This window comes from Protopterus annectens, chromosome 1.part2 (assembly GCF_019279795.1).
Source record: "Protopterus annectens isolate FY-2018-M chromosome 1.part2, PAN1.0, whole genome shotgun sequence".
NCBI lineage: Eukaryota > Metazoa > Chordata > Ceratodontiformes > Protopteridae > Protopterus > Protopterus annectens.
The window spans coordinates 723674138-723818316 of record NC_056727.1 but is presented as its reverse complement, the minus strand read 5'-3'; positions in this window follow the sequence as shown (position 1 = coordinate 723818316).

Sequence of the window (144179 nt, the reverse complement as noted above, 5' to 3'; positions counted from 1 at the left end):
TGCATCGGACACGGATATCCTTCAGAAGGGACTCACGGAAACAGATAGCTGGTGCCAGAGCCATGGCTGAAGTTAAACGCCAAAAAATGTATAGTCATACCCTTCGGGAAAAACAAGGTAACCCCAAGCTACCATATAGGTGGCAATCCACTAAGCACAGAAGAGGTTATCAGGGACCTGGGGACCCAGGTTGACAGTGGCCTTTCTTTTGACACTCACATTGCTAAAGTGGTTAGAAAGACCTTCTACATTGCCCACCTGATCATGAAGGGATTCACATCCAGATCTAGTGAGGTCATTGTTCCCCTGTACTCTTCACTTATCAGACCAATGATCGAGTACAATGCCCCATTCGGGATGTATCTCACCAGACATCTGCAGCAATTGGAGAGACCCCAAAAGTTCCTCACCAAAAGGATAAAGGGACTCCAAAATCTGTCATATGCTGCCAGATTGAAGAAACTCCAGCTCTATTCAGTCGCATACCGTCTGCTCAGAGGTGACATGTGCCTGACATACAAGGCCATGTCCAACCCGGAATTAATGGACATGCTCCACCTCAAAAAATCCAAATCTACCAAAACCACTAGAACAAGCGACTTAAACCTTAGCACGGATATAAATAGGACGTGCTGGAGGGATAGATTTATCACTCAGAGACTCCCTATGCTGTGGAATAAAATCCCGGTCCATGTGAGGCAGAGCACCTCGCTGACTCTGTTCAAGAGAAATCTAGACCTGTGGATGGGAGATTGTAGGTTTACCCTGGGAATCATCTCTGTGTCACTGCTGGACCGAGGCACAACAAACTAATGGGCACAGTATTTTTTCATATAAGGGGTGGCGTAAGCCACAAAAATTTGGGCTAGGCTTATAAATGCCTTAGGGCAGATAGCCTAGTATAAACCTATGAACCTATTAGGTTTCTTAAATCAACTCATTTTTACTTTTGTTTGTTAGCCTAGTGATTAGATTTTCTAGTGCTCATTCAAAATTATTTTACAACTTTTCAGCTCTGTACACTTATCATTATCAGGCCGCGATGGTGCAGCGGTAGCATTGTCGCCTCATAGCAAGAGGTTCTCCCATTCGATTCTCAGCTGGAGCGCCTTCTGTGTGGAGTCTGCATGTCCTCTCCATGGTCAAGTGGCATTCGAAAGACATGCGTGAATGGGCGTGCCTTCATTGAAGGTTGGGCGTCGAGCTGGCACCTCGGCACCATAAAAATCGACTGCCAATCATTAGCTGACCGGAGTTCCACTGTGGCGACCCCTAACCCGGAAAAGCCAAAAGAAAAACAACAACACTTATCATTACCAGAAATTCAAATGTATGCATCTTACATTCATCACATTCCCCTATAAAAATTATAATATTTAGAGGAAAAATGTAATATTCCATCTCTGAATCCTTTTTTTTTTCACAGTATGATGCATGTGGCACAATGTTTCACTTCCTTTATGTAATATGCTTTTACTTTCTGAATTATCACCTTTTTATTAAACCATATATATAGCAGGTCTTCTGGTTTGAAGAATGGTTATGTGGTATCCTTATAATATGGTATTAGAAAATGAACCAGACTCAGAAATTGCTCTAGTTAGGTAAGCATCTAAAAAACAAAAAAGAACTTGTGATGTTCCTGTTTTCCACCATTTTACTCTCACCTTCTACTTACCTGACATGTAAATCCCATGTTGTGTACCAGTGGGAGTCTGTTTTTATTTAGGTTAAAATCAAGGAGTTTAAATTATTCTGTTACCTATAGTGGCAGCTGATGACTTCAAAGCAAATGAAGCAAATGAATGTATGGGGCTAATTGGAATGAGGTGGGGCTATATTATGGGACCTCAATTACTGTTAAATTGTGATTGAACAAAGTTATAGTCAGTCATTTTCATCCAAAAATTGCTTCAGTACCCACTTAGTATAGCCACTGTATAACTCCACTTGTGATCTAATAGCAATAACAATAATAATAATGGTAACAATAATGCATTTCAGCTTATTTTATGAAGCACACATAAGCCCTACCAAGCCTGATCAATTGCCATTTAACTATGATCAAAGCATAGCAGGGTTAGTCAGTTTCATCCATATACTGTTTCATGCTCACTAACTACAGACATTTTACTTACTATGTGCACTTCAGATGTCTGATTCAGATCAAACAAATAAATTAAAAAATAATCACCACAGTACGTATTACCACTTATTGCTATCTGATGCATACAATGCAACTCATTTCACCTGCTCAGAGCACACAGATGTGTCCACCAGTGAAAACCCACTTCAATGAATGTGTAGTCCTTAGATGTCTGATTGTGATCAAATGTATAAGTAGCCCCAGTAATATATATTGTTGTAAGACACATACGCTGCAACCATTTGCAGCTCTTGATACACACACACACACACACACACACACACACACACACACACACACACACACACACACACACACACACACACAAAATATTACAACCAATTATTTTTGACTGTGTACACCTCAGCTGTCTGACTGTGATCAAATTAATACATACAAAAATAACCAGAGTACAGACATATACAGTGAAACCAATTACAACTTCCTACATGCATATAGCAATTATTATAGCACACTTAAGAGCCATCAGCACTAATCGTTCTTCATGGAAATAGCTCCAGTACTTAGTAGTTATGATCACCCCTCCTGGCATGATTAAAGGGCAGTACCCTGTGCTTTCTCCTATTAACCTGGTGCACTTGGGCATTTTGAGGCAGTGTAGCAACTACCTCATGTACACAGACAACCCTCTCCTCTTACCTCCCAACACTCAGACTTGTGAGAGATGCACTTATATCACCAAATTGGAAGCTGTGCACTCTCCAGCCAAGACCGGACTAGCTGGTCAAGAGAAGGTCAACATCTGCACCACACCACATGGAACACATAGCCCTCCAGAACACCCACTATCATAGCTCTCACATAAAAACACAAACTACACACCCACCTTCATGGAGACACTCAATAGAAATTTACCCAAGCAGCAGAGACTTCCAAGACAGAAATGCACTCAACCACGACAACACAACACAAACCACAGGATACATAGCTCACCTCCACAGTGTGCCCCATCAACCTAAGCCCCTAAGGCTAAACACCTTGCCCAATACACTAATCATAGGTGACTCAATGCTGAGGCACACAGGCATACTAGGTTGAATAAGGAGAAGGTAACAGTCAGCTGTCTATCAGGTGCCAGAATCTGACACATAACATATGCACTCTGGTCACTCCACAACAAGTACAAGTATGACTCTGTCGTTCTCCATGTGGGTGTGAATAACCTGAGATGCACCTCCCTGGGCTATATGAAAAGAGACATGGTTGAGCTCTCGGATTATGTGGCCCAGGCAGGTATGACACTAGCCCTGAGCAGTATCCTACCATCACCCAGAATGATATCGCAGTACAAACAAAAATGATTGACTTCAACAATTGGCTAAGTTTCTGGTATCATTCTAAGGGGATCCATTATCTGTCTGCTTGGGATGACATGACTGACAGACCTTGATGCTTTGCCAGAGATGCCCTGCTTCTGTCACCCCTGGCTAAGGCTATTGCCACCCCTATAGTGCCTTTTTTAGGTGGAGTTCCAAAGACCAAAATACCACCATAACAACCATAAATAAATGCAATCTGAGGATCATGCTGCTCAACGCTAGAAGTCTAAATCTCAAGCTGCACTCGCTCGAAGCACTCCTCAAAATGGAGAACATCGACATTTGTGCTGTAAAGGAGACCTGGTTTAAAGTGGCAGAAAGCACCCCTGCACTACCAGGCTATAACTCATTCCATATCTTTTGGCCCTGAAACATGGACCAAAGCTCCAAAGGCGGTGGTGTCTCCATATTCATAAAGGATATGCACACCTCCAGACTAGTAGCCCAGCATAATGCATCTGAGATACTTCAGGTACAACTAACATTGAGTAAGACTGTGATCCAGGTCACAGCTTGCTATAGGTCCCCAACCATATTTCTTGACTCTCACTCCATGTTCCTAAGCACCCTGGAATCTATCAAGGTCCTACCCAACACTCAAACATAAGAACCCAAGTCAGTTCTAATAACAACAACAACAATAATAATAACAACTTTAATAAAAAGTGCATCCTATTCTGCTCATATCACTGAGAATTTATATTCAACTTCTTTCACTTTCATTCAAGTTACCTCAGACATCAGTCACATGAGGCAGCCAGAGCCTGTAGGAAATGTATCCTTGCCACTTCATCTACCAGCCCAGCCACCTTCCTCTGAAGCATCTTTTCTACTGGTCTCAAAATGGCAGGATGGCCTGCAATAAGGTACAATCACCTTATTCCCAAATGGGGTGTACTGCCTAGTGGTGCTAGCTCTTAGCTGTTTTTGAAAATAGCCCATACGAGTAAGTCAATTTCTTCTTTTTTTTTTTAAACAGAAATCAGAACTCCATAAATGTGCAGTGGCAAGTGGAGAGTTCTAAGCCTCTGACATGGGAAGGCTGACATTTTTTTTTAATAAAACAAATATATGCATGACTGTCTGACAGTTTCTTTCATATGTGGGAGAGGATACAGCCTGGCAACCAACACATCAAGCTGTCCCTGATTGCATATATTTGTGTTTTCTCTGACTGCCATGCTTCAGGTGATGCAAAGATTCAGTAATGCCACACCAATTTTTTTAGTCTTGTACATTTTATTTGTCATACTAAAAGTCTCTGGTCATGACAGTGATCCTTTATACAGTATGCTGATGATTCGACTCTTATCTGCTCCATCATTTTCCACTCTACAACGCGCACAAGAATCCTTCTGTTCTGTAGAAAGTTGGATTACTGATATCTAACTAATCCTAAACTCCAGTGAGACAAAATTGCTACTTTTTACCCCCAACAAATCTATACCTACTCCCCATCCTTTTCAATCTGTTCCAAAAATGGTACCATCATATCTCCCTCTGACCATACCAAACTCCTCGGTGTAGAAATTGACAATAAGCTACTCTTCAATGTCCATATCTCACAAACCACAAAAAATGGGAACCCTATATAGGCATAAACAATTCCTCTCAGAAGAGGCATGGATCACTCTAGCCCAAGCCCATCTACTCTCCACTCTAATGTATGCCGTGCCAATTCTTACCCAAGTCAGAAAACTTGATCTCACCAGACTTGAAACGTGTTACAATAAAATTGCCAAGTTTGCTAACAGCTCCACCTTCAGAACACATCACTGTCAATCTTCTAAGGGAACTGCGATGGTTAGAACTTCCTCAGCTACTCAGTTACCAACAGCTAGTCACTGCATTTAATATTGTTATACATCCTGAAAAAACCCAGCACTAAGCCAGTTACTCTCTCATACAGTACTAATCGTCCTCTCTGATCTACTGAGAAATCCTTCCTCTGCATCTCTAAAGCTATCAAAACACAGGGAAAGCTCTTTGTTCTCATGCCATAGCTAGATCCTGGAATAACCTCCCCCTTCTCTGACCTCTGCCCCCACTGACACACATTTCAAAAATGCTCTCAAATCACATCTTATGAATACATGGTTATATCCATGCATCACATGAATTTCACAATCTCAACACACTTTACACCTTCCTTCCTGCTATCTCTACTGTATAGATGCTACAGTTAGGTATTGTACTGTCAACTTGAAATTGCATAATATGTCATGTCTAATCATTTGATTTTTTATTCTTTTATCCTATCTCACTAATCAATGCTAAAGCTTTGATGTATGAGACTCTCTATCTTTGTAAAGTTATTCACTTACTGCTGATGTATTGTTTATTGTTTAGACTGGATTGTATTAGACTTTTTATGTCTGTACTTACCTCAATTTATCACTGTTATATTATTGTTTGTATTACCATGTTGATGTTAATCTAATTGTGGAGCTTTTCTCCCTGGGTCTCCGCTGTAAATGGACCTGTGTCCAGTCGGACTATCCCGGTAAACAAATGCAAAATAAATAAATAAATAAATGAGAATGTACTAGATTTGACTCTAACAACTGTCTCTGGAAATATTAAAGATGTTTGTGTTTTGGATGACACTGCTGGTGACTATCTTTACTTTTTTGCATTCTGGTGCAATAGCGATATCTATAAAATACACTATTCTGCTGTTCAGGAAACATGAAGACATTTAATTCTAAATATTTCAGTGACATTCTGCATTGTAAATTAGGCTAAATAATCTGGTGTTTGATAAGGCAGTACAATAGTTCAAGAATTTCCACAATAGTGTTCTTTTTTGGAAGTCAAGCTCTAGCATTTCCAATCTCCCAGTGATCACACCAAAAGTTAAACCAATGATGCCCCATACAGACTATGCATGCACCAGTCATTACAAGATGAAGTTACCTGCTAGCATCCACTGATTTTTATAGCTAGAAACAATGTTTTACTAGCAAAACAATCTATTTTCTGGATTACAGAAATAATTATAGAACCCCCCCAAAAAAAATGTTTCAGGAATACCACTGCCCAGCTGCTGAATCCCAGCCATAAACTCACCTCTTCTCTCCATGTCCTCGGCTTAGTCACGCTAGTGCTGTTGTTAATATCATTCTACAAATCAGACTAGCATTTTAAATGTGGTATTATTTTTTATGGAAAACATTGTCTCGATAAAATACTTTTCCCAGTTTTGCTCTTAGGATTATCTTGGAGTATTTTGCAGCATATTATTAGTTTTGCCTGTAGCACTGACTCACTGAGTTTGTTTAGTATAATTAGCCTAAAGCTTCTCTTTTCTTGTTTACTACATGGCCAAATGTTTCTATTAGTATACACAGTAAGGTTTGCTTACGGAAAAGCTGTCACCAGTAAAGAAAATTACAGTAAGTGTGAGCACAATGAAAACGTGTCAGTCAAGTCTTAAATTCCTCCTATCAATAGTAAAGCAGAGGCACCCTGAAAGTACAGTGCACGTAGGTATCAGTTAATAAAAAAATAAAAAAAAAAATACTGATTTCTGCTTTGTAAAGAGGGCTACCAGCCTTACTAAACTTACATCTCACTTCTCTGTATTAATAAAGTGATGTATAAGAGCATGAGAGAAGGGATTGCAACCCCTTGTATAAGCGATGCTAATAATTCAATTTCATTGTGCAGATTTGGCCTATTGATCCTTAGTAGTTGGGACACATTTTGTGCTCTTCACTTTTGTCCAGAATTTACACTGATCTGCACTAAACTATTGCCTGCTCTTGGCTGCTTCATATGTTTCATACATTTCTGCCAGTTATCATCATCCCCTTAGGTGCATAGCCCTCCACAAGTCATATCTTCCCTGCAGTGCAGGTGCAAAGATAATGAAAACATTGCCAAGTATTTGTGCATTATCTAGCAGGCCTTTCCTACTCCCTACACAGTAATGAATATTGTTTACTACCACTATATTCTAATATTATACAGCTTATTTTATACATTTTTGTCTAAGATGATGTTGAAGGATGTTCTTGTAACAAGCTCTGCTGTGTTTCCTAAGCTGGACAGTTTAAAACATGTTGCTTTCATTTGGTATAATATCCTTTAAATGGGAAACCACCCAGTTGGCCAAGAACTGGAATAATGAAAATTAAATTCCAGTGGAAGAATTGGACTCTATTAGCTGCTAATTCTTCTGTAGCAAGCATGTGGATTAGCCTTGACTGTCGTCTATGCTCTATTCTGATTCACGTTGCAAAATAAAAGCAATGGTAAATTGATAAATTAATCTAATGTGACCATAACATATAAATATTTATCAGAAATCCATGTACATAGATGAAAAGGTTGGAGAAAATTTCTAAAATGCACCACAGAGAATCTAGAATCCCATATTGGCCCCAGACCAAACTTAATTACTTATTTCCTCCAACAAAGTACACAGTTCTTCAGCAAAATCATTTGTCTTCTCTAGCAGATCTTGCCTAGTCTGCTTGGAGGATATGCTACTGCAATGGAGTTTTGACCAAACTCACTGTGGTGTTATATGTTTGGTCACACGTTCACACCTTCTTTATGCCACATTGGACACCTGAAAAGGTGGCAACCTTGCTTGGTAGTTTGAAGATGCCATTATTGCTGTTCATAAGCTTAGCATTTATCATGATTACTGTGTAGCAAAGCAGTCATCCTATTTAGAATGATGGCTTCAACATTTCCTTAATGTGATTGTTCCCTTTGTTAAGCAAAAATAAAAAAAAAAAGAAATGTGGCAGAGTTTGATTTAAAAATATAACAGTAAGAAACTGCAGGGTTATAAGCTCTTGTTGTCTCAGTGTACATTTGTGGCTTATGCCCTGCCTCCCTCTGGCCACGTGTTTAGAATGCAGCAACCTAACCTGCCTGTCTGATACTCTGTAGACCCCTAAGCCTACAGTTTGCAACCAGCCAGGGGGTAGTCTAGCACAGACATTTAACATAAATGATAGTAGCACAATCTCTGGATACAGGTGGGCTTCAGGTACTATGGGGTATAGAAATAATGTGATTTGCTATTGAATTTCTCCTGAAAAAGACAAAAGACAATCAAGCCCTTTTTTTTGCTCAGGTCATGGTCAAAAAGGGTCTTCAGATCAACCTACCTACTCAGTTAACACTTAGAAAGGAAGAAAGTAAGTACATAAATAAAGTAATCTATGTAACCATATGCTGTCTGATTGATACTATGTCTCCCAAGGCATATATGTTTCAGTCAAGTTTAATAGATACTTACAGTATCCCTAGAAATGTGCTGCCCTTAGAGCTAATATAAGCAATGATTTCCTTTGCATTTTTCCTACTAAAACGTAAACTGCATTTTAACCTAATCATAATTAACTTTATGTTGCTTCCCCAGTACTTCAGAATTGCTAACAGAGTTTAAATAATAGAACTTGCAAAAGAGAGCACATATATGTTCATATTAATCTAAACTATTTTACAATATTTCTGACCAATTTATTTTTCATATTGATTGCACAGAACAGTGGGTGATTCTGCAGATTCTGAACATCTGTCAATTTCTGTTTCGCAATTAAATGCATTTTCAGGATCGGCAATGGAAGGCATATTGCAATCATATGGGCCACATTCTGTGCTAAGGACTTGTGATGTTTTAATTTTCTTGACTGCACATATTTATTGCTGTAATGGAATTTTATTTTTACTGAAAGTGCATTTTTATTATACGCAAAACACACCGGAAATTTTCTGACTGAGCTTTAACAAGGCAAATGTAAATTATAGGTCATATATTGCCTCTGGTTAATTAAGCTAATTGTCATTCTATGACAGAACTGTCAGTTTCATTTAGCCAAGAATTAAAAAGTAAGCAAATGCCAGTGGCTGTACAGTCATCCTTTCTAACTAGAAAGCATTTTCCTAAATACACATATTGCTTAAATTGTTATTCCTTCTTACACACATCACTACTGTAGCTGGGCTCTGCAGGCATATTGAGCATTTTTTGCTGGTTCATTAGATCAAATGTAGAAAAAACATTGCCATTTCTCAATCATTTCATTGGCATGTATGGCGCAGTCTCACTAACTTGTTCCTCCTATGATAGAGTTTATTCCTGTTTCTGTATACACACATTTTAGAAAGCACACAGATTTCTTCTCAATCGGTAGTCTGGATTGTTTTTTTTTTTTTTTTTAAACCTGGAACTCGCACACATTTGTTGTTTGAGTTACTTTAACACAAAGTCAGTCAGACTCGCAGCTATGCAGCCAGTATACAATAGTATACTAATTATTTTATTTATTTTTTTTAATTCTTTTTCTTTCTTTTTACAGTTGGGGGGGGGGGCTGCAGTCCAACAGCACGTGCCGCCCCTGGTAGTTATCCTACTATGCTACTAAGTTATAACAAGATATAATAAGAACAAGAAGGATAGATCTAACCACCCCTATATACCTGTTATATCATCTTCCTTGATCATATGAAAATGCTAATGCATTATTTTACTAAAACGACATATAGCATCTTTACTTAGATAAAATGGGCAGCTGTTGCCACAAAGATAGTTAAAGAGAGTGAAGAACATTTAATATATTACTGTGAACCCAAACACTTTCACAAAGGCAGGAAATGTCATTGCTTTCCAGTGTTAAGGTCACTTGAAGTCACTTGTAGGGTCTTAGTGGGTAAATGTAATTAGGACATGTTTCTTTCTCAAAATATTTTGAGTGTTAATCAAAAATAAGTAAATTAATGGGGTTGTTCATGAATCTGTAGTAAGATGGCAGTGGTGTGTTCGAGCAGTGCAAATATGTGCCATCTTAATAGATCGGTATTTCTTTTGGAAAGAGAGGATCATCTAGAAAAAGAACTAGATCATAGAGCATACGTATACTAGATATGTCAGAGAGATTGTTGTGGGTATAAACTTAATTGTGGCATTAAAAAAGCATCTGGTAAAAATCTACGAGTATCAGGATAATCTGAAGGCATATAGGAATTTGGGATAGAGAATATAGGGTGTGGATAAAAAAAAACAGCAGCTGCCAGGCAACAATGTACTAAAAACTAAATAACAAAAAAACACCGAAGCAGCACCAGGAGAACAACAGAAATGTTTTTAGCGTAGTTAGACTTTAATATTTGCTATTCATCAGACAGACTTCCTCAGAAACAAACTTCTCAGTAACAATTACACATTATTAAATACAATCAATATGAACAAACCACTCATCACTTTGTATCAATTAAAACAGCTTAAATGAACAAGTTAAGCTCTAAAAATACTGTCAACTTCCTAAAAATTTCTTACAGGAAATTAAAAATAAACTTTAAAAATTACCAATAGTAACTTTATTGCTCTTTAAAAAATACTTAATGTTAACAGTGTCATTCAAACCAGGTGAAATGTAAGAAGCAAGTTTAATTTGCCATCCAGCTTCTCTCCTATATATAAAGTTGTTTTAATTCTTTTAGAATTGTATTCATGGTCTGATGAAGCCACAGTATGTGGTGAAAGCGCTTATCAGTCAATAAAAGTTGTTTATAATATAATATATGCTGCTTGGAGCCGTACTTCGTGGTATTGTTGCATTTTCTTTCATTTTTGTTGTTACTTGCTTGCTGCAACGGTGCACGTTCACCATCTGGTTGTTCCTGAACATTTCGAATGCTATAACAAAGCTGCTAAATTTGCAGGACATACCCCTTTCAGAACCCACCACTGTATAGCACTGAAAAGCCTAAATTGGTTAGAACTGCCACATCAACTAACATATACACAACTTCTTACCACATATAAATTATCCAGCATCCCTCTGCCTGTCCAGCACTAAAAACATTCTACACATGTTCCTCTATGTTCCCAGTTGGTCTTTGCTATACCAGTGACCAAAAACTCCTGTTTACAAGCCTAGCAAATCTGCAGATCTTGTAAAAGAGGTGAAGAAGAGAGTGCAGGCAGGGTGGAATGGGTGGAGAAGAGAGTCAGGAGTGATTTGTGACAGATGGGTACTAGTAAGAGTGAAAGGAAAGGTCTACAAGATGGTAGTGAGACCAGCTGTGTATATTGGGAGAGGTGCTGGGTATATATTGGGAGAAGGATGTTAAGGATTGAGCTACCAGGTATGAGTAAAAGAGGAAGGCCTAAGATAAGGTTTATGGATGTTGTGAGAGAGGACATGCAGGTGGTTGGTGTGACAGAGCAAGATGCAGAGGACAGGAAGAAATGGAAACAGATGATCTGCTGTAGTGACCCCTAATGGGAGCAGTGGAAAGAAAAAGAAGAAAATGTTTTGTAATAATTTGGAGCTTTTCAGTGGCTTCTACACTGTCGAACTTTTCCGGTAATCAAATCTCAATCAATAAATAAACAAACAGATAAATAATACAGTAGCATAGGTAGACAACTGAGGTCATTTTATTCCTTGTGTTAAGGATATGACTAGAGAAGGTAAATGATGGGTCAAAACCAGACCCCAATATGTTTTATAAAATCTGCTATTTCCAGAGGGCCATCATTTGGGCCTGTAAGTTTTCAGGTGTTGTGGTGAGAGCTGAGTCATTTATGGGTACCAAAGACCATGGCATTAGTTTTGTTGAGAATGACTTTGAGCCCCTTAGTTTTGCAGGCTTGATATAACGTAGGATAGTGTTGAGAAATGTATGGATGGTCTGAAGTGAGTTGTCAGATTTCAAGACAACACTGTCACCTACAAAGAACAGAATTTTTCATATCTTTAGTGAAAACTTTGTGGTTTTTATTTATATTAATGACCCAAAGGACTAAGGTTGTAATTCTGGGAAACACCAAATGGGACTGGGAGTAAGGAAGATTTCACACACATACACACACACACACACGCACACACCCACACACACCCACACACACACACACACACACCCACACACACACACACACACACACACACACACACACACACACACACACATATATACATAGACATACAGATATTTATTATTTACCTATGGATACCTGTGTTTGCAGGTTAGAGGGGCTCACTATCCATGAATGACTGATGAACTCATCAATCTGACACAGTCTTAGAGTATAGCCACTACTCCTTTAGGCTAAGGGCAGTCAGCTGAGGTGATTTGGTACCTTGCGAGGATGCCCCCTTGTCATGGGAGATGTACCTGGAGCAGCCCTGAAATGGAGAGAGAGAGATTATATCTTTCAGTGTGCCTGGGAACAGTTAGAAATTCCACAGAATGGGATGGAGATTGACAGTCACTAGGGACAGAGATGTCTGGTGTAATACGAATATCTTGGCAACACCGTAACCCTCACCAGGACAAAAGATTTAGAAAGTGGGTGACTGATTATATATAATGTAATTTCAACAGCATTACCATGGTGGGACTATCTTAAAGCACAAATGCAATAGTTTTAATTAAATCTTATCTCAGATATTAAAATGATGTAGAAAACATAATTTGAATGTTCCATTTATTATCTGAATAACCGGTATAATTAATAAATCCAATAAGCTAAAATGTATACAGAAAGTAGCAAAACCATCAACATAAATTTAATACTTCATTGAGCAAAATTTATGTGCAGTTTAAGAAGTTATGATTATATTCAAAACGTTGGCCAAAATTTGATTCATAACTAGAAAATGCAAAAGAGATTAAAAAAATGTCTGTTTTATTCTCCTAGCTTGACTACACTGCTCATGAAACCATTAAAAGAAACAAAGATCTTCACCTTGTAAAAAAAAAATGTTGACAATACAAAACAACCATATTTGACAATCACATCTATTTTCAAATTAAAAATAACTGATGTCAGTTTAAAGAATCAAATATCTTAAAAGCATTAGTAGTTAAAATGGCAAAGCCATTTAATGCATGGTTTAGATTCTTGATTATCCATTGAGATAAAACTTATAAAAAGTGTTCCCTGAGCGATCTGTTTTTATATTCACACCATAAGATAAAAATGAAATGGCAATGTTAATGCATGTTTTTGCTCTATATAAGTTCATAGGTTATTATTAGGCTAATGACCACTATGGACCTTAGAAGCCTATCCATGCACTCCTAACCATTTGTGTCCCAAGTATCATGGACATCTATATGAGGGGGGTGTTAGGTAGGTAGGTAACTATAGATTTTTGCCACTTAGGTTAATACTTTTTCTTATTCATGGCCTTCACCGATAAGGGACATGGGGGCCAGACTGTGGAGGATTAACCATTCCCTGTCCAATTGTCAAGGTTTTGTTTGAATAGGTCAGGGATGAACTCTGAAACAGGCTCTCCATCCATGGAAGGCATACTGTGGGAATCCTTTGCGACATATATCTGTCTCTCCAGCATGTTCTGTCTATGTCACAAGTGATGTTAAGATCCCTGGCTCTAGTGTTTCTGGCACTGTTTCTTTTGCACATGTGCATGAGATCCAACAGGGTTGGGTCTGAGGAAGCCATGTAAGCTAGGCAAAGATCCCTTTGAGACAGAGCTTTTAGGCAGTCGGTGTAGGACAAAGTATTCATGCCCTGAATTCTCCAAGGGTGAAACCTCTGTGGATGTTCCAACTGTTGCAAGTGCCTTGTTAAATACATAAAAAGGGGGCATTGTATTCAATGATAGGTCTGAATTAGGGCCAAACAGTGTGGTGATATAACTTCCTTACACCTGGATTCCATAGCCTTGCCTATAAGTTGGGTGATAAAGAATGATATTCTTACTATCTTATCTATATTTTGGTCAGAGTCCAGATTACTGTTACTGTTACATAAATTCCCAGATCTATTACTAGTGGGTCAGCTCTTGCGTGTGTTTTATCAATGGAGTAATTAACTTGGGTTGACAGTTTCACAAAGGGCATCAAAGTGTATTTTTTGGCATTGAGTTTTAGGCCATAGCTTTGACACCAGTCATTCATCTGTGTTAAATCCTCTTGAAAGATGTTGGTGTCTTAAGGGGAATCTATAATAGCTCTCAATTTTCAGTCATCTGTGAACTTGGTGAACCAGAGGCCTTGAAAATTACTCTGACTTCCGAGAGGCAGATACCAAACAGGAGTTGGTGACTGGTCTTTTGGCAAAGATGGTTTCACTGATTCTGACATTTTAGGTCCTGTATGTGAGCAAGCTGGCAATTCAGTGTCTCATGTAGGTTTTTATGCCTAGCTTGTCAACAATGCCCGAGTGGGGTATTGTATCAAATGCCTTGGCTAGGTCAGGATATACAGTATACCCTCATCCATTGCCTTGGTGACCCTCTCAAAGAAGCCTACCATGTTAAGTAGGCATGACCTTCCCTAAACAAAGCCATATTGGGAAGGGACCAGTGTATCTAGGTTGCTGATATCCTTGATTGTCATTTCCATGATAATTTGTTCCATGGCTTTGCATATTAGGTTAGCTAGACTGATGAGTCTGTAGTTTCCTGGGGCAGTTGATGGCCCTCCTTTGTGGAGGGGAATGACTGTTGCCAGACTCCATTCATTTGTCACACAGCCTGTTTTAAGGCTGTAGATGTAGTATCCTCAACTTATTCTGACTGGTCATGTTTTAGACTTTTCAGAAGGTGACCAGGGATGTTGTCATGACCCAGGGAGGTGGTGTTCTTGGCTTTAGTGAGTGCTGCCAGCTAATGCTTGATAATAGCTGAGGGTAGTTTGTTGGAGGGGATTTTACCTGGTGGAGCTGTTGTGGAGTGGGGGTAAAGTCTGAGCTGAATGTATCAGCTAGCAGATGTGCTGTGTCACCCTAATTGGTAGTACCATTTGACACCGATTCAGCAGACTGCTATATGTTACCTTTAATTTTTTATTTATTTTACATTTGTTGACCGGGCTAGTCTAGCTGGATATATTTCCATTTTCAGTAGAGGCCCGGGGAGAAAAGCTCCACAAAAAATACAAAAACAATAACATCTTAGTAAAAACATATTAGTGAAAAATAACTAAAATAGAAAATGACCAAAAAGGACAGGCTAGACAGAAACTACAGTTGGCAAAGAAAAATACATAGTCAGTTACAGAGCATTCAAATTATAAGCTAAAGGCTAATGATACAAGTTATCAGAAAGAAAGCACAGGTAAAGTTAAGGGAGTTATGGAGAAATCTAGGAAAAAAGAAAAAAAAAAAAGAAGAGAAGAAGCAGTAAAGAGAGAAGAAAGTTAGGAGAAAAAGAAGTGGCAAGGGGAAGAGAGGGAAAAGCTAAGAGAAGGGGTAGAGCATAGAAGCCATGCATGGGCAAAAGATAGCCTAGGAGGAAGCTTAAAAGGCAAGCCAAAAGTAGGTGGAGTGGAAAAAGAAGAGGTGAACTAATAATGGGTGGAGGAGAATGTCAGTCTGGAGTACTACAGGAACAGAGCCAGTGATTTTGGAAGTAAAGCTTGAGTCTTTGTTTGAAGAGAGGAAATGATGTAATCAGTGTTATATCACTAGGAAGCAGATTCCATCTTCTACCAACAGTATTAGCGAATAAAGAATCGCTGGCATAGTTGTTAGACTTTATTGATCTAGTCAGGAGTCTACCAGAGGAGCGGAGGGAGTTAAGATTGTTGTAAGGGATTAAAAGTTGAGAGAGTATAGGGGTGTTGTCAGGTTGGTACAGTATTTTGTAAGCAATGGTAAGTTGTGAGATTACAAGATAGTTTTGAAGTTCTAGCCAGCCTAGAAGTTTCAAATTTAGACAATGATGGGTTCTGTAGGGGTTACCAGTGGCAAAGCGGGCAATGTTATAACAAGCAGCTAGTTTGTTTAGGTTAGCTTTCTTGAGGTTGGTGAAAATCGGAGAGGCGTAAAAGAGAGTTGATATAAGATGGGAGAGGGCAATTTTAGCTCTAGTAGATGGGGTTAAAAATAGTTTAATACGATATAAGGATCCTATTTTTCTGTTAACTGATTTGATGGTGCTGTTGATGTGTTGATCAAAAGTGAGGTTATTATCAATGATTACTCCTAACAGTTTAGTAGTTGTGTCAGGAGAGATGACAGTGGGGTTGTTTGAGGAGATAGTGAAGTTAAAAGGGGGGGTCCGAGAGGTGGGGGTGAAGAGAAGAAGTTTAGTTTTTTTGGCATTAAGAAGGAGGTACCGTCTAGTAAACCATGTTTCTACAGTGTTGAATATATTTTGAGTTAGAGAGATTAGATCTACAGGAGAAGATGCTGAGCAAATAATGGTTGAGTCGTCTGCGTATTGAATGCAAGTTGCTTGAGGGATTACTGAGTGCAGATCATTTATGAAGAGGGAGAAGAGTAGTGGACCAAGAATAGAGCCCTGAGGGACTCCAATGGAAATTGGCAATAATGATGAGATGTGGTTATACCATAGAACAGCTTGTTGTCTGTTGCTCAGATACGAACTGAACCATTTAATAGCTAAGTTATCAAATGAGAGGGATTTAAGGATATTAATTAGAGAAGAATGGTTGACCATGTCGAAAGCTTTAGAGAGATCAATAAATAGAGCTGAAGAGAGAAGGTTATTGTTGCGATTCCTGTTGATAGTATCCACAAAGGAGAGGAGGGCAGTGGTGGTGCTATGATGAGGTCTAAAGCCATGCTGGCAATTTGTTATTATGTTATGTAAAGAGAGATATTGTACAAGTTGCTGGTGAATACATTTCAACATAATTTTTGCTAGGGGGGAGAGGAGAGCAATAGGTCTAAAGTTAGAGAAGTCAAGAGAGTTACCACCTTTGTGTAGTGGGATAATATGAGAGACTTTCCAGATATCAGGGATGATTCCCTCTTGGATTGTCCTGTTTATTAGTATGGATATAGGGTAAGCAATTACTTTAGCCTCCTTTTGGAGACAAAGAGAAGGGAGTTTGTCAGCAGAGGGGGTACATGGTTTTAGTTTGTGAATAAGTCTGTAGATAAAAGAGGTGGAGATAGGTTGTAGAGAGAAGTTATAAGTAGAGTCTACTAAGTTACTAGGAGGATAGAAGTTGTTGGTGTTCAGCTGTCTAGCAAGAGATAGAATAGTTTTGGAAAAGAAAGAGTTAAAAGCATTAGCAGTTAGGTAAGGGGTGTCTGGGTCAGTATTAAGTGGGGAAGGAGTTTTGGTTGTTCATGGGGAAAAGAGTCTATTTACAGATGACCAGAATTGTTTTGAATTATTAAAATGAGTATCTTGAAGTTCACAGTAGAATTTTCTTTTGTCTGTGATTATTGCTTTTTTGGTCAGATTTCTGAGCTGGCAGAAGTGAAGAAAATCAGGGTTGTTTCTATAGCATCTCCATTTGGCCCAAATTTTATTTCTAGAGAGGATTAGTTTTTTAGTTTTGCTAGAGAGCCATGGGGCTGTCTTAGATTTCATTCTGATGGTATGCTCTGGAGCATGTTTGTCAAGAATGGATAGGAAGGTAGAATTAAAGAATAATACTGCATCTTCAAGAGGAAGTGATTTCAAGGGGTTCCAGTTACATGCGCTCAGTTCGGCTTGAAATAAGTCTATTTTAAAGTGTTTGGTAGAGCATATTTTTCTTATATTAGGGAGGTTTAAACAATCAGTCTTTTCTCTTGTAATATAAGTTAAACAATGGTCACTGATGTCATCTGGCATAGTTCCTACGTTGTATGTAATGCTGAGTTTGTTTATGAGTATCCAGACTAAGATACTCTCTTTCTTGCTGGACTAATTAAATCTTGTAGTAGAGGTAATGGATTGGGTAAAACCATTGAGGTTAATATGAGAGGAGGGATTATCAGCATTAATAGAATTCCAGTCTATGTTAAAGTCACCTAAAATTATAGTTTCTTGGGGGTAAGTGGTAGAAACCCAACTGAGAAAGTCTTCTACGAGAGGTATATTGTTACCTGGAGGCATGTATACGCAGATGATATAAAGGGATTTTTTGGCATTTAATTGGAATTTAGTAATAATGGCTTCTACTTTGCTATCCTGGGTAGGACAGGCTGGGAGGGTAGGGATATTGAGTTGATTGTTAAACAGAATTGCTACTCCACCACCTTTCCGTTTAGAACGGTCAAGTCTTACTATGTTATAGCCTTGGGGTATGATCTCGGTATCTTTTGTGACTGGTTTTAGCCAGGTTTCTGAGAGGCAGAGAATGTCAAAAGAGTGTGTGTCAAGGAGGGCATGAAGGTAAGAAACTTTGTTGTTTATACTACGAATGTTAAGATGCCCAGTGAGGAAGGTATTATTAGGGTTTGATCCAGATACTTGAGGGGAAGGGTATACTGGGCCAGGGTTGGGGTGGATGTCACCATCTTGTAAGGTAGGATTATCTGGTTTGGTTAAGTAGTTGCTCTTAGCAAGGGTTAGAAGTTTCATTTTTCTATCTAGGGGTGAAGCGTAGTTGAGATGAGAGAGTCTATGGAACTTAGGTAGAAGGTAGCTAGGGGTGGAATTAACATTTAAGAAAGAGGTGAGAGAAGTGTAGACAGTAGAAGTGTGTTTCTGTTTATAGTTAGTCTGGGTATAAAGTGGGTTTTCGAAGAAGGTGAGCAGAGAATAGGAAGAAGGGGACTAAGACTAAGAGTACTAGCAGGGTAGGTAGGTAGGGAGGCATTTTTTAAAAGAGAGTGAGAGTAGAAGTGGATTGAAGAGGAAAGGTACAATATATAGGTAGGAACTAGTAAGAGTGGAACAAAGGATATTAAAGTGCTTAAAGAGGGTAAGGGACAGGTAAAATAAGTAGAGGGATAGAAGAAGAGTAATACCAGAAGAGGTGGAGAGATGCCTGTAAAAGGATGGGAGTGAAAGTAGACTAGGAGGAGAAGAGAAGGAGAGGGGTGAGTGGAGAGGAGGATTCACAGTTGAGCGGGAAAGAGAAAGATTGGATGGTAGAGATAAGGGGAGTGTCAAGAGATCTACAAGGTTAGGACCCCTGGAGGTGGGTGAGAATTGGGGGTAGGGAGGGGAGCGGAGTGAGCCCGCAGGGCGAACGGAGCGGGTCGAAACCACTAAAGGAAGATAAGAAAGGAGACAATCAGAAAATACAGGTAAGTGAGGTGAGATAGGTATGTAACTAAATAGAAGGGGTAAGATAGAAACCAGAGTACACCAGTGAGAGGAAAAGTGAAGGTAAGATTAAGTCAGTGTAAAAGCATACAGTAGGAACAGAGAAAAAAAGGGTATAGTGTAGAAGAAAAAGGTAGGTTACAGATGAAAAATAGTAAAGTTATAAGGGAGATGGATGGACAATAAGGTAGAGTAGAAGTTACAGGAGAAATGAAAAGACCAAATAACAGCAAGTAGCCAGACAAGGGCAGGTTAAAGCCAGAAAAAGTAGGACAGAAAAAGCTAAAGGGGGGGGGGGCAGCTACCATGTAGTGTAAGTAAGCAGGAGGGAGAGGGGGTACAACCGCAATAAGACAGTAGAGAGGTAGAGGGAATGAAGTTGCAATAAATGGCTGGGAGAGAACTGTTTACACAGTGGGGGGGGGGGCTAAGAGAGGGTGGTACTGGCTGCTGGAGACTAATGCACAGGCAAGCTAGAACTCTATAGGAAGACCTGGTAAGAGCCCAATTATAACAACATTACAGAGCTCAAACCTACTTTCTGTTCCTAGAGCAGAGTGATGCTTTATGAGGTTTGAGGCAACCCAAGTTACAGTCACTGTAGGAAGACCGGGTTCAATTGTCACCAGTTGGGAGGAAGTTAGGACAGGAGTCTGTGGTGCTAGTATCTTTTGGGGAGAAGGTAAGCAACAGGAGAAAAAGAAATAAGAGCAAAGTTAGCACATATATTCAAATTAGAGGTTAAAAAAAAATCAGCATTAACCAACAGTAGAATAATAACAGTGGAATCTACCAAGCTAGCACATAGATGTACACATTGTAAATCTGGGTCACATATTAGTCCTCTTGCAAGATAAAATATAGCAATAAAGGGAATCAACAGTGTACTAAAAGTATAACCAAGAGACAGTACAAAAGAAAAACTAGACTATTAACTGTGACATGTACAAAAATACACTAGTTTGGCATCCTAGATGTTACTAGGGATTGGCAGAAAAGTACAAATATTCCAGTAATAACTAGAGAGCTTAATACATTAAAATCCCTCAATACCCCAGCAATAAATCAATTGCAACTAGGGGAGGGAGAGAGAGAAGCAAACGCCAAGTAACTATTGTAGCGCTAAAAGCGCATGTAGAGTAGCAGGCGTTTAGAGTGCAGTTTGGGTTATGAACTGCTTTCCGATAAAAAAGGGCAGCGACAATAGTAAAAAAATAGTAAAAAAGGTCTGGACATAGCTTAAGAAGGCCTTGTGATTGTTCTTGGCCTGAGAGGGTATCCTGACCTCATAGTTGGCTTTGTTAGACTTAATTAGAACTCTTAGTTTTGTGATTAGTTGTATAAGAGTACTTGTCTTTCAGGGAGTTGCTCTTCCTGATTTTGGTCATGAGTTTTCCTCTTTTATTATATACCCCGTTCATGTGAGGATTCCACTAGTAGGGTTTCATTATACGCTATTACCTTTCTTGCCTTCGCCTTGTGGCTGCAGTTTTACCTGAAATATTTCTGTTGTATTGATGTATTCTTCTGATTTATGAAATTCATATTTTGCATTCATGCAATAGAGCTTATCTCAACAGGCTTCTACAGAAAATTATGTTGTCCACTGCGGATAAAAATCTCCTTAAACCCTTAACTGGACTGTTTTTTTCCTGAGGAAGGAGGACTTTATTATTTTTATTTTTGCTAAGTTAGCTGCAGTCAGTATCCAACACTCTGAACAGTTGTTCTTATTCCTAATCTTTTACTTTTTTAGGAATTATTAAAATGCTTTAGAAAATGGGATACCATGTACATCATTACTCTATAAGGAGACAAATGTTTGCCAACAAGGTACAAAGTCTGGCTTTACTGACTAACTGCAATTTGCTGTGATTTACCAGAAAATAAAAACTGTGAGCAAAATATGATTTAAAATCAAGGACGTTCTGCAAAATCAGGGAGAGTTGAAAGGGATGGGTGGAGGGAAGTTGCAATCCCCTGCACATGAATTCTTTTTCACTCATTTTATAAAAATGAGACATGTCAGGAGCATTCAGTGAAGAAAGAGGCTGTAATTTCTTGACACATTTGTATATATATATGTGTGTGTGTGTGTGTGTGTGTGTGTGTGTGTGTGTACTTTCATAACTTATATTTCTGATGTAAAATACTTCCTTGAAAAATAATTAGATATGCTACAGCAACTTTGAAACATTAAGCAAACTATTTTACATAAAAATATATAAAAACATGTACATAGTGTTAAAAACAGCTCATTATTTAAGTGTTATGGAGGAAATAATGGCCCTTCATAACACAGCTGAATGGTCTGTTATTTCCCCAAATAATGCCTACACTGTGAGGCATTATTGCTTATTTATGCATCCCAGGACATAACTCTGTATAATTAAACTTATCCACAATAATTATGCCAGATTAATAACACACCAAACACATTATCCAAAGATAAAAAAATGAAAAATTAAAAGTTGTACTGACAAACCAAGAACCAAACCAAACAAATGAAAAACTTGAGTGGAGATCCAGGTGCCCAAAAAAGACCAGTACCAACAGCTGAGAAATATCACCAAACAATTTATTAAAATCAACAAGCAGCAAAATTAGCAAGTGATAGCAGTTTAGCTCTTTTGTCAGTCTAGGTAAAGACTTCTTCAGATCTGCTACTACATCCACTATTTCACTTTAATACTCACAAAATCAACACGTGATCCAACCGACCAATGGAACACCAGTGTCGACTTTCAAAAAATTGTGTGAGAAATTCCTGAAATACAGAAACAAATGTATCCATTGGAGGTTGAAAATTGGATTTACAAAACCGAAAATCCATACTTATCCAACTTTTATCTTCTCCACCAAAAAATAGTTTTAAATTTATCAGATGGCAAAATGCCAATACATCATTGACTACAGTATCTTCATTCACAAAGAAACCAGGAACATAATGATAGTCCTTTATTCAGTAATTGTAATCCCACATTAGTCAGGTTAACAGAAGAAATATTGTGTACATTAAAAACTTCAGTTATTGAGGTATAAGGACCTGTAACAATGTTTCCACATTTTTCATTCTTTCTATGTTTTCTACCACCCCTGCGTTGTTTAGTCCTAAATGGTCATCCAAACCTCTAGATTTTTTATATACTGGGGACCCCTGAGTGAGTACTTGTTCAATTTCAGTAGCAGACGAATCCTCCCCTGACGTGCTACTATAATCTGTTTTAGATCTCTTTAAGATAGATCTAGGTCTCTTCTTCCTAAGCTTCCCTACATCAGGCTGCCCATCAAAAAATGTGACCATTTTTCTAGGTCCAAATGGTTTACCCTTATCAGAATCTGTCAAATCCCATTGAAATTTCTGTAGTTTTTTGTTTTTTAAAGTTTTTCCCAAGGATAACAAATCCTGGGAAAGTTTGGTCAAACATAGCTTGTACTGGGGTTGTCCATCAAAAGCTTTCACTTCCTCACAAATTTGTTAAATCTCATTAGTTGTGGTCACTATAACACGTTCATAGTAAGAAGACAAAACTTTAACAAAGGACATTGTAGATTGTTGCTGAACAGATGCCCATTCTTCCAACAATAAATCATCTGGAACACTAACAAAGGGTTGTGTTCGAACTCTTAATCCCCTCGGTGTAATATTTTTTGCTTGATATGCCCAAAATAATTTTAGATGTCAGATATTAGTCCTAAGTGAGGACATACTTTTGGTGAGCTTTCCAAACAAATCCCTGCAAATATTGTCCGGGTCCCTTATATTACTATCCATGCATTTGTTATGATCCATAAGTCCAAAAACATGCAAGTCATCTTTGTTGAATTGCAATCCCTGTAAAATAGAAACCAAATCCAAAATCTTATAGCTATAACACCTATTATTTGTGAACAATGGGCAAACAGTACTTAATACCCCCTTCCCACTTCAAGATGATATATATATAATAACAAAGTTATTAATAAAACATATTCACATCACAGTGTAAATGGATCCAATTTCAACTATGTACCCTACAACTTGAGATATAACCACAGACTGAATATTGTTAGCGGAACCTACTATATACATTATTTCACCGATTCAACAGGACGGGGTAATGACATTGTTTTTTCTCATTGATAACAAGAGTATTTGCCTTCTTAATGTTGAGATTTTTAGAGGGCGGAACATCATGAAATGAAGTACTGTTTTTTGGTTTCAAAAATATTGGATGTGCTTCCTTATAAAAACGGGAGTGACAGGGTGATTGAGTATAATACCGTTTTCACGGGCCTCTGTAATGTTGAAATCTTTGGAGGGTGAAACATCGTGAGAGTGAAGCATTGACTGGTTTCCTGACGTTATGAATATCGGATGTGCTTCTATTTCCATTTTTTGGAAACGAGACTGAGTACTGTTAATACAACTTAATGTACAAGATTGTTTAAACCTGTGTCTTGTTTTTTTGCATGGACTGGCAAAAGATATTGTTTTTTGTTAATGAAAGGACTATGTAATAACTTTCTCTTTGGGCCCTAGAAGTTTTTGAAATAGAAAATGTTATATTATCTTGGTGTATGATTTTACATCAGGATTTGTGTTGTAGGAACGAGGGCACCATTTTTTGTAGAGAAGAGTTCATTGGTAGAATCAAGGTACTGTTCATGGTATGGGGTTGAACAGTTTGGTTCTTGACCGTTCATGAATATGTGTATTGATTTCCAACAGTGAAGTGTATTTCAAACGGCTTTTTTGGGTCGATTGAAATTTTTTCTGTTCTTGATTTGAATAACTATATGAATGTTGTTTGTATTTGGGTTTATCCCTTGACATGTGATTTCAGTTTATTGAATTCATTTTGGGCAGGGAGTATATATTTGTATTAGATCAGTGCGGTTGCACGTTGAATATTTCAATTGCTTGTTTAAAACTATTTGTAGGTGCAGCTCTGACCTTTGAGCTGTTGTATTTAACCACATGAATATTCCCTTGCTCAAATTATTTGCAGCCTTCTTTTGAACTAATTGGGTAGGTCGATTAGTTTTTTTGGGCTGGTTGCTTTTGTATTTATGTTGAAGCCGATTCAAATGACCTATACGGTTTATATGGGAATGTTTACTATCTAGTTCCGGTGTTTGGGACTAGTATATTAGCATTATAGAATTTGGAAGTTTTTCTTCTGATTTTTGTTTTTTTGCCACAGTTATGGTTTTATATATATTTCATTATTGTGGTTAGAATCATTTTCTAAATTTTGCGTATGTATGGGTCGTTGATACAGATTATGCAACAATACCAAATGTTATTTAGGAATATGTTTAATATCAAAAAAAGGGGAGAATCTGAATATGATGTTTTGATTTGAATTGTGTTTTGGCACCTTCTAACTTTCAGACCAGATATAGTCTTGGATACATAAGTTGTATTATATTTAATAGTTCTGTATAATAATATTGGTACGATTTTAGTTATTGCAAATGTGATATATATTTGGAACAGATTTATTATAGAGCAACTGTCTGGTTATGTTGTCTGTGGTTATATCTCAAGTTGTAGGGTACATAGTTGAAATTGGATCCATTTACACTGTGATGTGAATATGTTTTATTAATAACTTTGTTAATGTATATATCATCTTGAAGTGGGAAGGGGGTATTAAGTAATGTTTGCTCATTGTTCACACATAATAGTTGTTATATCTATAAGATTATAGATTTGGTTTCTATTTTACAGGGATTGTCATCTGACAAGGATGACTTGCATGTTTTTGGACTTATGGATCATAACAAATGTATGGATAGTAATATAAGGGATCTGGACAATATTTGTAGGGATTTGTTTGGAAAGCTCACCAAAAGTATGTCCTCACTTAGGACTAATGTCTGGCACCTAAAATTATTTCGGACATATCAAGCAAAAAATATTATACCGAAGGGATTAAGAATTCGAACACAACCCTTTGTTAGTGTTCCAGATGATTTATTGTTGGAAGAATGGGCATCTGTTCAGCAACAATCTACGATGTCGTTTGTTAAGGTTTTGTCTTCTTACTATGAACGTGTTATAGTGACCACAACTAATGAGATTAAACAAATTTGTGAGGAAGTGAAAGCTTTTGATGGACAACTCCAGTACAAGCTATGTTTGACCAAACTTTCCCAGGATTTGTTATCCTTGGAAAAAACTTTAAAAACCAAAAAACTACAGAAATTTCAAAGGGATTTGACAGATTATGATAAGGGTAAACCATTTGGACCTAAAAAAATGGTCACATTTCTTTGATGGGTGGCCTGGTGTAGGGAAGCTTAGGATGAAGAGACCTAGGTCTATCTTAAAGAGATCTAAAACAGATTATAGTAGCATGTCAGGGGAGGATTCATCTGCTACTGAAATTGAACAAGTACTCAGTCAGGGGTCCCCAGTACATAAAAAATCTAGAGGTTTCAATGATCCTTTAGGACTAAACAACGCAGGGGTGGTAGAAAACATAGAAAGAGTGAAAAATGTGGAAACATTGTTACAGGTCCTTATACCTCAATAACTGAAGTTTTTAATGTACACAATACTTCTTCTGTTAACCTGACAAATGTGGAATTACAGTTACTGAATAAAGGACTATCATATGTTCCTCGTTTCTTTATGAATGAAGTTGCTGTAGTTAATGATGTATTGGCATTTTGCTGTCTACTAAATTTAAAACTATTTTTTGGTGGACAAGATAAAAGTCAGATAAGTATGGATTTTCGGTTTCGTAAATCCAATTTTCAACCTCCAATGGATACATTTATTTCTGTATTTCAGGAATCTTGTCTTAAAGATTTGCATATCAAACTAAGTGATTCTCGTATGTTAGGCCATGATTTATCTGAGCAGGAACAACAGGCATTAACACATTTGAAAAACAACTCTAATATTGTTATTACATCAGCTGACAAAGGAGGAGCGGTGGTGGTCATGGACATGCAGTATTATTTGAATGAGGCTTATAGACAGCTAAATGATTCCAGATACTATATGTCAATGCTATTTGATCCTACCATGCAGTTCAAAAGTGAAATAGATTCCTATTTAGAACTAGCTGTGGAGGAGGGCATTATTGATGAGGAAACGAAACAACAACTGGTGGTGGATGATCCTCAGAGTCAGATTTTGTATCTGCTACCTAAAATCCATAAAGGTTTGGAGAAACCACCAGGAAGACCTATAGTATCTGGCAGGGGTTCATTGACTGAACCCCTTTCAGTATTTCTTACACAGTATTTACAGCCTCTATTAAAGATGGTCCATGCCAGACTTAAAAACACCACCCAATTTCTCCAGATTTTGTCTGACTCACAGTTGGAGCTGGGTTGGATGATGTGCATGTTAGATGTTACCGCTCTTTATACAAATATCCCTCATTGGGTGGGACTGGAGGCCTTAAAATATTGGCTTGATAAGGCGGACATCTATCCACCCAGCTTCAACACTTTCTTAATTTGTATGGCTGAACATATACTAACTAAGAATGTGTTTTATTTTCAAGCAGACTGCTTTTGACAAACACAAGGAACTGCAATGGGGGCCTCTTTTGCCCCCATTTATGCAGACCTTTTTATGGGGTACCATCACATAATATCTATTTAGGGGAGATGGATATTTGGCGTAGGTACCTTGACGATTGTTGTTTGATTTGATGGGGTGATGTTATATATTTACTAGAGTTGGTCCAATATCTAAATGAGAACAAATGGGGGATGGAGTTCATACTTAATATGCATGATCAGGAGATCCATTTCTTGGATGTCCGAATAACACATAATTCTGATCATACCTTATCTACTCAAGTGTTCCGTAAATACCCCCAATATAATAGTTTATTGGAGGCTACTAGTTTACATCCCCATCATATCATCAGGAAATATACACAAATCCCAATTTTTGAGAGTGAGGAGGATTTGTTCAGATCAAGGTACCTACGAATACCATCAACAGGACCTCATAAAAAGGTTCCGCAATCATGGATATCAGTCAGGATATGTTAGGACAGCCAGTAATTGGGCTCAGGAACAAGACCAAGCAAAATTATTGGAATATCAGGTGAGATCAGGTACAGAACAGGAGGTGATTAGGTTTGTGACAACTTATGGAAGGAATATCAATGCCACTAGGAATGTTATTAAGAACAATTGAAACATTCTTTTGTCTAATCAAGGGTTAGCCAGGATACTACCTCCAGAGTGTTTATTCTCGTACTGTAGGGACCGGAATTTGGGCTCATACTTTAATCATTTTAAAACTGGACTTATGAAAATTGGTTTTGGTCAACAAACCACATTAACTGGGGGTAAATTGATGGGGTCTTTTCCCTGTGGGGCCTGCTCATTCTGTACAGATATGCTTAAAACTAAAGAATTTTCTAGTAGAAATATTAGCAGGGTATATCAGATAAACTGTTTTGGTAATTGTGGTATGGATTGGGTGGTCTATTCGGCCACATGTTCTTGTTCCATTTTTTATGTGGGACAGACGTCCAGGCCACTTAGGATTAGAATGTTGGAACATCTTGGTGACATGAGAAACCAGCATTTGACCAATGCCTTATACAAACATGCTTTAATCCACAAAACAGCCAAATTTCATTTCAATATTATTGATAAAATATGGGAGGACCGATCTAGAAAAATGGGATGGCACAGTATACTAAACAATAAGGAGAGGGCTTGGATTATTAAATTAGGGGGTTTATTTTCTCCTGGCCTGAATGACCATCTTTGAGTGGTGGTTTGTATATTGATTGAGCATGACTCTGGTTATTGTGCCTTTAAATGCTGATTGATCTGCTTAATTATTGTATTTAGAATACTATTTAAGTATTCTTTAAATGTTATTAGCGTATCAATGATGAAGGCCTTGGGGCTGAAACTGGTCTGATTTATGGTTTTTGCCTTATTGTTTTAATATAACATATTTATCTCATCCTATGGTGCTGGACTCTTTTTAAGTTTTGTATGTTTTTTTGGCCTTTGAACCTGCCTTATGTGAGAGTACATTGTGTGGTGACATATGTCCCCCTCATATGCAGGCTTGTGGAATGCATGGAATGCCAGTCCCTATGGACACCAAAGTATGTATGGCTTTGAGAATTCTGGCAACAGGGACCATTTAATGACCAACAGGGAAAATAGTATATTTTTTTCCTAGGCATCTATGTCAAGGATACTGTACCAGTTACTTGATGCCATGCTAAAGCATGTGAGGGAGCATATGTGGTTTCCATGTGCCATAGAGGAGTTAGGCAATACCAAGTGGGCATTTTATGGCATATCCCTACTCCCTGAGGTACTAGGAGCCACTGACTATACATACACTGCAATAAAAGTGCCACCTGGGTAGCAGGGACAACAGTATATCAACTGTAAAAGAAATTTCAGTCCGAGTGTCAGGTGATGTGTAATGGGGATGTGCAATGCATAAGGTGTAACATACACTGTGTCAGCAGGCAAATGAGGCAGTGGCTATGATTCCCATATCTGGCACATGTACAAGGTAGTTTGTGCGGGGTGAGTTTCCACATGAACATCTTATTAGGTATGCTGTATATGCCCTGGGAACATGGCTAAAGACAAAAACAAAAAAGCTCACACTCCAAGTCAGCTCTCCAATATAATCTTTATTTAACATCAAAACATATTATAAAACAAACCACCCGATGGTGAAAATAATAAATATAGCATACCAGTTTCGTCTGTAAGCCTTCATCAGTGCAGTAAACAATAACCGCCAAAATGACATTAAATACAGTTTCCTAAACCACTATTGGTAATAACAATTGATCATTAAGGCCTGGTGCAAATAAAGTACCTAATTTGATGATCCAAATTTGTTTTTTGCAAATTAACAATGCATGCCATCCCACCTTGTAATTAGTATTAAAACAGATTATGTCAATAATAATAAAAGTGATCTTGCAGAAGCATGCTTCAAAGTATGTTTGTATAAAGCATTTGTAGATTTGGTACATCTAATATCACTCAAATGTTCAGATATTCTTTAATTAAAAGAATGTGATGTTTGCCCCACACAGAAAGCTGAGCAAGTACACATTGCCAAATACACCACCCAATCAGTACTGCAATTTCCAAACACCAATATGTTGAAAACTGTAGAACTATTCTTAGAAGTAAAACATTTATCCTTCCTAACAAGCTTGCAGAACCTACAATGCCTGCATTGGTAACAGCCTATTAATTTCTTCCTCTCCAAACTATGCTGATATCTCTGCTTTTCAATATTACAAGTTTTTTTGTAATGATTAAACCAGCCTGCCATTGCTTTCCCTTTCCTGTAAGAAAAAAGGTATTTAGGAAGTATTAGTTCCTTTAACCTATCATCCATTCATAAAATATCCCAATATTTATGCACTAATCCCATAGTAAATGATGTATTATTACCAAAATTGGTAATACATCTAATAGGTTTCCTAACATCGTTATGTTTTGCTTGATATTTTAATAATGTTGATCTTGGAACTTGATTTACAGATGTAGGGGCCTTTTTAACAATGTGCAAAGGATAACCTCTGTTACAAAACCCATGAAAAAGATCTTGTTCATTCTGTTTTAAATCCTTAGTGGATGAACATATCCTTCTAAGCCTCAAAAATTGTGATTTAGGGATGTTATTAATGATGTGTTTGAGATAACAAATGGTGGGATGCAACAGTGTGTTAAATTGTGGGTATTTCCTAAACACAGAACTTTGCAAAGTGCCATCAACCAGTACCATAACTTGTACATCCAAAAAGGTAATAACCTTTGAATGATAATTTACACTAAAATGGATACCCCACTTGTTCTCATTTAGATATTCAATGAAGTCATATAAATAAACTAAATCTGACCACCATGCCAACCAGCAGTCATCAAAATATCTGCACCAGATATCCATAGAACCCAAAAATATATTATGAGAGTCATCATATATAAGCTGTTCCTCCACATAACCCATAAATAGATCAGCATACATTGCTGCAAATGAGGCCCCAATAGCAGTCCCTTTTAATTGTAAATAACACTGATTATCCAAATAGAATACATTTTTAGTAAGAACATGCTCAGTTAGACAAAGTAAAAATGTATTAATACCTGGGCTATATAAAGAAGCCCGTTTTAAGCAAAACTCCAGCGCCAAAAGACCCGCCCAATGAGGAATATTGGTATATAGGGCAGATACATCTAGGGTACATATTAACCAACCATTCTCAAATTTGCATATCATTCACTATATTAAGAAATTCAGTTGTATCTTGTATATGAGAATGCACATACTTCAGTATAGTGGTTTAAGATATCTTGTCAGGTAAACAGAAAGAGGCTCTGTTAATGATCCCTTCCCTGAAACAATCGGTCTGCCAGGGGGCCTTTCAAGATTCTTATGGATTTTAGGCAATGTATAGAATATTTGTCTAGCTGGATCAGGCACTGTAAGATGGTATACTATTTCCTTAGAAATGATACCTTCCTGAAATGCTAAATGTAAAAACTTGTCTATATCCTTCTTAAATATTGTTGTAGGGTCCAAGTGCGTCTGCTGAGAAAATCGATGGTCAGAAAGTTGGCTTACAGCGTCATTATTATACATGTCCCAATTACTCATGACCACTGCTCCTCCTTTGTCTGCCTTATTAATTACTATTTCCTTATTCTAGCTTAATTTATATAAAGCCTGCCACTGTAACCCTGACAAACTGTCCTTATGAAAACTCTTATTAGAACTATACAAAAATTCAAATATTTCAAAACCACATTTTGAAAAATTGCAACATTTTTATTAACAGGTGGCACAAAGGAGGATGGTCTAAATCTAAATTCATGAGAATGCAAGTCTGCAGAAAGTTGTTGATCAAAATAAAATCTTTTAAGTTTAAAGTTTTGCAAAAAGAAACGACATCTTGTGCAAAAGTGTATTCAGACACCAAATAGTTGGGAAAAAACATTTCTTTATTTAATAATCCACTTAACGCTTGTGATATTTGTACAGAAGAAATATTGTGTACATTTTGATTAACATTTATCTATGTACCATCATCTTCAATATTGTTTCTAAACTTGTTACTCCCACATTTATGTTTTTGTCTGCCCCTTCTAGTTTTCCTAAAGGGACATCCATATTCACCTTCTTTGTTAAGGGGGACTGTGAGGGTGTATATATTTCTGTATCTGTGGCAGAAGATAACTCATCTGCAAAAGTATCTTAAATGTAAGATAAAGAGATCTATTCTGAAGAAATCTAATGTCTTTTCAAAGTCCCTGAAAAAGGAACCTTATTCTCAACAAACTGCACTGATTTCTTATATTCATATAGTTTACCCAGTGAGTAGTCTTTTAAATCTTGCTGGAATTTTCTAATCATCCTAGACTTCATATCCTTTTCCACCATTATTAAGTTCTTAGATAACAATGAAATCTGTTCAGAATATACAACCTTTTGTTTGTATGCTTTAGCCATATCACATAACTCAACAATGGTATTAGTTAAACTTGAAATTTTTTGTTCATAAAAGGAGATTGAAATCTTAACAAATGACACTGAGGCCAACTGCTAGGCCTCCTACCATATGTGGAGCAAGAAATCATCCATCCTCTTAACATATGGTTGAATTCTGACACGCATACCTCTAGAAGTAATATTTTTGATAAAATAGACTTTAAAAAGCCTTAAATGCCACATATGCTTTCTCAATTTTTTCATAACTACAGATAAACGCTTGAAAATATCTGTGCATGAGGCCAAACTCACCCCATCTTTAGACTGATTACCCCCCGCATCATTAGATAAATCAGAAACATTTAAATCATCATTATCAGCTGATAGGCCTTCCAAAAGATTAATTAAATCCATGGCAAAATATATATATATCCCTCAGTCAAATCCTCCAACAATCTGAATCAAACTCACAGTGAAAATGCAATGTTACAAAACATATTCAAGGGAGTAAACATATAAACCACTTTAAAAATCTGTAAACAAAAGCAAAATTAACAGATGACACTAAAACACACACAATATTCATAGTAAAAACTGTCCACTAATAATCAGTTTTGCTTGATGAGATACCCACACTGTTCATATGGCAGAAGACTGCTGAAATATCAGTTTCAAACAATTTTCCAAAACCGTTTGTTTCAATATATGAATAAACAGCTAACACACAATCTTTAATTCAAGCGAAGAATCTTATTATTATAATGGTTATACAATCGGTGTAAATCAATGCAAAAGTGACTATATAAATAACGAGCAAACATCTGATAAACTACCAGACCCAATTATTTCCCCCAGGAGGTCTCACAAATTCACAATTTCTCCAACAAAGGCAATATAATTGTCTCTGCCCCAAAAACAAGGAGCACAACATTACCAGATGAATTGCTGATAATTCCAATCTACAAATGAATAGACTATCAGCTGAAGTTGAATAGGCGGTTAGTCTATGCCCAAGCATACAACCTCGTTCGTAGCTGTAAACACCAAAAGGGCGACAAGGCTGTTCTTAAAAAAAAAACAAAAAATGAAGGCAGCCACCTGATTAACCATCTGACCCAATTATTTTACCCAATTGTGAAATAAAGGTCAACCAACCAAGCAATTTGGCCAAATGTTTTATTCGCAACCGGTTTAATCTCTCAGCCCCAAAACAAAACAAAACTAACCAAAGTTACCCATTAACTGCTGATAATTTCAGTCCTCAGTTCAGTCAACTCTCAGCTCATAACCAAGGTGTCTTCCAAATTCTTCAATAAAAAAATGCCTATAACATGACATGAACTCACTGATGATCTTCCTATAACATATAGACTCCGCACATCTAGTTAATTCTCTGACCCAATTATTTCACCTCTTAGTGAAATAAATGTCAAACTGACTCAACAGTTAACTAAATGTTTTCACAAAGGTCAGCTTGTTGTCTGAGCCCCAAACAAAAAGCTGAAAATAAAAAGTTACCAGATAAGTTGTTAATGATCCAAATTCTCAGTCGAATCCGCTGATGATCTGAGGCCAAAATATCCTATAGCCAAATCCTCTTCGTTAAGAAAACACCCCCCAAAAAATCCTTCGCTATATCACCCTCAGTGTCTTCCACCACATCGCACAATCAGTTGTGTAACTAAACTTTGTGAGCTTTTCAACATGGCTAAAGACACCAATTAGAAACCTGCAGACTATGGTAAAGAATGTGTACACTACCGCCCTGTCACAGACCTGAGATATTGTTAAGCCTGTGCTTGGACTGCTAAACATCCACTTACATTGTCCAGATCATGCTTTTGATACACTGCAGTATGACTCTGGAACATACACTAAAATCTTTGTGTATTATCATGGTCTGTGATATTGTACACACTGTAAACAGCTACAACAGGGCAGAGGAATCTAGTAGGAGAAATTCCTAGTGTTAGTAGCAGAAAAAGTGCCATAACTATAGGCCAAAATGGGCACTGTACAGAACAGTACAAATGACACATGCTATACTTTACCCAAGCTGTGCTATTCAAATCACAGAATGGCCACACTGTGCATCAGACACAGGCTACCAAGGTAATGGAGTACTGAAGGCATGGCAAAGTTGCCATCATATGCAAAGGTGGGAGACCCATCATGACAAGTATCTACTGTGTTCAATATGGATATTGTGGTGAGGATTAAGAGTGTGTATGTATGTGTGTGTGTGTGTGTGTGTACGTGCTTGTATGTGAGACAGTAATGGGTAGGTGATAGTGAGGAACCAGGAAGACTGGCCAGGGTGGAGATGGTGTCTCTACTGTATTTGAGTGTGCAATGGTGGATGGTATATGTCTGTGTGTTGTGTGTGCTTGGGTGTGCATGTACACCACTCTGGTGGGTGACATAGCACTGTTCTGGGGTCTCATAGACAGGTCTAGGGAACCTACAGGAGATATCAGAGTTAATCATGCAAGTCTGAGTTCACTGAGGCACCCTCTCCTAGGAAGGTCACAAGCATGATCCACAGCATACACAGAGGACAGAGTGTTCCATGAGTATGAATGGTAAACATGCTACAGATACTCTCAAAGTATCATCAACAACCCCCCCTTTTCCCATTTTCTACATGGCATCAGGGAGATGGGTCAGTTGTCACCATTTCTCTTGATCATTTCCACTTTGAGAACTTCAACAGTTATGCCTGACTGTCACAGAGCTTCTGTCACACAATCTGTCCACCTCTTTGCTGGATGTCCTTGTTTCCTCTTGCCTTATTCCTGTTTTTCACAAATCTTCTTGATTGTCAATTTCTACTTTTCTGAATGAGGTGAGTCTGTTCTCTTTGACTTCTTCTGCAATTGGATCCACTTTGGCGTCTTCTCAAATGTCATTAAACACCCCAGCCACAATGCCCCATAGTGCCCTCAACACTGGATAGTGGTGTGGAGGTGGTGACACTATGGCTCTGTGCTCACGCCCTCCCCCTCCTCCAGTTGGCTTCCATGGAGGCAGAGGTGGACTAGCCACAAGAAAAGCAGTGGGCATGATGGGTGGCTGGAAAGGGACACTAGCTGCATGCAGATTTCCTTATGCTGCTTTTTTATAAGGGTGCACTCCCACAGGACTTCATGCAGACTATTTGCTGACACCACAGGCTCTGCTAATATTATACTGGTCTCTGCCTCCCTCTGTATTATGGCATTGCTCAAATCAGACTTGCATGATCAACATGTGCATCTCCTGTTGGTTCTCTATACCTTTATACGAGACCCCATCACAATTCTGCATCATCTGTTGGAGTGGTGTACATGCACACACAACACACCACACACATATCCTCCATCCACCATTGCTCACTCACAAGACAGTTGAAAAACCAACTCCACCCTAGCCAGTTTCCTTGGCTCCCCACCATCACCTGCCTGTTACTGTCTCATTCGTGTGGGCATGCACACACAGACACAGACACAGACACAGACACAGACACACACAGACACACACACACACACACACACACACACACACACACACACACACACACACACACACACACACACACACACACACACACACACACACACACACACACACACACACACACACACTACTGTCCTTGGGTGGCATTCAGCTCAAGATGGGGATGGCCACTGGTATACTGACCTTTGAGGCCCTGATCTTACTTAATGAAGTTGGCAGTGACCAAGTGGACCTGCATATGAGGCCACTTCCTGGGCCGGTGTATCAGCCTCTTCCTGTCCTTAGGTGGCATTCTGTGTCCATGTGACTGGTTGCACATTCATAGGAACTGTGTCAGTGGAAGGGTGGGGATGTGGCCATTCTATTCCATGAGTCTACTATTCACAGTATGACCCTGGACTGTGCTCGACTTACACTGTGGCCCTGGACTGTGCCAGGATTTGGCTGAAATGATTTTCATGGACAGACAAGTTTCCCAACATCAGGTAGGCCTATACCACAGCACCTATGAAAACACTAAAACATTACCCAGTCTAAGAATGAATCCTTCAACACCAGCAGCCCAGTAAATCTCCTATGTAACAGAGTACTATGAAATATTTCTGTTGAACATACCTTGGGTAGATGGACTTTGTAGTCCTCATGTTCCTGTAAATATAAAGGAGTCATTCTTGTAAGCTCCATGGCCCTGAATTGGACAAGAACTTGTACCACATGCTCAGACATATCCACATGGGACGTCATCCTTTCATGGTTGTGATGCTATGTGCAATTCAGCACCGATGTTCAGCACTCCATTATGGATTCCTGAACTGTCTGTACCTCTAGAAATAGATGTCAGAAACTCCTCTGTGTCTGTCACTGGTGACTGTGTTGGTAGTCCCCAGCCAGTGGCCCTCCTTTGCCTGGCTGGCTGCCTTGCTGCATGCTTGTGAGCTCATGTTGGCTACCTTTGTTTGGACCTAGTGATAGCTCAGGTAGGGCAGTATCAAAAGCAGGTTACTCACCCTTTCCCTTATCCCTGTATTCCCTTTCCTTGTCTGTCATCACCCTTTCCTATGTGTTATCCAGACCTCCCCATCATTTGTCTTCCCTCTATTCATATGTCAGTATTATCATTGTCAGCACCCCCCCCCCCCATCGGTCTCTGTCTGTTCTGTGCATGCTTGCCCCTATTTCCATATCTTTATCCTCTTTTCATCCCCTGACTTCCCCTTACATCCTTCTCCATCTACCCTTCATAAAAAAATGGTTTCCTATCCCACAAATAAGTATACCCCTTTCCAACTCCCCACATCCACTTTTAACTTCCCTGTGTCCTTGTGGATGTTCCTCTATTTACTGTTTCCCTATACTAGCTACTCTATACTCCCAATTTCCACCTCATTTCAGTCAATAAAATTGTATACAGATGTTTCTGGGAGCCTCTTACTGGGGCTTCCAGATGTTGTGGTAGCATCTCAAAGTGCATATGTGCATGCACATAGTTGTATACATGCTACATGCTTGCTATTGGTGGTCACAAAATTCATAGCTGTAATTATGAAAAACACTGGTCCTCCTGGCACTATCATTTTTGTGATCAAGTTTCTTAGTTATTGCTTAACCTGCTAGACTCCTGCTTATTAATTCACAATTACCTTTCAGCTTCATTGTACCTGTCTGCATCTTCACAGTAGCCTTTGTCTGGTTGGAGAAGGTATGAATTGCCGGGGATATCATTTGAAAAAACTTGCAAAATTCTGATGTTGCCATTACCTGCTTCATTTTAGAAGAGAAAGATTTCTGTCTCAATTAGTTTGCTAAATGTGTAATTATTTGTCCAGAATCAGGAAGCTTGAAGTCAGCTTTATAACAGATGAACTTCACTATGTCTAATTATTAAGAAGACTCTACATTACTATTCTGAATTTTCTTATGTGATTACTAAAGGCTTGGAACCAGGTATCCCCATACAACTGGTTAAAGTCACAGGCCTCTGAAATGTCAAGAAATCTAAGATATGGTTCTGGTAAATGATTCAAAAAGCTTTTCATTCAGGATTGCAAAATCTTTAGAAATGTATTATTTTTATACTATTTTTTTTCAAACTACACAGAAGTAATATGCGCATACATTTCCTCTACTAGCAGTCAAAACATATTGGCTGCAATTGTAATGTTCTCTGAAATTATTTGTGTGTGATGAAGCTAACATATTGTTTTTCTAGTATGACACCCCGACCCCATGTGTAAAAGTGGGGAAAAGGGGTTTGGCTGTGGATGATGCACATACATAGCCTTTGAATATCTGATTTTGTTATTCCAGCTTTCAAGGAGCACATTTCATTTACTGGATCACTATACCTGTTTTGCTGCTACGCTTGCATGTTTTATAAGACATCAATTGTTATTGTAAATTACAGGCAGTATAAGTTTCAGTTGAAAATTGTAAGTTTTTGTACTTTCTTGCTAACTCTAAACAATTAGATTCATAGCAGTAGGCTTATTATGTGTCCAAATGTTGCATGACTTGAAAACTTTGAGAAAAATAGGTGGTCTGCTGATCTTCTGTCTCTAGCCATAAAGTATTTCAAGTCTTATGTGAAAGGTATATTTTGCATATAGCCATAAGGTCACATAAGATGGAATCAGCTCAATTGCACTTTACCCCGCTACACCACCACTGTGTGACAACTTTGCACCTTACCTTAGAAAAAAACTTCGTGTAACACTACCACTGTACAAGACACAGAAAATGCACCAAGAAACATACACAGTACTAAAGCTATCCCTTACCTATTCCACCAAGGCTCACAGAAACATATTTACAGCCTTAATTCCATAACAACCACAAACACATACAAACACAATATATATATCAAATATCAGGAATATAAATGATTCTATTTGTATTATAAAATACTGAAATTAGTGTTAAACATTGAAATGCAATATATGTGTGTGTACTCCATTATATTGAACAGAGTACAACATAGACAGCTCATTAGTCGACACCATTTGGTTGACCAGAGAAGATGGTCGGCATCTGCGGTTGATTGACAGTCACTGAGTAGGAGAATATTCCCTTTCCCTGGGGATTGTGAAATCTTGGAATTAGTATATGCAGTTATCAGGGAGTGTGGGAAGAGGGGGCAGGGGATGCTTGCCCCTTGCCAAAACACTTCATATTGGTTTAGCCTCCAACAGGTAGTCCTTGCCGCAAACACAGTTTGTGACAATGTTTCCACGTTTTGACGTCAACCAACCGGCATTGCACTCCTTTCAGTAAAATGGAGTACACTTACACACACATCTCTCTCTCTCTCTCTCTCTCTCTCTATATATATATATATATATGTGTGTGTGTGTGTATATATATATATATATATATATATATATATATATATATTTATATATACACATATATGAATGTATTAAAAATTCATGTATTTACCCCGTATATTATTTTATGGGTTATGGTATGGATCATTTTTCCTTTGCAAAAGTGGTGTAATTGCTAATTTCTACAATTTAGTCTCACACTGTCAGAAGGAATAAGAAATTAGATATGAATTAATTTGACCATCATCCCTAGAAATGATACGACACACTACTGAAGTCATAAAAAACTGCTAGTCATAAAACATATAACAAACCTCAACTTTTTTAGTTGCTGAACTAAGATACTTTGTAGATATGTATAGCCCATTCAGATTGTACTTTATCCAGATTAATAGCTGCAATTTGAGTAGGTGTATTTATACTGATTGCAGGCTGAATTAACACCACTGACTCAGCTGAAAAATAAAAAGGCCAGCTTTTGCAGCAACAGCTTGTGAAGTGGCGCTTAAATCTGTCAAAGTTATTGAGCAGGAAGTGACATCTTTATTACCTGCATCTATGATTCTGTTTCAGTTATTAAGCCAGCAATAATGCCTTATGGACTGGGTGTTATGGGGAAATAATGGACCACCCAGAATTGTTGTGAGGCTCAGCACTGCAGAAAAGTGGTCTACCATCCTGGAAGGTGCATTATTCCGCTGTACTACCCTCCATGAAAGTAATTATTTAGACATGAATTTATGTATCTGTTAAGTTGTTTCATATTTGTTTTATTATTATTATTGTGTGTGTGTGTCTATATCTATCTATCTATCTATATATATATATATATATATATATATATATATATATATATATATATATATATATATACAGGAGTATATTTAAAAAACATTGAATGACCTGAATGTTGACTTTCACAACACAGATGTCAACACACTGCACACTAACCTTGGCATATGCAAAATAAAGTTGTGTAAGTACTTAATAATGTATAACACACACACACACATGCAAAGACACAAACCTTTGATAACCACATAGTCACAACAGTCAGGAAATCCTTCTATGTGGCACACCTCATCACTAAGGGCTTTTCATCCAGAATAAAGGAGGTCATTGTCCCACTGTACTCATCCCTCATTAGACCCATTATAGAATACAATGCCCCATTTGGTATGTACCTCTCAAGACATCTGCAGCAACTGGAAAGGCCACAGAAATACCTCACTAAAAGAATCACAGGCCTAAAGCAGATGCCCTACGCTGACCGCCTAAAAAAACTCCAGCTATACTCTGTCACATTTCGTCTACTTAGAGGCAATCTCTGCTTAACATACAAGGCCATGTCAAACCCTGAGGTATTGGACATGCTACACTTAAAGAAATCCTAATCTCTCAGAGCCACACGCTCCAGGGATCTAAACCTTATCATCACAATAAACAAAACATGCTGGGGGGATAGGTTCCTGACCCAGAGACTCCCCAGACTCTAGAACAGATTGCCCATACATGTCAAGCAGAGTGCCTCTTTGGCCCTCTTCAATAGGAACCTTGACAATTGGATGGGAGAAAGGAAATTCACCCCGGGGATCACGTCAGGGGTCCAGGGAAGTAAATAGTGTGGGAAGAAATAGCCAGGGAATTGTTATGGCTAGGCTTGTATAGGCCCTAGGGCTGATAGCCTAGTACCAACCTATGAACCTATGAACAAACTCACACATGTATATACAGAAACACACGTCCACACATGCAGAGGTACAGACACACAGTGCCACTTAATTTACTGTGTACACCTCAGATGTCTAATTGCAGTCAAGTGAATAAATAAATAATAGCCATGGTAATATATGCTTAGGGTATTGCTGTAGGCACTAACAGTGCATATCATTTCAAATGCTCCCTGCAGACTGTGAGAACAAATGAATAAATTAGTACATAAATAATAGCCTTATAATATATTTCAGCTCATTGCTGTTAGATATATATTTAAACATTTCTAACAGTACATATATACTTTTGTTTATTAGAATATATATATAGTACAATATAATAGTGCATGTACACTTCTGTTTCCTAGAATATATGTAGGAAAAAATAGTCAGTTAAATGCATGTACATTTTTGTTTGCTAGCATACATACATTGAAGGGTTAAACTGCTCTTAGCTGAAGGCATCCAACTGTATGTAATACAAAACATTTTTGTACCTGGTACAACTTCAAATAAATGCTGATAAGGATAACTCCTTAATTCCTGAGAACCAGGTACAAGAAATGAACAACTCTGTACCGAGTCAATAACAAGGATGATTCCCTAGATTGTCACATAATTCACCTCGAAACAGAACACAAAGTAGTTTAACAACAGACTGCATGATGACAGAAGGATTCCAGAGGTATTAACAAACAACAAACTGTTTCATGGACAAGATCCAGATGGTACAGTAGAATATATATAAAGGACATTGAAAGTGTATGATGTTAGATTTGATTTTTGTTAGATCTAGTGATGTACTGGAGGGTTGTTAATCTGTACTGGTCATAAAAAAACAAACCTGAAACAGTAAAGCTGTAAACTGTACAGTATTGGACATGTTGTCTGTTATGCAGACAAGTTATTTTTATCATTACTGCGTATAATATAGTGCTGAAAATGTTATAGTCTGCAAAGTTCAGTGCATTAATCAGACTTTGGTTTCAGCAAGGCACCAGAAAGCATACCGCAGAATCTGCACATCTGCATTTAATTTTTCTGTGGCGAGCCTTGCCTGTATTCAAACACAAGGGGATTGGTGCCTTGTATAAGATCACTTCAGTAAAAGTGCAGTAACTAACATTTATGTATGTGATTGAGTTCTGACTAGGAGCACTTCAGTTTCCCAGTTTGCAGCAGTACAGTTTCCCAGATGTCTGGATCCAGAGTGAGACTGCCATGCAGGAAGGAAGCAGTGCCATAAATTCTCGAGGTCAGTGAATCTTCAGTTTTCACATTCAAGTAACTACAGAAGTCTTTTAACCATCTACAGTAAGCAGCATAGCCAACTGTGTCTCTGTGGACCTGGTAAGAAAATATTTTGTGCTGCGTGACAGTATGGATGCCAGACATGGTAGTAAACACAGTTTTACTCAATGTGTCAATTTTGGAGAGACTACAGGTTTTGTATAAACAGCCTATTAGCAAATGTAAAACCTTATTAGGGCAAGTTGATAGTCAGCATTAAAATGTGAGGTATTACAGTAAATGTTTATTGTGTAAGTCATATGAAACTGATTTCTGTGTGCAATGTCATAAAAGTACAGTTCAGACCATTGTTAATGGTAAACAACCAAATAAGGGTCATGCACTTGCATTATTTCCAAATGTTAAACAGCTATGTCCTGTCATCACATGTGAAATGTTAATTTCAGAGTTACAACAGCAGTCAAATCAGTTATTTACAAAATCTCCTGTACATCTTGTTACACCCATCAGACAAACGTGGCATAAAGCCACTGCACATTACATAACAGATAAGGACAGGAACGAGGTACATCGTACACTGACAGAAAAATTTAATAAACTTCTAAAAGACAGACAAAATGAATTCAGAAAGTTTAGACAACATACACAAACATTTTTTCAGATGTGCATAAGAGCTTTAGAGTCAGCAGAACAGTATACTGAGAAATATTAAACAGCCTGTGCAAAATTACAAGACAAGAAGAATCTGGTTAGTAAAGAGTTAAAACAGCAGTAGTTAGCTACACTGACAAAAAGTAATTTACAACACTCTACTCTACATTTAGAAAAAGGTTAGCATACACAGCAGAATCTAATATATGGACAAATGCTTTATTTAAATGCTTTAAAATTTTTATTTCCAAATGTTTTAAAACTTTCTTCCAGTTAAATCATAAATTAGATAGTAATGTAAGGCATATGACTGCTGTATGCATAGGGACAGCCTCTCATAGCTAAGCTGCTAGAAATTGCCATTTCAAATAACAGAACAGTTATAAGCATAAAAATCAAATGAGGGTAGTTAAAATCAGTAAAGACATGAAGTCACAAGAGTGACATGCATGTATTTTCTTTTCACCTAAAGTGCATCTGTTTAAAATGCACAAGAGCAAAAGTCAGACAACAGCAAATGTAAATATGTAAATATATCTGTTTTAAGCATGTGTTAGTTAAGCCAATATCTCTTTTGTTTTTGACAATTTTTGTAATTGTATAATAGCACCAGAAATAGCAAAAAATCCAGCAAAACAAATATACAAAAGTAATTTTACTAATATAAAGTTGTACTGAGTACATAATACTACAAATAAAACTCAAGGTAACTATTCTTATCTTGAAGGACAAAAATGTCACATTTAAAACCTTTCCTTAGACCAGACTGTCACGGTCTGAAAAACAGCCAGAAGTCAAGCATATGTTCAGCTCTAACAGCATAAAGCAAATATATCTTTACAAAACAATACTGCAATAAAATGTTGCATACTACATGGGAAAGGGCACTCTTTCAGTTTTACACTGACTGTGTAAACAGCACCGCAGAAGGGACTAAAATAAAGGTACAAGTGAAAAACATATCAAAACCTTTAATAATAATCCCACAGCCAAGTTTAATCAAGTAATCAGGGTGCCATCAACATGTATGGTAGTGGGACACAATTATCAAAAAACAGTAATGCATTTTAATATCTCATTCCCTCCTGACATTACTGGTTGTTGGAGATGGGGAGCTTGGTACAACATGTTGTTAAGGGGAACAGGAACAGGCCTAGGTACATTAAATTCAGTTGATATAGAAATACTGGCAAACAGATTAAAACTGACAGGCCAGGATATTTCACAAATAGTGCATTTACAAGCATAATGGTTACCTACTATATGGACATCAAAAAAGAGACATATGAATTTTCAAAATGAGTTTTTACAACATTTTAATGATTCCTTAATTAGCAGATTAGGATATGATGTTAATGTTATTAAATGTGTAGATTGGACTAAATGTACTTTACAGTCTTTGTATGTACAAATGCAAAAAAAAATTCAGGGCAGAGTAAAATAATGTCTAGTAATGAATATGTGTGGAGAGCCGTGTTTGGAAAATGGATTCCCAAGTACTAACTAGATTGAAATGCATGGGCAACAAACAGTCTGCATAGATACATACTGTACAGGAAAACATTCACATTATAATGTAACAAGTTCAAAAGTAATAGGTTCATAGGTGTGTACTAGGAAAATGGCCCTGGAGCCTTTACAAGCCTAGCCCATAGAATTATCCTGGCATCGTGCCACCCAACTTTAGTTCCCAGTGCCTCTGTTGAGTAGAGCCAGTGGAGTGACCCCCAGGGTGAATTTTCCATTTCCCATCCACTCATCAATATTTCTCTTGAAGAGGGACAGTGAGCTGCTCTGTTTGACATGTACGGGAAGTCTATTCCATAGTATGGGCAGTCTCTGGGTTATGGACCTGTCCCTCCAGCATGTTCTGTTGATTGGGGTAATGAGATTGAGGTCTCTGGAGCATGTGGTGCTGAGGGATTTGGATTTCTTTAGATGTAGGATTTCTAACAGAGGTTGGTCAGACATGGCTTTGTAAGTCAAGCAGAGATCGCCTTTAAGTAGGTGATATGAGACAGAGAATAGTTGGAGTTTTTTTTTTTTTTTAGTCTGTCCATACAGGAAAAGTGTTTAAGGCCTAGGATCCTCTTTGTGAGGTACTTCTGTGGCCTCTCCAGTTGTTGCAGGTGTATAGTGAGGTACATGCCAAACAGTGGCATTGTATTTGATGATTGCCCTAATGAGGGAAGAGTAGAGGGAGACAATGATCTCTTTCTTCCTAGATGCAAAACCCTTAGTAATGAGATGTGCCACACAGAAGGACTTTCTGACCACAGTGGCAATGTGGTGGTCAAAAGAGAGGTTGCTGTCAACCTGTGTTCCTAGATCTCTTATAAGGCCTTCTGTGTTTAGTGGACTACCATCAATGTGGTAATAAATGGGAACTGGGTTTTTCCCAAAGAGGATGATGACACATTTTGTGGCATTGAGCTTAAGGCCATGGTTCTGACACTAGTCGTTGGTCTCAGTGAGGCCTATCTGTAGGATGTCAACATCACGTGGGGAGTTAATAATAGCTCCCAACTTGCAATCATCTGCAAACTATGTTAGCCAGAGTCCCTTTGTGTTGTCCTGGACTTTAGAGAAGTAGATACCAAACAGGAGAGGACCCAGGCTGAACCCTGTGGGACTCCACTTGTGATTGGTTGGCAGTCTGACTTGGAGTCAGCTACTTTCACACTGTGGGTTCTATCTGTGAGCCAGTTTGCAACCCACCTAGTGATAAAGGGGTTGATGCCTAGCTTAGTGAGTTTTTCTATTACTCCTGAGTGGAGAATGGTATCAAAGGCCTTGGCCACATCAAGGTAGGCTGTATGAACCACCTTGCCTTCATCCACAGCTCTGGTCACTGACCCAAAGAAGTTGACCAAGTTGAGCAGACATGATCTACCCTTCAGAAAACCAAACTGTGTGGGATCCAGAGTTTGGAGTTTCCCTATATCCTTGTTTATTAGGTCCATGATGATGCGTTCCATAGCTTTGCATATCAGATTCATCAGGGTAATGGGGCAGTAGTTCCCAGGGTCTGTAGTTGCTTCTCCTTTGTACAGAGGGATGACTGTAGCAGTGCGCCTTTCAGTAGGGACAAAGCCTAAGGTGAGGCTATGATTGAACAGGGCACACAGGTGAGGTACCAGTTCACTCTGTAGTTCATGTAGAACACAGCCAGGGATATTGTCAGGTCCCATAGAAGCTGTATTCTTGGCCTTAGACAGTGTTGTTTTAACCTGTGCAGCAGTAATGCTGGGTGCCTGGCAATCTACTGGTATTGTGATTGGTCCTCTGGGGGGGAGGGGTAAAGTTGGCACTGAATCTGTCGGCCAGTATATTGGTAATATCTGTTGACTCGGTATAGGAGGTACCATTGTGCAGTAGCTCAGAGCATATCTGGGTATTGCCATGGAGATTCTTTACATAACTATGGAAGGCCTTGTGGTTGTCTTTACTATCTGCTGCAATTCTGTTTTCATAGCTAGCTTTATAGGATTTGATGAAGGATCTCAACTTTTTGTTGAGGCTGATAAGGGAGTTTTTCCAGTCTTGGGACTTTACCTTATTCTGCATCAGTTTCCTCTTTTTGTTGTAAAGTTTGTTTATGGCAGGGGACCACCAAATTGGCTTCCATTTTTTTGAGGAGAGCATCTTGGTTCTATTGGGTATCGAGAGATCCATGTATTTGTGTATGTGTTCGTACAGTGCATTGGTGTATGATTCTGCAGTCACGCAACAACTCTCCATTTGCATGGGTGCCATAAAGTTAGCCACGTCTGTTTTTAGGAACCCAAAGTTAGCTTTGGAGAAGTTTTTCATGGTGGTTACCTTTGCCCGATGGGACAGATGTGGATTTCCAAGATGATTTGTTTGTGTTCGGATCTAACCAGGGAGGAGTTGACTACTGGTATAGAGCAATGGTCGCCCATGTTAGTAATGACCAGGTCAAGGATGTTACTACCTCTAGTGGGGGTAAGAACGAGCTGGTCGAGGGCATTGGAATTAATGAATTTCAGGAAATGTTGGGCAAGTGTATAGGTACATGAGTAGATTTCCCAGTTTATTGAGGGGTAGTTGAAGTCACCCAGTATGAGAGTGTTAGGTTGGACCCTAATATTCTCCAGGGTGCTTAGGAATGTGGAGTGTGAGTCTTGGGACATGGTTGGGGACCTATAGTAGGCTATGACCTAAATAACTGTTTTACCCAATGTTAGCTGCACCTGAAGTATCTCTAATGCATTATGTTGGGCTACCAGTCTGGAGGTGTGTGCTTACTTTATGAATATGGAAACACCACCGCCTTTGGAGCTTCAGTCCAAGTTCTGGGTCTGAAAGGTGTGGAATGAGTTATAGCATGGAAGTGCAGGGGTGCTTTTTGCTGGCTTGAAACAGGTCTCTGTTATAGCACAAATGTTGATGTTCTCCATTTTAAGGAGTACTTCGAGCGAGTGCATTTTGAGATTTAGACTTCTAGCAATGAGCAGCATGAGCCTCAGATTGCATTTGTTTGTAGCTGTTATGGTGGTAATTTGGTCTTTGGAACACCGCCTAAAAAAGGCAATAAAGGGGTAGCAAGAGCCTTGGCCAGTATCCAGAAGCCCATGGGTAACAAATGCAGGCCATCTCTGGCAAAGCATCAAGGTCTGTCAATCATGTCATCCCAGGCAGATAGATACTGGATCTCCTTAGAATGACACCAGAAACTTAGCCAATTGTTGAAATCAATCATTTTCTGCTTGTACTGTGGTATCATTCTGGGTGATGGTAGGATGCTGCTCAGGTTTAGGGCCATACTCACCTGGGCTACATAATCCGAGAGCTCCTCCATGTCTCTTTTCATGTAGTCCAGGGAGGTATGTCTCAGGTTATTCACACCCATATGTACAATGACAGAGTCATATTTGTTCATGTTGTTGAGGGACCTAAGTGCATGCATTATGTGGTGGATCCTGGCACCTGACAGGCAGCTGACTGTTACTTTCTCCTTATTCAACCTAGTGAGTGGGACATCAGTGTGCCTCACTATTGAGTCACCTATGACTAGTATGTTGGGCATGCTGTTTTGCCTTAGGGGCTTTGGTTGAGTGGCAGACTGTTTAGAAGAGTTATGCGTCTCATGATTAGTGTTGTGTTGTAGTGGTTGAGTGCATTTCTGCCTTGGAGGTCTCTGCTGTGTGGGTAGATTTTTATTGAGAGCCTCCGCAAAGGTGAGTATGTGGTTTGTGTTTTATGTGAAGGCAGTGCTGGTGTGTATTCTGTAGGGCTATGTGCTCCATGTGGTGTGGTGCAAGTGTTGACCTCCTCTTGACCAACTATTTTGGTCTTGGCTGGAGAGTGTATGGCTTCCAATTTGGATATATAAGTGCATCTCTCACAAGTCTGAGTGTTGGGAGGTAAGGAAAGAGGGTTGTCTGTGTACATGAGGCAGTTGCCACATTGCCTCAGGATGCCCAAGTTCACCAGATTAATAGGAGAAAGCACAGGGAACTGACCTTTAGACATGCCTGGAGGGGTGAACATTAATAATAAGTACTGGAACTGTTTCCTTGTAGAACGTTTAATGCTGGTAGCACTTTTGTGTGCTACAATAATTGCTACAAGAAGTCTGGTAAAGTACTAGACTAATAAGCTAGTAAATGTGCAGGAGAGGAGAGAACTAGCAGATCTAAGGGAAAAATTGAAGAGCAGACTTTGGCACTGCTCAGAACCTTACAAACAGTCCTGGATATAATAATCTGTAACTGGACTAGACTAGTTACAGGAAAGGAGGGAAAAGCGTGAACACGGGCTTTTAAACCAGAAAGTTGAAAGAGATGGAAAAACTGCCTAAACGATCAATAAACTACAATTTCTGGGCCAGAAACCACTCCTCTTGTGGTGGGTAGGCAGCTAGAAGGCTTACCTCCAACACAGAAAGGCTTGGGGGACTCAAAAGCTTACAAACAGTCATGGATACAGCAAATCTGTATCTGGACTAGACTAGCTACAGGAAAGGCTGGAAACTAACACAAATGCAAGATTTTAAACCAGAAAATTGAAAGATATGGAAAAGCTGCCCAAATGGCCAATAAACTACATTTTTTGGGCCAGAAACCACTCTTGTGGTAGATAGGCTACCTAGTGCTTACCACTCCCACTGATAAGCTTGAAGGCTTCCCTCCAACACAGAAAGGCTTGGGGGGCTCAGAAGCTTGCAAACAGTCCCGGATACTGCAAATCTGTATCTGGACTAGACTAGTTACAGGAAAGGCAGGAAACAAGCTTAGACTATTATTTTACAGAAAAGCAGCTAAAACAGCTCTAAAAATAATTCAAGTGCAGTGCAAGCTAGCACACTTGTGTGTAGCAATATTAAATCAAATACAGTTTAAATAAATGCAATTTATTCAAATGGAATTCTGAACTGAATTCAATTATTGTTTTATTCAACTCTGAACAGTTAACAATTTTCAAAAAGATACACTTATCAGCTGAGAAGCACACTCAGTCAGAACACAAGGAGATTCTAGCAAAGTATTTTTTTTTTTTTTTTTTTTTAGTAAAGTGGAAAGGGAGAAAGGAGAAACAGAAGATAATTCAAGGTTAAGGACCTAAGTGGGTTGGCTTTCTCAAATGTATCAAGCCATAGTTTTACCACTACTTTTTGGACCACCATTCTATCCGTATCAGTACTGGTTGCCCCAGCTAGAGGGAAATTATATGGATTTACAAAAGAGAACTCACAAAATTGAACATTGCACTAATACTGCTAATGGACTGGTGTGTGGTCAGAACTCACCAGTATATAAACCATGTTTTTTACAACATTCTGTAAATCTATGTAAATGGACAATTTTACCTTCTAGTTTTGAAATGTTCACAGATACAGGCCCACAGTTTTTAGGTAGTGTAACAGATCAAATTTTACCATTTACTAAACAACATCCCTTTGTAGGTTGTCTTAACAATATTATACATATAACCTGGCATAATGACACATATATGTTTATTCCAGAAAGCAAGGCTGCAATGCCTCTATGATGGAACCCACATACATTTTCAATGATTAATGTATTTTTTTATTAGAATCATTACATAAAGTTATAAGTGAAAGCAAACAGTTAATTCAACAATTGCAAAAGGTTAATAGAACAATCTTAAGTCATGAATTAAATTCTGTAATTGTAAAAAGTAAGCTAATCAAGCTCACAGAAATAAAAAACAAAAAACTGAAGCCGATACAGCTCATAACTGGTAGGACATTTTCAAAGGATTATCTTCAAAAGGAAAAACATTGTTAAACTGGATAATTCATCCAGTTCTAGTAGTAATAGTTGTTATTATTGTGTTAACCATTTGGAACTGTGTTTTGACTTGCTGTATCAAAAGAAAACTAAAGATTTTGTTTCCTAATGTGTTTTCAATAGATCATGATACAAAATTATGATCTCACCAAAAGATATATATCAATGTAAACTGTTTTGTGTGTTTTAAAACAAAAGGGAAGAACTGTTAGATATATATTTAGACATTTATAACAGTGCATATATACTTTTGTTTATTAGAATATATATGTAGTACAATATAACCGTACATGTACACTTCTGTTTGTTTGTTAGATGCATGTGCACTTCTGTTTGCTAGAATATATATAGGAAAAAAAATAGTCAGTTAAATGCATGTACATTTTTGTTTGCTAGTATATATACATTGAAGGGTTAAACTGCTCTTAGATGAAGGCATCCAACTGTATGTAATACAAAACATTTTTGTGTCTGTTACAACTTCAAGAAAATGCTGATAAGGATAACTTCTTAATTCCTGAGATCCAGGTGCAAGAAGTGAACAACTCCATACTGGGTCAGAAACAAGGATGACTCCCTAGATTGTCTCATAATTCACCTTGAAACAGAACATAAAGTAGTTTAACAACAGACTGCATTACATCAGAAGAATTCCAAAGGTATTAACAAACAACAGACTGTTTCATGGACAAGATCCAGATGGTACAGAAGAGTGTATATAAAATACATTGAAAGTGTATGATGTTAGATCTAGTGATGTACTGGAGGGTTGTTAATCTGTACTGGTCATGAAAAATCAAACCTGAAACAATAAAGCTGTAAACTGTACAGTATTGTACGTGTCGTCTGTTACATAGACACATTATTTTATTAGTGCTGCATATAATATAGTGTTGAAAATGTTATAGTCTGCAACGTTCAGTGCATTAATCAGATTTTGATTTCAGCAAGGCACCAGCAAGCAGACAGCAGCTTTAGCACAGACTTCTGCATTTAATTTTTCAATTGCTATCACACAGATCGTTGTAACTGCTGTTTCTGCAGTTACTTCCACTAGTGCTCTTTCTTTTTCTTCCCACCTTACTAAGCATCACTGTTTAAGGGCCAAAGTTAGTGGGAAGAAAGGAAGTAGTGTCTGCAGTAAGAGATCTAATTCACAGCACATATATATTTTTGTCATGAATAGATGTACTTGTTTTTAGCATGCTGTCCCAGTCCATTAATTCCTTTGAAATGTCAAGTATCCACTGTTGTTCACTGATTCTCTGGGCCCATTGTCTAAGTTTAAGAAAACATTCTTTAATTATATTCTTGAGCCAAGGTAGTTTCTTGTGATGACTGCTAAGCTTAACATGGACAACATCAATCAAATGTTATAGTGTCCCCATAAGAAATACAAATAAAAAAAACATATTTCCATATTTTTTAGGCTTCTTGAGATTGAAATCTCCCTCTGCACTATCATGCTACAATATTATATGGCTTTTTGCATGGTGTAGTAATTCAAGCTTGGCATAATATACTTGTCAGTTGTCACTGCAATCCCAAAGGTACTCAATTATCTGTTTTTATTTTTTTGTATATGTTCTTTTCTTCTACAGCTGCATTGTTGAAAAAGGCACTTCAGTTCAATATCTGCTCAGGAGAAAAATAGGTCACTATATATAACAAGATGAGATTTCATACCAACAAAAGAAAGAGTTAAATATCTCAAGGCAGATGCTCACAGGACATGACATATCTAAAACAATGGTGACAAGACAATGGCAAGGAGTGTCAACCCTTCATTAACATGTGTGACGCATGAAGCTTCTTCTAGGCTACTAGAATTATCTATGGTTAAAGATCTCACAGTCTTGTTTCACTTTTAATTGCAAGTTGACATGACTATCCTAAGAGCAATGCAGCAATAAAAGCCACCTGGAAGAAATACTTTTAGACCCTCCTAAACTGTGAGTCTTCTGGGAGAGGTGTGCTAGTTCTTCCAACACCCTATAATACAGTCTCCTACTGATTTTCCAGTCATTGAATAAATAAGATGTGCTATCAAGTAATCTACAAATGACAAAGCTGCAGGACCAAATGCTTTACCTTCTGTGGTGGAGATGAGGAATTAAAATTCTATCAACTCATTCTCCAGGTCTGGATCAGACAGGGAATTCCAGAAACTGTGAAGCTAGGCAACATTGCTTCCATCTTAAAGAAGGGAGGCAAGTTAGTGAATGGGGAATTGTGCTTCCTTACTCTCTCTGCTACATGTAAACTATCTCCTTGAGTCTTCTAAAAGGTTTTCTCCTGGTCACCAAAACACTCAATCCCTGTGTGGATTTAAACCATTCCTAAGGATAACAGATATGACTTTCATTAGAGGCAATACAATTGCCAGGAACACCATCAGGATCACCCCATGCTTTGAACTGACTTGACACAAGTTTTTGATTCCATCAGCCATGAAGTCTTGAGGAAAGTACTGGTAAAATGTTGGCTTCTGTGTTAAACTGATAATTGATCAGGGGCCCAATTATTTTGTTTTGTCACTCTTCTTGGTCTACGAAAAGTTTGGTAGTAAACCATTTCATGAAATTTAAGCAAATTCCAATCTCTCAGTAGGCAAGTAAGTATAAAAACTATTGCAACATTTTGTCTAATTCAGGCAACAGATGTCTCACATGGAGCTGTCATAGATATATATTTTTATTTTTTTGTTTTACTTCTAATCTTTTTGTTGACCCAGCTTTGCTGTCATTCAGCCCCATCTGCCTTGAATTGTGAGTGGTTTGATAAGGAACACTTACAAAAACAATACAAATAAAACTAAAGACATGCCCTCGGGGTTGCCAATAAGACTCTCAGTATACTCCAGTCTAGCCAGTCTCATCTTCTTCATTTTCAAAATTAGCCTGTTTTCTCATGGTTTGAATGCTTTGTAGTCTGGATGATCCTCTTATGTCAGCCTCTGTTTTCACTAACTGGATAAATGAGAACTTTTTGCACAGCTCAAAGTCACTTACAGTGTCACTCACTTGCCTAGACCAGAATGGGGCCAATCACAGACATAATTCTGAAATCAAATCTAAACTATTTTCTCATGTGTTTTGTCTTTATACCTGTCATTGTCAAAGCAATATATCTTTTTAGCATTATTCCCTTTCTTATGACAATATTTAGTCATCTCAGTTTGGGAGTCATAATTTCTTCTCCAGTATAAGAAGCAGATGGTGTAGCCTACCCAAAGTACAGTCTTTCTTAACACTGTGACCATATGTAGTACCTGGTTCATTCATACATATTTGCATCCTCTTTATCTGCCCATCGCCTGTCAGCCATCACTCCTGTGTGATTAGTCAGCCATTTTTCCTCAGTAGGGCTAGAATTGATCATGGATGTCATAATTCTTGCAGCTGTTTTTTTTTTTTTTTAATCCTAAGTGCCTGCTGTGGTCTAGTATCTGGGCCTACTGTGCCCCCCCCCCCCCTGCACATTGAGTATGCTTTGATGGGGTCAATTATGAAAACTCATTCAGAGCAAATGTTGGCTGTAAAGAAATACTGTTCATTTAAAGAAGAAATACATAGAGCCAAATTCCAAAAGAGTTGTTCTTAGTGCAAGTCTGCCCTGATTCTGAAAGACTTGCTCACAGTATAAATGACTTACTTTGGGTATAAGGCCCCTCTATAAACAGGCTTATCAGATTCCAAAACACCTGCTCTTAGTCTGATGTCACTGTAAGTGGTCACTTAACACCCTGAGGAAATCCTTTGGAATCAGGCTGCATAGTATACAAAATCTTATGTTTCGAGTAGATAAAGTAACACTGCTTAATCACTTATGGAAATAAATGCTTGGTGAAAAGAAAAGTAAGTGATATGTTATACTGTAATGTCATATCAATGGAAACTGAACAAGAGATTCAAGGTGGTTAAGTGTGCAGTACATATCATAACAGTAATTCCGAGGAGGAGACCATCTTACGAGACACAAGTGGTAATGTTATCAATGCACTTAAAGCTGTTTCTGTGACCTATATTACCTCTTATAATTGAAATGATCCACAACATGCAAGTATGGATGTTTTTTATAGCAGAGAGAATATGAACATGTGCTCTCAAGTCTAAACTGTCCACTGTCCATTGTTTGAGTGGACAGTTCAGACTGTAAAAATAAGTCATAAAGAAATGTCAGAACAGTAACACTGACTGTCACATACACTAGCCTTGAGGGAGTGTAGAAAAAGTGCCTTGCACAGCGTGCAGCTCTCATCTGCTCAGCTGCTGAAGGGTTGCAGAAAAAAGAACAGAGTGATTTCTTCTAAATTCCTAATACACCGTAAAGTCATAAGTACAATATAAGTGATACAGGGACTAAATGGAAACCAATCCAGGTGGCAGTTTTACTGAGATAATGGAGCAAGATGCATATTTTTAAAGAGGGTGAAAGCATGAGTACACAAGTATGTTCCAAATAAAAGAAGCCATAAAAGTGATTATTAAGAAGTCAGAGCAACTGAGATCTTTTGTTTGTAATGAGGATGGGAAACCACAGACTTTCTCAAAGTTAATAAGTACCAAGGAGAATGTAGTGAGTATAAGTATGATATTTGATAATCCTCCGGCAAAGAGATATCCTAGAAGGTATCTAGAGAGGCATCTCAGGAAGAAGCAGATAAATGAGAGCTTCCTGACAGATTTCTAAAGAGGATACTCCTATATTGTAGGTTTTTGGAAAAGACAACGTGATGCTAGATAGCTGCAAGGACTGAAAACTACTGAGACTGTTTTTTGATGAAATTCTGCTAAATGTTGCAGTAATACATTATTTCACCTTTGGAAATGAAACATTATAATAAAGACAAGGCAATGGATATTGAAACACATTTGATCCTCTATTTAAGGAGTGAGAGTATGTCTGCATTCTTGGCTTTAAGAAGAATATGCTCAAGCTGGGTGTGTTACTCTGTGAAGGGATGTATTTTGTCTCTCCTATTTGTGATTTTCTCGAACAAGAGGTAAGTACCCAACAGTATCCAGTTTGGGTATGAGAGGGTTCCATCTTTTCTGTTTACAAATGATTATGTCTGAGTCTCAAGCACCTGTGATCTCCAACATATGCTAGAGTGATTCAATGATTCTCTGCTGAGGATAGTAGCTGTGATGAAAAGCAGCACCTCCATATAAGACGTCATATTTCTCTCATAGAAAAGAATGGCTTGCTCTCTGCAGTTGGGGGTAATTAACTGAGGTGGAATTTGATAAACTTAGGTATCAGCTCTGACCTCTAGGGTGTGTCTGCATGAAGCCTGCATATTATCTGCGTTTGTGTGAGTTTTCCCTGGATAGTCTGATTTCTTGACAGACTGTTGATTAGCTACACCAAATTGTTTATATAATGTTATGGACATACCCTCACCCATGTGGCCCACATGAGACAGGCAGACAAACAGATAATGTTGCTTGCTTTAGCAAAAGTAGTACTCCTATATTGATACCAGTATCTGTTCCTTTAGGACCATCTAATCACTAAGTCCACTTAGTGTCCAGTTGGGACCTCTGACATGCATGAGTTAAAGTACACTGAGTCTAACTCATACTTTTTTTTTCTTTACAGCAACTCTCAAGATTGGCAAGATTAGTTTCTTCAGTTCAAGTTTCATAATTTGCAAAACTGCGTATGGGCCAAGAAGCTATTCAGAATGCAGAATCTGCCTTACATACCTCTCAACTGTACAGATTTTCGCAGAACGTCCAGATTTTTGCCTCATATTTTTGGTGTGTTTCTCTTAAAATCTGTACTTTTCTGGCAAATAGCTGAGGACTGAAGTTATTAAATAATGACAAACATTTGAGTTTAAGACTCCACATTCTTCAAAAAATTCATGCTAATGCAAAACCTATCAACTTTCTAAGTTTGTAAGAGCAATATTTAAAATCTGTCCCCCACCATTTTAGGCTTTGTTCAGAATTTTTGCTCTAAGAAGTTGAGAGATATTCTGGGCTAAGTAAGTACACCATCAATCCCATCAATTCATCTACCATACTTTTAAAATTTGTCAGTGAAACAGCCTGTTATTTATATATATATATATATATATATATATATATATATATACACACACACACACACACACACACACACACACACACACACACACACACACACACACACAAACACAACATATATATATATATATATATATATAGAGAGAGAGAGAGAGAGAGAGGCAATTTATGTGTAGGCACACACTACAGACTGATACATATCTTGATCTTAAAACAGACCCACAATTAATGATTTCAAATGTGTAATTTCCTCCCCTGGAGTTGCATTTGGGTTCTAACAACTTAATGATGAAGAATTCCATTTTTTTATGGATGTTAAGCACCCAAAAAACCAAACATCCCTCTTATATGCCTATGACTAATAGAAAAGAGTCCAGCTCTCTGAAGTCTTGAATCATAAGAAAGCTGTTTAATAGCTGCAATTCTTTTTGAGTGTTTACACTGTATACTTTCCATTATGAGAAAATCTCATTTATTGTAAACACAAAACAGTAAGCTGCACTCTCTCCGAGGCCTTATGTATGTCAAAAATCGCCTATTCAAAAATGCAGGCTCTTGTGGCAAAAAGTTTTTAAGAATTATTCCAATCACTTTCATTGCCTTAGTTTTAGTTATTGATCTGTGAGTTCTAAATTCCAATGTATTACCCACAGCAGTTCTCATATCCTCATAATTATTCTGGATGTTAAGATCCATAACTCTTGAACAAGATATACCTTGTAATATAGGCTTACAAAACATAAATTACAATATGTATTCTTATTTATATTCAACCCATCATCCCAGGTAATTTTTTTGTCTAAATATTCATTACATTTGTATATATTGGCCTCACACTTCACAAATGCCCTGATATATCACTGGCATATTTAGTCATCCAAGAGGAATCCATTGATGAAAAGTAAGAAAAAACATATTAAATAGTACTGGGCCAGGCAACTAGACAATGACAACCCCAACACCAACATCCATAGCTAAATTGACAAGATTATAAAAGTGCATCATGTTAGTAAAGATGAATCTAGGTTTTACAAAACCATGTTTAGAAAAAAGGACCAAAAGTATTATTTTCCAAGATTATTCCAAAAGGGCATTTTTCAAAGCATTTCCCAATAAGTGATGCTAGAATAATTAGCCTGTGGTTACTGATCTTATGTATAGGCACAATATTAGCCAACTTCTCTCTCTGTTAAGTACTGTGGTTAGTTTGGTAGTCTTATATTTGCTCACTGACAGCCAAAAGCAAGCTGGCATGTTATCTAGGCCAGGTCTGGAATTAACCTTCATTTTTGCTAAAAAGATGAGTACCTGTTTCCTTGATATTACTGGGCAAGTAATAGCTCCTATAATAACTAATATGTTCTGGTGAAATTGCTTTATTTGTTTACTATTGTCACAAAATGTTAATTAAATAAGTTAGCTAACAAAATACTGAGGTGTAAAATTCTAGACGTTTAAACAATGGGCCCAGAAAACCAACAGATCCCTTATGCATGTTAACATATTTAAATAAAAACTGCTGTCCTTTGACCCAGTCAGATTATGTTTGTACATTTTTCGGCTTTGTGTGGCATCAACACTTCTAGGACACATACCCATAATACAGTTCTGTGTATTTGTGCATTGCACCCTTTCTTTCCACATCCAAGACTGTATTTGACATTTTTTCATTCCTTTTGTAAATGTCGGAACATACCTTTTTAAATCTAATTGTAGGAGGATGTTATGGTACATTAGTATAACTGTAAGTTTAGTATAATTGATAGTTTGGTTTTATTTAATGAAACAATGACTCTCTCTTATGAGATTAACTGTGTGCTACATTATATTACAACATGTTCTAGTAAATAATCAGAAGTGAGCAATTTTTCCATCATTTTTACAGCAGCTTGCAGTGTAATCTCAGATACAAAAATAAAGTCCACCATTTTGAATATGTGTCTGCCACAACCATGATCACACTGTTCCTAAGTGGACCTGCAGAGTCATTATACATTGTTTTCTAGCATCCTCCTGGAAATTCATGTGGATTTACCCATTTCTCTTCCATTTGACATGGAATACGTTCATTTTCAAATGGAAACAATGTCCTTAGCCACTAAAACATTTATGCCAGGTTCTGCATTTTTATAATGTCATGATGATCAGCACATGCTTCTTCTAGTCTTGCCTTTCTTATTTTCTAGTAATCCAATGAATAATGAGGTTGGCTCCCCACAGGGCAGAACCTTTCTTCACTGATAGCTGAAATCTGCTCTTGTGATACACGTTTAAGCTTTTTTTCCTCTCTATGAGGCCTTCATCCTGCTGACTAAAAGTATTATTAATAGTCATTCAGTACTGAATAGTTTCACTTCCTTGTACTCACACCCCTCATACTCTTTCATGTTCTGTATATTTAGAAATGCATATATGAAGCTGTGAAAAGGAAATTGCAGAAAGAAAGTACATTTTATTTAGGTCTTAAAGGAGTAATAGAAATCCATTATATGGGGTAGTACACTGACTCTTACATTTCTCACTCTGATCCTAATTTTTACAGGTATACCTTGTAGCTTTCTGGCTTTCTAACACTCCGGCATAGATTCCTGTTGAAAGTTTTACTTACTTGTCTGACATTTGAACAAGTAACCCTTGTAAAAATCCTCAAAACTGTATACTGTTGGTCTGTCTTTCCTGCTAAACATAAGTAAAATTAAAGTGCTGAGTGCATATTTTAGGCCCTTACATTCAACTTACCTCTGGTGTGGTGTCTTGAGTCAATCAAGGTATTCCTCTAACCACTCCTACTGCCTTCTTTCCCCCCTCTTTTCTCATACAGGTTAAACTGCTACAACATAGTACAGGCATCAGTTTCAAACCTAGGTGATTAGGATTTCCCTCTCTCTACCCCCCTTGGCTGATCTGGTGTGACTCAGTATAAGTTTGTCATTGTATAGAGTTTTTTACTGTTATTTGTGTGTAACTGAATTACCTGATGCTCCCACCGAAAGCTTTGAAAATTATACTCTAAACTCATAACCTACAGCTAGCAAATACCCTGCAAGAGTATACAACACAGTCTAAAATGTAGTGTATAACTTAGCGTAAAATATAGTTTAAAATACAGTTTAAAAACACAGCCATTAAGTTAACACTAAATACATACCATACAAATTGAGTTGACACTAAATACATACCATACAAAATACAGTTTAAAAACACAGCCATTAAGTTAACACTAAATATATACCATACAAAATACAGTTTAAAAACACAGCCATTAAGTTAACATTAAATACATACCATACAAAATACAGTTTAAAAACACAGCCATTAAGTTAACACTAAATACATACCATACAAATTGAGTTAACACTGAATACATACCATACAAAATGCAGTTTAAAAACACAGCCATTAAGTTAACACTAAATACATACCATACAAAATACAGTTTAAAAACACAGCCATTAAGTTAACACTAAATACATACCATACAAAATACAGTTTAAAAACGCAGCCATTAAGTTAACACTAAATACATACCATACAAAATGCAGTTTAAAAACACAGCCATTAAGTTAAAACTAAATACATACCATACGGCTCTAGGAAGCCTAAGAAAACACTTGCAGTCACTGTTGGCCCCGCACCACTCGGGCTAGCTCCACACTTCTCCCTGCTCCCAATTCTCACCCGCCCCCTGTTCCACTAAATTTATAGTTACTCAACCACACCCCATGTTATAACATCCTATCAGCTTTCACCTAACATACTCTCTCCATCCTGTTATAACATCTTATCAGCTTTCACCTAACATACTTTCTCCACCCATTCTATTACCTCTAAATTTACCATCAGATCTTCTGCTCTTGTGCCATAAAACAACAGATCCTAACTACTATACTCCTCCTCTCATAATGCTATACTCCTCTTTACTACCCATTCTGCTGGCCACTTATTTACTCACCTTGTATGAAAACCAGTTTCTCATTGGTTATCAGTACCCAAAAGGCCATACTATCACCCCAGCTGTAAAGCATCCCACCTTCAGCCATGCTAATAATAATGGATCCAACTCAATGTCTTCTTCACTCTTTCAGCATACCAACCCCTGGCACATTATCCCTAGATCTAGACAGTACTATAAATGTATAAGCAAACTCCTGAAGCTTATCACTAAGCACAGACCTAGCCTAATACTCAGTGGTGATATTCATCCCAACCCTGGCCCACCCACTTCTGATATATACACCCCCTCTACTTGTAATCTAAGCTATACAACTATAATCAATAGACCAACTAACGCTCTCCTGGCCTGTCATCTCAATATTAGAAGCATTAATAACAAGGTACATGAACTACATGCACTCCTGGCTGTCCAATCCCCTCAATTCTTTGTCTACCTGAAACCTGGTTAAAACCTAACACTACCAGCAAAGAAGTGTTACCACCTGGGTATAACATACACAGGCTGGATCATGTTTCCAGGAGGGGGGGTAGCTATACTCTAGAAATCTGATTTGAATCTGACCATAGATGTTACTCAACCATCTCAGATTAATAACTCTGAAATTCTTGCCACTAGATTGCAGCTTAACAAAAGTAAATGCATCAACATCATTTGCATGTATATTCAACCAGGTAACAATATAGCCACACTTGAAGATACCCTACACTGGCTATCATGTCTTTACCCCCAAGAAACCCTACTACTTGGAGATTTTAACATAGACTGGACACCTGTTCCTCAGAATCTCCATCTACCCATATTAAACCTGCATGCATTTACACAAATCATAACCAGCCCTGCCAGGCTAGGTTAACCCAACCAAAAAGAAAGCATACTCAATTGGGTACTTGCAAATAGTAACCCCAAACTGTACACCACTGGTACCCTCCCCAATAACCTAAGTGACCACCTTCTTACTTATATAGTTAAGCAAAAAGCCATTAATCCCCAACAGCCCTTCCTCAGAAAAGTCAGAAACAAAAAAAGACTATGACCCTGCCAAATTCCAACAGGAACTTAACTCCTGTAACTGGTCTATTCTAAAACACCTCCCCTTAAAGGAGACAGTTGCATATTTTGACAACAAATTTCTTGAAATCCTTCATTTGCATGCACCTGCCCATTCAAAGAGAATAAAAGCAAAAAGTGCACCGTGGCTTTCTAAAGAGTCTAGACTAAAAAATTACCAGTAGAAACAAAGTTTGGGCTCTATGGCGCTCTACTAAAGACCCCAAGATCATGTTAAATGCAGGCAAGCTAGGAATTAAACTAAAAAATCCATTTTACAAGACAAAAAACAATACTATTATAATTTACAAACAGCAAACCAGAACAATCCTCAGAAGTTTTGGGCAGGCCTGAATAATCTATTTCATCCTGGAAAAACTTCTACCCCTATCCCTGCTGCTGTCAATGATAAACCCCCCAAAGGATGTTTCAGATAGTTTTAACCATTTCTTTACTGAGAGAATTCAAGCCCTAGCTAGCCAATTACCTCCTAGCTCCCCTGGCCCTGATAGTACCATCCCTATGAACCTACTCTCGTTCAGCTTTCCAACCAGTGTTGTCCATATCACTTATCCATTCCAAAACCCACTACACTCTCCACTGATCAACTCCCCACCGAGTACCTTCAAAAATCAGCTGATGCTATTGCCTACCCAGTATCAATACTAATTAATCCTACTATAGCAGAGGCTAAAATTCCCACCATTTGGAAAACATCCTCAGTAATCCTACTACATAAAGGAGGCTCCTCCACTGAATTCTCCAATTACAGACCAATAGCTATACTTTCTCCACTTGCAAAGGTTATGGAAAAATGTATTCATAGACAACTCATGCACCACATAATCCAGAATCACCTCATGGCACATACCCAACACGGTTTCCATTCACACCACAGCACTACTTCAGCCCTACCAGCTTTTACCAATACCATAAACAATAATAGTAACAATAATCGCATATCCTCAGCCCTCTTCTTGGATCTTTCCAAGGCATTTGACATAGTTGACCACCAACTTATGATTCAAACCCTGCAAATTTTCTGTCTAGATTCTAAAGCCCTTCAATGGTTTAAAACTTACCTCAATGGGAGACAGCAGGCTGTTCATTGGCAAAACAAGCTCTCTAACCTACTACCTAACACCCTTGGAGTACCACAAGGCTCCATACTAGGCCCCCTACTGTTTTTCATCTTTATTAACAACTTGTATACTGTCATTCCAAATGTCAGCTGTATCCAATATGCTGACGATGCTACCCTAATTTACTCAGCTACATCTCCTACAGATTTATGGTCTGCTACCCAGTCCACCATTAATACTATAGAAAACTGTCTCTCTGAACGTCGATTGATACTAAATCCCCAAAAAACTAAAATGCTTTTATTCTCACCAACACAAAGGTCTGCTGCTTTTACCTTTACCATAAATGCAAATGATGGCACAATAATCCCCCCTACCCCTCTACAAAACTATTAGGTTTCATTATTGATAATAACCTAAAATTCAACCTACATGTAAAACAATCGATCAAAACCATCAATAAAAAAACTAGGGTCACTTTACAGAATAAAAGCCTTCCTCACTCCTCCAGCCAAAATTGCCATAGCTTGCTCTCACCTACTTTCAACACTTCTATATGCATCCCCCATACTCTCTAATCTAAACAAGACTGTACTTAATAAACTCTCAACCTGTTATAATCACATTGCCAGGTTTGCCACTGGCCTGCCTTTTAGCTCACACCACTGCATCAGTCTTAACCAGCTTGGGTGGCTTGAACTACCAAGTCTAATCCAATATAACCTACTGATTATGGCTAATAAAATCCTTTATAATCTGGATAATACTCCAGCACTTAAAAATCTTATCATGCCCTATAATAATCCACAACTGCTTCGATCCACAAACAGACTACTAATTCAGACAATCAAAATTAACAATGCAGCGGTGATTCCCTCTTTGCAAACTCTGCAGGCAAAGCCTGGAACTCACTTCCAGCTGATATTACTTTGCTCTCCTCCCTAGGCCAATTTAAAACTAGACTCAACAAAATCTGGCACTAAACTGGCTTTGCCTCTGCAACAAGCCTGGCTAACTCTCATCAAGAATGTGAAAAATCTATTAATCAGATAACTGTTGAATTTACCCCTGACTGTCACCAGGGAGTAATTCTAACCTGTTGAACTTGTCTATTCGTGTTTGCTTATGTATTCTTTGTCTATACCATATTTGTAATATGTTTTCATTGTTTTTATTGTATCTGCTTACCTTGGAGCTTTTCTCCCCAGGTCTCTGCTGAAGATGGACATGAATCCAGTCGGACTATCCTGGTCAACAAATGTAAAATAAATAAAATAAAAATAAATATTTTCTGCCTTTTTTGAAAGTTTATTACTTCCTGCTTTTACTGCTATCTAGAAGGGTTCTGTATGTGCATCTTACTATTGTGCGTGTCCAAAGATAAAATCAGTATTGTTGTTTTTTTCATACATGCAGTCACATACTGACACTGTCTTTGACAAGCTAAGACTATCTCAAGACACACACACACACACACACACACACACACACACACACACACACACACACACACACACACACACACACACACACTTGTCTCTCACACTAGCATCTTTAGGATGTTGGTAGAAACTGCAGCACTTGGCTAAAACTAAAGAGGAAAGGAGGACATGCAGACTTCACACTGAAGCAACTACAGTTAAGAACTCAAAGAATCAAGCTCTGTAAAATGAGTTCTGAGGAAGACCAGTATTATTTGGTTGAAAGCGCTAAACTGCTATTGGCGTTTTGCTAGTTTTCGTGTGCTATGACAGTTTAGAGTGTCATTTTTATTTTTTGTCGTTGTTGTACGTTCTGGCGTTATGTGGATTAAATTTGAGTGACTAAAAGACTTTTTCGTGGTGTCTACCTGATTTGAGTCGCTTATTGGTGGTACCGGAGTTCTTTGAGTGGTTTGTACTACTTTTTTTGGCTTCAGAAAGCTCTGTAAAATGGTAATACTACTTACTGCATCACTGTCCCAATTATCAGTTAATTTCACACACCTTCTGCCAAGGCCACCAAAATAACCACTTATTGTGTACGATGCTGATGTCTGACTGTGATGGAAAGTGAAAATTATTGCTAACATGTTTCTGCAACACTTCATCACACATGCAAGCATAAGCCATAGCTATGATCATATTACACAAACTTCAGCAAATACATTGTGTGACACTGCATGCAATATCAGATCAGTGACTAAGAACAGCAGGGCTAAGACCCTTTTTGCATACGTATGTCTCTGTACCCATATATAACAAGCACTTTATTGACAGTGTACACCTCAGATGTCTGATTGTGATAAAAAATGGTCATAGTAAAATATTCTATCTTCCATACATGATTGCACACTAGTCCTGCAAACCAGGTTAATGAACTTTAACTTGATTATGGCAACTGGGTCAGTATTTTATTCACAAAAAGCCACGATACCCAGCAGTTATAGAAATAATGTCGACTGTGGACACCTCTGATGTCTGTTGTAATGACATCACTAGTGTATTTCAGGTTGACTCACAGAATAATTATAGTAGTCACAGTAAAGTATCCCAACATACTTAACTCAAATGCACACTATTAATGCAAACCACATTAGTGACTGTTTCAACTCAGGAAACTACAAAAGGGCCAATTACTTTCACCTACATGCAACCCCTCTCCAGTAGCTCTAACCCTCTTTGTTGACTGCATGCAACTGAGTCATTTGATGGTGAGAAAATAAAGGCCACATTAATGTATTTTAACTTTGGTTTACACAAACATTAGACACAGTAAAAATTCCAGCTTATTTCATGCAATTGAAATTACTTTTACAAAGCCAGAATAATGAGAAAACAACTGCAGTCAATAATTTCTTTGATAGACACTCCTTCACCCAGCAATTATAGCTACTTTCTTGTTTGTATACATCTCAGATATCCAAATGTCACAAATGTGAAGTGGCTAGTTAGAGGGTGGTGCTAATAACACCAAGGTTGTGGGTTTGAGCCGTACAGGCCAAGTCCTTTCTCCGGTCAAGTTCGTGGGAGAATTGATATAATGGTTAAGGTCTTAGCCTTACAGACATAAGATGCAGGGCTTGACTTTCACTTATGAGGGACATTGGTTATGCTTATAAAGGCCCATAAGGGCAGCTAGCCTAGTACCTACCCATAAACCTATAAAATAAGGGCCACAGTAATGCATTTCACCCCATTTCATACAGTTGCTCACCAGCCAAACTAGTTCTTCAGCATTAGTAGTAAGAAGCTGTCCTCTGCCCACAACTGGTTGCTTGCTAGGATTAAAAAATACTCCATGGTTTATGGCCACTGCTGCTTCTGCTACTCATTTCTCCACAGCTATTAAATTCACTTTCTCTTTACCACAGACAATTTGTAGGGTTTCCATCATGTGCTATCACACAATCTAAAGAATCTGCTCATGAATGTGATAAAGGATAAAGTTTGTAAATAGAGAGGTCAGGATAGGATGTAAAACACCCCCTCCATAGGTGCTGCAGCAGTGACTCTGGGGTGCTGAGGGGACTGTCCATTTGTTTATTTTAAAGTAAAGAAATTCTGCTGCCATATTTTTCTACATTAAAAAAATAAATAAATGCATGTCAAGCTGTTAATGAGGAGCTGTATTTCCTTATCCCCCACTACTCACTGTGTGTGTGTGTGTGTATATATATATATATATATATATATATATATATATATATAAGGCTTAGTTCAAGAGCAATGTCCAGTGAAGTAACTTGTTCAAGGTCACACAGTAGTAACTGGATGCTGACTGAGTCGAAACCTGGGCTATAGAAATCAGCTGATTAACAACTCATAGCCTTAATCCTCTATGTTAACTGCCAGATAGTTTTATATCACAAAGTCTAAAATTCAAGGCTGTTTCCTGCCAGTTCTAGTTATTCAAGCAATGATATCAAAATAGGCTGCTCAATTTCCATCATAGCAAATATACCACCAGGTGTCCAACAAGGTTCCACTCTTGCACTACTGCTCTTCTCCATTATTATAAACAAACTTCCACTGGATATGTCAAATCTACAGATTCTGTTTTACATATATATAGGCCATATGGCTTCTAAAGACATCAACACATACAGGACCAACTTCAGCAGGACCTGTTAGTCATTTCAAACTGTCTCTCCTCTAAAATGCTCCTCCTAAATCCCAGCAAAACTAAGATGATAATGTTTAACACACACAGAAAACTAATACTTACAGTTTCTTACTAGGCTATTGACCTTGGAGGATCTTTAATAGCCTATCCATGCATTCCCATGGATATTTTTTTAGCCCTTGTAATTTAAATATGAATAATCCAGAGGATGAAGGACATTTACATGTTACCGTTTTTCATAAGAAACAAGGGTGCTACTCTAGGGACAAATTTGTAGTTTCCCATCCATTCATCCAGATTATATTTTAATAGAGTAAGAGAGTTACTTTGTTTTATGTGGAGAGAAAGACAATTCAAAATAATTTTAATTCTCTGTGATACATATCCATCCCTCCAACATGTTTTATTTATGTTGCAGAGATTAATATCTCTTGAGTATGTGTTTATGCCTCCACTGGACTTGCAGATGTGCAGGAGATCTGAGAGGCTAGGATCTTTTCAGGCTCTGTATGTGAAGCAGAGGTCACCACTCAGCAACTTGTATGAGACTGAGAATAGGGACAATGTTTTGAGGTGATTACTGTAGTTTCTTTGATTTAGACTCATGGTTTTCTTGGTGAAAAAACACTGGCTGTATTAAGGTGATGTCAAATATCTAGACAGGCACATGCCAAAATGGACATTATAATCAATGAATGGTATAACGAGGGCCAAATACAGTGGAATGATCAAATCCCTGGACATTGAAACCATACTTAACTAGCCACTCAAGAAAAAAGGACTTTCTTAGAGTAATGGATACATTCTGATTGATGGACAGTTCATTATCTACAGCGATTCCCAGGTCCCTAACTACTGGATCAATTTTCAGGGGTATGTTGTCAATGTCAAAGCTGCAGGGAATGTCATGCTTCCCAAAGGGTGCTATTACATAGTATTTGCATTTCGTTTTAGTCCATGGTTTTGATACCAGCTATTTGTTTAGGAAAGGCCCCTTGATGTCCTCTGGAGAGTTAATGACAGCACATAGTTTACAGTCATCAATAAACATGGTGAGCCATCCACCCTTAACATTGGTTTGACCTCAAAGAAGTAAATGTCAAAGAGAAGTAGACCAAGGACAGATTCCTGTGGTACCGCACTGGTGGCAGATCTTCATGAGGAGATGGAGCCACCCCCCTTAACTTCCTGGGTTTTATGTGTGAGCCAGTTTGCTGGGTAACATACGTCTGACATTTGGCTGGGAGAGTTTATTAATAATATCTGACTATAGAACATTGTTGAGCACCTTAGTGGACTGATTTTCCCTCATGCATTACTTCATTAACTTTCTTAACTTTCTCAAAGAAGTCAATCAGGTTGAATAAGCAGCATCTCCACTTGACAAAACCAAACTGGCTTGGGTCAAAGGTTTGTGGGTTGCCTATTTCCTTGTTCATGAGCTCCATACATAGTCTGACAGATGAGGCTCATCAGACTTATGGATCTATAATTACCTGGGTCAGTTTCTGTCCCACCTTTCTGCAGGGGGAATTCCTTTTGCTGTCCTCCATTCATCTGGTACATAGCCTGTTTGGTGGCTGCTACTGAGGAATCTCTGTAGTTAGATTGACAGGTCCTGTTTTAGGCTAGCCAGCAAGCATTCTGCTATGTTATCTGGCCCCATAGAAGAAGTATTCTTGGCCTCGGGTAGTGTCTTGTGGACTTGTTCAAGGGGAGATTTTAAGGGGTAGCGTAGATGAGGGAATGTGATCTGGAATGTTGGGAAGGGAAACGCTAGGATTGCAGTTTGAGCTAAATTCATCTGCTAGTAGATTGGCTATATCCTTTGGGTCAGAGTTGGTGGTACCATTTACTATTAGCTCTGTGTAGTGATGCAGATTGTTTTTGAGATTTCTAACATAGTTAAAGAAGGCTTTGTGGTTGTCTTTAGCCTAGGTGGTTATTTTTACCATTTATCTGCTTTTGGTTGACTTGATTTGATCAGGGACTGGAGCTCCCTGCTAAGTTTAGGAAAAACATTTTTTTTGCATGCTGGGATTTGGATTTATTTTTTCATGCAATGAGTGTTTTTCCTCCTGTTGCAGAGCTTGTTTACATTTAGGTTCCACCATAGGAAGTTATTTTTAATTTTTGGTGTTGTATTTACTTTGGAGGGAGAAAGATGGCTCTATGCAGCCATTTACATAATCTTAGAATCTGACTGTAAAAAATTTAGTATATGCAATGGGGTCATCAGGTTCAGAGGGGCTAATGAATTTAGACAGGCCATCACTAATTTTAAGTAGAATAGCCTTAGCATAATCTACGAATACAGAGTTTTTGGAAGGTGCTTCTGGCTTCAATCTTATAGTGAATGCAAGTGATATATGGTCAGATTTGACTTTGTAGATAGTTTAACTGGTACAGGACAGAACTATCCCATACCGGTAATAACCAATTCCAGGTTTTTGTCATCCTTGTTGGGGTGCAGATTAACTGGTCCAAAAAGTTTGCATTAATGAAATCTAGACATCTCTAGACATACATATTAGGGGATGTAGAACTCTTCTAATTTACAGAGGGGTAGTTGATGTTTCATAAGAGAATGGTGTTTGGCTTGATGCATAGGGACTCCATACCTATCAGATTTGAGGTATGGGCCAGAGGGACATAGACAGGGATTCTATGTGTAGGCATCCTATGATCCCAAAGGATTTTGGGTTTGCACTCCTGTTGGACTGATTCAAGCAGCGTTTTCTGTGACTGTGCAGTCCAGTCCAGGAGTGGTTGTCCATTCTACATTCTGAGCAGCAGTAGGCAGATGTTTGCCTGGTTTCACTGGCACTGATCTTCCTGAGGGCACTCTTATCCTCTGCTCTCCTTGCCAAGATGGTTTCATACATAGCAAGAACTTCCTTCACTTCCCATTTCCATGCATACCTGTATGAGGTGAGAGATTACCAGGTGTTTGAGCTGATGGAGAGAGTGCTGAAGTCACACTTGCATATGACCTTCTAGCACAATTTGGGTAACCCTTTTGGCCACTTTCCAGACTGCAGCTTTCCAAAAAGGAGGTCTTTCACTATTTGGCCATCCTTCATGTGTGATACATGATCCAACCAGCCCATACACCTCTAGTTCAGGAGGGTGAACATGGAGGCAGTGCCTGTCCTCTCAGACACTGTGCTATTATGGATCTTGTCCTGCCATGAGATACCAAGTATGCGTCTAAGGCAGTGCATATGAAATACATTGAGCCACTGCTCTTGGTTTGTGCACAAAGTCCATGTTTCATGGCATATAGTAATGTTTGCAAAACACAAGCTGTGTATACCTGCTCCTTGGTGTGCACAGTGAGGTTATTATTAGCCTACACTCTCTTTGTCAGCCTGGAAAACATTGTGGCAGCTTTTCCAATGTACTTGTTGATCTTGCTATCAAGTGACAAGTTGTTGGAAACTGTAGAGACTAGGGACACTAACTCATGGATGACCTCCAGCTCATAGTTACTCACTCTGATTGATGGATTATTGCTCACATTTTGGCCTATCATCTGGGTCTTCTTTAAACTGATTGTGAGTCCAAATTCCATGCATGCATCTGCAAAGCGAGTCATGAATGACTGAAGTTTCTGCTGAGAGTGAGCAGCATTAGCTGCATCATCAGCAAATAGGAACCCCCTTAGACACTTCCTAAACACACAGTTTTTCAATTTAAGCCTCAACAGTATGAAGATGTTTCTGCCTGTTCTGGTTCAGAGAAAGATACCCTCTGTAGCAGTTCTAAAAGCAAATTTCAACAGAACTGAAAATAAGATACTTAACAATATTGGAGCTACTGCTTCACTTCACTGAGAATCTCCAAAGGTTCAGATATGGATCCATCATATATGATGGTCCCCTTCATGCCTGGAAGTCACTGATAATGCTAAGTAATATTGGAGGACAGATGATCTTTGCCAGAATCACAAACAGACCTTTCCTTCTGATGAAATTGAATGCTTTGATCAGATCAATGAAGGCAATATACAGAGACTTGTTCTGCTCTTTGCACTTTTCTTGTAGTTGCTTAGCAAAGAAAACCATGTTTGTAGTAGACTGTTCAGCTCTGAATCCATACTGAGACTCAGGGTAAACTCTCTCTGCAAGAACATGGAGCCTCTTCAGGACAACATGTGCAAACATCTTCCCCATGGTACTGAGAAGGGAAATGTTGTGATAGTTGTTACAATCACTTTTGTCATCGTTATTCTTATAGATAGTAACAATGTTGGAATCCCTCATATCTTGCGGTACCCTGCCTTCTCCCCAGCTTTGGCAAAGTATTGCATGCAGCTCAGAAATTAGGGTATTTCTGGCACATTTAAGGATTTCTGAGGGAATACCATCTTTTCCAGTAGCTTTTCCAGAAGAGTGTGCTTTTGGTGCATCATTGAGTTTCTCCAAGGTGGGCTCAGCATTGAGTTCAGTCATACTTGGCAGAGGCTCGATGGCATTCAGCATATTCATTCATATTCGATGGCATAATTGGCTATGATGTGATCAACGGTAAATTATATGTGGAAGAGTTTCAGGTCATTATCCTGTCTAACAAGTCTGGATCTGACACTTTGTTTAATGACTATAGAGACTCCCCTTCCTTTAGTGCCCCCATCTACTGCAGTAGACATGGATGCATGGTAAGCAATGAAACCTTGCACTGTTGGGGTGCTCTCTATGAACGTGGACTAGGTCTCCATCACAATGCATATATCAATGCATTCCAGGGCAAAGAATGTCTGTAAGGAGTGGAGTTTTCTGTTAAGACTCCAAGCACTGAGCAGCAAAACCTTTATTTTATCTGGATTCTGTGTTGTTATGCTCGATGGTTTTGTAGACTGACATTGCATAAAAAAGGCACCTTGGGGGTAGATAAGGTTTTGGCCAGTATACAAAAGTCTTGGGATATATATAGGTGCAGGCCATCTCCCCTGAGCAGTTTGGACAAGGATATGAAGTGCTTGTGGTGTATTGACTCATGGCTCTTGAGAGGCAACTGACAATAACTCTGTCCTTGCATAGCCTGGTGAGTGGTGCATCAGTGTGTCACACCTGTGACTAAGATGTTGGATGGTGTTGAGGTTTTCCTTATGGAATTTGAGACACTGAGTCTTAGATGCATGTTTCATGATAAGTACTACATGAGGCAAGTGTTCGTAAGGTTGCAGAGGTTACATGTTTCTTGGGTTACAGTCAAGATGCCTTTGTGATTTAGGTAGGTTACTTTTAAGAATCTCAGCACAAGTAGGTCCATGTTTTTGGTCTGAATTGAATGAGATAGATGTAGTTTGGTATTGTACATTACTCTCAATCTGTTTGCTAAATTAGGCGTTCTTATGTGACAGCTTTACCTTCAGAGTCATTATATTACTACATCTCTCAAAAAATGTTTTATTATATTTAAATAGTAGGTGATGTCAGTAAACAGAAGGAAGTTGCTACATTGTCTCAGGATGCCCATTTCAACTGAGCTGGCTACAGACAGTTGGGAAGTGCATGCCATGTCCAGATATTCCAAAGTCTCTCACGATCAAAGATTAAAACAATCATATGATAGAAACCAATATACATTAAAGTTCCTGAGAATCTCACTAGATCAGTCTCTGAATTAAATGCATTTCATTGTGTGTTTAAAAGTTCAGATAGCAGCTTTCTCTGCAAACTTCACTGTGAATGGTACTGATAAATCTCACTATTAGTCCTTCATATAAATTTGAACCAAATCCACAAATTGCTGTACATTCCTCAACTCAGCTGCAGACTGCATAGTAGTTTCATTGGCCTTGCAGTGATTAAAATGAAATCTCTCACTTATTTAGAGAGTCTGGGTTCAGAATATCAATGTAACACTTCAGCAATTGCCCTGCAGATTTATCTTTTAGTTTTTGCAGCTGAACCAAGTTCCAAAGTGCCCCATATATGGAAACCGTTATCCAGCTGAGTAATGTCAATATGTGATTATCTTCAGGAAGACCAGTCATCCCAAATAGTTGTTCATTTCTTAAAATATATACTGTCGATGTCTCCATGGTAGGTTTAAATTTGTCACTTCTTCTAAAGCGAGTTATCTTTGCCTCTGCATCAATATTTCAATTACATTATCACTACTATTTCTATTTGATGCATTACACTGAAAAATAACACACATGGGAGGCAATATATATACTATTTAAGGGGTCTATATTAGCACACTGAAAACTGAATTGCGTGAATCCAGTTTGAGTGACACAGAAAGCGCGAATATTTGAAATATCGCAAGAATGAATGCAGATCGCCATAGGGAATTCTTCCTTTTACTTCAATGGAATGCGATCTCGGAGTTGGTATATTTAAGTAGCAGGGGTTTGGGAGGTACAGGAGGCTTGCCCACCTGCATCAAACAGTTACAGTTTTCATCTGGTAGTTTTTTTATTTTACAGTTTTGAAATTTGTGGTTTTTGCGCTTTCTGTGTCGCTCAAACTGGATTCGCGCAAGTCAGTTTTCGATGTGCTAATATAGACCCTATTTAAGCACATTTTGCTGTCTGTAGGGTCAGCCCTAGGCCAGTTGAGCTAATTCAGCTGTGCACATAAGGAAGGCCCCACACTTGTTACTGTAATCCAGAAACATAGCTACTTTATCTGGTACCATGTGCAATTTTAACTTGAAAAGAAAAAAATGCTGTTCTAATTGATACTACGGCAAGCTGCTTGTTACAACTATAACAGGCATCTTGATACAGTCCAGCTCCCCACACGACAGCACTTTAGCTATCACTGCAACTGTCTTGCTGATGTTTTATTAACAAATGCCAGTATTACAGTCACACACCAGCAGTAGTGACGTATGTTCTATATCCTTTTGTCTTGTGTAGTGATGTTAGGGAAGGGGTTTCTTGTAACGAAATGTGCAGGGTTAGGGTTAGCACTCATGTTAATGTAAGATGGTGCAGTGCGGAACGGGAGTGAGGTTATCTATTTTGTCATTTTCCAGAAGTTTGCTAATCAAATTTCTCTCAGGAGAATGATTAGTCTGATATGTTTTACTGTGTAGATTATGGTAAAAATCCTGGATTATGTGAGGATTATTATTAATGGGTTAAAGTTCTTTACTTTTTCTTAGTATGTGATTTATAAGCCTCTTTTGATGGCTATGATGTTTAATAATATTAAATGAGGATGCACAGATTATAGGAATATGGTAACCATGAATGGGGGCATATATACAAGTGCTATCTGTTGGAGTACTGTTGTGACTTCAGTGAGCAGTATTTAGTACCATCTGATTAATTTATTTAAAATACAAAAAAGACAAAAAATTATTTGGCAAATATGAGTCTTTAGGTAGTTTTTTAGTGGATTCTACCTTATATAAGGGAAAATGTTTGTAGTGTAAAAATTTATCAGGGTAACTATCCCCCATGATAGACAGAATTATAGGGTCGAATACTGCAGTTAAATCGATATGGTTAGTGATGGGAACTGCATAGATGCAAGCCAAGCATTGGAGAGTTTTGATGTTTATAGTGGATGGCTTTTGGGTTCCTCCGAATTCATGTTAAAAAATGAGAACATTACTAACTTTTATGAGAAGACAAGTGTATTAAGGTGGCAGGCAATTAACAAATATCATCTTTATAGTAAGAGAGTGACTGGGATGCTGAACTAAATGCCATCAAAAGTGAATTGTAGTTTGACAAGGCAGGCACAGCCATTGTCTCAAGCTGCTGGTGGGAAGCTTTTATATTTTATGGTGAGTTTTGTTCCCCTCTGAAGATGTTTATTTGACTGAAATATATTCCAAATTTTACTCAGAAAGTACTTTTCGTTCTTTCCTTCTTTCTTACAATGTGAATGTGATACAGTGTGGTGGTGTTAAGATATAATGAAGTGGAATGTAACAGGAAGAATATAAACAGTAAATGTTAGGCTGGGGGAGCATGTAATTATACATCGGAGACACAGAACATAATTTTCTGTGTCATGTTATAGGATGATGTGCATTTAGACTTGATGCACCAGTCACAATGTTATTTTATATAAGTTTATTATTATGATAGTAAGACTATCTCATGAATGACAACATGAGTGTAAGTTGATTTTAAGGTATAAATATAGGTAATTTGGTGTGTGTGGGGGTATCGTATCTGGAAGTGAGCCACCATTCAGAAACAAAGTGATCACCAAACTGTGAGGTTCACAGTTCACAGTCAAGGTGCTCCAACTGGTGACTCTGTACTTTGGGAGAGCAGACTTGTTTGCAGATTAAAAGGATATAAACCAGCTCAAAAATGTAAAAGTGGAAAAGAGTAGGACTGATAGGATTAGCCATTAAATTCTCAGCTGGAAATACCACTAACATGTCTTGAGATGAGAAGGGTAAGGTTCTGGCATGTGATTCACTTTCACAGGTCTGAGAACAGGACCAATAGTGGACATTATGAACCTATCATGTTTGTTTCAACTCTAGGGAAAACCATGGAATCACAGCAGAAGGAAAGACATTTGTTAGCCAGTGGGGCATTGCACTCAACACTACCTGGATTTACAACATGAAGCTCAAGCCAGGAAAATATATTAAACAGTAAACTTTTCTCCATTGTAAGCAAGGAGACCATTTCAAAGTTGAATATACTACAGTTTTTACTATGTAACCAGGACAAAATACCTAGGCAGGGCAAGATTTATAATTTGTAGAAAATAAAAGATTATCCTCTACATAAATAATTGGTATGAACCATGTCTAGAATGTGTGTACACTTGTGGAACTGCGCTGGTGGTGCTGCGGTAGCGTTGTCGCCTCATAGTAAGACGTCCTGTTCGATTCTCAGCTAAAGCGTCTTCTGTGTGGAGACATGCGTGAATGGGCGTACCTTCGTTGAAGGTTGTGCATCAGAGCTGGCAACTCGGCACGTAAAAATATACTGCCAATCATTAGCGGACCGGAGTTCCGCTGTGGCAACCCCTAACCGGGAAAAGCTGAAAGACACAACAATAACAACAGACATATACAGGACAGAAGCCTTCAGAAATAGCTGTAGTAAAAGAGACTTAAAAGAGCTTAATAAGTAGATGTTTGAAGAAAGGAGATGAGGGGCTTGGCTGAAGCCACAAAAGTACATTCTCCTAAAAAAGAGATGCATGAGAACAAGAGGAAGCAATCTGAAAATAAAACATCAAAATTTTAGGAAAACTACAAGAAAGCATTTTTCTTAGCAAAAAGTGCAGTGAATGATTGCAACATCCTTACTGAAAGGTGAGGGTACTGTAGGCTCAAAACCAGAGACGGGATTCAAGAATGCAAAGGACAGGGACACACCTCTTAACAGGGGTTAGAAATAAGGTATGCAAGTAATCAAGTAGATAAGAAAAATGAGTATTACAACACAGGTCAACTGATTGTTATCTGTCATGAGAAGCTTATGGTTCACTGTGCAGAAATTATAAACTTAAAATTCTTTAAATGATTTCCTAGCTGCTTTGAATGGATACACACCTTAAAAAGCAAATACCTTTATTTCTTCAAACCCAGATAAGTCACAGCTCCTTTTCTCAAAAGAAACCATATGCCAAACTTTATTTAAGCATGTAAAAAAGTTACAGAACAGATTACTGGTTATCTGACAGTCAAACTTTGAGGGAACATGCATTACTATCTGAGAGAAACACTTCTCTGACACACTGTAGTCTGTGAATAAAACAGAAACAGTAATTGTGTATAGATAATTAAACATTTTCCCAATTATTGTTGTGTTTGTTTTTATGAGAATTTATGTAGTTCTTCATGTGTTTGGTATATCCGTATTTCATTTTATAATCACTGGATCTGTAGTGACGTGTCTGCATAACTTGTGAAAATGAAGTACATTACTTGCAAGGATTTCTTATGAGAAAGTACAACTGAAAATGCTGCAGTCATTTTTGTTTGATTTGTCAATGTTTTATAATGAGCCACTAAACACAAAGTGAAAAAAAATCTAACACCCCTTTATTTCCATTTGTTTATTCTGGAATACTTACCAATATTGTCAGCCTAGCAAGAAGGAAAGCAAGCAGATGGTTTTGAGCCAGCAATACATTTATTTCAACCTTAGGGAGATGACATAAAATACAGTCATCTGTCAGATCACTCCTCATTATATGCAACCTTACAAAAGTTGTACCACAGCATATGTGTTCCTAGTATCACTAGTGGAAAAGGGTTTCCTTTGGCTTTTTACCAGTTATTTAAATAAATACCATGTGAAAAATGTGTGCTGTAGCAATGAGGGCTCCAGGTCACTATAATGGTGCAATGCACTAAGAATATAATTCATTCATCAAACAGAAAACCTTTAGAAGATTGTCTTGCAATTATGAATTTTTAATGCAGCTTAACTTGCTACATGCCAGTTTTGCAGAAATCTGCCAGTCTTGACATCTGATCACTGCCTTTATGAAGTCAACACTTCTCCCTGTAAATGCATTGTAGAAATGAGCATTCAGTCATTTGTGCATTCAATCTTTTTTTACACCCACCAAAACTTTTCAGTCGAATGTGCATTTGATCTTTTTAATTGTAGCTATCTATAGCTATAGCTATATATATCAGTATATCTATCTATCTATCTATCTATCTATCTATCTATCTATCTATCTATCTATCTATGTGGGTTCACTTTAGAATCTCAAAATACTGAAATGTCGAATTTCAGTATCTCAAGACCAAATTGTCTAATCTGCAGTTGCGCAAAACTGCAGAATATCGAACCCGGAAATGTCGAACTCCCGGTACTGATGGTGCGTTAGGTAAGTGATATGTTTTTTAAGGGTTTTGGGGAGTGTTTGTGTGTTTGTGAGTGTGTTGGGGAGTTTAAGGTGTAGGTTAGGGTAGGTAGTTAGGTAAGAGAGTGTGAGTGTGTTAGTGTTGAGAGTGGTGGTGTTTGTATGTATGTGATGTGTGTTTGTGCAAAGGGGGAGTAGAATGCTTGGTGGTGGGTTTTGTGTCTTTCAGTATTTAGTATATATAAGTAGCGGAGGTGGAGGTGCAGGGGTCTTGTCCCCCAGCTTATAGGAAGGGTAGGTGGGTGTATGTGTTTATTTTGTTGTGTTCGTGTTTTTGTTTTGCTTTGTTGTAGTGTCAGGAGGTAGGTGTATTTGTGTTTGTATGTATGGTGTAGTGTTTTGTTGACGTTCGCGGTTTTGGTTTTCGGGTTTGTAAGTTTTCGGCTTTATAGTCTCGAGATACTGAAATTTGATATTTCAGTATTTCAAGATTATAAAGTGAATATATATATATATATATATATATATATATATATATATGTTGTTGTCTTTCGGCTTTTCCCGATTAGGGGTCGCCACAGCGGAACTCCTGTCCGCTAATGATTGGCAGTAGATTTTGACGAATGCCAAGGTGCCAGCTCGACATTCAACCTTCAACGAAGACACACCCATTTACGCATGTCTTTCGAATGCCCACCCAACCGTGGGGAGGACATGCAGACTCCACACAGAAGGCACTCCCTGCAATCCAGCCGAGATATATATATATATATATATATATGTAAACACACACATACACACCATATATATATATATATATATATATATATACACACACACACACACACACACACACACACACACACACACACACACACACACACACACACACACACACACACACATATGTATACATTAACTACTGTTGTCATGATTCCTTGACAGTGGCTCTGCAAAAGATCATAAGACCTTGCATATTGTCAACAATTCAGACTTAAATGATTTTCCTACTTGACACAGGGTTCTGTTAAGGTCAATGATAACTTCATGCCACACAGTTCAGCAGAGAAGAATAATCTCCTTTATTGCAAAGGATGCACTGATGGGGGAGACAAATCAATCGAGGTCTTGTATCCCCGAACAAAGCAACTGTGATCATTTTTATACTGAGCTTTTAGCTTCTGAGCAATCATTTTATCTATCAGACTATAGCCCCTGACCAGTTAAAACTAAACACTTCTATGTTATTTTGCTAACTAAAGAATTTGCAGAACCTTTATCTGTACCTTTCCTTATTAGGCACAAATTCCGGTGTTCCACGTTGGCAATGTTCATCCTGGCAATATCCATGTTGGCACTGGGAAGTATCAAGACAGTAGAAGAACTTCAGCACCTGCCTAAGCTGTCAGGATCCATTTTGAAACAACATGGATTCCACTTCTAAACAAAGGAAAGAATATTATATAAAACAATGAACATTTTCCCTTCTTACATTTTCTCCCTTCTCATTCCCCCATTTGATGCTGTGAAGCATCACTCAAGTCAAATATTTCTTAATGACTGGACAATAACAGCAGATTTTCAAATGGGTAGACCCTTTTTGACATGCAATCATACATTCTTCACATGCAATTTCTTTCTGACCTTGACATGCACAACACAATGAGCAATAAACACATCTATGGATGGATCAAAAAGACAGTGAAAGAGTAATTCAGTGCAAGACTTCCAACAATGTGTATTCAGCTCTGTGATCCACCACAAAATGCAAAGTATTCTCTTCCACGTCTAGAAATCTTGACATAGGAGAAACCATGTCTCTGGAAAAAAATATGAATCCTTATGTCAGCCACAGGAGTTTGTTCATCAACTAAGCAAACCAGAACTGAATACAGATCTATAGAATGATGTCCTAAAAGACAGCTGAGCCTTCTATGTCAGCCCTGAACCAAGTTTTGAATTCTATGCAAACCAGCTGAATGAGCACTGACAGATCAAAAAGAGGGCGGGATGAAAATGTTACATAGGTGGCCAAGCACACACGAAAGCGAGCCTCTACTTAGACACAGCCATGGACTAAATACCATTAATCTAAAGGTTTAACCTCCTGCATAAAGTCCCATCTATCAATCACATAGAACACATGGCTAAGTTCCTTAAATTCACAGCTGTAGAAACAAGTACCAAAACATTTCCTTTATCATCATACAGTATCATCTCTCTCTCTCTAAATATATTATACATACACACACACACATATACATCTCTCTCTCTAAATATATTATACATAGAGAGAGAGAGAGAGAGACTGATAGATATAGATATATGGACTCTGGCAATTGGTCAAAATGCTCAGTGTTTGACATCTATTTCATTAACCATGTTTGGTTGACGTGCAGATGGTTAACAGGTGTGTGAAATTGACAATCCCTGGGTAGAGGAATGCTTCCTTTCTTCGAGGATTGTGTGATCTCAGAATTAATATATATATAATAAGTAAGGTGTGTGGGGGTACAGAGGAGCTAGCCCCTGCAAAAAAATGTTTATTTTTGTTAAGGACAGTTGCATACACTGCAATTCTCTCTCTGCACATATGTGGCAGAATGTCAACATTTGTTTTTTTGACCTTTTATAGTCGATGTTTTGACTGTTGGCATCTGGATCTGTCAATGTAAGTAGACCTATATTTATATATCTATCTATATCTATGTCTAGATACAGATATAAAAGAACCAGTCTGTAATGGCCAATCATCTACATTCAAACATTCCAGAGTCAAGTGGCCATATCAGCTTTATGAATTTCAGAATGCTGCAAATGATCAACAGTCAGAGAAAGACACCTGCAACTTGGCAATATAGGCGTGTTTCAGATTACACTTCAGCAAAATCTCCACTGGCAAATACCTGAGTCCTGACATTTATTTATTTATTTATTTAACATTTGTTAACTGGGAAAGTCCGACTTGGAATGAAGCCAGTTTTCAGCAGAGGTCCGGGGAGAAATGCTTCAGATGCATGTCTTTGAACGTGGGAGGAAACTGTATCACCCAGAGGAAACCCACACAAATGCAGGGATGACATGCAGACTCTGCACAGAAGGCACCCCAGCTGAGAATTGAACTGGAGAACCTCTTGCTGTGCGGTGACAAAGCTTCCGCTGCACTACTGCGCCATCCAACATGGCTTAATACCTTACACATCTTCAGTACAGCCACATCCCAACGATTAAAGCATGGATAGGAGCTAAGTAACTGCTCTCCCTTACTTGTAAACAAAGTTATGACTCTCCCTTGACATTTATCTTTTAGTCTTTGGTGACATTCCACCTCATACTCTCTCACATAAAAAAATCAATATTTTGGAGCTCTTTCCCCCTCTGAGAGTATAGATAACTGTAAAACATCCCAATAGGTCCTGTAGTATAAAACAGCAGAATCAGCATCTATAGCAAAAAAAAAAGGTTACCATAGCCTAACCAACAAAGCAACTTGACCATAGACTAATAAAAGCATGCTTCAGCAACTTAAACAAAGTGGTCATGCACAATGACAAATAGAAAATACCTCTCAAAATACATATACAGTAACAGTAAAATCTACCTACATGACAAAGTGAAACACATCTCATTACAGTAAAAGACAACAAATATATCCCACCAAAAAAGTACATGCATAAATACACACAGTTATTCACAATACCCAATATAGGCACAGTTACTACACCACAAGGAGCAACAGTACATAGCAAACCACATGAGATCACAGGGCATGACAGAATCATGTCAATGTTAAGGAAAATAATTAACAAACTTTATACCAGTCGTAAGCTAAGTACCACTGGTACAAACATACATCAAGGCACAACAACACCTGAACTAGTTCACTTAGTACAATGTAAATTTCTCACTCAGGCAATAAATGAATCCAAAACAACATACACTCCTCAGCATAACAGACCAGTAAGGACATGCTCAATACTATAGCAAGATGGCACACATAAAAACATACCAGGTATACACATTAAAAGCACTAGCACACTTCTTGCTTGACAATACGGCCTCCTACTTCACCACCACCACCATGTTCATCACTACTAAATATTCACTCTCAGCCATACCTTACAAAACACAAAGGGTCATAAATGTCTATCTTAATAAAGATGACCAGCATGCATTGACACTCTAGAACACTAAGGTACACCCAACAGGTCAAAGTAGCCACAACAGAACTTAAACATGCATAGTAATTCAACACTCCCACAATGACAAATGTATTTTTGACAAACCTACATCCATTTCCATATGATCAACACACCTCTTAATTACTACACACTCACAGACACACACATGTCATTCCCATCACACATCAGAAAGATTCCCTTCAACCTTTGTATAACTTCCCAATTGGACATACTATCCTTTTCATGCAGACTACACAAGTCATCCTGATAATACTGTGTAAGGGTTCACCATCATCATGGGGCTCCAGCCAAGTGTACATGGCCAATGGGAACACTTTATTAATATCCTTTGAAAATTTTAGTTAGATACCACCCCCAACTCCTTCACTGCCCATAGGAGATACTCATTTTGTAAAAAAAAAAAAAATATTTGAATAATGAATAGGGAAAAACTCAGACTCTGAATTTTATAAATATTAAGCTGTTATTTAAGGTTTCCTTCTGTGTCTTCATTAACAAGAACATGGTATATTCTTAGAATACTGAGCAGTTTGAAAAACAAATTGCTCAAAACCTTTCTGTAGCTGTATGTTGCCCTTATGTTTGCTCATAATAATGAAACGTTTCAATAGTATAGATACTAATAAACACAAGAGACGATTAAACAACCTGGTAACAAGAAGATCAAATCCATGAGTCTTACAGTTGACAAAACAAATGACAAAAAAGATTTGATAGTTTCTCACGTTTTTACTTTCTCTGGCATATTAAACTCTCTAATGTAGAGTACCAACTCTTTTCACAGACTGACATATTAACATTCTTAATCTTTCATATCCCCTCTTCTACCTGTGTCATATTAAAGTCCATAATGTGCTGTGCTCTCATTTTCCCAGTCCCTAATCTGTACTATCTAATCTTCCTTTTTCACTCTCAAGAATATTAACGTCTCTGATCAATAGTACCTCTCCTTTTCATTGTCTGGCATATTGAAGTTCCTATTCTAAAATTCACCCCCCTCCCCATTTCACTGCTTGATATATTTATTTATTATTTATTTCGAGTTTGAATACCGGGAAGGTCCGCTGGGCTCAAAGAGCCCATTTTCAGTGGAGGCCCAAGGAGAAAAGCTCCATATTACATACAAGTAAACAAAAAATGAAATTATACAAAGTAATGTAAAAAAGTGCAAATGCATAATGGCAAGACAAATCTTAAACATATTTACAAAGTTGTTTAGAGAACTAGTTGTACAATAATTAAGTTGATAGAGGCAAAAGAATAGCGTTTACTTAGTTAATAAGAGTTTGCAATTAAAGGGAAAACAGTTATTAGTTGAAGGTTAAAAATGTGAATGTTGTAGTATGCTGAAGTTTAGCAGAAATGGAGGAGATATAGGTGGGAAGTACACTGTTAGTAGAGCATAGATTATAGTTTCTGGAGTATTCTTAGAGAGGTGGTTGAACAATAGTAAAAGTGGAGTTCACACATGGAAGGTGTGATTGCCATAGACAGCATTAGCTTAACATAGGTAGTTAGTAAAGATTAATTGTTTTCAGTAAGAGGGGATGAGATCAAGGACTATATACAGTATTTACACTGTGTACATTTAAAGTAGAAATGCAATATTAATAGTGTAGTATTACACTTGACTTAGAGGGAGGCAGATGTTTAGAAGTTCTTTAGATTTAGAGTGAGGTAGCTATTTAGGAGAACAGCCTGACATGGAGGAATAAGTAGAGAGGTAGCTGCTTAGGAGAATAGCTTGGGGTGGAGGAATAAGTAGAGAGGTAGCTGCTTAGGAGAATAGCCTGGGGTGGAGGAATATATAGAGAGGTAGCTGCTTAGGAGAACAGCCTGGGGTGGAGGAATATGTAGAGAGGTAGCTGCTTAGGAGAACAGCCTGGGGTGGAGGAATATGTAGAGAGGTAGCTGCTTAGGAGAACAGCCTGGGTTGGAGGAATAAGTAGAGAAGATGTACGAGGAAGCATACATAGAAGAGTGTAAGTAGGTTAAGTAGGGAGAATACAGTTACATTTCCAGTGCTGGGCAAGGTAGGAATGAAGCTGAGTTTTAAAGTATTCATAGTTTTCAGAGAGTCTAAGAGAAGATGGGAGGGAGTTCCATCTTTTGGCTAGGGAAAAAGTTAGGAGAAGGTGACCAGCAGGACTTTTAGGATTGCATAGAGAGAGGAGATTCTGGTGTGCAGATCACAGGGCTCTGTGGGGGGTGTAAAAGGGTAAGATATTTACTAAAGGAGGGCATAAAGTTGGTTTGAAAATTAGTCTGTGGGCAGTAGTGAGTTGAAGGAAGTTGAGTTGATTGGGAAGTTCTAGTCAGTTTAGCAGGTGGAGAGATGTGCAGTGGTTAGAGGAGTGATTAGCTTTAGTTGTGAATTTAGCAATTTTGTTGTAACACGTTTCTAGTTTTGAGGAGATGGAAGAGGATAAGTTGGTAAGTAGGGGAGCACCGTATAGAAGAGAAGGTAGTAAGTAGGTAGTGGCAAGAGCTTGTCTGGTAGATGAAGAGAGGAACTGTGAGTGTCTATATAGCATGCCAAGTTTCTAGTGAGTTTTTTTAAAGTTTAGCTGAATATGTGTGTCAAATTTTAGGTGTTAATCTATGGTAACTCCAAGTAGTTTAGCAGAAGGGACAATTTCTATAGTGGAGTTAGTATGGCTAAAGATACTGAAAGAGTGTTTGTCAAGCTGGAGGGTTTCTGAGGGGGAGAAAAGAAGAATGTTTGATTTATTAGCATTTAGGGAGAGATGATTTTGAAGCATCCAGTTTTCAATAGTTGAAAAGGCCAATTGAGTTTTTGCTAGGAGGTCAGGGAGATTAGGAGCAGAGCAAGCTAATGTTGAGTCGTCTGCGTATCGCACTATTTTAGTAATAGGAATGGCAGCATGAAAATCATTAATAAATACATTGAAGAGCATTGGGCCAAGTATGGATCCCTGGGGAACTCCAGTAGGGGTGGGTAGGAAGGTTGAGGTGCCAGTTTGCCATTTCACAGCTTGGGATCTATTAGAAAGGTAGCTGTTGAACCATAATAGGGTGTTCTGTGAGAGATTAAGATTAGAAAGATGATTTAGAAGGTGGGTATGGGAAACTGTGTTGAAAGCTTTGGAAAGATCTAGAAGGATAGTGGCTAGAATTTCTCCAGAATCATGGGCATGATTTACTAAGTCTAAGAAAGAGAGAAGAGCAGTTACTGTACTATGTCCAGGATGAAAACCAAGTTGTGTAGGGGTGAGGAGGTGATTATCAACAAGGTAAGGCATGAGCTGGAGGTGGATGCATTTCTCAAGTATTTTTGAGATTGGGGAGAAAATGGCTATTGGACAGAAGTTAAAGATAGTATTATTTTTACCTCCTTTATGAAGGGGAAGGATAAAGGTTGCACGCCACAATTTGGGGACATAAGACTCCTGTATTGATCTATTGATGAGAATGCTGATGGGGATGGCAATGCCATCAGCGGCAAGCTTTAGATAGAGAGAGGGGATATTGTCTGGGGCTGGGGAGCATGGCTTAAGTCTAGAGAGAAGTTTTTTTTATTTAAGATGTGGAGATGGGCTTTGGATGAAATGTAGGGGGGAGTTAGAATTGGGAGGTTGGGAAGATGTGGGGGATGTGGGTTTGAGGAGAGAGGAGGTGTTGTGATTGGGGAAGGTCTTGGTGAGTTCAGCTATGGAGTTGGTAAAGAAGGAGTTGAATAGGGTTGAATAGTTGAATAGGGTGGCTAATTCAGTGTCAGTTTTACTGGTTTCAGGACAAGGGTTGCTTTTTGTACCGGGATTTAGTAGAGAGTTGATGGAGGTCCAGAGTTGTTTAGGGTTTTAAGGTTTTGTGTATATATATATATATATATATATATATATATATATATAAATCCCTAATCTCCACTACTTCTCTCCACTGCCTGGAATATTACCCATTTCGCTCTGATATAATGAAATCCCTAATTTGCAGTACCTCATTTTTCAAACTACAGATTAATTAAAGTCCATAATCTGCAGTGCTTCCCATTCCCTAGTCTCTTCTCTATACTATCCCCTCCTTTTCAATGTCTGCCATATTTAAGTCCCTAATCTGCAGTACCTCTCTTATTTACTTTCTGTCACACCAAAGATCTTATCTGCAATGTTCTTTTCACTGTTTGGCATGTTAAGGTCTGTAATCCATGGTACAAACCCTTTTTACTGTCTAGTATACTAAACTCCCTAATGTAAACTACCTTCATTTTTCCTCTATGGCAAATTAAAGTACCTAATTTAGAGCACCTCTGGAAAATCAAGTGTCTTACTCAACAGTATAACCCCTTTTCAATGCTGGTGCATTAATTGTCTCAAATCCATTGTACCTCCCATTTCCACTCTCATCTAACAGGTACCAGTTATCGTTTTGCGTTTTTCTTCAACGTGAGAAAGGATGCTGTATGCAGAGCCGGTGTAGCTCATGCTGGCATTTCTAGTCCCCTGTGAAACTGGAAGTTCCATTTTCCTGTTCTTTCATTTTGTCTGCTGCTTTGAGCCTTTCCCTTACATACAAAGTGACTCTTTTGCACCTTTATTTTATCCTCCCACCCTGTACTATAAATTGAGTATTCTGGAAAACGTATATCCCAGACATGGTCTTTCTTACTGTCTCTGTATCAAAGTGTTACTATTCCTTGAAAACCTAAACATGTCAAGTTTTTAGCTGCACTCTGGTAATCATTTTCATCACTATTATCTTAATCATTTGGGCTCATATATGATGATCTTCTGTACAGTTTGCATGTACCTCTGGGCTCCTTACAGTGTTATTACTTCTTGTGCTTATTTTACTGTTATGAATTTTTTATTCTCTCTACCTGCTTGCACACAACCTCTGGCTGTTTTCCCAGTTTCCTCACCAATTGCTCCTTAGAGTGTACCACCTGGATGTAACCTTTCAGTGGTTGGGCATCCCATCTCCTCAGGAGGTTGACCTTGTGGTATACATTATTTAACCCATGAGGAGCAAGGGATTCAATCATCAGATGTGGAATTGGAACCCGACGCTAATCAAAGTCCATAGCCAAGGGAGGAGCTAGTGCAAAGATGTCAGGATAGGGTGGCGCAGTGGTGCAGTGGTTAACGTTGTCACCTCACAGCAAGAGGTTCTCCGGTTCGATTCTCATCTGGGGTACCTTCTGTGTGGAGTTTGCATGTTCTCCCTGTGTTCGCGTGGGTTTCCTCCGGGTACTCCGGTTTCCTCCCACATTCCAAAGACATGCATCTGGAGCATTTCTCCCCGGGCCTCCGCTGAAAACAGGCTCTGTGGAATCTAGTTGGACTTTCCTGGTCAACAAATGATAAATAAATAAAAAATAAATAAATAAAGGATGTTATTATCATCCCCCATTCCTGAAGTGATGACCTGTAAGGATTTTCATCTCCAGTAGAGATAACTCAGACACTGAGTTCCTTCAATGCTTCTCCCAGAACTGCTGATCTGGCCTTGGACCACTTCATCATATCCCCCCAGTCAACCTTACCAGCCTACTGAATTGGTCCCTAAACTTGGGTCAGCAGTGGTGGAGTCAGATGCCCTGCCTCTGTGTTATTAAAGCCACTTGTTACTGCTGTGTTTTTAAGGGGTCATACCAACATTTACTTATTGTTTTCTGTGGCTTCAGTCTTGTGGTGGTTTAAACTTTGCTGATGAAATACATAAATCTGTCACCTAGGATGCTGATCTATGTCTTATCAAATATAAACTGATTAGGAAGCCATAACCTTAAGGTCGGTACCAGATTTCAAGAACATAATGAAAACCATGGTGTAGTACAACCTAGCCTTAACAATATGGAGAATATTGCAATATGTGTTATCTATTTGGAATCTAAAGTCTCCATATAGCAGTGCTTGCAATCTTAAAGGTTCACCCTATGGTCATCCAATTCATGACACATGGACAGGGCCTAATTTCTCAGTGGATTGTGAATTTGCGAGCTTTCTTGGAAAAGTGGCCTGGAGTACAAATAAAATTTGTATCCAACCACCATGTACCCCATATGGTTCATAAAAATGCAAGCATTTGGCATGTATTGTACTAATTCACAAAATGTGGTTCTGTGTGTGTGTGTGTGTGTGTGTAGAGATAGTAAAGCTTGTTGTTTGTTTCACTTCTGTACTATATAGTTGCATGCAATATGCGCTTTTGCTTTATGCATACTATAAATCATGAAGTCTACCAGCTGGTGTGTTCTAGTTCATATTGTTATTTCTGACTGAGACTGGTTTTCTGTTGTTGTGATTTCATATCTGATAAGATTATTAAGATATTTTGCTGCTGAGTATTATTTTGTGAACAATATTTGCTTACTGGGTTGGCTTATGTGTTGACACATCCATTATTTATTTGTAAATGTATATATCTCATAAAAGAATATTTGCAACACTTTCACATACTTCCTTATTTTATCTTCTCTAATCATTCAGCACTCATAGCTTTTAGGCATACTGAGTACGAGTGATGAAGGGACATCAGCCAATTGTCCTCCAAAAAGAGCAAAATACTACAGTAAAAATGATTAATAATGAGCACACGGTAGGCAAAAGCACTAAATAGTCTGCTTTTAGCTTTGACCACCTGGGTAGACAGCTGTTTGGGTGCAGTTATATACTGAGTCCAGATATTAGTAACAATATTACTAGATTCATAACAGAAATACTCCGGTACTTCAGGAGGACTCTTGCAACAATATGACAAGTGTCTTTTGTTAACCATCCTTGACCTGTTTCTTCCAGCAGTATGTTAGTCTAACCTTATGCAATGAGATGTCAGTGTCATGCTGGTACTCAGCTGACATTAGCTGGTGTGTTCCGCTGCCTACACATGATGTTATCTCACAACTACTACTACCTGTTTCAAAACCATAAGCACTTTCTGCATGTCCTGTTAGAAGTAATCTGTTGGCTGCCTTTGTTTTTTGAAAGTAAAAATTCAGTTGTTTTAGTCAAGTTATTTACAGCTTTATTCACAATAATTCATTATTTGATTATTTAAAGAAAAACTGGGTCATTTCACTAGTAATGGCATTCCAAGAAAAGTTTATTAATGTGTAATAATAGTAGGTAGATAGCCCCCAAAGATTTTAACCTTTACTGTTTTTAATATCTTGCAACAACATACATCACTGAAAATTGGGAACACTGTGCAAACAAAAACAAAATATCTTAAAAAGAGTTTGTACTATCTGCTTGTAAAAGGGGATTATTATTTGTTTAAATACAGAAGTTAGGAAAAGACAGCCAGTTAAGTATGACAATCAGTTTGAGAAAATGAAATACATGCCTCATATTTCTTTTCATTCCTGAGTTGAAATAGCCTTGAATATTCTGATAGAAAAACAGTCTCTGAAAAAGATTTCTAAACCTGCACAAAAGTTGACAGGGGGAGATATATTCATTTGTGTCTAAAAGTTTTCTCTAGCAACCCAGATGAAGAACAGAAGTATTCTCTCTGTAAAAGCATTCTTCCAAGCCTGAGCCTTCCTCAGTGTAAGAGAGCTTATGACCTGTTTATATATATATATATATATATATATATATATATATATATATATATATATATATATATATATATATATATTTGGTACTTACATATTATCACAACCGCATTGCGAGCTTGGGATAATTTGTGATATTTTCGCAAAACATTTAATATTAACCTCAGATGGGGTGTGTAAACTCCTAACTAAAATTCTGTGGCATACTTGTGAGCCCTGAAGAGGGATAAAGGAAAAATCCCTCTCCCTCGGTAGCCTCCTTTACAGACGATTTTCAACTGTCAAGTCCGAAGGCAATAATCAGTCAGGAATGAGTAAGCAGGGACTTTTACTAAAGAAAACCTTGTTTCTAGCCCAACCGTTTAAGTGATTCCCCAAAATCAGACAAAAAGTCTGAACACACACCTGGTTGTCTCTCTCTCCCACAAATATTTAAGCCTCAGCTGGTAACTGCAGCTAAGGAGGGACAATGGGATACAATGCAACAGCGATACTTACCTATGTGCAGACTCCTTGTAAACACACAAAACACACGATGAGTGCACTTTCAGAAATGAAAGACAGTTCCCAATTACACAATAAAACTAGCATTTAACATTGCCAGTGCCCAAAAGCAGTGGGCTTTGCTGTTTTTGCTGCTGTGCACTAGTGGGTAGAACAGTAGCAGATACATTAACCTCAAGCTTCAGGGTGCCCCATGCGGACAACTGCCACTGTCATAACTTGCATGCATAATTTTTAAAATACAGCAAGCACTGTTACCCAGCGAAGTAAAAATGTACTCGGTTTTATAAACGAGTAGGTGCTACACTTCCCAAGTAAATTGGACAACATTTTTTCGGCAGGAGAATGCCTTGGAAATGAGCCACTTCTCCTGCTCTGAATGTGGTTGTGATAATACGCAAGTACTATTTTTGTTCCTAGGACCTCTATCAGCTCCTACAAACTGACCATCTTGTTAACACCTTTGTGTGACTATTGAAGGCAGGAGGAGGAGGAATATTGCAAAGTAGTTAAGAAATATGAATAGGCATAAATTATATGACATTCTTTGTTGCTATGACTGATATCATTCATTCAGGAGTGGTCGCATGGAACACCAATGCTAAATGCACAGATTTTTCTACAGTACTTTCTCATTTTCCACCTGTATCCAAAAAGAGAGGTGTTCAGCATACCTTTCAGCTTCTAAAGAAAAACAATTTTACAGGGCAATCAAATATATACACACGTTATATACTCACCAGAACTATGCATCTGTGTTGTCCATTTTCATTCTTACTCAGTGAATGGGTTCGGATCAAAACCTTGGATCCATCTCAGCCACATTACTCTAGATTCTAGGATCTAACTCTTGAGCTTCCCCTTTACCTACAATGTCCCTGACCACTGAATTCCCTCATATCAAGTTTGCTGTTAATACAGAACTTTCAAAATATAAAAAAAATAGGGAAATTACTATAAAAATGAGAAAGTAAAGAGAACATTAACAGAACAGGGGCTCAAACAGGAACTGTGATTCCTAAGACAAAATTTCCATCAGATCTCTCCTAAAGTCATGGATAGGGGAAAGGCGGGGGGAGGGAGTTGAGGAAGAATGAAAAATGGCCAATACAGATGCATAGTTATAGTGAGTACATAACTTTTATATCTGATGTTGTCATTTTCATTCATTCCTCAATGAACGGGACAGAGTCCTCAGCTACGAAAACACTTGGGTGGCCCTCATGGAGGGATGTTCCAGAAAACCACAGAATCAAATGCAGCTCTGTTTCTGGAGATGATATCCAACTTGTAATGAGTAATAAGGTATGAGCATTAAATGATGTGACAGCTGCACAAATATCATCAATGGAGGCTATGGCCCAAAAAAACAGCTGAAGTAGCCATTGACCAAGCTGAGTGCGTTCTTGGCTGTCTTGGTAGGGTTAAACCTCTAGAAGAGTTAATATATGAAATGCAATCTGTAATCCATTTGGCTACTGTAATCTTTGAAATGCGTGATCCAAGGTTTCTACTGAAAAAAGAAACAAACAATTGGTCAGATTTTCTAAATGTCTTAGTCCTATGAAGATAAAAACAAAGTTGTCTATGTACATCTAAATGATGAAGCATGTATTTTCCTTCATTGTCAAATTTATGAAAGAATACAGGTAGGATGATCTTTTGATGAATGTTTGATTCAGAGGCAACTTTAGGTAAAAAGGACAGGTTAGTATGCAAGGTAACCCTATCTTTATGGAAAATTAAACAAGGTGGTTTTGCACAGTGTTTGGAGTTCAGAGACTCATCTTGTGGAAGTTTTAGCCACAAGAAAAACTGTTTTCCAAGAAAGAAATTTGAGGTCTGCTTTAGCTGAGGCTCACAGGGAAATTGTACTAAACTCTGTAATACAACAGTAAGATCCCAAGGTGGACTGGGATTCTTAATCAGAGGCATACCTCTCAACTGCATCAAATATCTCTGTTTTTACTGGTTTTGAGGTCCAAATAATGGGGTGCCACGATTCCAGAGTGGCATCTGTTAATTTCTGAATTAAATTTTTTCTGACTTTTTTTTGGTTGATGTCATCGTTCGCAGGGGTGTGCGTGGTGACATCAGCTTCGTGAGCAGCCTGCTGGAACTCTGAGTTTATCATTATACAGATAACAATGTTCCTAATTCAAATGAAACTCATGATGAAGTATCTAATGAAATTGATTTTGATGAAAGTTTAATGAATTTATCTGTATATAATTATGAATGTGATGAATTTGATTGTTCTTTTGAAGAAGGTGATGATTGTTTAACTTGTCCTAATACCTATATTAGTTCTAATGTCAATTACCTGACAGGATATGGCAAGTTAATGATGCCAAAATTTAAAAATGTTAGAAGCAAGTTTACACCTACCATTTCTATACCAGCTATTTCAGTTTTTCAAAAGGTACTTCTTAAAGAGACAGAGTTAATGTTTAAAGAATTTTGTAAAGAGAAAAAACAATTCAATTTAAGCAAAGAAGAGTGGCAGGCTTTAAAAAATCTTAAAAAATTGAAAAACGATTATATATTCAAATGTGCTGATAAAGGGGGTAATTGGGTTATTTTGAATAGACCTGATTATTGTAGGATGGTTAACAAATTGCTCTGCAATAGTGAAGAATACACAAAACTTGATGGGGATCCTCTAAAATCTTACAATGAAGAATTGTTATTTTTATTGGAAAGGGGAGAACGACTAGGATTTTTCTTGCATACTGATGTTAAGAAAATGTATATTAAAGACCCTCTTACACCAATATTATATGCTCTGCCTAAGATCCATAAAGACTTAATTGAGCCCCCTGGTAGGCCTATAGTATCAGGGGTAGGCTCTTTTTTGGAGAATGTTAATGTCTTTTTGGACTTTCAGTTAAAAGTTTATCTTAACAGGGTTAGTGCTCACATCAGTAACACTCAAGATTTGATTAATGAAGTATCCAAAATTTCTTGGAACAGTGATTTTTATTGGGTGACTATTGATGTTAAGTCTTTATATACAAACATTAACATCAGGTGGGGACTTGAAGCCATTTATAATATGTTAGGTGAAGGTCCTAGGACTAGTTTTTTGATTTCTTTATTGGAATTTTGTCTGACTCACAATTACTTTGTGTTTAATGATGAGTATTTTCTACAAACTAAGGGGACTGCTATGGGAGCTGCTTATGCTCCCACATATGCTGTGATATATATGGATTCCTTTGAAAAAAAGTTTATCTACCCCACAGATTTTTTTAAACACAGAGTTATTTTGTATAAACGTTTCATTGACGACTTAATTTTTATATGTAAAGGGGATGTGTTAGAATTTTGTGAATTTTGTGAATCTTTGAACATAAATGAACATAATCTCTCATTTTCGTATGAGATGAATAGAAATCAAATTAATTTTTTGGACTTGACCTTATTTGAAAGAAATAATATCATTGAATTTAGACCCTACAGGAAAAGTACGTCAGTGAATATGTTTTTGCATGCTACCAGCATGCATCCCCCCCATTTGTTGAGAGTTTTGCCTCATGGAGAATTTAAAAGAATATATCAGCATACTAGTATAGTATCTGAGTTGGATTATGAGTTAAATGAGGTATGTTCAAGATTAATTGAAAGAGGGTATGAAAAAAAGCAATTATTCAAAAGTATGAATAATGTTATGAATAAGCATAGAACATTCATAAAGTTTGAAATGGATGTTTTAGATCCAACAAAAAAAGAAAGAGATGTGGAAGAGATATTTTTCGTGACTAGGTACACAACTTTTTCTGAAAAATTTGTTTCTTTAATCAAAAGATTTTGGTACCTGGTTAGCGAGGATGATTCTATAGGTGAGCTCTTTCCACATCACATAACGTTTTCATACAAAAAGGGAAAGAATTTAAAAGAAATATTAAATAATAACCTCTTAATAAAAAGAACTTCTTATACTATTAATGTGGGATCATTTAGATGTGGCTCTTGCAGTTTATGTGATAGAATAATTAATGTCAGGTCTATTAATAATGTTAACCATAACCCCAAGCATTATTTCAATTGTAAATCTATTGGTGTTGTATATACACTTACTTGCAGTTGTAATAACATATGGTATATTGGACAAACCAAAAGAATGGTCAGAGTTAGAATTTTAGAGCATTTAAGGGACATTCGGAATTTAAATCTATCTAGTCCAGTTGCCAAACACTTCTTTGAAGCTCATGAGGGGAAATCGGATAGTTTAAAATTCAGCATTTTGGGTAAGCCTTTTTGTTGCAGAGGTGATAATAGTTGTGATAGATTGTTGGAGCTAGAAACGAGGATGATTTTGAAGTTCAATACCTTAAAACCTTTCGGTCTTAATTTAGAATTAGGTATTTGATGAATTATATATTATATTAGCTAATACATTTGGTAATCAAATCAAGAAGTAGAATAATATGTTTATATTTATATATGAAATTATTGGTATATTTAAAAATGTAATATATATAATTTATATGAATATTTATTCAGAAATTATTGTGAGATCACTTTAAATATGTACATAAGTCTTTCTCTCCTTTTTTGGAATTAATTACATAATTAATTGATTGATTGATTCAATTAATGCATATATAAAAATTGCCATTGTGCTGCATTGAGTTGTGATCCTTTGAAGGCGAATTGCCGAGGTACCAGGTCTTTGAAAATAAAGGAGATTATTGCTGGAGAAGTACTGGCTGTTCGGTGTGTTATCTGTTTACTTACTATTGTGCTTTTCGTGTTGTTTGCTTTATCATTATACAGTTTGTTCAAGTTTTTTATTGACAGCCAGACTGCATGTGCTGGACTCGTCATGTCTCGTGCTGCAAGCTTGCAACAGGGTAGGGGGAATTAAAGAGAGAGGGGTGCGACACACACACACACACACACACACACACACACACACACACACACACACACACACACACACACACACACACACACACACACACACACAAATGAACTTTGAGCACTGAGCAGCAGATTGAGAAAAAGCACACAACACACAAGGGCAGGCACTAGACAGTGTTTTTTTTTCTTTTAAATTAAAATAAGTTAAATAATTATTTAGTTTTATTTTAGTTTAGTTTAGTTAGAAGAAGGCAGGCAGGAGTCAGGACTCAGCAACCCTGTCCACAGTCCTTGCCCGGCAGCAGAACAAGCCAGTGAAGTGTACTCAGTGGACTCAGAGCTGTGCAGCGGTGAATCCCGGGTCTCGGACGGATGAATCCAATCATGAAAAAATGTATTTCTTCTGCTGCTTTTTCTTCCACCGGCTCCTCCTACACCTGCAGCAGGTAAAATAAATGTAAAAAAAATAAAGAAGTTGTGTTGAAGAAAGACACGAAAAATTAATTGTTTGAGTCATAGACTCAAAGACTAGTGTATGAAATGATTGTTCGTTCTTGTGCGTGTGAAATAATACATTTTGATGCTCATTGGCAGCCTGGCAGAACATTTTGCTGTAGCTGACTGACTTGGATGGTAGCTAAGCACATACCTCTCAACTGTACTGTACAGATTTCTGCAGCATGTCCAGATTTTTTCCCTCATAAAATTTGTAGTTTTGTAGAAAATCTGTAGTAGCATGAGTTTCTTGTGCATTTAGCCATGGACTGGAGCTATATACATATTTCTTCACCGTAGTCTTAAACTTCAACCAAAGCCCGAATCTTATACTAATGTACATGATGGATATTTAAGAACAGAGAAGGTTCCTCAAAAGTTTCAGTCCTACAGTAGTGAAAGATCAGTCCCTTGAAGTTATTGTGTATGGCAAGGGAGCAAAAGCAGCAAGCTTTTAAGGTGGAGTTCGGCATTATAGTTAATACAACATGACAATCCAAACATTAGAGTTGTGCCAGAAACATAAATATAATTTGTGTTTCAAGACCACAGGCTTAGAGTTAATCTTTATCTCTGGAATTAATCTACTATAATATGTTCTTCATAAATACTGTAGTTACAAATCATGCACATGAAAAATGTGTATAAAAATATGAATAGAAACCAAGTACATTTTTTCACTGAAAATGCAGCAAAACTCTGAAACTAAATCCGCTTTGTGGATGTGTTCTGTACTGCAATGCTTTCAGTGTAAAAATGTATTAGCTCAGTTGGACATCAGCTTCTTGGAATTCAAGAAAAGCCTCATCCACATTTAAATAAACAAAGAGTATTTTTCCTGGGGTGCTTTTAAAAAAAAAGAACATGTAGTTGTAATCAGCTACTGCCTTACTTCAGGAATTTAAAGTAAACTGGTTCAAAAAGTAGCACACTCATCTTTGGTGCTGGAATATTAGAGGGCTATGGGTTCTATCCCTACTCTAGGTGACTGGAATAATTTTCAACTTGGTGACATTGAACTGCAGGATGAGTAGGGCACTGCACTCCCTAGTCTGCTATCCTTTGGGTGAAAAGTTAAAGGGCCACTTGCACAATTTGCTGGTAGAAGGGGTAGATATAAAAGATTCCACAGCACCTATCAAAAAGAGTAGGGGAAATTCCCCAATGCCCTGGCCAAATTTCCTCTAGTAGTATAAATACTATCTTAGGTATCCCCTGAAAAGAAGCCACTAGCCCGGTGGGAATAACCTGGTTAATAAACAAACAAACACATACATAAATAAAATTATAACAAAAATATAAAAAATAAAACCAATGGTGGCAACCTATTTTTGCATGATCCAAAAAGACAACCAAGCATGAAAAATCAGTATCAGATCCCGATGTTAAAAAAATTAATAAACCTCACAGCTCCACTAAACACAAATGGAAGAAGCTCATGTGAGAGGTGAACCTGGTTTGTGTTTTTTGCAGTTGTGAACTTAAATAGGAGCTTCCATCTGGCTCTGTAAATTATTTTTTTGTATTTGCTTCTAAGATCTTCATAGTAGAATGCTCCCATGAAACAGAGCCACAGCTGGATTTCATTTTACCTGTGGAACTGTACACATATTGTTTGGATTTCTAAGTTAGAGGTATTCAGAATTCAGAATATCTACTTAGCTACTGGTTGTGATAGGACCAGCTACAGTGTTAATCAAATTTCTTCTATATGCCATCCATTTCAACACATCTAATTTTTATTTTCTTTGTGCAAGGTTAAAGGTGTTTGCATATATAATTTTAGAATGAGTTGAGTTAAATGTTGTTTATTTTATGCAAACAAATGCATTATCCAGTTATAGATATTTTTGGCTGGCGATTTATTTATTGGCTTAACTGCAGATGTATTTGAGCTGGTAAGTCATTTATTGTCCCATTTTTGAAAAGAAGTTACCGATATGATACAAATATTTAAAGGTTGCATTTTTGGTAAGCTGGTATGATTTATAATGGTGAAGGTGTATTGTTAATTGAAAGATACCATAAACCTATCCTGGAAGATAATGTGTGTGTGTGTGTGTGTGTGTGTGTGTGTGTGTGTGTGTGTATGTGTGTGTGTGTGTCAGTGCATAGATGTGGTTGCATAACTGTGAAAAAGATTTTCTGTGAACATTCATTCCAACAGCACAAGTAAAAGAAAAGAAGAAATTTGAGATGGCAGTCAGAGGAACTTCCTCGTATGTAGTTCCTAAATGCCAGTATTCTATGCTTAGAAAAGGCAGTTTAGTAAACGGGATTGAATCAGCAGTAACATGCAGCTCCTAAACAGTAAGAAGTGCGAAACTCCAATGTCTGGCCTTACCAAGTATATGTAATCCTGTCAGGTGTAGCATATGTACCACATTTTAACAAATGCATGGCAATAACTGAGAGATGTTCTGTAATTTTTGGCACATTTGAGATATCTGCACTGTGATGGGTTGAAAGTCCTTCTTAATTCAGTGTTTAGAATGACATAGTACTCTACTGTTTAATACGTTTTTTGTAGGGCTTCTTTTTTTAAATGAGTTCATTGACCTACAGTAAACTAATGGAATTTAAATCAGTTTCACATTCTTAACTGGAATTCTAGGCTACTACCTTTATGTGCCGTGTAAGTGAGAAGTATTCAAATACATATTTTTTTAGCTGTAGAATGTATATAATGATATGCATCAGAAATATTGTCACTGTGAATTTAAGCAATTAGGAGGGAGGTGAAGCAGAGATTATTTAGGTACGTGGCAGCATGTTCTTTTCTTTCTTCTTTAATTTTGGTGCAGGGCAGGCGATGCAGTGGTTGCCATACAGATAAACACCTGTGTTGGTCTATATGTTGCTTTATTCATTTGTCTGTCTGTCTGGGCCAGTGTTATAATTTCTTTTTACTCTCACATATGGTCACAGAAGCAGCACATAAACCCCCTTAAACCCAAACCTTACCCATTTGTAATCAGCCTGGCTCAAACAGTATGTTATCCCACACTGTATGGTTTGCTGGGGTGAGCAGTTTGTCATAAGCACTGAGCATGTAAGCATGTCCACACACATATAATTGCAACAGGAATATGTGCATGTTCTGCATTATAGTTATGTTGTGATGCACATTTATGCATTTGTTTGTGTGTGTGTTGTGATGCACATTTATGCATTTGTGTGTGTGTGTTGTGATGCTCTTCAGTTTGCGTTTGAAAGTTGGTAACTCACAATTCCATTGAAGTGGGTGGGGTTACATAATTATTTATGCAAATGTTATGTAAATTAGTGTGCAGATTTGTACCTATTTTTCCTGTACCTGTTGTTGCCTGCTTCTTATGATAATTTGACAACATAAATCCCTTCCTCTCCCTGTTTATTGGTTGTTGACAATAAGCACATTGGTCTCATTCTGCAAAGTCTCTTCCCTAAAACTACTCACCAGGCTAAAAGACCTTTGATAAAATTGCTTAATATTGAGTGCACTGATTTTAGTATCAGACCAGTGGGTTTTTTACTTTAGTTTACTAGTTCTTGCTGGTGGCAAGAGAAGGTTTCCAGGCCAGTGGTTCTGTATTGTAATTTAAATACTCAGTAGTAAGTCTACCCAAACATTATTCTAAAACTGAACTGTAAGCTGCTATAGTTACCCCAGCCTCCAGAGTCATGACTGTCGGTATCCATGACATCTTCTGTAGCCAGCCTGATTGAGATGGATAACTTGAGCTAGTATAAGAATTGTCTCAAGCTGTCTAACAATTATCTATTACTCAAAAATGCAGTATGTGGGAGATGTACTTAATATCCTTGGAAGCAAAATCTCACACTCAGTAAACACAGACACCAAAATGTCAGCAGTACACCACACATCACACTTTTCTAAGGCCACCACAATACACATAATCCATCATATATTGAGGTTCTAAAGATTAACTTGCTTAAAACTCAAAGACCTCCAAAACACAACACAAACACAAAGCACACTCAGCATGTTAAGCCTAGTCCCTCAAAATAGCGCAAGGAGTCCCAAAGTCACAGAAGCTGAGTCCATAACACAGGCACTGACCCCAGCTAAACATTCTTGCTATAGGTGACTCCACTGTAAGACATACAGGTGTGCCTCTTGCCAGGATGAGCATGAAAAGAGTGACGGTTAGGTGCTTATCTGGCACCAGGATCCATCAGATTGTGCATGCACTCAAGTCCTGGAACAACAAGTACCAGTACGACTCTGTCATAGTTTGGGCCGATGTCACTGACTTCAGGTATACCTCACTGGATTATATGAAGAAAGACATGATTAAGCTCTCAGACTACATGTCCAAGGCAAGTATGAGCCTAGCATTCAGCAGCATTCTACTTTCTCCAAGGATGATGCCACAATATGAGCAAAAATGGCCTGCATCTGTCCCCTCTAGGGTTTCAATTACTGGCAAAGATATTGTCCACGTCCACGTCCATAGTGCCTTTTTCAGGCAATGTCAACCTGATAAGCTTATCAACATAACAAAACAAGCAAAGGAAAATACGAGGGTGTTACTAATAAATGCTAAGAGCCTGAGCAAAAAACTCCACTCCCTACAAGCCTAGCTCACCCTGGATTACATTGACGTCTGTGTAGTCACTGAGACATGGTTTAAAATATCAGAGAGCACACTCTGGTTGTGCAGGGCTATAATGCCTTCCAGACATTTAGACAAACTATTGGGCAGCAGGGGAAAAAAAGGTGGAGGTGTATCAGTCTATATTCAGAACAGACTCACATCAAGGCTGGTAAAGCAGTATGATGCACTAGAGCTCCTTCATGTCCAAATAACCAGCAGAAAGATCCCACAGCATATACTATCCAGCTACAGAGCTCCCTCTATAGCAAAAGAAAGCCACAACGCCTGTCTACAGGAACTACAATCACTCAGTATTAAACCCAATACCATTTTCCTAGATAAGATAAACTATCCAACTATAAAATGGGAAACTTACATCACCACTTCTGCACAAGCATAGAGATTCCTAGACTTTGACTGCTCCTGGGCATTTGTATTGACAGAGTACCCATTAGGGTGAATAGCATTTTGGATCTTGTCTTTCAAATATGGGAGCATTTTGCACCAGACCTTGCATATCTTTATCACTTGTTAGAGCCAACCATAAAGCAGTCTCCTTCAAAATAAAACAGAAATTAGATATCCCTTCCACCCAAAATTATCTTTAGAAGTTTCTTTAAGACAAACTGGCTACTCCTAAGTGATACTTTGGCAAGCTTCAAATCCCCACCAAACCTAGTTAACTCCAATGAATACACAAAAATGTTCACCACTGCACTATACCGACATGTAAACAGCTGCATAGCTGCAGTTGTACCCCATAGGAACAAGTACAGAGCAAACCACAGAAACAAACCCACATAGTAGAACTGTAATATCAACAAGCTTTAGAGCCCTTGTCATGGAAATAAAACAACTCAGGAGGTTAATGAAATCCAACAAAGCTAAGTTGGAAGCTAACATAGCTACCCAAGCTAAAGACGGTCACAAGGCACTTTTCATTTATGTTTATAATCTCAAAAGCACATTGCAGCAATGCACTGAGCTGATTGTAAATGATGTTAACTACACTGAGGCTGAAGAAATAGATAACCTAATAGTCAATACATTTAACTCTAATTTTACCCCCCCCCTCCCCTCTGTCTGTCCTCAAGATAAACCTGAAACTGTCTCCCCTCCAATTATCACACAAGACCAAGTCCTATAAGTGCTATCAAAAGCTAAAAATGCTGTGGGTCCTGACAATATCCCTGGATGCATCTTAAATAGCATGAAGCACGATTTAGCCACACCCCTAACTACAGTCTTCGGTCTCAGCCTCCATACAGGTTTTATACAAAGCAAATGGAGAACACCTACAGTCATTCCCTTGCATAAGGAGAACCTTCCACACACCCAGTCAATTACAGATCTATAAGTCTGACCAGCATCTTATGCAAAGTCATGGAAAAACTTATCATGGAACTAATCAGTCAGGACATAGGGGAACACCAACCACCATACTCATCTTAGTTTGAATTCGTTAAGGGCAGGTCATGCTTACTTAACCTAGTGTATTTTTTTGAAAAGTCACCAAAGCAATGGATGAAGGCAAAACAGTACACACAGCATACCTCAACCTGACCAAAGCTTTTGACAGAATTCCCCACTCAGGCATAATGGAAAAGCTAAATAAACTGAGAATAAACCCCTATGTCACCTGCTGGATTGCCAACTGGCTCATAGATAGAACATAGATAATCAAAATAGGGGAAATTACCTCCACAAAGGGACCATTCACCAGTGGAGTCCCCCAGGGTTCTGTGCCATGCCCCTCAACTGTACCAATTTTCCCAGAATGCCCAGAATTTTGCCTCATATTTTTGGTCCATTTCTCATAAATTTGTGGTTTTCTGACAAATTATTGAGTGTTAAAGTCAGAAAATAATGAAAGATATTTGAATTTCAGACTTCATACCCTTCAGAAAATTCATGTTAATGCAAAGTCTGTTATTTTATCAATTTTCTAAGATCTTAAGAGCAATATTAAGAAAGTGTCCCTATTTTGGGGGCTTTGTTCCCCCATTATTGATGGATTTGCCCAGATTTCTTGCTGTAAGAGGTTAAGAGGCATGTTCTCTGCTAGGACCTCTCCTGTTTGGCATCTACTTTTCTGAAATAAGAGCAAATAGCAAAGGTCTCTAGCTAACTAAGTTTGCAGATGACTGCAAGATAAGAGCAGTCATTGAATCCCCAAATGACTTGGTCATCCTGCAGGAAGGTTTGTCTTAAATAACAGGAGAAAAAATCATGGTCTGAAACAAAATTCCAAAAAATGCATTATTGTATCCTTTGGGAAGCCATCTACCCCAGGGAAATACTCACTGGCAATACTTCCCTAAGCGTTAACCCAGTTTTTGGGATTTGGGAACTTATGCGAAGTGACCTAATTGTTTACCAACATGTGTCTACTGTTGTAAGAAAGGCTTTCTATATCACACAGCTTATAAACAAAGGGACTGTGTCTAGATCTAGGGATGTCATTGCCCCTCTTCACTCATCCCTTATTAGGCCAGTGATTGAATATAATGCCCCCTTCAGCATGTATATGTCCCAGCACACATGCAACAACTAGAACACTCACAAAAATTCCTTACTAAAAGGATATGAGACTTAAACAACATGTCCTACATGGACTGCCTCAAAGCCCTGTCACTATACTTGGTATCCTACACATGGTAAGCATTGATCTGTGGCATACAAATCATTCTCTGACCCATTACTGATGGATTTATAGCAGATCAGCAAGTGAAATGAAATCAGAAATACCCTGTCTATGGTTCTAAACCTCTTCTGTAACATCGAGACAGGTATATCTCGCACAGGATACCACTGCTGTGAAACAGACTCCCCATCCACGTAAAACAAAGTCCATCCCTGCCCATTTTCAAGCACAACTTGGATCGATGGATGGGAAACAGAAATTTTACCTCAGGACTGCTCTCTGTACGACTAATAAACAAAGGCATCTCCTAAAAGCATTATCCCATGCATAGGGCCCCTCAAATTATCTACGTTGTGATATTAATTATTCTCATTAAGGGTAATATATAATTATCAGCTAAGGAATGGGTAAGGCCAGTCTATAACCAAATGGGTAGGTTATTTTGAGCACAAAAAGGGAAACTGGCTAGGCTTAAATGGTCCACAAAGACAGCTAGCCTAGTACTTACCTAGGAATCTATAAAGACAAACAGTTTAGAAGTGTATCAGCAAGAAAAAGGAATGTGTGCGTCTGCCACACTGACTAGGAAGTCAATGTATTTCCTTGACTACATGTAGCAGTATCAAAATTCAGTACTGCAAAATATGGATCTTACCTAGCTAATGCATAGTAGAAAGCTTAGAAATTGACTAGACAATTTATACACAGACCTCAACACATTAGTTTGTAATTCAGCGATGAGATCACCTCACCTTCTGTCATTACTACTACAAGGCATACTTTGCTCTGCAACCAATTTTATTCTCTTGATTAAATGAGAGACACTGCTTGGCAAGCCATCATAAAACATTTTAGGAGAATGCAAAAAGAAAGTGATTATGGCTCTTGTAAGGATGTTCCCATTTATCTGTCTCACAGCATTCCAGAAACATTCCATTTAACATAATGCATTCTTTCAGAAGTAACAACTAAGTGGTCACAGAAGGCAGAGGTAGGTCAATATATTTTGCATGATTTTGCTTTCATGCCTGTCAACCATAAAGTCTCCCATTGATTGGATATTATATGCTGCCTAAGACAGGACCAATATCCTGGCAGTCATGCGGGTATTTTGTACTCTCATTGGCATCTCAGCAATAAAAACATTATCTTTGGTCTAAGCCAACTCTTGATTTTGATATGAGCATTTTCATCACCAAAAGGGCTGCTTATGCAAACTCTGTATAAGCATACATGCATGCTTCTCCACATGTGCCACTAGGGTCTACAGTCACCAGCTTGGGAGGACAGACCAATCTTCATGGCAGTACCTTCACACATTAGGATGGGCCTCTGTCCAGCACCCAAGGCCTTGTCATCACAGCAGTGGCATAAACTGGGCATGAAGCACTGTCTCTCTTTCCCAGTCTGGGTATGCTCATCCTCCCTTCCTGGTCTATCAAGTACTCACCTCCTAGTCTAATTTGAGTTACCTTAGCTACCGGTGCCACTGATGCAGTGACAGCTCTGTATGGTTTTGCATAACAAATATGTCAGCCTTCCTAGGTCATCCAAATGACTTGCTGCAATTACATCTGATGCCCCCTTCCTCAAACTAAATAGCACTTCACATTTGAGACTGGTAATCAGACAGAGGCTCATAAGTATCAAAAGTCATTTGATAAAGGTATGTGAGAAAATTCAAATAATTCAGTTCCTGGTATGAACTCCAGCACATCCCTTCAAAAGGGCAGCTATTTTTAGTTCTACTAGCAGACCTATAGAATAAAAAAGGGATAGAAGCTATTTCCATTCATGAATAAAGTACCTTATTCAAACTTTCATTTTCTGTCATACTTGAAACAAAACTTGAGCATTTATTTTGCTAGTAACTTTGGCTGGTTCATTAAAAAGTGCCAGAGATGATTGTCTTTGTTTTAAATGGCTTGCATGGGAAAGACTCAGTGATATTTGAAGCAACAGAGGTATTAGAAAACTTCCTTTCAATATTTTGATTTTAAAATGCACGTTTTTGTTGTGAACACAGTTTGGGAATCTATAAAAGGTACTACCTCTGCACACTCCAATAATTGCAACAGATGCTTTACACTGGGCCGCTGCCTATCTTACTGTGCTCAGTGAACTCTGTCTAAAAAAAGGAAGCGTAACTTCAGAATAAGAAAGAAACATACGCAGTAGTTTTACCCCTACATTCATTCCAGACAAATATGAATCCAGGCCCATTTCAGATTAGACAATTTCAAAAACATTACCAGCACTCATAAATGCACAAAACTGGAAGTAAACGGGTGCACAGTCTTCTTAGCGGACTTGCTATTCTTTCAAACTCTGAAGACATAGTGCCAGAATAGGGTACTTCATCCCAGTAGCAAGTCAACACATCATTCTGAATGATCCCTCATTATACGTTCACAACACTTCCTTTTTAAGATGTCTAAATGGGATTGAATGGAGTCAGTAAACCTACAACAAGAAAACATCACATGGGTTCCAAATAAGTTAATGTGAATAGGTTTTCAACTTGCAATTACTGATAGAGATCAATTCAGCAAAAAAAAAAAATGAGGACAAGGGCTTTTTAAAATAGCTTTTCAAACATAGGCCATACCATTCCCTGTTTGATCAATATGACATTTTTTCATTCATTCTATGACTACTTTGCTTTATAAATTTAGATTTACAAGGAGACCAGGGCCTGTCTCAACGTTTAGTGAGGACAATATAAGAAACTAATGTTGAATAAGACACACAACTATTGTACAATACACACACAGACAAATATGTACACCTGTAAATAATTTAGAGGATTATCAATTAACCTATAGAATGTCTTTGGGGTGTAGGAAAAAACTGGAAGACCTGGTGAAGCTACACATGGACACGGGGAATATGTGACTCTGTAAAAAGCAAAACTGTAAAATGGAATGCTGGAAGTTAGCTATGGTAACTGTTATACTCATTCTGCTATCCTCAGTACAGAACTTTATTTTTACAATTAAAAATCTGGTCCTAGATTCATATTAACAGTAGCTTTAATGAATATATGTGTGTGTGTGTGTGTGTGTGTGTGTGTGTGTGTGTGTGTGTGTGTATATGTCAATACATCAAAAGGCTAATGATCAGTCACAGTTTGTCGAACAGCTACTAATCAAAAACAATTGCATTTTTCTAAGGGCAAGCCCCCCTGGACACCTCACACCTTTTGCTAATTATATAAACCAATTCTGAGATTGCACTATAGTAGGGAAATGGCAAATTTCCCAATCCCCACTATACTGAGGTTCATAGGTGGCTACTAGGCTAGTGGCCCTAGAGCCTTTACAAGCCAAGCCATGTTAATCCCACATATCCCCTGTGTTCTTTTTTGGGTACTTGGTAGAATGAATTTATGAACAGAGTGAACCTGTGATCAACACCAGCTACCCCTGTCCATGAGGGACATGGGTGCCACCCCAGAGGAGAATTTGTGGTCTCCCATCTAATTATCTAGGTTGCATTTGAATAGGGTCGGTGAAGAGCTCTGTTTTATGTGAGTAGGGATTCTATTCTAGAGAAGCGGCAGTCTCTGGGAGACATATCTGTCTCTTCAGAATGATCTGTTAATGTCACAAGCTAGGTTGAGATCCCTAAAGCTACGGACTCTTGAGCCATTTGGCTTGTGGATGTGCAGCATTTCCATTAGGACAGGGTTGGAGATTGGCTTATAGGCCAGGAAGAAGTCACCTCTCAGCAGCCTATAAAGATACAGAGAAAAGTGACAGGGCTTTCAGTCTGTCCACATAGGTCATGGTTTGGAGTATCTATATTTTCTTAGTGAGAAACCTCTGAGGTCTCTCCAGCAGCTGCAGATGTCTGGTGAGGTACATGCAAAATGGTGTATTATACTCTATTAGTGGTCTGATGAGGGTCAAGTACAGTGGAGTTATAACATCCCTTGACCTGGATGCTATGCAAAGAAAAATAAGCTAGTAAGTTCAGTCATCTGAATTTTGACCAACCGTATCAGCCTTTTTCCTGTTTGATATGTTGCCTTTCAACAACTTGTATGTAATCCATATTTATATGTACACATAAATATATAATACACACATACATATATCACAGAAAACATCACTTTAGCATTAATTTCCAGCTGTAGGTTTTAAACTTTAAAACATTTTTGAAGTGCTTCACCTGGATGCAGTATCTCAAAACTATTATTTTATGCTGCAAATAGCATCAGCTTTTACTTCCCATCAGTCAGTACAGCCTCTAGCATCCTTCTACCAACAAGTGAATACAGGAAAAATGGTTGTACGCATTACATGCTCACAGACAGCTTTGGTTTTACATTAAGAGGATATCATGTACATGGAAGATGACCAGATTACTCAGATTTCTGTTTGCTGTGGGACCCACTAACTTACCGTTTAGGCCTATAAACCTCTACATGGCTTCTCTGATTCATATGACTAAAGAATTACAAACTAAATGGTACCATTCCACTAACTTCACATTTAAATAGTGTTAGTGAGACATAAGAAAGTTTCACTGTTAAAAGTTGCTTCTGTGTTTAAGCTGCTTTGTTGCTGAGCAGCCTAAATCATATAATTTACATACAATATGAAAGGGTCATAGCAACAATTTTGCTCTGCTGCTTGTATAGCATTTACTTGTGAAATGGAAAATTGGCTAGGCTTAAAATGGCCCAGAAGGGCAGCTAGCCTAGTACTTACCTATTAACCAATGACACATTGCTACGTGATTGAGCAGTTCTAACCAGACTTGACCTTGCTACCTCTCACAAAGACATCACAGTTGCTTATCTAAACCAATTCTATCTGTGCTCTTAAAGTGCATGTATTGCTGATATGTTAATATTGTCTGTTGCACCAAAGTTTTGTTTGGGACATTTCAAGACTTTTTTCTAGTGAGAATAGAAAATATACAGGTGCTCTGGACATTTATGTTTATAACTGTCTGTGAAACATAGCTTTTAAATTCTGCTGCATGGCAGTACTTGCTTCATTGCTTAGCTGGGATGCTTCATGCTGCCTTTTCTTGATAAAGTGATACTGGACTGAGCATTCTGAACTGGATTTGACCCTTGCTACCATCTTCAAAGACATTGAAAAAGTATTTTTTTTGTTTAATCTCATTCTATCTGCTGTTGTTGTTTCTTTCGGCTTTTCCTGGTAAGGGGTCGCCACAGTGGAACTCTGGTCGTTAATGATCGACAGTCGATTTTTATAGTGCAGAGGTGCCAGCCCAACGCCCAACCTTCAATGAAGGCACGCCCATTCACGCATGTCTTTCGAATGCTACTTGACCACGGGGAGGACATGCAGACTCCACACAGAAGGCGCTTCAGCCGAGAATCGAACTGGAGAACCTCTTGCTGTGAGGCAACAATGCTACCCCTGCATCACTGTGGCAGTAATCTCATTCTATCTGTATGTTTGTAAAATGCATTTACTGCTACTCTATTAATGCCGTTTATTGCGCAATACTTATGTTTATTTGGAACGTTTTTGGGCGTTTTTCTAGTAATAACAGGAAATCTGCCTATGTTCTGTCCAGTCTGAGTGCTTCATGATTAATTCACAATTGTTGTTCTGATTGGTTATGACTTTTAAGTGATGCTTTTAAATTGTGCTGCATAGGAATAGTCCTGTTCTTCTATTTGGCTGGGCTTCTTTGTGCTGCTCTTCTTTGCTGTACACTGATATTAGACTGGCCAGTTTTAACCAGAGCTGACCTTCACTCAAAGACATCACTGAAGTGTTGTTATTTAATCCATTTCCATCTGTTGCTTTTAAAGTACATTTACTGATAATATGTTAATACTGTAAATTGGTTAGAATTTTGTTCATTTTGGATATGTTTTGGCTTTTATCCAACAACAATAGGAAGTTTGCTGGTGTTTTAGGAATTCTGCTTGCTCCAGGCTTAATTTACAGTTATAATGTATGTCATCCAAGCCAACCTCCAACTGTACTGCTGGTGACAGCTAGGTTTTTTATTCTAGGGTGTACTGCGTGTATTGTATCACCTGGTCAGTCCTCGTTGTTATACAACAGAGTATACTGCATGTATTGCACCACCTGTTCAGTCCTCATTGCTGTTATACAACAGAGTGTACTGCATGTATTGTACCACCTGTTCAGTCCTCATTGCTGTTATACAACAGAGTGTACTGCATGCATTGTACCACCTGTTCAGTCCTCATTGCTGATATACAACAGAGTGTACTGCATGTATTGTGCTACCTGTTCAGTCCTTATTGCTGTTATACAACAGAGTGTACTGCACATATTGTACCACCTGTTCAGTCCTCATTGCTGTTATACAACAGAGTGTACTGCATGTATTGTGCCACCTGTTCAGTCCTCATTGCTGTTATACAACAGAGTGTACAGCATGTATTGCGCCACCTGTTCAGTCCCCATTGCTGTTATACAACAGAGTGTACTGCATGTATTGTACAACCTGTTCAGTCCTCATTGCTGTTATACAACAGAGTGTACTGCATGTATTGTACCACCTGGTCAGTCCTCATTGCTGTTATATAACAGGGTGTACTGCATGCATTGTACCACCTGCTCAGTCCTCATTGCTGTTATACAACAGAGTGTACTGCATGTATTGTGCTACCTGTTCAGTCCTCATTGCTGTTATACAACAGAGTGTACTGCATGTATTGTACCACCTGTTCAGTCCTCATTGCTGTTATACAACAGTGTACTGCATGTATTATGCTACCTGTTCAGTCCTCATTGCTGTTATACAACAGAGTGTACTGCATGTATTGTGCTACCTGTTCAGTCCCCATTGCTGTTATACAACAGAGTGTACTGCATGTATTGTACCACCTGTTCAGTCCTCATTGCTGTTATACAACAGAGTGTACTGCATGGATTGTACCACCTGTTCAGTCCCTATTGCTGTTATACAACAGAGTGTACTGCATGTATTGTACAACCTGTTCAGTCCTCATTGCTGTTATACAACAGAGTGTACTGCATGTATTGTACCACCTGGTCAGTCCTCATTGCTGTTATATAACAGAGTGTACTGCATGCATTGTGCCACCTGCTCAGTCCTCATTGCTGTTATACAACAAAGTGTACTGCATGTATTGTGCTACCTGTTCAGTCCTCAATGCTGTTATACAACAGAGTGTACTGCATGTATTGTACCACCTGTTCAGTCCTCATTGCTGTTATACAACAGAGTGTACTGCAAGTATTATGCTACCTGTTCAGTCCTCATTGCTGTTATACAACAGAGTGTACTGCATGTATTGTGCAACCTGTTCAGTCCTCATTGCTGTTATACAACAGTGTACTGCATGTATTGTACCACATGTTCAGTCCTCATTGCTGTTATACAACAGAGTGCACTGCATGTATTATGCTACCTGTTCAGTCCTCATTGCTGTTATACAACAGAGTGTACTGCATGTATTGTACCACCTGTTCAGTCCTCATTGCTGTTATGCAACATTCATTTATTGCTCTCTTATGCCAGTAATTGTTCACAATACAAATTATAGTTGCTGTTATACAACAGAGTGTATTGCATGTATTGTACCACCTGTTCAGTCCTCATTGCTGTTATACAACAGAGTGTACTGCATGCATTGTACCACCTGTTTAGTCCTCATTGCTGTTATACAACAGAGTGTACTGCATGTATTGTACCACCTGTTCAGTCCTCATTGCTGTTATACAACAGAGTGTACTGCATGCATTGTACCACCTGGTCAGTCCTCATTGCTGTTATACAACAGAGTGTACTGCATGTATTGTGCTACCTGTTCAGTCCTCATTGCTGTTATATAACAGAGTGTATTGCATGTATTGTACCACCTGTTCAGTCCTCATTGCTGTTATACAACAGAGTGTACTGCATGTATTGTACCACCTGTTCAGTCCTCATTGCTGTTATACAATAGAGTGTACTGCATGCATTGTGCTACCTGTTCAGTCCTCATTGCTGTTATACAACAGAGTGTACTGCATGTATTCTACCACCTGTTCAGTCTTCATTGCTTTTATACAACAGAGTGTACTGCATGTATTGTACCACCTGCTCAGTCCTCATTGCTGTTATACAACAGAGTGTACTGCATGTATTATGCTACCTGTTCAGTCCTCATTGCTGTTATACAACAGAGTGTACTGCATGTATTGTACCACCTGTTCAGTCCTCATTGCTGTTATACAATAGAGTATACTGCATGCATTGTACCAACTATTCCGTCCTCATTGCTGTTATACAGCAGAGTGTACTGCATGTATTGTACCACCTGTTCAGTCCTCATTGCTAAAACAGAGTGTACTGCATGTATTGTGCTACCTGCTCAGTCCTCTTTGTTGTTATACAACAGAGTGTACTGCATGTATTGTACCACCAGTTCAGTCCTCACTGCTGTTATACAACAGAGTGTACTTCATGTATTGTACCAACTGTTCAGTCCTTATTGCTGTTATACAAGAGAGTGTACTGCATGTATTGTACCACCTGTTCAGTCCTTATTGCTGTTATACAACAGAGTGTACTGCATGTATTGTGCTACCTGTTCAGTCCCCATTGCTGTTATACAACAGAGTGTACTGCATGTATTGTACCACCTGTTCAGTCCTCATTGCTGTTATACAACAGAGTGTACTGCATGGATTGTACCACCTGGTCAGTCCTCATTGCTGTTATACAACAGAGTGTACTGCATGCATTGTACCACCTGGTCAGTCCTCATTGCTGTTATACAACAGAGTGTACTGCATGTATTATGCTACCTGTTCAGTCCTCATTGCTGTTATACAATAGAGTGTGCTGCATGTATTGTGCAACCTGTTCAGTCCTCATTGCTGTTATACAACAGTGTACTGCATGTATTGTACCACCTGTTCAGTCCTCATTGCTGTTATACAGCAGAGTGCACTGCATGTATTATGCTACCTGTTCAGTCCTCATTGCTGTTATACAACAGAGTGTACTGCGTGTATTGTACCACCTGTTCAGTCCTCATTGCTGTTATGCAACATTCATTTATTGCTCTCTTATGACAGTAATTGTTCACAATACAAATTATAGTTGCTGTTATACAACAAAGTGTATTGCATGTATTGTACCACCTGTTCAGTCCTCATTGCTTTTATACAACAGAGTGTACTGCATGCATTGTACCACCTGTTTAGTCCTCATTGCTGTTGTACAACAGAGTGTACTGCAAGTATTGTACCACCTGTTCAGTCCTCATTGCTGTTATACAACAGAGTGTACTGCATGCATTGTACCACCTGTTCAGTCCTCATTGCTGTTATACAACAGAGTGTACTGCATGCATTGTGCTACCTGTTCAGTCCTCATTGCTGTTATACAACAGAGTGTACTGCATGTATTGTACCACCTGTTCAGTCCTCATTGCTTTTATACAACAGAGTGTACTGCATGTATTGTACCACCTGCTCAGTCCTCATTGCTGTTATACAACAGATTGTACTGCATGTATTATGCTACCTGTTCAGTCCTTATTGCTGTTATACAACAGAGTGTACTGCATGTATTGTACCACCTGTTCAGTCCTCATTGCTGTTATACAACAGAGTGTACTGCATGTATTGTACCACCTGTTCAGTCCTCATTGCTGTTATACAATAGAGTATACTGCATGCATTGTACCAACTATTCCGTCCTCATTGCTGTTATACAGCAGAGTGTACTGCATGTATTGTACCACCTGTTTGGTCCTCATTGCTAAAACAGAGTGTACTGCATGTATTGTGCTACCTGCTCAGTCCTCTTTGCTGTTATACAACAGAGTGTACTGCATGTATTCTACCACCAGTTCAGTCCTCATTGCTGTTATACAACAGAGTGTACTGCCTGTATTGTACCAACTGTTCAGTCCTTATTGCTGTTATACAAGAGAGTGTACTGCATGTATTGTACCACCTGTTCAGTCCTTATTGCTGTTATACAACAGAGTGTACTGCATGTATTGTACCCACCTGTTCAGTCCTCATTGCTGTTATACAAGAGAGTGTACTGCATGTATTGTACCACCTGTTCAGTCCTCATTGCTGTTATACAACAGAGTGTACTGCATGCATTGTACCACGTGGTCAGTCCTCATTGCTATTATACAACAGAGTGTACTGCATGTATTGTACCATCTGTTCAGTCCTCATTGCTGCTATGCAACATTCATTTATTGCTCTCTTATGACAGTAATTGTTCACAATACAAATTATAGTTGTGCACAACTCTCAGATCCTAGTGTGCTTACTTTGTACTACCTCTTCAGGTCTCATTATATTGTTATTACTCTGAGTGCTACACCAAACTAAAAAAAAAACTCATACTTCTTTTGGATTAGTCTGTTTTAGGCAATCTTCTCCCTGTACAGTCAAGTGCATCAGTGTTACTGCAACTTTGCCTCAGTTAATATATCTTTTTCATAGGAGGGTTCATCTAGCCATTGTATCTTCTCCACCTGCTGACTAAATTGGTTCACTATATCATTCCTGTCCTCCATAATTACCCACCTAGCAAACATGGAAAACCAGTTTATCTCTATTCCTTCTATTTTCAGCCTCATTACAGTTGGTATTCTGAGAAAATATAGGAACTGGCCAATACTAACTGACAACCAACTACTACTGAACCAATATGATATGAGTTGTAAGAGTATATTGCCTTCAAGTCAAACTCTCACTTATGCAGATGGCTGGTAAGCAACATAAACTCACCCAGACATCCACAAGCTAAAGGTTCACCTAAAAATACTTCTCTAAACATCAACAAATTGGTACTAAAGAGCCATGGCAGTAATCCGCTAACCCAAATCCATCATACTCACATAACTCACTGAGTCACCAGGTTACAGACAGCAAAACGTTTACTACCACTAAGTCTGAGTGTATAAGTAGAAATCTTTTAGTAATTGGTGACCCCAACATCAGGTGCACTGACTTGACACTCATTAAGCTGAAGAAAGATGGGGACAATTGTTTGCCGTTCTGACACCAGGATACATGAGGTCATGAGAGCCTGACAGACTCTCAAATGGGACAAGTATCACTATGACTTGGTGGCAGCTCATGTAGGTATAACTGACCTGAAGAGCTTAACCCAGAAGGATGTGCAGAGACATATACTGGATCTTGCTAAGTATGTGTCAGATGTAATTGAGAATCTGGACGTGAACAGAATCCTTCCTTACACAGAAGAGTGTCCAGATACAAACAGAAGATAACTTCTTGTAACAACAGTGTAAGTAGCTAGTGTCATTCTGAGGGGATTCCGTGCATGGTTTTGGCTGGGGTTCTTTGTGCTGTTCTACTTTGTTGTACACTAATACTAGTTTGGGCAGTTTTAACCAGATTTGAACTTTCTACTCAACTGAAAGGCAATCAACAGCTTAACTTACTTCATCAAGGATAGCTTGCCCTGAAAAGCCAGTGCTGTGGTGTACAATGATAAAGTCCTTACTACAGTCTAGGTGGCCTGGGTTCAATTAGCAGCTCAGCCAAATTAGGCACTTGATAGGAGTGCCTATCCCAGTGGGGAGGGATGCTCATCTCAATGTTCCCTGAGGGGATATTTGGTCCATGAAGAGTGGAGTAGCTTTTGGATGATTCATAAAGGAGAGACTAGAGCACATTTCATATCATGAAAAATCCCTCCTCCACACAGAAGCAGTTTCTGACTAACCCCCCCCCCCCTCCAAATGCTTTTAGGTTCTACATTAGACCCAGCTTATAAAAATCATCTTTTGTCTGTGGGAAGAAAAAGGAGAGGATGGTAGACCCAATAATGGACAGGGATACTGGGGAAGACACCAGAAAGTAGGAATAAAGTCTGTGTTTTGGACATTCCAACATAACAAAAAGTCTGCAGTAAATCCCAATCCAGACCACATTAAGATGGCTCTACTCAGTGCCAGAACTCTTATCAGTATATTGCCAGATCTTGATGCTCTCCCAAAGCTTGAGGTCATCAATATATGTTAGGTAACAATGATATAGTCTGAACCTAAAGGCACCACTCTCTCTTTAACAGGTTTCAGTGCCTGTCATGCAGTCAGACCCACTGGAATATGCAGAGGAGCATAACTAGTTTTCGGACACCCAATTATCTCTAAACTGATTTTCTATGACCTACAACCAGAACTTACTAAACTTTAACTTACCCTAAACAAGACAGAACCAGTTCATACTCTGCTACTGATCACTTTTCCGTGCCCTTAGAAGATCTCAGAAAATTTCTATATGTGCTTACTGAAGTATCCGTTAATAAAATACCTTTTTGATTGGTTATGTCAGCTATACACTGATTAATTGGAGCACTTAAACCACAAAGGTTGCATATGTCCAAATATTCCTAGACTTAGCAAATGCTAAGTACCTTGTACAACTAGCTAACCAGACCCACAGAGGTCAAAATCTTTTTGGCCTTGTTTTACACTCTAGAGTTTTCACTGTGGGATAACTTAAACCTCCTGTAATAAAGACCAATGAATTCAAATGTATCCACAAAGACTAACAAAGAAAAAGTAAAAAGTCATGGACATTCACAAGCCATATATAGCTGAAATACTTGATGTCCTTAAAGGGTCATTTGCATATTTTCCATGGCCCTCTATTACAGGAGGCTTAAGGTATTTCACAGTGAAAACTCTAGTTTGGCTAGGTTTTCCTTGTAGGTTTTTTACTAATTTGTTTGTCTGTGTGACATTTTTACTTTTTGGTTTTAGTTGTCTTTTTACATTTACAAAGAATTACATTTTTGTGAGTTTGTACAAATTTATTCAGTACTTCATTGTGCTTGAGTTGGGGACCTCGGATTATTTCTAAAACCATCTGGACCTACAGAGTTGATATAAGTATTTTTTTTGTACCTGCTCTGTTTCTGTGTTATTTAACACTTATGTGCTACATTTATTGATTTTGTTGAATTTATCACTGTATTTCAGACAACACTTGTTAAAGAAACTCCATCTGTTTGTTACTGCACTGTTTTCACAGTATTCTCATATTCCCTAACTTCCTCTGATACTTCAAAAGCTGCTTTGAGTTTGCCAAAGTTCTTATGAGTCTGCTAACATATGTCAAAGTTTTTCAAAGTATTTGCGTATAGTGAATATTTCTCAGGGTTGGTGAACTTATTGCCAAGGATTCCTGATATTGCAGGAATTTTGACTTCTGTTGTAAAGCATTTGTTACTGCACTTGAGCTCAAAACTAATTTGTTTTACATTAAGATGGTTCTTTTGCACTTTGCTGGGCACAGACAGCTGAATTCAACCCATCCAAGTTGGGAACTATTTGTCAAAAGCTTATTGTGTTTTTATCAGATTGGCTTAAGGGTTTAACTTTGAAAAAGTCTTTCACCCTGCTGGTATAAAAGGAATGCATAAACGGGATTCCCTGTGCTTACTTGTAAGCAAACCTCTCCAGTTTAAAATCTTCTATAGAAAACACTCTTCATAGTCTCCCACTGCTCATAGCTGGTTGAAGAGCTGCCAGTTTGTGCAGAGGGCAGTACCACTGCTGGTCATCTAATAGTATACTACTTAACACTCTCACTTTGACCATTAAGTGACTCTCTCCTACTCCTTCCCATCATACCTCTCAACCTGGAAACTTAAAAAATCATGAAAAATAAGTACAAATCTGTACGCTGATTAATGTACAATTTGCATACATAGTTAAACCCCGCCCACTGCAATGGAATTGTGGGATACCAACTTTGAAATGCAAACTGAAGAACAGAACCAAAATATAGCACCAGAGTCCCCCCTGCAGCCATTCCAATGTCCCATTACCTGGCTATTTCACCCCATTTACCATAAACACTAATGTGTGCATACTGCTTTACTTCTACAATGATTATTTGGATTTTAGTTTTTTTACATTTTATAGCACAATGTGCAAACACTAATAGATATCTGCTAAACAAAACAATACTGTCTAACAATGAAAATAGACTTGGCATTAAAACTTCTCTGCCCTTGAAACTCATGTTCATTGAAAAAGCATTGAAACCCACACCACATCCAAAGAAAATGCATCTGGCCAGTGGTGGATAAAGATTACCTTTGGACTGTTTTCAAAATCAAATCAGAGACCCCATGCACACAAAACAAGAAACACACATGCGTTCTTTGATACACCTTCCTGACTTTATTAAATTGTATTCCTTGTATAATACAGCACACTTGTTAGACTTAAGTTAGAGCTCATATTAAATTCATTGTTTAAACATTTTTCCAGGAGGCAATGAAGCAAACTGCATGCACCAATAATGACAAAACTGTCTTATTCAGAATATTTCCATAATAACAGTCTACTTCTACACACAATATATATATATATATATAAAAATACAGAATCACAGTAGTGTAAGCCATAGGCATGTTGCACAGCTTATTGCACTTATTTTCAGTTGGGGGGGGGAGGCCAAAAACCAGAAATACATTTTAGACATTGCTTTTATAATTTTGGAAAGTTGCTTGCATAAAATGTTGTGTTACCATCATACATTTCACTGCCAAGTCTTGAATTCAGAACCCTGTACACTCCAGTCATAGTAACATACTATTAAGCTAAATCAGCAGTTGCCTGAAAGACAGGAAGACAAACTTAAATGGCTGTCATTTAATGAATTCAGTTTTCACTTCTCCCCATAGTTCTCCATCTCTTAGCACAAAAATACACAACAAAGCCAATAATGGGGGAATACAGCCCCAAAATAGGGACACATTTCAAATACTGATCTTATAAACTTAGAAAATTGCTAGAATAAAAGGTTTTGTTTTCCACTCCTGAAAACCTGAGATCTAATGAGGAACAGAACAAAAATGTGAGACATAAATTCATAAGTGATGGTGGCTAGGGACTTAAGGCCAAATGTCTACTTAAAAAGCAAAGACATGTTGCTACTTGGACCACTAATTTTTAAACTGCTCAGACTAGATTATTTCCCATTCTTTGCTTGTTGCCTCACCATTCAAAACTTCTAAGACCAAATCCCTCCATAGGACCCTCCTAACAATCACCCCTCCCCAACCATGTCAACTCCATTGCAGTGACTTTTTTTTACATTACACCCTTTAGCTTTGGGAAGCTCTTCTTTCCAGCCTCAAATAAACCATTCTCATAACCAAATGCCAGCCACAATTCAAGAATTACATATCCAAACACATTAAATGAAAGAAACAATTATCTTGACCTTACTACACTAACAGCTTCAGCCACATTATATTAAAATAAGGTTTCCATTAAACATGCACCCCGACTAATACATCTTGGCTCACAGTACAGCTGCTTCACCATTTTGATAATACATCTCCCATTTCCTTTCTTATTACACTAACTTCTGTTCCTCTCAGACTATTTAGCTTTTGTCTTACCACAGACAATAAAATGTACATAAATATAGTATTGTAATCATTTACTCCTGTTGTACTTAACAAGAGACTACAGAAATGTTGTTATTTTGTAGAAGACTAACCACATTTTTAACTATAACATTTGTTGTAGTTTCTTTGCACATTATCTAACCTACCTACTCCATATGCCCCTGGATCAGCATGTGAAATTTCCAGGGGATCAGTGCTGCTCTATTCCACTTATAGAAAAATAAAATATAATTTCTAGTGAATATCTTATACAATGAAGGGCATATTGTGCTTAGATGCAGAGCTTGCTATGATTAGTAAGGGTTTCATAACTTTTCAGTACAGTTATGAATAGCAATTAACTGCCAAATAAAATATGCCTTGCTCTGTGAAGCTCTATATAAAAGAGAATCCGATGCAAATGTGTTCAAAAATTAATCCATGCTTTTGAACTTGGCATGTAATAGATTCGGGAAGTCAGGCAGCATATTGTTTCCATGCTAGTAGTAATGAACTCTACATTTGTCCTCATTGTTAAAAAGAAGGAAGATCACAGGCAAATCATAGTTAACCTGGGCATGCACGTGAAAACATTTCACTGCTTAAAAAAATGCATTGTCAATTTTTCTTTTTCATTTTAAATATCAAACATTAGGTAAAATTCATGGAAGCTAAGTAACAGCTTGATTACTTTGTTATTTGTAAATGCTGAAAACAAGAAACTGGAAACAATACTTCACTGTTTTCATATTCTCTGTTATTCTTATATACCAAAATCACTTTGTTTCTTATTTTATGTTTTACTTATTATCCTCCATAATGGAGGACTGCCACACACAAACACACACACACACACACACGCACACACACGCGCACACACACACACACACACACACACACACACACACACACACACACACACACACACACACCTACCTTAGCGCTCAGCAGGTAAAAGTGCATTTGCTGAAGTCCGATTAAGTAAATCCTGTGTTCTGCCCAAACAGCAGAAGTAGATCTTAGATGCGTGTGGCTGGCTAAGTAAAATCTTCCTCCTGTGATAGAAATGGCAGTCCTCTGCCCGAATAGCAGAAAATAAAGCAAATCCTGTGTTTGTAAATCCATCTTAGACGCGTGGTGCCTCCTATTCAAACAGACGCGCGGAATGCTGACAGAGCTGACATCATCGCGCACGTGATGACATCACCTCTGAAACTGCGAAATTTTAAAAATAGATCCTAAAAATCGGAAATAATGGGGTGCCACTCGGGAATCGTGGCACCCCATTATTGGGACCCCAAAACGTGGTAAAAACCGAGTTATTCGGGACAGTTGAGAGGTATACTTCCCATCTAGAAATTGTGTTTCCTTGCCTTACACAGCTTAGGCTAGATTCACACCTGCTGAATCTAGACTGTTTGGTATCATCTTACATTAAGAAAGCCTCCCTGCATCCTTGTAGCAGAAATGTATAGCTCAGGACCCATTCGAGTTGGTGATAGCTGGAGAAAGACTCATTTTGGGGTTTTCTCATTGGTAGTTGTGTTAAAAACTGCTTAATTTTGCCTGCATATAAGCCTCTCGTTTGCATGGGTTTGCACTCATTTTACAAGAGCTGCTCAACATTTGGCAACTTTAGTCGGAGGTCTGGAGTTCATCTACACTGAAATCCAAGGCATCCACTGAAAAAAAAATGGAAAATAAGTATATTTTAAGCCAGCAATGAACTTTGTTAACTGTATTTAATTGAATTACTGCTTCATTTTTGCTGTTTGTGACTGCTTTTTAATCTGCATTTTGAAACTGTGTTTTGTTGCCTTATATAGCATAGGCTAGATTCAGACCTGAAAAATCTAGACTGTTAGGTATCACTGTGCTTTTAAACCAGCCATCTTACATTAAGAAGGCCTCCCTGCACCCTTGTGGCAGTAGTGTGTAGCTCAGGACCCATCTGAGTTGGGATTGCTAGAGAAAGGCTCAAATTTGGGGCTTTCCCAGTGGTAGTTGTGTTAAAAACTGTTTAAATTCACCTGCATACAAGCCTCACATTTACTCATTGCTGAGCATCGCCCAACGGGGTTTAGCAGTACCCTGTATAGATACAAATGCCTGGGAACATTATTTTTCCTTAGAGACCTTGCAGTAGACCCCCCCCCCAGCTTCCATGCTGAGCAAAGGGCAAGTTGTGCTCTACGCATTGTTCTCACACTTATCATCCACAACCTACTATACACCCTGTACCTTTGCTACTCCAAGTCAAACTAGCCCACTAGTTTAAGCAAAGTCCTAAGTCCAGCTAGCCCACTCCTTTCCTAAATGCCACATTCAGAAAACTTCTACCACAAAGGATGAGCAATCTCCCACCATTTCTACTGCCAGCTTGATTGATATGGGCATTTTGAGGCAATGCATCAATTGCTTCATGTATACTGACAACCATTTACTCCTAAAGCAAACTAACACGCTATGTGGGATGCAAATTCATTGTGGAACTGGAGTAAATTCTCTCATGTAAAAACAAACTAGACATCAAACAGATTGCAGCACACAGGTTTCACCTCTCATACAAACCTTACCTTTCACACAAAATAAGGTCATGACGCACAAACGTGGAGGTACTCACTAAAAGCCTACAAAAAGAACAGAGACCTCCCAAACACACACCACCCACACTCACCACTAAGCAAAAAGAAACCACTACATATATCAACACACACATCCGTGTCTCAGAAAATAACCCCCTAAGGCAAAACACATCAAATATCTTGGTCATAAGTGACTCCATAGTGAGACACACAGATGTCCCCTTGTGACAACCCACAACTGGACTAGTATTCAAGCAGCCTCAATCCTCACCACTGGCCCCAGTGGGGGACGTACATTTGAAGGATGACCTGTACACACACAATTTCCCGATGCACCTTTCTGCATCAAGTGCAATTTCCCTTAAGAGCACATAGACACCATAGTCAGTCCAGGGCTGGTTTCTCCCTCTTTCTCCAGATCCCCAATAAGATTCCCTACTGGCATAGCAATAGAGATGAGATATCAGTTGAATGGCCAAGCCAAGACCTCCAGCACCCTCTCTGTCCAACCAGTGCTGTGTGTCCCTGCCCAAGTAGCTGACACACGCACAATCTTTGAAGTTTGATTTTCGCACACACACACACACACACACACACACACACACACACACACACACACACACACCTGGGAAAGGCAGGCGCAGGTTTACCAGCTATGCCCCTCACTTTTGCCCAGACTACAAGGTAGTTATCACTGCTCCCAGCCATCTCCTTATCAGCTACTTTAAGGCCCTTAACAAAGGCTGTCCAATCTTACTGTGTAATATTAATATTAATACAAATGGTAGTTTGACCAAGAGCAAGGCTATTAGGAGTGGCCAACAGTGTCACAAAATAAATATGAAAGTACTCTCAAAACTTAAATATCTGTACAAAGATCAGCCACAATGCAAGCTTTAAATATATTTAATAATAAATAATAAAAGAACAAGAAAAATACTCAGCATATATTAACAGTAACAACAGAGTTCAAAACCACAGGAAATATTTAAAACCACATTGCAGGACAGTCTCAAATAAATAAAGAAAAATATCTAAACTAAGCTTTGCTATATTCCTGACTGAATCTAACAAAATTACTATACTCTAGTTAACTTACTTAAGAGCAAGGCAGATGTAGTGAATGGATCTTCTAGTTGTTGTCAGGCCCAAGACAGAATACAGAATGCTGTGTCTCTCTAGGAGACCTCTAAAATTAATATCTCAAATATTACTGCTGGGATAGCTTGCAGAATGACATAATTTCTTGTCATCTGATTCTATCCCAGATGAAACCCCCACTGCTGGAATCTCTACCTGTGAAAATACATAGGCCTTAGATCTTTTGCAGATGTTGAAAGGCATAAAACAATTGTATTCCTTCACATTTCAAAACTTTTAATTATTTAACTTTAAAGACAATACAGAAAACTCCCTAGTACAGACATTCTGTCTCTAGCTGCGATAAAGTAATTTAATTTCAGCTATTTTTCTGAAGTTAACCTCCTGTATTCCAGTTTCCAATGTTAAAATATATACATTTAAACAGTTACAATAGTGCATATACATTTCTGTTCTCTTCCAGTAGGATACAATGTGGATCCATTTTAAACATAAGCATTTTGCAAATACCCTTGTCAATATACTTCTGTACAAACAAATTTGATATACACATGACATACAGTTCTAATACAGTTGTAATACAAGCATCTTATATGAATCACGTTGGTATTCACAAATAACATATAATTATTTACAAAAATTCAGATAGCTGTGTTGGCAGTATCTCCTTTTGTTACAACCCTCACCAGACTGGACAAGGAAATGCCACAGTCGGCTGCCTATCGGGTGTCAGGATCTGACAAATCATGCATGCAATCAAGTAACTCAACAACAAGTATAGTTATATCTCTGTCATAGTCCATGCTGGAATGAATGACTTGAGATGTACCTCTTTGGACTATATGAAGAGAGACATGATGGAATTATTTGATTATGTGTTCCAAACATTTATGTCCCTAACCCTATGCAGTATCCTTCCATCACCCAGAATAATGCAACAGTATAAACAAAAAATGATTGACTTCAACAATTGGCTTAACTTCTGGTGTCAGTCCAGGGGGATCCAGTATTTGTCAACCTGGGAGGATATGGTAGACAGATCTCGCTGCCTTGCTAAAGATGGTCTGCACCCTTCCCTCCTAGGCTTTCAGCTACTGGCAAAGGCCCTTGCCTCACCCATAGTGCCTTTTTTAGGCAATGTCAAAACAACAAATTTTCCAGCATAACAAAATCTAATCAAAACAAACTCAGGATCATGCTGCTTAATGCTATTAGTTTAAACACCAAACTGGACTCCCTGGAAGCACTCCTCACCTTGGAGATGCTGACATCTGTGCAGTTACCAAGACATGGTTCAAGGCCACTGAGAGCACCCTATCTTCCACACATTCAGACCTCAAAATGAGCGTGAAGGAACCAAAGGTGGAGGTTTATCCATCTTCATTAATACCAAATACACTTTGAGACTGGTCAAACAGTGTGACTCTCTCGAACTACTCCATGTCCAATTAACTATTTGGAAAGTACCATACCACATCACTGCTAGCTATAGATCCTCCACCATGGACCAAGATAAGCACACCGCCTACCTCAGTTTACTGGAATCCCTTCCCATACAGCCCAACACCTTAGTCATGGGAGATTTCAACTAACCTTCCATAGACTGTTGGGCATGCATGAGCAAAATCCCACTCATCCAGAGGTTCTTTGTTGACACAAATGCTCTAGAACAGATAGTCTGCAGCCCAACTAGGGGATCTAATGATCTGCACGTAGTACTCACCAACATGGGGGGGACACTGTACTTCCCCATGTGTGATGCTCACCCTGGTTAGGTCAGACTACATATCAGTCTCATTTGAAGTAACTACTGGAACTGACACTCTCACAGGAACAAAAATGCTAAAATGCTTTACCAAAGCTAATGACAGCCTACTAAGTGATGGTATAAAAAGCTTCATACCATCCACAATCACAGACATCAATTATCACAATGCAGAAGTGTAAGCAAATGCCATGTATAAATACTTAAGTGACTGCATACACTCTGCTGTACCTGACTGGATCAAAACCATATCTTCCTGTAAAAGCAAGCCACCATGGTGGACTTCAAGTATAAACAGATTATATAACAAGAGAAAGAAACTGTTATCCAAAAGCAAGAGGGATGTCAGTCTGCAGAGAAAGAGTTACCTCCTAAGCCTAAACAAGAAAATCAGAAATACTGTAAAGTCTTCTAAAGCAAATTATGAAACTAAAATCACATCCCTAGCCAAGTATAATCATAAGGCATCTTTTAACTACATCCGGTCTAAAAGTGAATGCCCAGCTATGTGCTAAACTGGCTGTAGATGAGATCTGTCATACTACACTGGAAGATATTGCCAACCTGGTAGCTGACAGATTCAGCACAAACTTCACTCCCTTATCCCTACCTACCATATCCCAAAGCATATCTGACACCTACCCTCTGCCTAGTATCTCTAGAGAACAAATCATCTCTGTGCTTGCCAAGGCCAAAACATGGCCTCAGTGTGGGACCAGATAATATTCCAGATTGTTTACTAAATCTATAACAAGACCTAGCAGACCCACTTGGTGTTCTCTTTAATCGTAGCTTGAGAACTGGCTATGTTCCTGCACAATGGAGAACAGCAACAGTAACCCCCCTGCACAAAAGGGAACTATCAGCTGACCCTGGGAACTACAAACTCATAAGTCTAACCAGCCTCATCTGCGAGACCATGGAAAGAATTATCACGGACCTTATCAACAAGGACATAGGTGACCTCCAAATGCTGGACCCAACCCAGTTTGGCTTTGTTAAGCATAGATCATGCTTACTAAATCTGGTGACTTCTTTGAGAATGCCACCAATGCCATGGACAAAAGTAAGACAGTACACACAGCCTATCTTGACTTTGCTACGGCTTTTCACACAATCTCCCACTTTGGCATCATTGATAAACTCTCCCAGCTGGGAATTAACCCTTACGTTACTAGATGGGTAACCAATTGGCTCACCGACAGAACACACTCTGTAAAAATTGGTGACTCCACCTCCAAAACGGAATTCCCTACAAATTACAATATTGACAGCAACCTCCTGAGTTCCAGCTCAGTTGTGCGAGACTTGGGAACACAGGTTGATAGCAATCTGAACTTCGACCACCAAGTTTCCACAGTGGTAAGGAAAGCCTTCTACATAGCGCACCTCATAAGCAAAGGCATAGCATCCGGGTCAAGGGATATTATAACTACACTGTACTTGACCCTCATCAGACCACTAATAGAGTATAATGCACCCTTTTGTATGTATTTCACCAGACACATGCAGCAGCTGGAGAGACCTCAGAGGTTTCTCAATAAGAAAATACAGAGACACTAAACCATGACTTATGTGGACAGGCTGAAAGCTCTGTCAATTTACTTTGTATCTTACAGGCTGCTGAGAGGCAATTTGTGCCTGGCCTATAGCAAAATCTCCGACATTGCCCTAATGGAAATGATGCATGTCTGCAAGTCAAATGGCGCAAGAGTCACTTGCTCTATGGATTTCAACATAGACTGTGACGTTAACAGAACATGCTGGAGAGACAGATATGTCTCCCAGAGCCTGCTGCCTCTCTGGAATAAATTATTAAAATGTAACCCAGATAATTGGATGGGAGATTGCAAATTCACCCCTGGGATAGTACCCATGCCCCTCATGGACAAGGGTAGCCAGTGTTGACCACAGACCCACTCTGTTCATAAATTTGTTCTGCAACCTACCCAAAAAGAACAAATGGGGATACTTGGGATTAACATGGCTAGGCTTGTAAAGGTTCTAGGGCCGTTGATGTAGTAACTTCCTATGAACCTATTACAGTAGAGGAAGCAGCTTGGATTTTATTTGATGATATTTAATAGGTTTTGCAAGCTTGCTAACTTTCTGCATTTTAATGGTATTGTTACTTGAAAATAATTTTTTGTGTTGGGAAATCTTTCCAACAGATATGGGAGTAGACATAGGTGCAACGGCAGTACTTTCAAATGTGGTGTTTGGTAAGATGCAGTGATTTTACCATTTGTTGCTAACATTGAAAATGTTTGTTTTTTTATATGGAAAGGGTCACTGAATAAAAAAAAGGTTATTTATTAAACAGTGGAATAAAAATCTACACACTGTTTAAACTTTGCCTTAGGTGATTGTATTGTCAAAATATTTTTTTTAGAATTAGCCTAGAGATGGATTATGAACTGAAAATATTTTGCAGTAAAATCTTTAGGAAACCCATTTTCGTTAATAATTATCTCCATATTTTTAGGCAACCACCCACTGTCTGTCAAGAAAAATAAACCTTGAGAAAAGATGATTTGGGAATCATGACTAACAGCAAGGGATGATGTATTTATATAGGAGATGGAATACATTATTCAATTATATACACAAACAAGTTATGACAAGAGGAATTGGGCTATTACTGCAGATGGAATTTTAGATTTTTTTTTGGAATTAGCCTAGAAATGCTTTATGAATACAAACAGTTTTACAGTAAAATATTTAGGAAACACATTTTCAGTAATAGGTACCTCAAATTTTCAAGCAACCGCACACAATCCATAGAAGACATTTTAGATAAGCATAATCAGAAATGTCTTACAATTTTAAGTGCTGAAATGGCAACAGTGATTGCAGTGACTAAAGCAAGTAACAGCAATGTTTTTAATTCAGACATGTCTATAGACAGTCCATTTATTAAAAATATTTTCTACTGGGAAATCAAAACTTAGGAGAAACTGGACTGAAAACATATTTTGCCTGTATTAGATACCAAAATTTCAAACCCTAATTGAAAAATAACTCAACCTATCAATCTAGATTTATGACAGACAAGTTTGTTGGTACGTACCTTTAAGCAGTGGTGGCTGGTGACTTCAAATCAAAGGGGGGCTGCAGGAGACAGCTGGATGGGTGGGGTCAATGGGAAGGGGTGTGGCCAACTAGAAAGCTATACTCAAAACCACAAAAACTAACTAAATACACTGCCCTGGGTACCAAACCATCATTATGAGAGTCCAATCAAGACAAAATGAAGTGTAGAAGAATAAAAATATTTCAATGCATTGGCTGCATGACAGCTTACTTAATATCTAGATGGAAACAAAAAGGTTGTGAGGCATGAAAAAATGAATTACTTTTTAAATACATTAATGGAATGCCAGTCAAAATCAAGTATAAGAAAAACAAGCAGCACTCAACTTAAACCACTTCTTGCACTGCAGTTCTAATTATAATTTATATTCAGCTTTATTAAAGTACCAAGTAACATGCTGAAAGTAGAAATCTCTGATGCCCCCCACTTGTAAAAATGTTTCTTATCCAAAAAAAGACCTGCTGCCTGACAACTATCTACTTGTTTCATGGGGAAAACATGATCAAAGTAAAAAATGAAAAGCAAACAAGAAATAAGCTCAAGATACATTGCTTAAAATGATTACTGTACAGGTTATGGACCACACGATTGGCATTCTGTTTAGTTTACGGGTAAAGCCTGCAGAGATGACTGGAAGTCTCCAAGTGTAATGAGCTTCTTAAAATAATGTAATCCTGTCCTTTATTACAAATACTGTCATATGCATTTCAATACCCAAGGCTTATACATTATCTAGTTAAGTATTCTCTACATGGCAACAACAGAAAGGCTTTCAGTGTTGGCAATTCTTTAACAGTATGCTTATTAAAGCTTACTTGCATCTTACGATCTCAGCTAAGCTTACCTGATGGTCATTAAAGTATTGCTACTTAAACACAGAGCAACAGGCACTTTGAGTATTAAGCATAAATCAACAGTACAAAACATATGACAGAAACCAGACCATTCTGCAAAAATCAAGGACAGATGAAAAGCCACTCTAATACTTGTGTCTACCTTGGATGGGGAGGATACTCTGCACATTTACACTGCATAACTACTTGTTGCCTTGTTTCGACACATCCAGAGTCACTACATGGAGGAGTGGGGTGCAACAAGTATGTTACAATTTGAAATGTCTCTGGCTGACTGTGATGGCCCTGACACATTTGTCATACCTCTCAACCTCAGAGTAAGAAATCTGGACAAAGCCATACATAAATTGGGACAAAGGCCCAAAAATAAGGAATTTTTTTTAAATATTGCTCTTATAAACTTAGAAAGATAATAGAATACTAGGTCTTGTATTAGTATGAATTTTCTGAAAGGTATGAAATCTGAAACTCAAACGTCTTTCATTATTTTCTAACTTCAGTCTTTAATGATTTGTCACTAATTTGCCAAAAAAAAACTATTTCATGAAAAATGGACCAAAAATGTGATGTAAAATATAAAATAGCCACACAATACAGCTGGGAACCTGTCAAAGAAGGGACACTTTAATATTAGTACTGCTATCTTGAGCAGCTGACAAAATAAAAAAATCTACATGCATTTCTGAAATAAAAGTAATCTATAACTCTGATTATTACAGTTATTTCTTAATTGTAAACCCTCCATGTTTTCTTCCAAAATTGCTATTTTGCGGAGGGATTATTAGGGGGAAGAGCAACATTTTGAGCCAAAATCAGGGACAGTTGAGAGGTTTGGCTATGCCTAATTCCATAAAGCAATTTATTTACATGTACCTCTCAACCTGTTAATGCAATAAATCTGGACAAGGACAAATATATTGGGGGAATATATAAACAGTACTAAAAATTGTTCTTGTATAAACTGTGGCAGGTCATAGAACAACAGGTCTTACTTTAGCATGCATTTTTCTGAAGGTTATAAAGTCTTAAACTCAGTGTGTCATTATTTAGTGCCTTAATTCCTAAATGATTTGTCAGAAAACCACAAATTTTATGAGGAACAAACCAAAAATAAGAAGCAAAAATCTATTCATTCTTTGAAAATCTGGACAGTTGGGAGGTATAGTTCAGCTGGGGCTGTCTTTAAGTTTGCTGCCCTTCCCCCTCACAAAATCATGGTCGAATGGAGCCTTCCCCTGCAGCCATTCCAATGATCCATTACTTGGCTATTTCACTCCATTTACCATAAACACTAATGTGCATACTGATTTACTTCTATGATGATTTGGACTTCATTTGAAAGTTTTATTTTGCATTTTACAGTGCAAACACTAAGACATCTGCTAAACAAACTTAGCATTAAAACTTCTCTGCCCTTGAAACTCACATTCATTGAAACAGCATTGAAACCCACATTTAAAGAAAATACATTTTACCAGTGGCAGATAAAGATTAATTCTGGGCTGTTTTCAAATCATAGGCCTCTTGCATATGAAACATACATGTGCTCTTTGATGCACCTTCCTATTGTTTTGAACATTTTTACAGTAAACAATGAAACAAAACGCATGCACCAATAATGACAAAACTGCCCAGTTTAGAACATCTTTCCAGTAAACAATGAAACAAAATGCATGCACTCATAATAACAAAACTGCCCAGTTCAGAACATTTCCATCATAAAAGTTTACTCAAACTTCTACAGTCCACCATTATCAGTAAATATGCACAATTCTACAGTCCACCATTATCAGTAAATATGCACAATCTCTGAAGAAGTAAAAAAGTTTCCACATTAAATAAATCTGTAACTAATGAAGAGGTTGCTGCTAGCAAACACCTTTATATTTCATGGTTTCATCGAAAAATAAAGTGTCTGATGCCCCTGAGGAATAAATTGCCTATATTCCATTAAAAATAATAAGCTAGTAATATTGCAATAGGAAATGGATGGCAAAATGATAACAGGCTCATAGTATCTTACCATTTTCAGTATGGCAGTCTTCACCCCTTGTGGGAGTAGAACCAACAACCTTCTGCATCAAAAGCAAGTACACAACCTGTTGTACTATTAACAATGCAAGCTGACTTAGCATAAGCAGCACTACATTTCTCTTCCCCTGCAGCTCTCAGCTCCTCATAAAATCTACTCAATACTCAACTGCATCTCAACTTCGCAACACAAAAAATCTGGAAAAAGCCAAATTTATTGTGTGGGGAGGTCAAAAACCAGGGACATATTAAATATTGCTTGTATAATCTTGGAAAGTTGCTAGAATAAAATGCTGTGTTACCATCATACATTTTACTGCCAAGGTCCCTGTGCAAAAGAGTCAGAGCAACATACCACTATGCCAAATCAGCTGCTTTGTGAAAGAAAAATGCTGTGTTACCACCATACATTTTACTGCCAAAGTCCCTGTGCAAAACAGTCAGAGCAACATACCACTACACCAAATCAGCTGCTTTGTGAAAGAGAGGAAGACTGAAACTTAAATGGCTATCATTTAATAAATTCAGTTCTCACCATAGCTGTCAACCTCTTAGCACAAAACACCTGGACATACCCAGTAATGAAGGAATACAGCCCTCAAACATATTCAGTGAATTCAGTTCTTGCCATAGCTGTCAACCTTAGCACAAAAAACCTGGACAAAGCCAATAATGGGGTAATACAGTCCCACAAATAAGGACAAATTTCAAATATTCATCTTATAAACTTAGAAAATTGCTAGAATAAAAGGTTGTGTTACTATGTATTTTCTGAAGAATATGAAGTCTGAAATTCAAATGCCTGTCAATTTTACTTCTGACAGAACAAAAACAATTTTCAGCAGAGGCCCAGGAAGAAATACTGCAGACACATGTCTTTGTAAAATGGCAGGACACCAGAGCAAATCCACACAAACACAGGGATGAGATGCAGACTCCACACAGAAGGCACCCCAGCCAAGAATCAAACCAGAAAACCTATAGCTGTGAGGCAACAATGCTACCACTGCACCATCAAATATGTAAGGAATTAAACATTCAGAAACCTGAAGTCTGAAATTCAAATGCCTGTCAATTTTATTTAACATTTGTTAATCAGGACAGTCTGACTTGGAACAAAAAAACAATTTTCAGCAGAGGCCAAGGAAGAAATAATGCAGACATGTCTTTGCTTTTGTGTCCTCCCATGTTACAAACCCACACAAACACAGGGAGAAGATGCAGACCCCACACAGAAGGCACCCCAGCCAAGAATCAAACCTGAGAACCTGCAGCTGTGAGGCAACAATGCTACCACTACACCATCAAATATCAAGCATTGCAGCATATAGAAACCACAGATATTATGAGGAACAGATCAGATCAAATATGAGGCAAAAATCTGCAATTTGTTTTACAAATGGTGGTGGGTAGGGAATTCAGGTCCTTAACACCTGCATACAGGATACAGGGTTCAAGCCTGTGTATCTCTACCCGCCACCATTTGTTCACTCTAGCCACCAGTATATAGTAGCTGGGGTATTACACACACACACACACACACACACAGACATAGACACACAGACACACACACACACACACACACACACACACACACACACACACACACACACACACACACACACACACACACACACACCCTTTGTTCAGCAGTAGTATAAAATCCCAAACTCCAGCCAGCGATATAAAGCCTTCATCTATGACCGAACTAACACCTACCCGGTTTCACGAAGTAATCCAAATCCAGTGAACAAAGCAAGCCCACAATCCGAACACCTACCTGAAGCTTTGTCCAGCAGTAATCCACAAAGCCCGCGCACTGAAAGTCCCGTGAGAGCAGCTCAGTCCTCCTCATTGGTTCTGACTGCGGCTGAAGCAGTCTGGTGCTCTTCTGTTCTGTGCGGTCGTCACTGCACAGATTCCTGGTATCTCACAGCAATGATTGCTGGGTACCTCTTTGCCCATATCTGGACTGCTGATAAAGGCAGTCTGAGTTGTCTGCACATGCACAGAGGATCGGGACTCGTGATTTTTTTTTTCTTCTGTTTTTGTTTTTTTGGTTTACAGAATTTTTTGTTTGTTTTGTTTCTAGGTGGGAGGGCTAAAGTCCGGCAGACCAATAGGATGATCCGCTCCTGCCTTTAAGTATAGGCAAGGCAAAACATTTTTGAAGAGTCTCATCAGGACTTGATTCATATTCCCATGAGATATTTTTAAAAAACTTTATTAAATGATCACTTACGACACAGACAAACGTACATTAACAGAAAAGAAAACAAACCATGTTAATTTTTTTCATTTACATTATATAGCACATATCTCATCTTTCTTTTAATTATCATCAGTCCAGCATTACATGAAGTGATGAAATCCTGCCTTGCTCTAAACCTTACTCCTCCTCCTGAACTTTATTCTGCATGTATCATTTACACAGTTTCCATTTATTACTATGAAATTTGCACCTTCCCTTTTCTAAATATCTCTTCTTCCAGTTCTCTCTCTTTTATAATATTCGGTACTTCAAATACAGTTGGTTTAGACTTTGAGTTTCATTTTCAAGTAATTTTTTTTTTGACAGCCAACAGAATTAAACTTAACAAAGCCTTACTATGTCTAGGCAATTCAGATTCTGTGCCCTAGCTCCAAAAAAATCATATCCTTAGTTACACCAATTTTCTTATTCTATATTTCAGACAGAGTACTCTGTAGGGAATTTTTAAAATCTGCCAACTCATAAAACTCCCAGAACATATGTTCCTAGTTACCTCATTCTTCCCCATCACATTTCCAACATTTGCTATCTACCTGAGGAAAAATGTTTTGAAATCTGATTGGAGCATAAAAATATCTATGCAAACACTTCCAAGCACAGATCCTAAACCTTCTGAACTTTGTTGCATACTTGGAAACCATACATATGTCCACTCATCATATGCCCATGAGTTTGTCATCCAAATCATACTATAATTGCAATTCTCAAGGGGTGATTTATATACAAGTATGCACCACTTATTGTCCTTCCGCACAATGTCCAACCACATTTACATCCATACTGTGCTAAGTGGGCGCAAATGCGATCAGCTATTGTGCAGATGGACGTTATGCAAACACCTAATACAAAGTATAGGGTGTTCACTTAACGTCTACACCATTTAATGGGTAGAACCTACCCTGGACATTAAGCAGCACATACCTGCAGTTATATGCTCAGCTTGTGAATCATTCCATGTTGACATGGCTGCCAGGATGTTGTCACAGAGAATTACAAAGTAAGTTCACGGTATTAAAACCAAAAACAGCAACAGTTTGCATTATAAGCACCCTATTAACTGTACTGAATGTAAGAAATGTTATTGGCTATATTAAATCATGAATCCAAGGATATGAGAGAAGGAAACTTTTTAAATAAGCATGAAATGAAAAAGACTAAATGACAACTATTTTTGCAGGCTAATAATATGGCAAACTTGAATGAAACATTTAATAGAAGATGATTTTTAAAAGCTAGATCAATTTTCAAATTGTGGATTTTATGCTGTTAGTCAAGTGAACTTATATAACTTTTTACTATTTAAATAGTGTATTGAGATACTTGTTTCATTCTGATAAAGTCAGTCTATTAAATGACAAGAGCACTCAGTCAAATACATTAAAGTATTCCATTGCAGTGTGCCCTTAAGAAAATAGTGTTTGTTTGTTAACATCTTAAAACACATTATACCTGATGTCAAAAGCTCCAATATGAAAAAGAAAACATCTTAATGTTCTGGACCCACAACAAAAAAATCTTAATGCACTGGACCTACAGCAATGTTTTTTTTTTCCCAGTGGGAGATTATGGTTACCTAATTTACTAAACGTATTCTAGAAAACTTGTTGAAGCTGAGGATAGTAGCCATACAGCTCATACAGTGCACTTAGATCTGACCAAGGGCTTTGATGGTATTCTGTGTGATGGAATGTAAATAGGCTTAAAGGCTTAAGTGCTGAACCTTATGTTGTAAGATAGATAGCAAATCAACTGAGATATAGAACTAACACGGTGAAAAGAGCAGGTGTCACAATCAAAAAAATGACTAGTGATATTACATAGAATACGGTACTTGAACCCCTTCTGTGCAGCATCTAATTCTTGGGTTTCCATATCACTAACTCAGACAAATGGGTAGCTAAATTTGCCAATGGCTGCAAGGTGCGTGTTGACATTCACCCAGCATCTGATATCAAGTTACTACAAGGGCAAGGGCTAAGTCATACAAATCAATGGGGTATTAGAAATGCAAAAACAGTATAGTATTGCCATTTCCTGTAGCTCTAGGCTAATATGGCTGCCAGAGATCTCAGCAACTTTAGAGACAACCTCCTATCCTTTGATCCACATGTAGTACCAGTAGTCAGGAAATCCTTCTTTCCAGTATAATTAAGAATTACAGGTATCTCATCCATGTCAAAATAAATTATTATTCCTTTACATTTTGCCCTGAGCAGACCAATTTTAGTATAGTGTCTCTTTTACATATTTATCCAAACACATATCACACAACTAGAAGGACCTTAATAGCTCCAAGACCAATGGACTGATGACCATCCACTACCAAGACAGGGTGAAAATGTATTCCTATACTTTGTCTATAATGAACTCTTGCGAGGTGATTTATGCCTAGCATTCTCTGCTGTTAAGGACACAATCCACTTTTATCGCCTACACCTCCACAAATCAAATGACTCCTCAAACAAACCAACTATAGGCTTGAATCTCCATCAATGAATTAATAAATCACAGTAGGGACAGATTTATTAATCACTGCTTCCTTCATATCTGGAATAATCTTCTATTATGAGTGATACTTGGCCATCCTTTAAGGAAAACCTTGAAGGTTGGAAAGTATCTGTAAATTTAACCTAGATGTGATCTGTTTTGTGCTCCTGGATGAAGATGGTGCCCTATGAGAGAGGATATTGACAAGGTGATTACTGAACATGGACTGACTCTGGCTTGTAAATTCTATGCATCCATGAAACCAGTGGTGCTGCAGATGTGAAATGCCTGCTACAAAGTCTTTTGCCTGACTCCTTTACATAAACTGTGGAATATGCAGTGATTCTCTTGAGCCGCTTGCTTGCCGTACCTATGTTGCTTACAGTGAAAATTTATAGCCTAGTTACATACATTTATTTTTCAAGGTAAATGGATTAGGCTAAGGGCTTTTTAGTCACAATGAAGTTATAATAAAAAGTACAATAAAGTTTACAGATCATACAAGCAGTATAGCAATTACATGACAGCAAAATGTCAGTATATACACGTAAAACAAGCCTAAAGCATATCTCTCAGTTGCCTAGAGTTTTTCAAAATGTCCAGATTTTTGCCTCATAGTTTAGGTATGTTCCTCTTAAAAATCTGTTGTTTTCCTACAAATCACCGAGTACTGAAGTCACTAAATAATGACATGCAATTAAATTTCAGACTTCACATTCTTCAGAAAATGCATGCTAACACAAACCCTTTTATTTTAGCAACTTTCTAAGTTTGTATGAGAAATATTTAAAATCAAAGAGATTGAGAGATATGGCCTAAAGAAGAAGAAAGCTATAAAGCAATACCCTTACTTATGGAAAAAATGAGCAAAAACACGTAAGAAGCTTCAATTAGACTGTATCGTAACACGTATATGTGACACAACACTGTATGACTTTGGTGTTTTCCTTTTAAGATTGAGTGTATTTAATGGAAGAAGCACAGAAAAGGATTTGCAACTTCTGATACAAATGGCTATATGGTTCCTGATAGAATATAACTTCCATTTAGTTTCCAAAAGAAATTCTATAGTCACTGCTACTTAAACATTAAATACCTTTGTCAGGTTATCTGAATATGTGTAGTACACAGTGGCATGATTAAAATGATAGGTAGTTGTTAAAACAGATTTTCCTGTATCTGTTGTAAATCAGTAACAATTTCCTACAACCTGCTAATATATTTAACTATATTATCTCATGATAATCACAGCATACTATGTTCATGTAAAGCTGGAGTTATTTGAGACGGTCTGTGTAGGGCATCTGTTTGAGGCCAGTTGTCCTCTTTGTGAGGTATTTCTGTGGTCTTTCCAGTTGTTGTGGATGTCTTGTGGGGTGCATGCCAGGGGGAGCGTTGTGCTCTGTGATGGGTCTAGTGAGTGATGAGTGGGGGGGAGCAATGACCTCTTTTTTTCTGGATGAGAAGCCTTTTGTGATGGGGTGAGCCACGGAGAAGGATTTGCTGACTGCTGTGGTGGTGTGGTTGTCGAGGGAGAGACTACTGTCTACCTGTGTCCCGGGGTCTTGTCACATTTTCAGTGTTGAGTAGACTGCCGGCTATGTGGTGGTTCATGGGTGCAGAGTTTTTACCAAGGGGGATGACAGTACACTTTTTGGCATTGGGCTTCAGGCCATGGCTTTGACACCGGGCATCTGTCTCGGTGAGGCCCTTTTGTAGTGTGTCCACATCGTTGGGAGTTTCGATTGTGGCTCCTAGTTTGCAGTCGTCTGCAAACTTTGTCAGCCGGGGACCTTCTGTGTTGGCCTGTGCTTCAGAGAGGTGGATGCCAGGCGGGAGAGGACCCGGGACTGGGCCCTGTGGTGCTCCGATTATCACTGGTCTGAAGTCGAATTTGGAGTCTGCTACTTTCACAATGTGGTTGTCTACTCAGAGGCGATTTCTGCTTAACATACAAGGCTATGTCAAACCCAGTGCTGTTGGACATGCTACACTAAAAGAAATCCCAATCCCTCAGAGCCACATGCTCCAGGGATCTAAACCTGGTCATCACAATGAACAAAACATGCCGGAGGGATAGGTTCCTGACCCAGAGACTCCCCAATACTCTGGAATAGACTGCCTATACATGTCAAGCTGAGTGCCTCTTTGGCCCTCTTCAAAAGGAACCTTGACGATTGGATGGGAGATAGGAAATTCACCATGGGGATCATGTCAGTCTGGGGACAAGGGAAGTAAATATACTGGGAAGAAATAGCCAGGGAAATGTTATGGCTAGGCTTGTATAGGCCCTAGGGCTGATAGCCTAGTACCAACCTATGAACCTATGTATCTGCTCTGACATCATACCACCTTCCCTCTTAACTGCAAATTATACAGCCTTATACAGTGATAAACGATAAGCATTCATATGCGCAAAATAATATTCAGAATGATCAAAGTCAGATTAAGCCCAAAGGGGGCTTAGGGCACTAGGGTGACATGACTGATTAACTGAACCCTGAACAAATTCATACAGTGATGCCCATGTGATCAGCCACGTGACCACTTAACATGTATATCACTAGAATCCATGAAAGTATGTCAACCTCACAGGATAAAGTACAGAGACTGATGCTGGGGATAGCGATTTCTGGCCTAACTCATTCAGTTTGGTACCACCATGTCTCTTTCCAGGCACACAGTTTAGAGAATAGAAGGATGAATGGTGTTACTGTCTAATAATAGTATTTTAATTGTAGTAAAGGTCTGTAAATGTCACGGCTAGATATGTTTAATGACTTCACTGTAAAATGTTTGGTCTCAAAATCACACATTTTAACAGAGAGATAAAATTAGGAACTATGTATGAAAAATAGGACATATTTGAAACAGCGGTATAGCTAATGTGGGGTAAAGGAGGCAACTGCCCAGGTGCAAGGTATTAGTGATGCAACTGACAGTAGGGGTATCATTACAATACCAACATTCAAAAATGAATGATGATAGTGCATTTGCAGCGATCACTGAAGAACAGAAGTACTTCATGTGTGGTATTCTAAGTGTAACAAACCTCTTGTTACCTTTGTAGTATGTGGTTTGCTAAGGTTTGAAACAAAATACCTCTTCTTGGGACCCTTTCCCCTCAGTTCAGATAGTAGTAGTTTTTTCATTTTTCTTTTCATTTTTGCCCCTCAACCTAGAGTTGAGATGGTGGCAGTTCAGGGAACTGCACTGGGCACTACATAATCTGATTTTAAATCTATGTTGACGATATCAACTATCATCCCTTTTCCATCCATATAATCCACACAATTTTTAAAACACAACTTGGGAGAAGCAAAAGGCTCACACAGTACCTCGGGTGACTTCAGGTGAAGAGAAAAGGTAGCTCCCTTGCTTGTGTGGTGGTATCACACTGCAATAACCGTGATAGCTGTAGCAGCACAACATCCTTCCAGCTGATGTATTCCAGTTTAAACACACAGGTAGTCCAAACACAAACTGTAAGGTAAATCAATGATGAAATAATAAACATGAAACTGCAAGTTTGATAAATAAAAAAACTTGTACTAAAGGAACAAACACGATTAAGTGCTTTCATCCCACCATTTGGGACTTCCTTTTGCTTCTTCCTGGTTACGTTTTGGCTGTATGGGCACACGCTGGTTATGAATTTTTAAAACATAACTTAGCTAAAGCTTCACCCACCCATCAATGCTACACTGTTCTGTAGTGTCTCCATCAAGCAAAAAACCACAACTTTTTTTTTTAAGTTAATCACTTACTTGTTAGGCTTTGGTAACTATACATTTCATTACTAGCTTTGGTTAGCCAGATAAAGACATTGCTACATTCATAGAAAATCACAATACATATCCATTTCAAAAATAAAAGTTTGGAATCATTTAAACTGACTGATGCAGTAGAGACATGACAGACAGACAGACAGACGCAGGCAAACATATTCCACTCCCCAGGCTTTATGTACTTGCTTAACCCCACACCCTTAGATACTCTCCTCTCGTCTCCTCTCTCTGCAAGTTCATTCAACAAATCTTATTAGCTGTAATCCATGCCTAAAATGGCCACCATTAAATATCATCTTAAAATAAAGAGAACCAAGGCCTACCAACACTCTACTAAGTCCATAAACCAGATACTCTTGCTAACTGCCTCTCTAAGCCTACTAATACTAGCAGCCAACAACACTTTCTATCATTCAATCCTTTCCAAACCCCCTCCATTCCACTCAGCCTCAAACACCCATCCCCTACCTCCCAACCCAGTTAACATCCCCATATGTAGCTCCATCTTCAATAATGCAATCTTAAGTCAAGCAAAACTCTCACTTCCTCAATATCCTAACATACCTAGTATCTCCCTGAAATATGACAAAAACATTAAGCACTTCTTGAAATATGTGGTCCAAATAGTATCTATGCTAGCCCTTAGTGGGGACATAGATCCAAATCCCGGCCCAGCCTGTAAACCCTCAGACTCAGTCTCACATCCTGGTTCACATCTAAATACTATTCAGGCACCAACCATTCCTAGTAGAGACACAGGAGATATCCTAATATTGAATATGAATATAAGAAGCATAAACAATAAAGTTCATGAGCTCCATGCTAACATCTCCCTTTACTCCCCATACAGTGTACTACTCACCAAAACCTGGCTAAATGCTAACACCAATAGTAATGAAATACTTCCACCAGGCTATAGCATCATATGTTTAGACAGAATAAATAAAAGAAGTGGAGGGTGTAGCCTTACTCTTTAAAAAAACACATCTCAATAGAAACACTAGCTGAAAAAACATTAGACCTTAAAAATGCAGAAATAGTATATACCAAACTGACCATCAACCCCAAGAAACACACACACACACACACACACACATATATATGTGTATATATATATATATATATATATATATATATATATATATATATATATATATATATATATATATAAAATAGGTATCTACATGCCATGAGGGGATAATATTCAGATGCTAGAAAATATACTACACTGGTGTAACAAAACCATACCCCAGGAAACACTCATTATGGGTGACCTCCATATAGACTGGCTAGATTGCAATTCTCCACATCCCAAAAACTGTATTAACCTACATGACTTCTCTCAACTCATCCAATCACCCACAAAGGTTAATAAGTCTTCTAACAAACACTCCACTCTAGACTGGATATTAACAAATAGGCCAGCCCTCTACCCCTACTCTGGGTGTCTGCCAGATAGTCTCAGTGATCACTATCCCACATACGTAGGAAAACAACAAACCCAACTAAATAACCCGTTCTACTACAAATAAGAAATAAAAAACAACTTAACCCATACAAACTTATAGAGATACTTAAACACTGTAATTGGACACCATTGAAACAGCTACCCCTACAGGAAGCCATGGACTATTTCAACTCTACTTTCCGTCCTAAACTCTCAAGCTCCCAGCAGATATATACGTGTTAAATTTAACTATGCCCCGTGGCTAAAAAAGGAAACCCTCTCACTTCTTAGTACTAGAGATAAGGCTTGGTCAATATGGAAAACAACTAGCATTACAAACTTATCAAGAACTTAGAAATAAAGCAAAGAAACAAATTAAAATAGACAAAGCCAATTACTACACAGAAATTCAAGCTAAACACCACAAAAACCCACAAAAATTCTGGTCTACTATAAAGATATACTTCTACCAGGCAAAACAGGTATACCATCCCCCACCACCAACAACTCCTCAAGACAATATTGCCACTCAATTTAATAAATATTTTACTGAAGCCATCCTAGCACTATAAAAAATAAAACCCCCTCAACTATCAATCTATCCACACACCAAACATTACATCCACCTTCACCCTGCAACCTGTAGCCACTGACACTATAAAAAACTGCTGAAAAAATTAAAACCCACTACTCTAGCTGCAGATAGCCTACCTGCTGAATACCTAAAGCTAACAGCAGAAGGTAAAGCATACCCATATCAATACTAATCAACAGATCCATAGCCAAACACCAGGTCCCTTCCATTTGGAAAACCTCATACATCATTCCCCTACATAAAGGTGGCTCATCAAGAGATTTCAATAAATATCGTCCAATTGCAATATTATCACCACTATCTAAAATTCTAGAAAAAGTAACAAACTCCTAACTAATACCCAGCATGGCTTTAGACCTTTCCATACCACATCAATTGCACTAATGTCATTTACTAACACTGCCAACTATCACAGGAACAGCAATAACTATGTCTCTTCTATCTTCCTGAACCTGTCAAAAGCTTTTGATATGGTCTCACATACTAAACTACTAAATGTCCTATCTGATCTAAATTTTTGTAATTCCACCCTTGCCTGGTTCCAATATTACCTCAATGGATGCCAGCAAGCAGTCTCATGGCAGCAGGCCTTATCACCCCTATTATCAGTAACCCTAGGAGTACCTCAAGGCTCTATATTAGGCCCACTTCTATTCTCTATATTTACAAATAACCTTCACTTATCAATCCCCTCATGCTTCACTCCAATATGCAGACGATCAACAATGATTTGTTCTGCACCCTCTCTACTACAATTTCAGAATCTAACACAAAAAAAGCCTTTCATGAAGCTGAGCAGTGGCTCACATACGGTCATTTAATCCTTCTTTTTCTTCTTCTTCTTTCAGCTTTTCCTGGTTAGGGGTTGCCACAGCGGATTAGCTGTCCACTCATGATTGGCAGTGGAGTTTTACAGTGTCGAGTTGCCAGCCCAGCACCCAACCTTCCACAGAAGGCACACACATGCACACACTCACAACTAGGGCCAATTTTAGAGTGTCCAATCCACCTACAGCATGTCTTTGGACTGTGGGAGGAAACTGGAGCACCCGGAGGAAACCCACGCGACCACAGGGAGGACATGCAGACTCCACATAGTAGGCACCCCAGCCGAGAATCGAACCAGAGAACCTCTTGCTGTGAGGCGACAACACTAACCGCTGCACCAAAAAAAAGTTATGGTCTTCAGTCCTAACAAAACTGCCCTCCCCTTTAACACCTTCAATATTGCCTCACTCAACAACACCATCATAACCCCATCCCCCACACCAAACTTTTAGGAGTAGAAATTGACTGTAAACTTAAATACGATATTCACATTTTCCAGACGGTAAAACAAAGTACATAAAAAACTTGGTACCCTATGCAGGAACAAATACTACTTCACCAAAAATACCAAAATTGCCTTTGCCCAAACCCACTTAATTTTAACCTTACTGTATGTAGCCCTCACACTCACTAATCTTAAGGAATCTGAATTTTAAAAACTTGAAACCTGTTACAATAAAATTGTCAGATATGCCACAAATGTACTAGCTAGAGCACACCACTGCCTTGCACTCAAGCAACTCAATTGGTTAGAACTCTCCCAACTCCTGTACTATATACAACTAACATCGGCTCATAAAATCCTCTCAGATCCCCAAAAAACACCAGCCCTACAAACACTTCTTCGACTCTATGCCACCAATAGACTACTCCGCTCCACCAAAAAACACCATATAAAAACCCATATATCCAAAAATCAAGCAGGTGATTCCCTCTTTGCAAACTACATCGGAAAAATCTGGAATGAGCTGCCGGCAGACATTACCTCCACAGCATCCCTAGCTCTATTCAAAACAAGCTTAAAAAAACACCTCTTTAGCAAATGGCTGTGCCCTTGCTCTAGCCGACTAACAGTCTCCTATCAATCTCTACAGCCACCTTCCCAGCTCTAGTCCAGACTATTTCCTCAGTCTAACCTAAAAGGCTTTGTAGCCTCACGCCATCCACTGTATACTCTAGCTGTTATTTGCCTAGAAATAACACTCAGTATCAGCTTTATAACAGGCAGAAATGCCTCTGATTCCTCAATGTCTCCAATTTTATACGTGCAAATGATGATTGTACTTCAGACTCTGGCATGCTCATTATTTTTATAACATTATAATGTTATTCACCTTTAAATACGGTGTGTTCATTTGAAGCCTGAATGAATTATGTTAAATATCAATGTAATAATTGCTTATACTATACTGTATGCATATCTCCCTGTCTAACTTCCTTATGTATGTATAAAATTATTTTCAGTTTCTAATTTCCTCATGTATGTATAACATTAGATTATATAATATGTAGCATACTACTATGCTTTTGTTTTGTACTAACTGGAGCTTTTCTCCCCAGGCCTTTGCTGAAAAAGGACATGTGTCAAGTCGTACTTTCCCGGGTAAACACAGGTAAAATAAATAATAATAATAATTATAATAATAAAATAATAAGTTGTTCCATTTTAAAAAATGTCTTTGTAATTCTTAATTAATGCAGATCATGATGCATCCTATTTAACTTGAGTAAAATCAAAAATGTCATAAATAAATGATCTTTTCTAAACTTTACTTTTAGAAACTAAGATGCAGAAATTATATACTTAGAACTTGATTTTTGTAACGTTAGCAGATTTATCTGAGTGATTTAAAATACCTTGGTGTGTTTTCTATGTTGTTTTTAACTTCTATATTTATGAATACAAACTAATAAGTTGCAAATATGCAGATAAGGGTAATAAACAATGTTAGGCAACTAAATACATATCAGAAATTGCCTAAACATGAGATTATGAAATGGCATCTTCATTGCTTTTGCAATAGCATTCTTTTATTTCAAAGCACACCATAATCTTTATACGTATTGTGCAATCCTCATTATGTTGCACCTTGATATTCACACTGGAGGCCGCTACAAACTACTCCTTCTCTGGTGACAGCACAATGTTATGATACTTCTGTTTCTCACCTTATTTGTACATACATTGAAATAAAGTAATATCAAGTAATGTCTATGTACAGTCGCACATCCACGTTCTATTTCAAAATTGCATTTTTTCTCTACCCTATTATTCTATTTTCCAACCACGTTATTAGTCATATTTGGCATCAAAATCATTAACATTTCACTTTTCAATAATCTTCCAAACTAATTACTTAACTTTCATTTCCATGAAACCTCCATTGCAGACAATATACAACTATTTACACTATAATCAAGAGAGCTATTACAATCCCTGAACAAAAGTGGGTCTGGATCAGCTGTTGTGTCCTTAGTCAGCCAAGACTTTTTGGGCCCTGTAAGTGCAGAAGCAACAAAGAACAAAGGACAGTGTCCAGCTCCATGCCCATAAGGCAATCCATTTGCAGGGCTCTTAACTTCCTTTAAAGTATGGACACTCCTAAGAACTACAACTGTGCCAGCACTCACAGACACTTACAGGAAATCTTTGATGGGGCTAACAGGAGCCATTGTACTGGTAAGCGAACATAGAAGAACCCCTTCTCCAGATATACTTTGGTCATTATGGCCCACAAACTCTGTTAATCAACCAGATGGGATGGTGAAGAAAGGTAGAATGGCTATGCTATACTGAAAACAATGACCAGTCAGACCAAATGTATGGACACTAGACGATGATGCACCAAAAGGCATCTGATGCCCAGAGACACCATCCAGATGGTCAATGAGATTAAGGAAAAAAAAAAATTTTTTTTTTATACTTTATTTAGCTGCTTTTACTTAACTGTCTTCTACCTTATTACATTAGTTTGCTGTTCTGTGTGCTCTTAAGTGTGCAAGTGTTGTTATTCTGCACTTATTACTGCTTATCAAACCCTGTTCTCCATAAGTCTGCCAAGTACTCAACACACTATGTCTCGACAATTCCCATCAGTTTCTCCTGCCAGCCTGGTTTACATGGACAAACTGAGAAAGTGCAGCAGCAGCTGCCTGATGTTCACAGACAGTCCCCTTTTCCTAGCACATAAGTCTTCTATTTGAGAGAGATGCATGTACATCAGTAAGCTGGAATCCATGTTCTCTCACACCACAGTCAGTACTCCTGACAAAGAGGAGATTGCCAGTACAAGCAGCACACCCCACATCACAGAGCCACACACCTACCTATGCAGGGGTCCTCAACAAAAACATACCTAAGCAACAGAGACCCTCAAAACACACTCACAAACATTCCACACACAACAACAATCACATCACACACAGTAGTCAGCACAACCAGTGTCTCACAAACACAGCCCATTAGGCATAACAGTAAACCAACGCAGCCCATAAGACATAACAATAGACCAAACATACTAGTCATTGGCGACTCAATAGTGAGACACACTGTAATGTCCCCCTCACCAGGCTCAACAAGTAGAAGGTCATGGTCAGCTGTTTGTCAGGTGCTAGAATCCACCACATCATGCACATACTTAAGTCTCTTCACAACAGGTACAAGTATGACTCTGTCATTGTCCATGTTGATGTGAACAACTTGAGGTGCACCTCCCTGGACTATAGAAAGAGAGACATGATTAAGCTCTCGAGTATGTGCTCCAGGCAGGTATGACCTTAGCCCTAAGCAGCATCCTACCTTCACCAAGAATGATACCACAATACCAACAAAAAATGTTTGACTTCAGCAAATGGCTTAGTTTCTGATGACTTTCTAAGGGAATCCGGTATCTGTCTGTCTGGGATGACATGGCTGACAGGCCACGATGCTTTGCCAGAGATGGCCTCCACCTGTCACCACTGGGGTTTCGGATCTTGGCCAAAGCTCTTGCATCGGACATTGTGCCTTTTTTAGGCCATGTCCCAAAGACAAATCTTCGAACATAAGAGAGCTGTCATAAAACAAACTGAAGGCCATGCTGCTCAATGCTATGGAGCCTTAATCTGAAAATGCACTCACTGGAGGCTCTCCTCACACTCGAAGATGCTGATGTCTGTGCAGTCATAGAAACTTGGTTCAGGACTGCAGAGAACACCCCTGCCTTACCAGGCTATACCTCATTCCACACTTTCTGACCCTAAAATGAGGTTCGAAAGACTAAGGGTGGTGGAGTCTCTATCTTCATTAAGGACAGGCACACCTCCAGACTGGTTTAACAACATGATCTACTGGAATTACATCAGGTACAACTGACAGTTGGCAAGGCACCAATCCAATATATAGCCAACTATATACCCCCCTCCATGGACCTACGTGATTCCATCAAGGTACCCCCTAACATCTTGATCCTTGGTGACGTCAACTACCCCACCATAGACTGGGTGAATTATTCCTGCATTAATGC